Below are 113192 nucleotides of genomic sequence, written 5' to 3' on the forward strand. Positions count from 1 at the left end.
GGCACTTACATATTTAGTCTTAATGGCACACATACACAATCCATATCTCAATTGTTTCAATGCTTAAACATCATTATTTAACCTGTCTCCTTCATCTACACTAATTGAAGTTGGTTTAACAAGTGACATCAATAAGGGATCATAGTTTTACCTGGTCAGTCTGTCATTTAAAGAGCAGGCATATAGTATAAAGTCGACCACTTCAGTCTTGAATGTAACTTCTCACTATCTGTACTCTACTGAAACCAATGTTATTGTTCATGTGAGAGAGGGTGTAGTAGTGCATACTGACCACTAGTTGGATCATAGCGTGGTTTGTGGTGTTCATGCAGGAACCCAGAGGGTGGAATAATGTGTCCAGTCGTGGCCAAAAGTTTTGAGAATGACACAAATATTAATTTTCAAAGTCCTCAGTAACTCCCCTTTTTCTATTGATTCTTGAAACATAGCAAGAATGAAAGGAATCAATTTATCATCGAATGCTTTCTAAAACTTGCTTATTAAACCATCATTTCCAGGGGACCTATTGTCCTTAAGGCTTTTAATACAGTCTTTTATCTCAACTTCAGATAACTCATCACAAAAATCCCTGAAATCAATTTCTATCTTCTTAGCAATGTTTGCTACATTGTCTAAGAAAAGATCCACATTGGAAGTTGATTGGGCTAAATGTATACAGATTCTGATAAAACTGGGTAACATGCTGAGAGATTTCTTTTGGATTTTCACTGGTAGTATTATTAATCATTAATTTACATATGCAAGTTTTTTCGCCTACCCTTTTTTCTAAATTAAAGAAATATTTTGTATTTTTCTCTCCCTCTTCCATCCATTTTCGTCTTGATCTTACAAACGCTCCCCGGGCCTTTTCCTTGTAGAAACAGCCAAACTGCATTTGTCGTGATGATAGCTCCAGTAATTCCTGATTAGTTAGTTCAGTTTTTTTAGTACAATCCATTATTCCCTTTATGATGTCATATTCTTTCAATTCAATTCAATTCAAGGGCTTTATTGGCATGGGAAACATGTGTTAACATTGCCAAAGCAAGTGAGGTAGACAACATACAAAGTGAATATATATAAAGTGAAAAACAACAAAAATTAACAGTAAACATTACACATACAGAATTTTCAAAACAGTAAAGACATTACAAATGTCATATTATATATATATATACAATGTACAAATAGTTAAAGGACACAAGATAAAATGAATAAGCATAAATATGGGTTGTATTTACAATGGTGTTTGTTCTTCACTGGTTGCCCTTTTCTTGTGGCAACAGGTCACAAATATTGCTGCTGTGATGGCACACTGTGGAATTTCACCCAAAAGATATGGGAGTTTTTCAAAATTGGATTTGTTTTCGAATTCTTTGTGGATCTGTGTAATCTGGGGAAATATGTCTCTCTAATATGGTCATACATTGGGCAGGAGGTTAGGAAGTGCAGCTCAGTTTCCACCTCATTTTGTGGGCAGTGAGCACATAGCCTGTCTTCTCTTGAGAGCCATGTCTGCCTACGGCCTTTCTCAATAGCAAGGCTATGCTCACTGAGTCTGTACATAGTCAAAGCTTTCCTTAATTTTGGGTCAGTCACAGTGGTCAGGTATTCTGCCGCTGTGTACTCTCTGTGTAGGGCCAAATAGCATTCTAGTTTGCTCTGTCTTTTTGTTAATTCTTTCCAATGTGTTAAGTAATTATCTTTTTGTTTTCTCATGATTTGGTTGGGTCTAATTGTGCTGTTGTCCTGGGGCTCTGTAGGGTGTGTTTGTGAACAGAGCCCCAGGACCAGCTTGCTTATGGGACTCTTCTCCAGGTTCATCTCTCTGTAGGTGATGGCTTTGTTATGGAAGGTTTGTGAATCGCTTCCTTTTAGGTGGTTGTAGAATTTAACGGCTCTTTTCTGGATTTTGATAATTAGTGGGTATCGGCCTAATTCTGCTCTGCATGCATTATTTGGTGTTTTACGTTGTACACGGAGGATATTTTTGCAGAATTCTGCGTGCAGAGTCTCAATTTGGTGTTTGTCCCATTTTGTGAAGTCTTGGTTGGTGAGCGGACCCCAGACCTCACAACCATAAAAGGCAATGGGCTCTATGACTGATTCAAGTATTTTTAGCCAAATCCTAATTGGTATGTTGAAATTTATGTTTCTTTTGATGGCATAGAATGCCCTTCTTGCCTTGTCTCTCAGATCGTTCACAGCTTTGTGGAAGTTACCTGTGGCGCTGATGTTTAGGCCAAGGTATGTATCGTTTTTTGTGTGCTCTAGGGCAACAGTGTCTAGATGGAATTTGTATTTGTGGTCCTGGTGACTGGACCTTTTTTGGAACACCATTATTTTGGTCTTACTGAGATTTACTGTCAGGGCCCAGGTCTGACAGAATCTGTGCATAAGATCTAGGTGCTGCTGTAGGCCCTCCTTGGTTGGTGACAGAAGCACCAGATCATCAGCAAACAGCAGACATTTGACTTGGATTCTAGCAGGGGAGGCCGGGTGCTGCAGACTTTTCTAGTGCCCGCGCCAATTCGTTGATATATATGTTGAAGAGGGTGGGGCTTAAGCTGCATCCCTGTCTAACCCCACGACCCTGTGTGAAGAAATGTGTGTGTTTTTTGCCAATTTTAACCGCACACTTGTTGTTTGTGTACATGGATTTTATAATGTCGTATGTTTTACCCCCAACACCACTTTCCATCAGTTTGTATAGCAGACCCTCATGCCAGATTGAGTCGAAGGCTTTTTGAAATCAACAAAGCATGAGAATACTTTGCCTTTGTTTTGGTTTGTTTGGTTGTCAATTAGGGTGTGCAGGGTGAATACATGGTCTGTTGTACGGTAATTTGGTAAAAAGCCAATTTGACATTTGCTCAGTACATTGTTTTCATTGAGGAAATGTACGAGTCTGCTGTTAATAATAATGCAGAGGATTTTCCCAAGGTTACTGTTTACACATATTCCACGGTAGTTATTGGGGTCAAATTTGTCTCCACTTTTGTGGATTGGGGTGATCAGTCCTTGGTTCCAAATATTGGGGAAGATGCCAGAGCTAAGTATGATGTTAAAGAGTTTTAGTATAGCCAATTGGAATTTGTTGTCTGTATATTTGATCATTTCATTGAGGATACCATCGACACCACAGGCCTTTTTGGGTTGAAGGGTTTTTATTTTGTCCTGTAACTCATTCAATGTAATTGGAGAATCCAGTGGGTTCTGGTAGTCTTTAATAGTTGATTCTAAGATCTGTATTTGATCATGTATATGTTTTTGCTCTTTGTTCTTTGTTATAGAACCAAAAAGATTGGAGAAGTGGTTTACCCATACATCTCCATTTTGGATAGATAATTCTTCGTGTTGTTGTTTGTTTAGTGTTTTCCAATTTTCCCAGAAGTGGTTAGAGTCTATGGATTCTTCAATTGCATTGAGCTGATTTCTGACATGCTGTTCCTTCTTTTCCGTAGTGTATTTCTGTATTGTTTTAGTGATTCACCATAGTGAAGGCGTAGACTCAGGTTTTCCGGGTCTCTATGTTTTTGGTTGGACAGGTTTCTCAATTTCTTTCTTAGATTTTTGCATTCTTCATCAAACCATTTGTCATTATTGTTAATTTTCTTCGGTTTTCTATTTGATATTTTTAGATTTGATAGGGAAGCTGAGAGGTCAAATATACTGTTAAGATTTTCTACTGCCAGGTTTACACCTTCACTATTACAGTGGAACGTTTTACCCAGGAAATTGTCTAAAAGGGATTGAATTTGTTGTTGCCTAATTGTTTTTGGTAGGTTTCCAAACTGCATTCCTTCCATCTATAGCATTTCTTAATGTTACTCAGTTCCTTTGGCTTTGATGCCTCATAATTGAGTATTGCTCTGTTTAAGTAGACTGTGATTTTGCTGTGGTCTGATAGGGGTGTCAGTGGGCTTACTGTGAACGCTCTGAGAGATTCTGGGTTGAGGTCAGTGATAAAGTAGTCTACAGTACTACTGCCAAGAGATGAGCTATAGGTGTACCTACCATAGGAGTCCCCTCGAAGCCTACCGTTGACTATGTACATACCCAGCGTGCGACAGAGCTGCAGGAGTTGTGACCCGTTTTTGTTGGTTATGTTGTCATAGTTGTGCCTAGGGGGGCATATGTGGGAGGTGATGATGTCACCTCCAGGCAGATGTTTGTCCCCCTGTGTGCTGAGGGTGTCAGGTTCTTGTCCGGTTCTGGCATTTAGGTCGCCACAGACTAGTACATGTCCCTGGGCCTGGAAATGATTGATTTCGCCCTCCAGGATGGAGAAGCTGTCTTCATTAAAATATGGGGATTCTAGTGGGGGATATAGGTAGCACACAGGAGGACATTTTTCTCTGTTAGGATAATTTCCTTTTGAATTTCTAGCCAAATGTAGAATGTTCCTGTTTTGATTAATTTAATGAAGTGAGTTAGGTCTGCTCTATACCAAATTAGCATACCCCTGAGTCCCTTCCCTGTTTCACACCTGGTAGTTTGGTGGATGGGACTACCAGCTCTCTGTAACCTAGAGGGCAACCAGTGGGTCTGTCTCCTCTATACCAGGTTTCTTGCAGGATGACAATGTCTGTGTTACCGATTTCTTTGGTGAAGTCCGGGTTTCTGCTCTTCATGCCAAAGGCAGATGACCTCAGGCCTTGGATATTCCAGGATGATATAGTGAATGCTTTTTGTTCCATAGAGTGTCCAATGTTGTTGGTCGTGGTTTGGCCTCAGGCCAGAAAGTGTGAGCAGAGCCTGCTGAGCATCTGGTACATGCCATTGGCTTGGGCGAGTGTGAGAGTGGGGGTTGGGACTGTTTGCCCGCTCACTACCTGGGCGTATGTGTGGCTTCCATGTTGAGGCCCTCTTTGCGGGGGTGGGGTGCATGGGGTGGGCAGGAGTGGCATAGGTCTGATCTGAGGGGGCCTAAATGGTGTGTGGGCATGGTTGACGTGGGGGGGTGTTGATTGGTTGGGGTGGGGTCCCTCACTGTCCTGGAGATGAATCTCATGATCACTGGTCGTGGTGGCAGGTTGTTTTCCCCATCTCTCAGCCTACCCAGATCGTGCACTACATCCAGAGAACCTGCAACAACATTTCGCTCCTCCTCCGGGACAACTGCCCTGCAAATGTCCTTCAGTCTTGCTTTGATGTTCTCATCAGATTTTTCTGCTATTCCATAAATTCGAAGATTCCATCTCCGACCATACCTGCCATTCTCGTTTACCTTTGACTCCATTTCAGTGAGTTTCTTCTGCTTTGCAACCTGAATTTTCAATTAATTACACAATTATTCAAAATAGCTACATTGTATGGTTAGATATATTTTTTTGTGAAAAAACAAATTGCAACTACAGTCTAAAACTATAAACTTTGTGAGAAAACACAAAACATTTTCCTCGGCTTGAAATGTTACACCCTCTCATGCTGCTATCCTGCCCCGTTAAGTGGTAGGCCACACAAGCTCACAAAACGGGAGCTTGTGTCCTCGATTGCAACACTCACTACCGAGTTCCATGCTGCCTCTGGAAGCAACGTCACAAGAACTGTTTATCGGGTGCAATATGAAATGGGTTTGCATGGCCGAGTCACCGCACACAAGCCTAAGATCACCATTCACAATGCCAAGTGTCAGCTGCAGTTGTGTAAAGTTTGAAGCCATTGGACTCTGGAGCAGTGAAAATGCGTTCTCTGGAGTGATGAATCACGCTTCAAAATCTGGCAGTCTGACGGACAAATCTGGTTTTAGCCGATGTCAGGAGCACTCTACCTGCCCTAATGCATAGAGCCAACTGTGAAGTTTGGTGGAAGATAAATAATGGTCTGGGGCTGTTTCATGGTTCTGGCTAGGCCGCTTAGTTTCAATGAAGGGAAATCTTAACTCTACAGCATACTGTAACAGTTGTCGTATGAAGGAGAGGACCAGAGTGCAGCGTGGTAAGTGTTCATCTTGATTTTTAATACAAATAGTGAACACTGAAACAAAAACAATAAAATGACAAATGAACAGTCCTGAACGGTGAAATAAAACACAGAACAGAAAATAAACACCCACGAAACACAAGTGGGAAAAGGCTACCTAAGTATGATTCTCAATCAGAGACAACTAACAACACCTGCCTCGGACTGAGAACCATACCAGGCCAAACGCAAACACAACATAGAAAACGGAACAACATAGACAACCCACCCAACTCACGCCCTGACCATACTAAACAAAGACATAATAAAAGAACGTCATAATAAAAGAAGGTCAGAACGTGACAGTACCCCCCCCCACCCCAAAAGTGCGGACTCTGGCCGCAAAACCTAAACCTGTAGGGGAGGGTCTGGGTGGGTGTCTGTCCGCGGTGGCGGCTCTGGCGCGGCACGTGGACCCCACTCCACCATAGTCCTTCTCCGCCTCTTCACCAGCCTCCGTGGCCTCTTTAACGCGGCGACCCTCGCCGCCGACCTCGGACTGGGGACACAAGCCACAGGTCCCGAGCGGACGGGAAATTTCAGCAGCACCGGACGGACGGGAGATTCCGGCAGCACCGGACAGGCAGGAGACTCCGGCAGCTCCGGAGTGAAGGGCGATTCTGGCAGCTCCTGGCTGACTGACGGCTCTGGCAGCTCCTGGCAGCTCCTGGCTGACTGACGGCTGTGGCAGCTCCTGGCTGACTGACGGCTCTGGCAGCTCCTGGCTGACTGACGGCTCTGGCAGCTCCTGGCTGACTGACGGCTCTGGCAGCTCCTGGCTGACAGACGGGAGACTCTGGCAGCTCAGGACAGACGGGAAACTCTGGCAGCTCAGGACAGACGGGAGACTCTGGCAGCTCAGGACAGACGGGAGATGCTGGCAGCTCAGGACAGACGGGAGACGCTGACAGCTCAGGACAGACGGGAGATGCTGGCAGCTCAGGACAGACGGGAGACTCTGGCAGCTCAGGACAGACGGGAGATGCTGGCAGCTCAGGACAGACGGGAGACGCTGGCAGCTCAGGACAGACGGGACTCTCTGGCAGCGCTGGGCAGGAGGAAGACTCTGGCAGCGCTGAGCGTCCGGGAGCACCTGTAGGAAAAAATATCGAAAAGGAGCGGGACAACATTCCACAGGCGTCAATCAACAGCCTGATCAACTCTATGCTAAGGTGATGTGGGCTCCCGAGTGGCGCAGCGGTCTAAGGTACTGTGTCAGTCGTGCAAGAGGTGTCACTTGTTCAAATCCAAGCTGCATTATTATTGTTATTTGACCCTGCTGGTAATCTATGAACATTAGAACATCTTGGCCATGTTCTGTTATATTCTCCACCCGGCACAGCCAGAAGAGGACTGGCCACCCCCCATACCCTGGTACCTCTCTAGGTTTCTTCCTAGGTTCTGGCCTTTCTAGGGAGGTTTTCCTAGCCACTGTGCTTCTTACACCTGCATTGCTTGCTGTTTGGGGTTTTAGGTTGGTTTCTGTACAGCACTTTGTGACATCAGCTGATGTAAGAAGGGCTTTATCAATACATTTGATTGATTAATTGCATCACACCCGGCCGTGATTGGGAGTCCCATAGGGCGGGGCACAATTGGCCCAGCGTCATCCGGGGTAGGCCGTCATTGTAAATAAGAATTTGTTCTTAACTGACTTGCCTAGTTAAATAAAGGTTATATTAAAAAATATATATATATATATTCAATTAAATGTGTCCCGCTGCATGAGGCAAATGGTGGTCACACCAGATACTGACTGGTTTTCTGATCCACGCTCCTATCTTCATTTAAAAAGGTATCTGTTACCAACAGATGCACATCTGTATTCCCAGTCATGTGAAATCCATAGATTAGGGCCTAAAGAACATATTTTAATTGACTGATTTCCTTATATGAACTATAACTCAGTAAAATCGTTGAAATTGTAGCATGTTGAGTTTATATTTATGTTCAGTGTAGATACATACTATTTTTCCACATATTGCCAGATTATTGCTATCAACCCTGTTTGTATCTTTTGGAACAATGGTAGTGAAGTTTATTAAAATGATGTAGAATAGATGGGCCACCACAGATGTTACAGGCATCCACAGGTCTTGACCACCATGTTGCGATGCTTCTTTAGGATCACATTGTTGTTGTCGTCGTAGTCGTAGAAGAGTACAGAGATGGGACTGAGCTTGGTGGGTGCGCAGCACGCTTTGGGAACCTCATCCGGCTTCAAAAGGTGAACCTGCCATAAATAAAGGTCAATCAGACTTATTCATACATACACTTTGATATAATCAATGATAATATCCTGTTTATAAAAGAGGTATGGATTATTATTATGCAGATGGTTCAGTGCTCTCCTACCTCAGTGGGAGGTGGCTTTGCCCCCCCCTTGTCTGAATGTGGTCAATATGTTTTATCCCGTGTTGTCTGTGCTCCACAAGACTTTATAGCCCACTGAGCCAAAGCCTAGACTTTCAGAAGTTCAACAACAACTTCCATGAAACAAGCTAAAACATTTCAATGGGCCATTGACCTAGCTAGTGACTTTAAAAAATAGATTTGGTCTTTAAGTTTTAGATTATACACACACAACATAGGAAAGCCTCTGGTGACAAAATAGGGTCAATGGAATTAGAATGATGACCAGGAATTGTATAGGATTCTAATGGTAACCATGGAGTTCCAAACTCATTTCTATGGCAACACAGCTGTCAATTTTATAAACAACAATTTCAAATATATGCGTTGCCATGAGACATCTAACCGTTAGAACATATTGGCGTTCTATTGAACGTTTTCTGTTCGAAAACAAGAACAACTTCAATTTGCTGTTCAACAACAACAAACTTGACTGATTTTTGAGACCTGAGATTAAAACATCGACTGGAAAATGCCTGGGTGCTTTTCAAGATTGACAGAGAGAGTGCGAGGACGTCGGCAGCCTTCTGCGTCGACAGGTTGTTCAAATTCATTTATGGGTTGTTTTTGTTGTCTTTTTCCGTTTTGCAGGGTTCGCGATCGTCGGGAGGTGGACAGCGACAGCGACTTCGAAGAGGGTACGTGGAGTTTTAAACTTCTTATTTTACAACATTCAACATTGACAATGTAATTTGTGAAATGTTGTGTATTTCTGTCATCCAAACTTTCAAGGTAACGTTAACTTGAGTAATTGTTGCTAAGCGATGCACTTTTGCTAGTAGTACTAGCTAGCGCGCTACGTTTTACGTCCTAATAACTGTTTGTTTGTTTTCCTGTTCCTACTTTTAGAATCAACTGTACTGGATGAGGTCCAGTTGGATGTGCCACTGCTGCCAGTTATCCTTCATGTCCAGGATGCTGCTATCATCCTTGAGGATGTGCCGACTATCCTTGAGGTACACTTTTCAGAAAGCTTTTGGTTTTATGTTTGAAAAGTATCCCACATATTCATTCTGAAAATCTTTGTTGTCTGCTTTAGGAGCCCACTGGTAATTGGCAGCTGATACCGATTAGGTTCAGCCCCTGTACTGTGGTCCTGTTGTGATCAGGGTAAGAGAACCACACACAGTCACATCACCGTTACAATGTTTGCTGTTTCTAACCTGAATTTACTGTAATGTCACCCCCCTCTTGTGCAGAACAATGCCGGTCCAGTGGCTAAAGCCTGGAGAACTTTCCAGTTCATCAGCCCCATTATCACCTACATGCGTGGGGGATCCCAGGTATGTGTCTTTGTAACTATCTAGTCCTAATCTTCAGAGTCATGTGATCAAGATGGAAATATGTTACAGCGATGGCTGATGTTGTTTTGTTGATGTTACTTGTCGTTTCTCTCCACAGCAGGTGGTGGTGAGGATGCACCATGTGAGTAGGGTTCGAGGCCTGGAGACTCAACTGGTGTGGGCCATCTCCAAGGAGACAGCCAGGCTTAGTCCAGAGGGCATCCCCTACTGTGCCACCAAGGTGCAGTCTGTCACTTGGATCCAGGTAAGATGTAAATACTACTGAAATAGTATTAGATTGGGCTTTTCTTCACTTATTCCATTTGGCCTTAACATGTCGTCTCTCTCTGTCAGTATGTGGCTGGCAGGGTGACCCAGTATGCGTCTCACCTCCGCCACGAGACGTCTGTGGACGTGACGTTTGGCTGCTACCAGGTAAATAAACGTTTTCCTATGTATATAGAATACCAATTACTGGGCATTTTTCTATTAGATCTGCTCTGTTTTTTAATAACGTGTGTGTGGTAAACAGGTGTGTTGTGTGTGTTTTTGGAGCAGCAGACTGATGTCTCGGTGGTGTACGCCACTCTCCACATGGGGCTGGATGGGCTGCTCTCCTCCTCGTGGGGGTCGGAGGCTGCCTCCGTCTCTACGCCCACCAATCAGTAGTTCACTGAGCCAGAGCCTGAGGGCCACAACCTCTATGAGGTCAGATGTTAGACACACAGCTACACATTCTATAGACTAGTAGCATTAAGATCCATCCATTGACCCATTGTTTGTCATGTCACAGATGTTGAATGTTTGTTCTGTCGTTGTAGGGCTGGGAGGAGGACCTGCTGCCTGAGGAGAGGGAGGTTCCTCTGCTAAAGTGAGTTCCTCTAAATGTCTGTGTAGTCTGGGCTTGTCAGATGCTGAAGGATATTTATCACCATGCTGTATCCCCATTGACTCTAATGGTTGACATGCTCCATTCCCTCCCTCCCACAGCCTCTACCTTACCACCAAGAGAGTGGAGGACATCGCCCTGAGGCTCGTCTCCCTGCGCCAGGCCTTCACTGTGAGTGGACCCACTTAAATTTTTTCTCTTGTTTTGTCTGTCTCCTAGAGGAAGATGGGTGTCTCACCCTAACTCTTCCCTCTTCTCTAGACACTGCTTGGTTCCACCCTGAGCAGGAACCATCTGTTTGTGGCAGGAAAGGTCCTAATGGGCGCACTGGTTCAGGCCCACCACATGGTAGCTCACTAACTCATTATTCATTCAAGGGAAAGAGAGCGTCCTCAGTGGGAAATGTGTTCTGTTCATTAATATCAACGCTCTTTGCTTTGTGATAGGACGAGTCCGAATTCATCCGTGCCTATAATGACTTTGTGGACTACCTGAGTGACCCCTCCAAGAAGATTGACATTGAGAGGGAGCTGGCTGAGGCAAAGGTGAGTTCATTAACTCTTTCATGTCTCACTTTGAGTTCTACCACATGCATGTCTTTTATACATCACAGTATCTGATCTGTTTGAAATCATTCCTATTTTCTTGTCCTAGATCCATCATGTTAACCTGATAGATGTCCTCTTTGAACTGGTGCTGTTTGGGTTGATGACAGCTCAGAAGTCCCTGATGGTGGTAAGTAGCATCTCACTGGTACATGTTTCGATGTCTCTCTATTAGCAAATTCACTTCAATTTCTCTTCTCTCCTCTTCTGTTTCCTTTAGCACCCTGGTGGGTTCATGGAGCGTCTGTACGCTCTCCTGTACTCCTTCCTGCCCGCTGCTGCCAGCATTGAGCCAAAGGCTGAGAGATACCTGCTGCTGCTCAATGTAAGAGTCAATAGTTTACTTCCTTATTCCTAGTTGACCTGAATAACAGGGTTTCAATTACATTTTACAGGGAGTAACTCTCCTTGTCTCTTTCCTCTTGGTAAGCTAGTAACTCAGAGCCATTATCTATGTGTTGTGTGGTGTTCTCTTCAGGGCGGGCTGATGGCTCTGCTTGATGACATGTTTGGGCAGCAGCTGGCCTGGTACTTTAACCCAGAATCTTTGGTCACTGAGCTCTCCAGCCTCCTGGAGTACCACCTGGAGAACCTCATGGCCAGCATGTAGTCCTACTGCAGAGATCTGAAAGGCCACACTCTCTCTGTCTGTCCATCTCTCTCTGTCCATCCCTCTCTCTCTCTCTGTCCATCTCTCTCTCTCTGTCCATCTCTCTCTCTCTCTCTCTCTCCGTCCATCTCTCTCTCTCTGTCCATCTCTCTTTCTCTCTCTCAGGATTTGAGGACTTGAAGTGCTTTGTTGAACCTTGATTAGTTAACACACATTAAATTAATGTATTCTCTTGTTTTCTCTCCCCACAGGATTCTTGTGCCACTTTGCCACCTAACAGGGATCTAGACACTAACGCACTACATTACTTTGCACTGAATTTTACATTTTTAAATAAAATTACTGGTAGTTTAAAAGCATTTGTCTCTGTCTTTTCATTTACTAGATCATTTCATCACAATTTCCTCTTCCTGGAAATATGAGGCTAATTTTACATTACAATTATGCTTTATTCTTTAGATATGGAAATTAACAACAACATTTAATTGATTTACAGGTACTACAGGCCCACACTTTATGGCATTGTTTTGTGATGTGTGAGTCTGCCATTGTAGACTTAGGTAACTTGGGTATATTACTTTAAATTGGCCATATTTCTCATTAATGTCTGAGCCAATTACCTTCTTTCCCACTGAAAAGTTATCGTTCATGTGAGAGAGGGTGTAGTAGTGCATACTGACCACTAGTTGGATCATAGCGTGGTTGGTGGCGTTCATGTGAGAGAGGGTGTAGTAGTGTATACTGACCACTAGTTGGATCATAGCGTGGTTGGTGGCGTTCATGTGAGAGAGGGTGTAGTAGTGCATACTGACCACTAGTTGGATCATAGCGTGGTTGGTGGCGTTCATGTGAGAGAGGGTGTAGTAGTGCATACTGACCACTAGTTGGATCATAGCGTGTGGTTGGTGGCGTTCATGTGAGAGAGGGTGTAGTAGTGTATACTGACCACTAGTTGGATCATAGCGTGGTTGGTGGCGTTCATGCAGGAACCCAGAGGGTAAAAAATATCTAGTTAACAGAAGAAAGGAAGACAAAATAAGGACAGAAGAAAAAGGAAAAGAAAAGGACAACAAAGTGAAACCTCTAAAGAAACAAGAGACCATAATACAAGAAACAGCACTATAGAGAGATAGAACAACAACAACGCAGCCACTGCCAGCTAGCCTACTTCAGCAGTACTGTATCATTTGAATTATTTTAGTCAATAAGATTCCTGCTACGTAAGCTTAACTTTCTGAACATTCGAGACGTGTAGTCCACTTGTCATTCCAATCTCCTTTGCATTAGCGTAGCCTCTTCTGTAGCCTGTCAACTATGTGTCTGTCTATCCCTGTTCTCTCCTCTCTGCACAGACCATACAAACGCTCCACACCGCGTGGCCGCGGCCACTCTAATCTGGTGGTCCCAGCGCACGACCCACGTGGAGTTCCAGGTCTCCGGTAGCCTCTGGAACTGCCGATCTGCGGCCAACAAGGCAGAGTTCATCTCAGCCTATGCCTCCCTCCAGTCCCTCGACTTCTTGGCACTGACGGAAACATGGATCACCACAGATAACACTGCTACTCCTACTGCTCTCTCTTCGTCCGCCCACGTGTTCTCGCACACCCGAGAGCTTCTGGTCAGCGGGGTGGTGGCACCGGGATCCTCATCTCTCCCAAGTGGTCATTCTCTCTTTCTCCCCTTACCCATCTGTCTATCGCCTCCTTTGTATTCCATGCTGTCACAGTTACCAGCCCTTTCAAGCTTAACATCCTTATCATTTATCGCCCTCCAGGTTCCCTCGGAGAGTTCATCAATGAGCTTGATGCCGATAAGCTCCTTTCCTGAGGACGGCTCACCTCTCACAGTTCTGGGCGACTTTAACCTCCCCACGTCTACCTTTGACTCATTCCTCTCTGCCTCCTTCTTTCCACTCCTCTCCTCTTTTGACCTCACCCTCTCACCTTCCCCCTCTACTCACAAGGCAGGCAATACGCTCGACCTCATCTTTACTAGATGCTGTTCTTCCACTAACCTCACTGCAACTCCCTCCAAGTCTCCGACCACTACCTTGTATCCTTTTCCCTCTTGCTCTCATCCAACACTTCCCACACTGCCCCCTACTCGGATGGTATCGCGCCGTCCCAATCTTCGCTCTCTCTCCCCCGCTACTCTCTCCTCTTCCATCCTATCATCTCTTCCCTCTGCTCAAACCTTCTCCAACCTATCTCCTGATTCTGCCTCCTCAACCCTCCTCTCCTCCCTTTCTGCATCCCTTGATTCTCTATGTCCCCTATCCTTCAGGCCGGCTCGGTCCTCCCCTCCTGCTCCGTGGGCTCGACGACTCATTGCGAGCTCACAGAACAGGGCTCCGGGCAGCCGAGCGGAAATGGAGGAAAACTCGCCTCCCTGCGGACCTGGCATCCTTTCACTCCCTCCTCTCTACATTTTCCTCTTCTGTCTCTGCTGCTAAAGCCACTTTCTACCACTCTAAATTCCAAGCATCTGCCTCTAACCCTAGGAAGCTCTTTGCCACCTTCTCCTCCCTCCTGAATCCTCCTCCCCTCCCTCCTCCCTCTCTGCAGATGACTTCGTCAACCATTTTGAAAAGAAGGTCGACGACATCCGATCCTCGTTTGCTAAGTCAAACGACACCGCTGGTTCTGCTCACACTGCCCTACCCTGTGCTCTGACCTCTTTCTCCCTCTCTCTCCAGATGAAATCTCGCGTCTTGTGACGGCCGGCCGCCCAACAACCTGCCCGCTTGACCCTATTCCCTCCTCTCTTCTCCAGACCATTTCCGGAGACCTTCTCCCTTACCTCACCTCGCTCATCAACTCATCCCTGACCGCTGGCTACGTCCCTTCTGTCTTCAAGAGAGCGAGAGTTGCACCCCTTCTGAAAAAAACCTACACTCGATCCCTCCGATGTCAACAACTACAGACCAGTATCCCTTCTTTCTTTTCTCTCCAAAACTCTCGAATGTGCCGTCCTTGGCCAGCTCTCCCGCTATCTCTCTCAGAATGACCTTCTTGATCCAAATCAGTCAGGTTTCAAGACTAGTCATTCAACTGAGACTGCTCTTCTCTGTATCACGGAGGCCCTCCGCACTGCTAAAGCTAACTCTCTCTCCTCTGCTCTCATCCTTCTAGACCTATCGGCTGCCTTCGATACTGTGAACCATCAGATCCTCCTCTCCACCCTCTCCGAGTTGGGCATCTCCGGCGCGGCCCACGCTTGGATTGCGTCCTACCTGACAGGTCGCTCCTACCAGGTGGCGTGGCGAGAATCTGTCTCCTCACCACGCGCTCTCACCACTGGCGTCCCCCAGGGCTCTGTTCTAGGCCCTCTCCTATTCTCGCTATACACCAAGTCACTTGGCTCTGTCATAACCTCACATGGTCTCAATTTGTCCCCTCAATCACTCTTGCCACTTGCTTGCTATTTTCTTGCCTGCCGAAATTCTCCCTTCCTTCTATCTTGGGACTGCAAGGCCTGGCACACTTCAGAATACCCATCCCTCAATCCCCCATCCCATCGTGCTTTTCCCTCTAAAGGCTTTTTCTACATTTTTTAAAACACTTTTTCAGTTTTAGATTTTTTAAATGTAGGTACAGTAGTAATAATAAAATAATAATAATAAATAAAAAATGTGTACTCTTGGCAAAAAAGAAAGTTCAAATTCACAAGTCAACAGTAAACTGTTATAATAGAAAAAATATGTTTTTCAATGTATAATAATATAAGCAAAACTATGACTGAATGTGCATCCATGAAGAATCCCCTCCCCAATAGGTCCCTTCGCCCTCAATAGGACACCCCCAGCACCACCATCCCCATCAACCTCCCCCCACCCCTCAACCACAAAACACAATAATGATAATAATCATAGAAATTAAAATAAACATACATACACACGTGTACAGTACATATACATATTCACAGGAAACTCAACTTCTCTTATCTCTTTTCCTACATCAGATATGCAGGTGACATTTCCACGTGGATGACAGCACATAATCAACAAGACGGAGATGCTCTTCATCCGAGGGAATGACTGCCCGTTCACAGATGTTAGATAATACGAGATGATCACATGTCATTTACATTCCAGCCCTTGTCAGCACCAGAATTGGCTACTTCAACTTACACCCTGCTGGAATCTCTGCATTCTCAGATTCCCCTCTGTTATTAATCTCTATATTGTAATCAATAAAGTGTTTCAAAATGCTGTACTTTTATGAACATATGTGTTTAGATCATTTCTGAGAGAGAAGGGGTGTAATATCTCCAGATGAGCATGTGGTACCCTTCCTCACCCATGCCGACAAGATGTTACTTCTTGTGGGGTCTATGCCTTGAAAGTAAGTATGAGAGTATAAGTAATGTACCTACTAAAAGTATACTGACTAAAAGGCAAAACAGAATTGTCAAATTATATTATAGCTGTGTCGTTGTATACTTGCGAATAAGAATCTTAAGTTAAACATCGTTTTGTTGGTGAAAACTGGAAAACTGGTTGTGACCGCTGCCCACGAAGGCTCCATCAGTCCTGTATGAAAACTATCCCATCATTGGAGGATTAAGTCTGCGCTGCCTGTCAGGACTAGGTTAGGCTTGAGTTCCAGGCGACGGTATCACCTGGGAAACTTTCCAGAAAAAGTGGACTAAATGTTCAGTCGAGCTGTTGCAGCTTTCCAATATTTGTTGTCTCTTTATATTTGATTTGTCATTTTATATCTTATGCAAAGATTGAAATTTGTATTTCTTATTTAATGTTAACAAACTTAACTTTGTGATTAATATTTGTTATTTTCTTAAATGTTTCTAAAATAAAAGTTTGTTTCTTTATACTCCAATTTAGCTTTCTTTTGCACGCACTATTGGTCAACATGCGCTACCAAAATTATTCTGAAGTATGCCAGGCCTTGCAGTTCCAAGATCGAAGGAGGTGGGGGTAGAATTTCGGCAGGCAAGAAAATAGCCCCCCTTCTAATTTCCTTCAATTTGTGGCTAGAGTCAAGTACTTTCTGTCGCACACATCAGTCAAATACTTTTCTATAGAACAAACTTTAGGCAACCGAAATTAATATATGTGTGTTTATATTAGTGGGAGTAAAATGTCGGCAGGCAATAAACATTTCAGAACTGCTAGTCTAATAAAACATTGGTGAGATGACGAATTTTGGCAAAGAGATTTATTTATAAACAAATAGCCAAACCGAAAACTGCAGACATTACTAGTGCACCCCCGCGATCAAACCGACATAAAAAAAAATGAAACGCAGCCTAACGTGATCAGAAATCTCAAGTCGCAACAATGAAGAATTGAGTTGGCAAGACTTGGCAGGGTGGAGTTGTTCAGTACAACACCGGAAGAGTCATCTTTATTTCACACTTCCGGCCTGCTGATGAGCTCTTAAAGTGGCACTGCACCGAAAAGGCTCCGTGCAGGATTTCGCCAAAATGTAACCCATTGGACAAAAACTGGTTGAATCAACATGGTTTCCATGTCATTTCAACCCCAAAAATCTATGTGATGACATTGAATCAACGTATTTTTTTCACTCAACTTTGAACCTAAATCCAATTACATGGTGGCATTTGTTTTCATGTTGAATTCAAGGTTAGTTAACAACTAAACCAAATGTAAATCAAAACTTGAAGTTGAACTAATGTCTGTGCCCAGAGAAAAGTAATTTGTCTTAGTAAACATGTTTTGAAATACAGTAGGTTGTCAAATAAAGTCAATACAAAAGATATTCTGTTGGATCTGACAATTAATCTTGATGGTTGTACAGTCATCTCAAATAAAACTGAAGGACCTTGGTGTTACCCTGGACCCTGATCTCTCTTTTGACGAACATAGCAATAGTATTTCAAGGACAGCTTTTTTCCATCTACGTAACATTGCAAAAATCTTTAACTTTTTGTCCAAAAATGATGCAGAAAAATTTATCTATGCTTTTGTCACTTCTAGATTAGACCACTGCAATGCTCTACTTTCCGGCTACCCGGATAAAGCACTAAACTAGGGCTGATTTCAAGATTTTACTGCTAACCTACAAGGATTTACATGGGCATTCTCCTACCCATCTCTCCGATTTGGTCCTGCCGTACATACCTACACGTACGCTACGGTCACAAGACGCAGGCCTCCTTATTGTCCCTAGAATTTCTAAGCAAACAGCTGGAGGCAGGGCTTTCTCCTATAGAGCTCCATTTTTTCTGGAATGGTCTGCGTATCCATGTGAGAGATGCAGACTCGGTCTCGAACTTTAAGTCTTTATTGAAGATTCATCTCTTCAGCAGGTCCTATAATTGAGTGTAGTCTGGCCCAGGGGTGTGAAGGTGAATGGAAAGGCACTGGAATGACGAACCACAATGGCAGCGACAAACCACAATTGCAGCCTCTGCCTGGACGGTTCCCCTCTATCCACTGGGATTCTCTGCCTCAAACCTTATTATGGCAAGTCACTTGCTTACTGGTGCTCTTCCATGTTGTCCCTGAGAGAGGTGCGTCACTTGAGTGGGTTGAGTCACTGACGTGATCTTCCGGGTTGGCGCCCCCCTCAGGATTATGCCGTCAATATAATTTTATAGAGGAAATCTTGGTCTTTTTTGGTAAACAGCTGAGGTGTGGTGATGGAGGAATGAGACCATCCGTAGACCACGAGATCAAAATGATAGTTTTAACCATGTTTTGACCACTAGGCTACCTGCCACCCCATCAATTGTTAAGTGGTAGGCCTATTTGTGTCGTTGGTCATCGTTTACATCCACACAGCTCTTTCTCTTATAGACATGTAGCTGAACTACATGAGGTATCTGATTAGTTTGATTAATAGTATGTATCTTAATTTAGAGAAAGATTATGGTTTTGATAGAAGTTTGTTGGTTTCCTTGTTAGTTGGTAAATTATTATTTGAACAACCTTTTTGCCTACAAAAACAACCCTTTACAGTTGAAGTCGGACGTTTTAGGTTGGAGTCATTAAAACTTGTTTTCGACCACTCCACAAATTTCTTGTTAACGAACTATAGTTTTAGCAAGTCGGTTAGGACATCTACTTTGTGCATGACACAAGTCACAAATCGTTGAAGTGGGAGACTTTTATCTCCCTCACCAACTTTAAACATCTGCTATCTGAGCAGCTGTACATAGTCCATCGGTAAATAGCCCACCCAATTTACCTACCTCATCCCCATACTGTTTTTATTTATTTACTTTTCTGCTCTTTGCACACCAGTATCTCTACCTGCACATGACCATCTGATCATTTATCACTCCAGTGTTAATCTGCTAAATTGTAATTAATCGCCTACCTCTTCATGCCTTTTGCACACAATATATATAGATTATTTTCTTTTTTTTCTACTGTGTTATTGACTTCTTTATTGTTTACTCCATGTATAACTCTGTGTTGTTATCTGTTCACACTGCTATGCTTTATCTTGGCCAGGTCGCAGTTGTAAATGAGAACTTGTTCTCAACTAGCCTACCTGGTTAAATAAAGGTGAAATTAAAAATACAATTTTAAAAAATCCACAATTGTTTACAGACAGATTATTTCACTTATAATTCAATTTCAGTGGGTCAGAAGTTTAGATACACTAAATTGATTGTGCCTTTAAACAGCTTGGAAAATTCCAGAAAATTATGTTATGGCTTTAGAAGCTTCTGATAGGCTAATTGACATCATTTCAGTCAATTGGAGGTGTACCTGTAGATGTATTCCAATGCCTACCTTCAAACTCAGTGCCTCTTAGCTTGACATCATGGGAAAATCAAAAGAAATCAGCCAAGACCTCAAAATATTTTTTGTAGACCTCGACAAGTCTGGTTCATCCTTGGGAGTAATTTCCAAATGCCTGAAGGTACCACATTCATCTGTACAAACAATAGCATGCAAGTATAAACACCATGGGACCACACAGTCATGGGACCCTGACTCAGTTACACCAGCTCTGTCAGGAGGAATGGGCCAAAATTCACCCAACTTATTGTGGGAAGCATGTGGAAGGCTACCCAAAACGGTTGACCCAAGTTCAACTATTTAAAGGCAATGCTACCAAATACTAATTTAGTGTATGTAAACTTCTGACCCACTGGGAATGTGACGAAATAAATAAAAGCTGAAATAAATCATTCTCTTTACTATTATTCTGACATTTCACGTTCTTAAATTAAAGTGGTGATCCTAATTGACCTAAAACAGGGAATTTTTACTAGGATTAAATGTCAGGAATTATGAAAAACTGAGTTGAAATGTATTTGGCTAAGGTGTATGTAAACTTCCGACTTCAACTGTATATATAACAAATGTCTATATTTAGACACAAATAACAATGTTAATAATGATACTTATTATTATTTATTTAATAAATATTATATATATATTATTTATTTATTTATCTCAAAGCGTATACAATCTAAACAAACGAACAACAAATGTAGATTGATTGATGGAGATTGAATGTCTCAATTTGGATTCGAATGAAAGGTTGGGAGTTGAGGCTGAAAAGATTGAAAAGGCACTGTAGCTTCAGAAGGGGGTGCATCGACCGTAGAGCCAGAGAGAAACAAATAGTCTGACAAACAGACACGGAGCGCTTCGTCAGTGCACCACATCTGCTTCTCCACCGTCAGATCCTCCATAGGACCTGCTTCTCCGTAGGTACGTACTGGTCCTCCATTGGCGAACATTTTGCGCCCACCTGGGTGATGCCACCGCTAATGAAAAGCGACCACATCTTGGCAGTGGTTAAGAACAGTCCCCGAGCCTCCTCTGCCACCTCTACACACAGCATGCAGTACTTGTTGTAATAATTCCCGACAAATGAAACCATAATAATAATATTACTTAATTAATAAATAATAATAATACACCATTAATATTAATAATATAGATTTGTCTAACTGTCTAACTAATAACAATGTTCATTTACATCTCTATGGTCCCTCACCAAAGAACATCCGTAATTGCATGTGCAAAACCCGGATGTTATAACAAGAAATGTGCTTACTATTTCAGCAAATCAGCGTGTAGGACGCTTGACTGAGCCATCTAATGACCAGTGAGAGGGAAGTATTTTCTAATAAGGGGCGGGCTTTAATCCTAAACAGCAAGAAATAAGTCGCTGTCACTTCCTTTCGTGGCGGAGTTGGCAGATAACAAAAGTGGCACAAGGACGGTTAAAGTGAACATGGCCCCCAGCATGCAGTTGAACGATGCAGTGTCCGACGTAAAAAAGGGAATTCGGGCAATCCTTCTCGGACCCCCTGGTGCTGGGAAAGGAACACAGGTCAGTGAGTTATGCGAAGTGCAGGAATGGGAGACCGCATGGCCGACACTGCCACCTAACTGTATACACCTTGTCCTGAAGTTCATTCTGAATTGGCTTGCATAGATGGCTAGCTTTCCCAAGTTTCGTGTAATGAATTGGGTTTCTAGATCAGACGGATAAGGAAGTATAATGCAAGTTGTAGTTAGCTACCCTAGCTAACATGTTATGAGCCTTTGATAAATTGAATGTAACCATTTCCCTTCGAACTAACGTTATCTGGTGCTGATCAGTTTGATTTGTGAACTTGCAACACTTTGGCACACAGTCAATGTGGTACTCGTCTCTGGAGTCGCATGCCAATGTATTGTATGAAGGGCCCTTTGAACTATGACTTTCAAAGTCCCATTAGGTGACTGTATGCTAATCATACTCTCCAGCTGGCCAGAGCCAACTACTTTCATTTGATCTAACCAGGTTCAATGAACGTGTAGACTATTGACTTCCCTGTCAATAAGCTCAGTGTAATTGTTATTTAGTTTCTGGGAGTCTCTGGTCCGGGAGAACAATAGGTTGTTCAGGTTTTGTTTTAAATGTGTTTGGGCTGGAACAAAGCTGGCACACCTGCAGCTTCCCAGGACCGAAGTTGGGGACGTCTGTACTTCCTTGCTGTAGTGGCTGGATAGCTGCACAGTATTGCCTTATAAAACACTACAATTTTTGTTGGTTGCACAGGCTGGTTAAAGTACTGTAGGGCGTTCACACACAGTGCTTTCTGAAAGTATTCATACCACTATTTGGTTGTTACAGCCTGAGTTTTTAAAAGTGATTCATTTGAGTTTTTTGGGGGGGTCAGGTCAATTGCCTACGCATAAAACCTTATGACGGGGGACCCCCAACTGGGGGCTGGCCTGTGGATGGTTTTATTTGTCATTCTTTAAAAAAATGGATTAATTGAGAGGCTGTAATGTCTTGATTCTAAGTATTCATCCCCTTTGTTATGGCAAGCATAAATAAGTTCAGGGGTAAAAATGTGCTTAAGTTGCATAGACTGTGTGCAATAGTGTTTAACATGCTTTCAAAATGACTACCTCATCTCTGTACCCCCACATACAATTATCTGTAAGGTTGTGCAGTGAATTTCAAACAGATTCAACCACAAAGACCAGGGAGGTTTTCCAATGCATCGGAAAGAAGTGCACCTATTGGTAGCTGGGTAACAATATAAATAAATTAAAAACATTTTTTAAAGATGTTGAGTATACTAATTACACTTTGGATACACCCAGTCACTACAAAGATACAGGTGTCCTTCCTATCTCAGTTGCTGGGAAGGAAGTCGCTCAGGGATTTCACCATGAGGGCAATGGTGACTTTCCAACAGTTAGCGTTTAATGGCTATGATAGAAAACTGAGGATGGATCGACATTGTAGTTACTCCACAATACTAACCTAATTGACAGTGAAAATAAAAATATTCTGAAGCAAAGCTCTAAAGTAATACTGTAAAAAATGTGGCAAAGCAATTCACTTTTAGTCCTGAATAGACGGTGTTACGTTTGGGTCAAATACAATACATTAGAGTACCGCTATCTATACTTTCAAGCATAGTGGTGGCTGCATCATGTTACGATTATGGGTTATGCTTGTTATCATTAAGGCTTGGAGTTTTTCAGGATTAAAAAAAAAGTTAACGAAATGGAGCTAAGCACAGGGAAAACCAGGTTGTCTGCTTTCTAGCAGACACTGGGATATGAATTTTCATTTTCTAAAATGAGGCTAAATATACACTGGATTTGTTTACCAAGAAGACGGTGAATGTTGCTCAGTTACGGTTTTGTCTTAAATCTGCATGAAAATCTATGGCAAGACTTGACAATGGTTGTCTTGCAGTGATCAACAACCAACTTGAGAGCTTGAATGTTGATCAGCATAATGGGCAAATATTGTACAATCCAGGTGTGCAAAGCTCTTAGACTTAACCAGAAAGACTCACAGCTGTAATCGCTGCCAAAGGGGATTCTAACATGTGTTGACTCGGTGGTATGAGTACTTATGTCATTTAGATATTTCAGTTCCATAAATTTTCTAACATTTCTATAAACATTGTGTCATTATGCAGTATTTTGTGTAAATGGGTGAGATAAAAATATATATTAATCAATTTTGAAATCAGCCTGTAACACAACAAAATGTGGAGTAAGTCGAGGGGTATGAATACTTTCTGAAGGCACTGTACTTGTGGTCTGGCTTGGAAGCTCTTAAGTATTTAGTCCCTTGGGGGTTTGGTCTTTAGCTCTCAGTTGTGGCGCAACTTGAACATCACTGTGAAATTTAAAAACAAAATGGCAACACGATTGTCTCCTTGAAACAACTGTACTGCATGTGCTATGGCATTTAATTATTCTACCCACGTTTATGTTTTTCCAGAAGTGTCCCATGCCCTCCCCACATACATCTAGACATTAGTCTCATGTCATGGGTGGAGGCTGGAGGGATGTTGCTATCAACTAATAAGATTCAGCACGACTTGAATGCCTTGAACGACTCCCGCCTGTTGTATTAGTTTGACATGTTGGGGGATGGAAATGCATTTGCTGTACTTCTCTTCAGAGTTGTCAAGTTACACTTTTGAAACATGAGACATGGCTACATAAATGCTACCCTTGTTGCCTTTGCAACATTAGGCTTAATGCCAATAATCCCCCTCCCTCCCAGGCTCCTCGGTTGGCAGAGCAGTACTGTGTGTGTCATCTGGCCACGGGGGACATGCTGAGGGCCATGGTGGCCTCTGGCTCTGAGCTCGGCAAGAGGCTCAAGGAGACCATGGATGCCGGGAAACTGGTAAGATGTGTTCATATGTTAGTTCTGAACGTGTCTCTGTGCTCGTTTTTTATAGGAATGAATATGTTTTGTGTCACTGGTTCTGTAGCTTAGTGGTAATCTGAGACTGGTTTACTTGGACCTCTCTCCCAATTGTGTGTGCTCATGCCTTTTTTTGTCTCACTGCTCATCACTGTCAACTTACTCATAGGTCAGTGACGAGATGGTGGTAGAACTCATAGAAAAGAACCTGGACACGCCTCCCTGTAAGAAGGGGTTCCTATTGGATGGATTCCCCCGCACAGTGAAACAAGCAGAGATGGTGAGGATTGGTTGGTGCCTGACTATTTTTGCTGTCAATTCCCAGAGCAAAAGTGTCTCGTTGTTAATCAAGCATATGCAGTGATGTAGTGGTTAAACTGATTGCTGGTCACGGTGAAAAAAAGGAGTGCTTCCTACACTTTCAATGCATTTTTCTGCAAAAGGTGGGTCAACTGTTGTGCAAAATGATGTGTAAACTGCGTTTACCCTCGACTACATCACTGGGCATATGAACCTGTTTCCTCCCTGCTCCCATGTTTCATGAGTCTCTCTCTCCTAGCTGGATGACTTGCTGGAGAAGCGCACCGAGAAGCTGGACTCTGTGATTGAGTTCTCTGTCGATGACTCCCTACTGGTACGCAGGATCTGTGGCAGGTAGGACCAAATATTGTATAGCGGGAGGAGAGAGGGGGAGACGTGCTGCGGTGACCTGTGGTTTGATCCAGTTATTATAGACCATTTGTTGGAGAAATTGTCATGAAATGGAGCAATGCCTCCTTAATCCACAACAAACAGTGATCTGTATTGAAGACACTGCTTCATACAGAGGAAATAATGTGGCTATAGTCCATTCCAAATGTTTACATTCGCATGTCAAAAGGGGTTCTTTGTGTGGCCATTATGTGGTTTAAAATGTTGAAGTGGGCCAACTGCAGTGTGGTTGGGCTTGATGGAGGACGGGAGTGTTGTTGAAATGGTGTTAAACCATGTGGCCCACTAACTTTCTCCCCCCTCAGACTAATTCACCAGCCCAGTGGTCGCTCCTACCACGAGGAGTTCAATCCACCCAAAGAGCCCATGAAGGATGATGTAAGTACCTTGACGAACGTCCCCCTTTCTGAGTCTGGAAACCCTACTTGTATTGTAGAACCCAGAGGAAGCTGGTTGTATGATCCTCTAATCACATGTTTTCAAATGTTTTTTTTCTGGGTCAATTTGCACTTCAAAAAGTGTGTGTGCCTGCTCAGTGTTTGTGCAAATATTCACTTTTAACGAGTGTTCTTATAGAAGTGTGTGTGTCTGTCATATGAAGAATGTAGTGGCTCATTTGCAAACAGAGACTCTTTCACAAGTGTCGTGACACACAATCCCTTGGCTAGGAGTTGTTCCGTGCAGGTGGCTTTGAGCTCTTGTTACAGATGCACAGAAATGGCTTTCAACACGCAAATCAAAAGGATTGTAGTGTGATACCCAGAGATGTAGATCGGTGCTACTGGCTTGGAAATCTATTTGACACCGCTCAAGGCCTTCACAAGCCCTTCTGTGTTCATCATAGATCCGAAAGGACTGGATAGGAGTTAATTAATATGGTAGATGCACTTGACCATCTGGAGGGCTAGAGGGAGCCCTCACCATATTTCTTAAACCTATCAAATTCGTATAGATCTGTGAACACTGAAAGTGTAGGGAGGAAGAGAAAAATAAATAACTGGAGAGAAACCAATATGGTGCTTTTCAGTCATATGAACCCTAATGTCTTCTCTCTGTCCCCCATCAGGTGACAGGGCAGCCGCTGATGCGCCGCAGCGACGACAACGCGTCGACGCTGCGCTCGCGGCTGGAGGCCTACCACAGGCAGACGGTGCCCTTAGTCAAGTACTACAGCGCCCGCGGCCTGCACAAGGCCGTCAACGCCGCCCAGTCCCCCGACGTCGTCTTTGCCTCCATCCTCGCCGCCTTCTCCTCGGCCACAGCCGCCCCCTGTAAAGACCTGGTGCTCTTCGTCTAAGCTCCCTTCCACTTCAGTCGCTTCTTCACTCTCAGGACTCTGGTCCGTGCTCCTTTCGTCTAGCTTTCCAACTCTCCTCCTCGGGACTAGTCTGTGCTCCGTTCTCTACGGCTCTACTTTCTGGTGGGGTGTACATGTATTTGAATGCGTTCCTCTACTGGGACTTTCCCCGGAAACTACAGAGAATAGCTGATTTTATAATGGTGTGTATAAGATAAGTGTAACGTCCCTCTTGGGTCAGGTATACATGTTGGTGGAAGTGTAGCTTCATTGTGATGGTCCTTGTACTTGGATTAAATTGAGCAAGCTGGACGTGATTAAAAATGCATTACAGTTAATGTAATACATCTTAATGTGATGTGTCCTCATTAGTTTGAAAAATGAATGACTGGGATAGATGATGCGAATGTCAGTCTGCTCAGAAATGAATTATCTACTTGACTCTTGTACTTTGACACTTGGTGTGCATTGATGTTCTTTGGTTAGTGAAACTGAAAGCATGCCTTTTTTTTCTAGAGCATAGCCACAAACAAAAAGTACCTGTCATACCGATGTATATTTAGTTCTCGTTAACAACACTATTCTTATGTTCCTATTGATGCGCTTTCCATCCCGCTCTATAAATAGGCTACCTGTTGACTAATTTGTCCTTTCCTTTCTAGATTTTTGTCCCTTCTCCCTCTCTGTAGTCAACTGTGATCTCGGCATTTGGATGAAACATCTGCATGCAGATTGTGACTTATCGCCTTTGAATGTGAATGCATGATGTTCTCATGGTAGTCAGAAAACAATAGCAGTTGTATTGTGGAAAGCTATGTTGGTCAGTAGGCTTGCTGTGTGAATTTTCCTAGCTTGACTAGATAATGTTAAGTATCAAAACAATGACTATTGACTTCTGCTTTTAGTTTCTGTCAAGTTTGATACGGGCAAATGATTGTTAATGTGCTGCTAAGTCACGTTGTGGTGCCGTGTTAATTAAAACTCATGTAAAGCCTGACGGCTGACTCTTTATGGTAGTTAATTGCACTAGATGGACAGGATTGTTAAATTGAACACATACAATGGCCTTTCTATGTCCAGTGGAGCAACTTGTCTGTACATGTTCTGCTTTGAATGACCCAACTCAGTATTTTGTTAGAATTTGCAATTGTCTCATGTTTAAATTCACCCCTTTTTCTTTTTTTTCCCCCCCAGCTGTTTGAATCCTGGCAATGGAAGCAAGTGGAGGAAATGTTGTACTGTAGCACTTAATTTTGAGATATTTCTGGAGGATGAGTGAGCAAAATGCAGTGCAATCTACCAGTAATTAGTGAAGCCATCTTGGAAGTGACTGATTATGTTTCCCTTCTAATAAAAAGATGCTTTTCTACAATCATGCCATAATTTTGTAGCCTCCCTTTGTGCTGTATAACTAATATAATATTGCCTTACTTGCTACTAATATAACTCAACTGCAATTACCTCAATATCGTGGTTTATGTTGAATATTGTACATGGCTGGGTGGATGTCTTTATGGAACATAATACAGTTTGCATTAGCCTGCATAGTGATTTGGCTAACATTCATACTTGGCAAAGGTGTACTAGGGCTAGAAGTTTTTCCCCATCAGCTTACCTGGTCAGGAAAACCTCGAAGTATTATAGACACTGAAAGATGTCATTTGAGGAACTGCATCCAAGTACATTGCGCTAGCACTCAATCATATCTGGAAAGTTGGAGAAAATTCAGTAGGCTACATTTCCCATATCTAATCGACTGCGCTAAGAAATGTCTTGTGATTTGATTTCAAATTATTTCTGGGAACTCTACACAAATAATGGTCAGCAAGTTCCAGGCGATGTCATTACACAGAACCCCAAAAATTGACGTTTCCCTGGTTTATTTCCAAGCACTGTACATTTTGAGCGTTCGATGGTGACAACACCACAGACGGGTGGGGTTTCCTTGTTCTCGGTTTGTGGCGTCACGGACTGGGGCTTTCCTCCATGAGAAGGCAAAGGAGGCTGCGGAGATTATTCTGTTGCTCTCCTAAAACGGGACAGGGCGCGAGCTGCATTTCATAATCTATACATACTCCATTTGATATTTTAGAAACAGTGTGTCAGGCCCCGTATAGGAGGTTGAGACAACGAATATTTCAACACTCCCAAAGCAAGCGATCACAGCCCATCGCCATTGACGAATGAACATTCACAGCGGATCCCAGAAAACGGTCTCGTACCAACCCTTCAGGTAAGACTAGTCTGCTTTATTGGGCCTTGACACGAATTGCAACATGTTCAAGATATTCCGATTTTTGTGGCTTTGAATGTCATGTCGCTCTGTTGCTTACCTGGTAGGCTACATTATGGGAAGTAACACATTTGAACTCTAACGGAAGTGTTACTGTCCGTTACATGGTCAGTTTTTTTGAACAGCCAATTGTTGTGCATGTTCTGACTGCTCATTCTTGAGTAATAAAAAATTACACTGAGTCATGGCTGGTGATAGTGTACTATACATACTAAGGTTTGGGTTTGTTTATGTCCACTGAACAAAAATATAAACGCTACATGTAAAGTGTTGGCCCTATGTTTCATGATATTAAATTTAAGATACCAGAAATATTCCATGTGCACAAAAAGCGCATTTCTCTAAAATGTTGTGCCCAAATTTGTTTACAGCTGTGTTAGTGAGCATTTCTCCTTTGCCAAGATAATCCATCCACTGACCGGTGTGGCATTTCAAGAAGCTTATTAAAAAGCATGATCATTACACAGGTGCACCTTGTGCTGGGGACAATAACAGGCCACTCTAAAATGTGCAGTTTTCTCACACAACACAATGGCAGAGATGTCTCAGGTTTTGGGAGAGTGTGCAATTGACATGCTGACTGCAGGACTGTCCACCAGAGCTGTTGCCAGATAATTGAATGATAATTTCTCTAACATATGCCACCTCCAATGTTGTTTTAGAGAATTTGGCAATACGTCCAACCGTCCTCACAAACGCAGACCACGTGCGCAGACCAGCCCAGGACCTCCACATACGGCTTCTACACCTGCGGGATTGTCTGAGACCAGCCACCCAGTGTTTCTGTATGTAAAAACAGCCTAATGAATTTATTTCAATTGACTGATTTCCTTATATGATCACTAACTCACTAAAATCGTTGCATTTATATTTTTGTTCAGTCTACATGCATGTTTGTACAGTAGTGTCAGGTGAACTACTGCTTAGCTCCTCTGAACATTTTTTGACATCTCTATTTCAAAGTGCCAGTTGTGTCATATGCCCTCTCATTCTCAATTTTGTCCTCTCTCACCCCCTCAATCTTTCACTCATTCATTCCTGGTACCACCACTCCCCTGGTTGTCCCAAAAGCATTATTGAGGACAGGATATGAATACATTATATATACAGAAGTATGTTGACACTCCTTCAAATGAGTGGATTTGGCTATTTCAGCCACACCCATGTTAAAGCTCGCCACCATTGGACTTTGGAGCAGTGGAAATGCGTTCTCTGGATTGACGAATCACGCTTCAACATCTGGCAATCCGACGGACAAATCTGGATTTTTGGCGAATGCCAGGAGAACGCTACCTGCCCAACTGCATAGTGCCAACTGTACAGTTTTGTGGAGGAGGAATAATGGTCTGGGGCTGTTTTTCATGGTTCGGGCTAGGCCCCTTTGTTCCAGTAAAGGGAAATATTAATGCTACATCATACAATGACATTCTCGACGATTCTGTGCTTCCAACTTTGTGGCAACATTTTGGGGATGGCCCTTTCCTGTTTCAGCATGACAATGCCCCCGTGCACAAAGCAAGGTCCATACAGAAAGGGTTTGTCAAGATCGGTGTGGAAGAACTTGACAGCCCTGCACTTTTGACAGCCACATACCTTTGGCCATGTAGTGTATCATTCCGTTGAGCTAGAAAAGAGGTGACGACATGCAACCCTGAAAGCATGATATCCAGCTGCTTGCTCTAGTTACCATCTGTCCCACAACAACTAATAGAAAAGCAATACTCACTTCCCCACAACTACAGTTGAAGTCCGAAGTTTGCATACACCTTAGCCAAATACATTTCAACTCAGTTTTTAATAATTCCTGACATTTAATCCTAGTAAAAATTCCCTGTCTTAGGTCAATTAGTATCACCACTTTAATTTAAGAATGTGAAATGTCAGTATAATAGTAGAGAGTGATTTATTTCAGCTTTGATTTATTTCATCACATTCCCATTGGGTCAGAAGTTTACATACACTCAATTGGTATTTGGTAGCATTGCCTTTAAATTGTTTAACTTGGGTCAAACGTTTCGTGTAGCCTTCCACAAGCTTCCCACAATAAGTTGGGTGAATTTTGGCCCATTCCTCCTGACTGAGCTGGTGTAACTGAGTCAGGTTTGTAGGCCTCCTTGCGTGCACACGCTTTTTCAGTTCTGCCGACAAATGTTCTATAGGATTGAGGTCATGGCTTTGTGATGGCCACTCCAATACCTTTACTTTGTTGTCCTTAAGCCATTTTGCCTCAACTTTGGAAGTATGCTTGGGGTCATTGTCCATTTGGAAGACCTCAAGAATGAGATGTTGCTTCAATATATCCACATAATTGTCCTACCTCATGATGCCATCTATTTTGTGAAGTGCACCAGTCCCTCCTGCAGCAATCCACACCACAACATGATGCTGCCACCCCCGTGCTTCACGGTTGGGATGGTGTTCTTCGGCTTGCAAGCCTCCCCCTTTTCCTCCAAATTATGTTTGTTCATTATGGCCAAACAGTTCTATTTTTGTTTCATCAGACCAGAGGACCGTTCTCCAAAAAATACGATATTTGTCCCCATGTGCATTCGCTAACCGTAGTCTGGCTTTTTTATGGCAGTTTTGGAGCAGTGGCTTCTTCCTTGCTGAGCGGCCTTTCAGGTTATGTCGATATAGGCCTCGTTTTACTGTGGATATAGATACTTTTGTACCTGTTTCCTCCAGCATCTTCACAAGGTCTTTTGCTGCTGTTCTGGGATTTATTTGCACTTTTTGCATCAAAGTATGTTCATCTCTAGGAGACAGAAATCACCTCCTTCCTGAGCGGAATGACGGCTGCGTGGTTCCATGGTGTTTATACTTGCATACTATTGTTTGTACAGATGAACGTGGTACCTTCAGGTGTTTGGAAATTGCTCCCAAGGATGAACCAGACTTGTTGAGGTCTACAAACATTTCTTCTGAGGTCTTGGCTGATTTTTAAAATTTTAACCATGATGTCAAGCAAAGAGGCACTAAGTTTGAAGATAGGCCTTGAAATATATCCACAGGTACACCTCCAATTGACTCAAAGGATGACACTTAGTCTATCAGAAGCTTCTAAAGCCATGCCATCATTTTCTGGAATTTTCCAAGCTGTTTAAAGGCACAGTCATCTTAGTGTTTGTAAACTCCTGACCCACTGGAAATGTGACACAGTAATTATAAGTGAAATAATCTGTCTGCAAATAATTGTTGGAAAAAATTACTTGTGTCATGCACTAAGTAGATGTCCTCACCGACTTGCCAAAACTATAGTTTGTTAACAAGACATTTGTGGGGTGGTTGAAAAACGAGTTTGAATGACTCCAACCTAAGTGTACGTAAACTTCCGACTTCAACTGTATATTCCAATAAGCGACCTCTATTTATTAGAAATGCTGAGGTCATTACTAGTCTGAAGTCCAATATAGTGGAACTATTCTCACAATCATAGTTTGTTAAGGCTCACAAGCTCCAGGTTACAGTCCCCTGGAAGTCAGCCTATCAGTCGACCATAATAGGCCTATGTGACATCTCTGTCCCCACTCATATGCACTGTCCTAACTGACACGTCTCTCCGCCTTCTCCTTCATTCTCTTCCTCCCTCGAATTACCCGTCCCCTCCCTGACTTTCATGCCCACTGGTCAGTTGGTAGACCCTGATCTGTGTTTGTGGATTGGAGCTCAGCGAGCTATGGCTGTGGAGCTGGGGCCTGGGCTTGCGCTCTGCCACTGTGACTTCTCCAGGCTTCACATGAAACGTTCAGTTTGCCTCCTGAAGGCTCCTCTAACTATTATACCTTGTCAGCTCAGGTATTCAATCTAGCAACCTTTCGGTTACTGGCCCAACGCTCTAACCACGAGGCTACCTGCCGCCCCATACATGTAAGACTTAAGTGTGTGTGTATGCGCGCTTCTGTGTTTGTGTTTGACGACGTGTCTGTAATGTGTGTACGACTGGGTGTATAAGTATGTGGGTTGCGTGCCATGTGCGTTCGAGTGCTTGGGATGGGGGTATTCCAGGGTATTTAGTTTTGCTTCATTTTGTTTGAATGCTTGATTGACTGTCCACTGCAGACAAGCTCATCGCTGCCAGCTTCAGTTCTGCAGAGGAATCACAAAGTGGGGTTTCTCTAGGTGCTTCCACAGAATGGCCCACGACTGTCTCTGGCACACAACTCCTCTTCAAACTCCCACATCTACCATTACTGAAAGTGTGGGAGGGCTCCACCAGGCCACCCAATGGCCTCCAAACTCTATGAATCAATTGGTAACTAGATAATGGAGCTTTTAGCTGAACAGAAGGAAATGTTTCCTTTTTTAACCCAGTCAGCATGTAATATCATCACATCGTGACATGACTCAACTGGCCTGGTGTGTGGATGCGGCAGCGGCGTTGGCCTGCCCAGCCCTTCTAGCGAGCTACTGAGACATGACGATGCCCTTGTCACAGAGCGAGAGGAAAGTGAGGGAGAGCTACAAAGAACGAGAAGGAACAAGAGGGAGAGAGAGGAGAGGTTGAAATAGGGGTGTATAACTGTGTCGTAGCCGGAGGGGCAGTTCACTCTGTTACCTCCCTCTGTATTAGCTCCTGCCAGGAGATTAAGTCAGAAGGACACACTGAGTTGCATCTGTCTCTCTAGCCAGAGGGGCATCTCACTGCCTCACCCTGTCACCATTTTCTTTTATTACGCCCTTCTGCTCTAATGAACTTAGAACATTAAACCAGTAAATCTGAGTTCACAGAGGCCACTTGCTCTATCCAGAGACACAGGCCTCAGTCCTCAGTTACAGCTCAGGGCTTACAGAGGGTTTAGGAAGTATCACTACAAACCAGCTAATTAGCTTGCCAAACACTCTGCCAGTCTTTGTACACAAACAACACACCGGTGTGAATCGGATGGTTTGTGTGGTGGTGAGCTTCATTGACTTTTAGGCCTACTGGAGTACAGTACTACTGTATCAGTACGATACAATGCACCCTTTGATTGTGTTGCTGTATCACTGAATATCAACCATATCCCTGAATAATATGAATAAAACAATTTTGTGAGTCATTTCTTTATTTCTCTTTATTTTTATAAAGCATAATCAAAGTAGCCAAAGGGAAACACTTGAAATATAGCACAACAGTATAATAGGAACTTTCCCAGTCTTCCCTTTTACTTTGGTTGGATGTCCCTGGGAAAAAAGAAACCCATGCTTTTATTGTCTTAATTTTGCATAATGTATTTGCAGAGGCTTGTTAAGTATATCCCCAACACAGCTCCGCTGCAGCAGCATTTCAGCTCTAAGTGACTCAGCGGCTTTCAGCTCTAAGTGACTCAGCGGCTTTCAGCTCTAAGTGACTCAGCGGCTTTCAGCTCTAAGTGACTCAGCGGCTTTCAGCTCTAAGTGGCTCAGCAGCATTTCAGCTCTAAGTGACTCAGCGGCTTTCAGCTCTAAGTGACTCAGCAGCATTTCAGCTCTAAGTGACTCAGCAGCATTTCAGCTCTAAGTGACTCAGCAGCTTTCAGCTCTAAGTGGCTCAGCAGCATTTCAGCTCTAAGTGACTCAGCGGCTTTCAGCTCTAAGTGACTCAGCAGCATTTCAGCTCTAAGTGACTCAGCGGCTTTCAGCTCTAAGTGACTCAGTGGCTTTCAGCTCTAAGTGACTCAGTGGCTTTCAGCTCTAAGTGACTCAGCAGCATTCAGCTCTAAGTGGCTCAGCAGCATTTCAGCTCTAAGTGACTCAGCGGCTTTCAGCTCTAAGTGACTCAGCAGCATTTCAGCTCTAAGTGACTCAGCGGCTTTCAGCTCTAAGTGACTCAGCGGCTTTCAGCTCTAAGTGACTCAGCAGCATTTCAGCTCTAAGTGACTCAGCGGCTTTCAGCTCTAAGTGACTCAGTGGCTTTCAGCTCTAAGTGACTCAGCAGCATTTCAGCTCTAAGTGACTCAGCAGCATTTCAGCTCTAAGTGACTCAGCGGCTTTCAGCTCTAAGTGACTCAGCGGCTTTCAGCTCTAAGTGACTCAGCGGCTTTCAGCTCTAAGTGACTCAGCAGCATTTCAGCTCTAAGTGACTCAGCGGCTTGTGTAACAACTATCAGGTTTTTCGGTAGCACAGCTCCACTATCGTTCAAAAGTTTGGGGTCACTTAGAAATGTCCTTGTTTTTGAAAGAAAATATTTTTTTTTGTCCATTATAATAACATCAAATTGACCAGAAATACAGTGTAGACATAGTTAATGTTATAAATTATTATTGTAGCTGGAAACTGAAGATTCTTTTAATGGAATATCTATATAGGTGTATATAGGTCCATTATCAGCAACCGTCACTCCTGTGTTCCAATGGCACGTTGTGTTAGCTAATCCAAGTTTATCATTTTAAAAGGCTAATTGATCATTAGAAAACCCTTTTGCCATTATGTTGGCACAGCTGAAAACTGTTGTCCTGATTAAAGAAGCAATAAAACTGTCCTTCTTTAGACTAGTTTAGTATCTGGAGCATCAGCATTTGTGGGTTCGATTACACGCTCAAAATGTCCAGAGACAAAGAATTTCTTCTGAAACTCGTCAGTCTATTCGTGTTCTGAGAAAGGAAGGCTATTCCATGGAGAAATTGTCAAGAAACGGAAGATCTCGTACAACGCTGTGTACTACTCCCTTCACTGAACAGCTCAAACTGGCTCTAACCAGAATAGAAAGAGGAGTGGGAGGCCCTGGTGCACAATTGAGCAAGAGGACATGTACATTAGAGCGTCTAGTTTGAGAAACAGACACATCACAAGTCCTCAACTGGCAGCTTCATTAAATAGTACACGCAAAACATGAGTCTCAACGTGAACAGAGGCGACTCCGGGATGCTGTGTGTGTGTGTGTGTGTGTGTGTGTGAGCCAGTGAGCAGCAGACGGGTGGGAGGAAAAGTGAGGGACAAAGAGTGTGCTGATCACAGAATCCAGACCACTGAGTCTTCAGGCTGTTCATGCCCATCTGCCATGCCTCCTCACTCACACCCCTCTCTCTCTATATCACACAAAACTTTAGATACTGCACTGAACAAAACTATAAACTCAACATGCAACAATTTCAAAGATTTTACCGAGTTGCAGTTCATATGGAAATCAGTCAATTGAAATAAATTCATTAGGCCCTAATCTATATATTTCAAGTGACAGGGAATACAGATATGCATCTGTTGGTCACAGGTACCTTATATAAAGGTAGGGGAGTGGATCAGAAAACCAGTCAGTATCTGGGGTGTATCATTTGCCTCATGCAGCATGACACATCGCCTTCACATAGAGTTGATCAGGCTGTTGATTGTGGCCTGTGAAATGTTCGACTCTTCAATGGCTGTGCAAAGGTTACTGGATATTGGCGGGAACTGGAACACGCTGTTGTGCACGTCGATCCAGAGCATCCAAAACATGCTCAATGGGTAACATGTCTGCTGAGTATGCAGGCCATGGAAGATCTGGGACATTTTCAACTTCCAGGAATTGTGTACAGATATGGGATCATGCATTATAATGCTGAAACGTGAGGTGATGGCGGCGGATGAATGGCGCTGTGCTTTTAAATGGCCATTTATAAAATGCAATTATGTTCGTTGTCCGTAGCTTATGCCTGCCCATCCCATAACCCCACTGCCACCATGGGGCACTCTGTTGACAACGTTGACATCAACAAACCGCTCGCCCACATGACGCCATACACGCTGTGTGCCATCTGTTGAAAGCAGGAATTATCCGTGAAGAGCACACTTCTCCAGCGTGCCATTGGTCATCGAAGGTGAGTGTTTGCCCGCTGATGACCTTCCCTGAGACGGTTTCTGACAGTTTGTGCAGAAATTCTTCGGTTGTACTAAACCCACAGTTTCATCAGCTGTCCGGGTGGCTGGTCTCAGACGATCCCACAGGTGAAGAAACGGGATGTGGAGGTTTCTGGGCTGGCGTGGTTACATGTACCAATAGTATTTCAATCAATCATGGCTAGCTATATACAGTATCTATGTTAGCCCTTTCCCATATACCCTTCTGTCAACAAGGGCTGAAGTCTAATGTTTTATGAGTCAGTACACATACTGGTTGATCCTCTGTCTGTGTCTGTCTCAGCCTCCTGCACTCAGAGGCTACTACTTGAATCAGAATCATATTTGCCTTGTAGTCTAGAGAGAGGATCAACCAGTACACTATGGACCTGTAGTCCAGAGGCCAGGTATACTGTAGGAGGAAAAAATCAGGCCAGGACTCTGTTATGACTCAGTGTGTGTGCTTAGAAGGTGGGTGTGCTACCTTAGACAGTGGCACAGGTTCTGAATATCAACCCTCATAACTCTCATTCTCTCATCCTTTCCCCTTAACTTAGCATAACATTATCTGCATACAAACACACACTCACCTATAACACTGTATAAATACACACATACATTAAGCAGTACTGTAATTACCAATGTCTACATGATCTATAAATTACAAGAGTACATGTGGTGTGTGTGTGTGTGTGTGCGTGCGTGCGTGTGTGTTTGTGCACGTAAGTGCCAGAGTCACTGAGTGGGTCGCTGTTTGCTCGGCTCATAGTGAGCATCGGCATGGCAACCGCAGTAGCAGCCCAGTGTGAAGTGGAGAGCAGCTCGAGACTGTGTGTGTGTGTGAGAGAGAGAGGGTTTCATATTGACAGAGCGAGACAAAAGAGAAGAGCAGATGAGAGAAAGAACGAGAAGGAATGATAGAGGTTAAATAATATAGAAGGTAATTGGACTGATGAATATCTTTGCTTCCCCTTCAAGATACATTGTCATTATCATTAATAAGTTCACAAAAATAGTATTCCGCTTTCCAAAGGGCTGTATCTTATGAGTAAGTGTGAGTCAATGAGCAAGTTTTTATCAGAGATTATGCTAGCTGTGCGTGTGCATAGTGTACAGTGCATTCGGAAAGTATTCAGACCCCTTGACTTTTTCCACATTTTGTTACGTTACAGCCTTATTCTAAAATCGATTAAATCGTTTTTTCCCCCCTCATCAATCTACACACAATACCACATAAAAAAAGGCAATATCACATTTACATAAGTATTCAGACTCTTTACTCAGTACTTTGTTGAAGCACTTTTGGCAGCGATTACAGCCTTGAGTCTTCTTGGGAATGATGCTACAAGCTTGGCCCACCTGTATTTGGGAAGTGTCTCTCATTCTTCTCTGCAGATCCTCCCAAGCTCTGTCATGTTGGATGGGGACCGTCGCTGCACAGATATTTTCAGGTCTCTCCAGAGATGTTCGATTGGGTTCAAGTCCGGGCTCTGGCTGGGCCTCTCAAGGACCTTCACACTTCTCCTGAAGCCACTCCTGCATCGTCTTGGCTGTGTTCTTAGGGTCATTGTCTTGTTGGAAGGTGAACCTTCGCCCCAGTCTGAGGTCATGAGCACCTCTGGAGCAGGTTTTCATCAAGTATCTCACTGTACTTTGCGCCGGTCATCGTTCCCTCCATCCTGACTAGTCTCCAAGTCCCTGCCGCTGAATAACATCCCCACAGCATGATGCTGCCACCACCATGCTTCATCGTAGGGATGGTGCCTGGTTTCCTCCAGACGTGATGCTTGGCATTCAGGCTAAAGAGCTCAATATTGGTTTGATCAGACCAGTGAATCTTGTTTCTCATGGTCTGAGAGTCTTTAGGTGCCTTTTGGCTAACTCGAAGCAGGCTGTCATGTGCCTTTTAATGAGTAGTGGTGGAGTGCTGCAGAGATGTTTGTCCTTCTGGAAGGTTCTCCCTTCTCCACAGAGGATCTCTGGAGCTCTGTTAGAGTGACCATCTGGTTCTTGATCACCTCCCTGACCAAGGCCCTTCTCCCCCGATTGCTCAGTTTGGCTGCCAGGCATCCATCTCTAGGAATAATCTTGGTGGTTCCAAACTTCTTCCATTTAAGAATGATGGAGGCCATTGTGTTCTTGGGGACCTTCAATGCTATGGACAATTCCTTTGACCTCATGACTTGGTTTTTGGTCCACAGTGGGACCTTATATAGACAGGTGTGTGCCTTTCCAAATCATGTCCAATCAATTGAGTTTATCACAGGGTGACTCCAATCAAGTTGTAGAAACACCTCTTGGATGACCAATTGAAACAGGTTGCACCTGAGCTCAATCTCATAGCAAAGGGTCTGAATACTTATGTAAATTAGGTATTTCTGTTTTTATTTTAAATACATTTGCAAAAATGTCTAAAAACCTTTTTTTTCTTTGTCATTATGGGGTATTGTGTGTTGATTAATGAGGGGGGGGGGGTAATTTAATACATTTTAGAATAAGGCTATAACGTAACAAAATGTGTAAAAAGTCAAGGGGTCTGAATACTTACCGAATGCACTGTATTTAATTTCTTCTTCCTGGCTATCTGCACCAAGAGTTCATTGTGAAGTCGAAAAAGTGAGATAGAGAACGAGCAAGGAGGGAGAGGTGTGTCATACTGAGCATGCTCCCTGGGCTCTTTGCACTGCTAACTTCCTGTTATCTTCTTCCTCCTCACAGACGGTTGATTGAGAGTGTAAGAGAGACACAGAGAAGGGAAGAGGAGAAGAACAAGAGAGAATAAAGGACTAGAGAAGAAAATCTGACTGGAGCAACCACCAAGAAGGATTTAAGAACATTTGAATAACCTCCAAGACGTTGTTCTTTAAATTCTAGAACGTTCCTATCATGTTTTTTTTCCTCCTCGTTTGAATTGAGAAACATTTACTGAGAAGGGACATTGACGTTTCTTGTTGTAGTCATTCTCCTCTTTGTGGTTTACAGTAACAGTTTACTGTCAGTTTGGACCCCCGTGTTTGTTTCGATGAAAGCACACCTGTTACTTTTCTCACATTCTTGATTTGGAGCAACTGAGTGTGAGAGGTGTGAACGCCAGTGGGAGGAAGGGGACTTTGTTTCTTTCACTTTTGTCTTCTCGTTTATAGTTCCATTTGCGTGTTCCATTGTTTCTTGTCAGAGGAAGGGGAAAAGGGGTTTCCAACTGGGTATCAGTGACATTCCATTCTGGTTTCACCCAAGGACAAGTACCCTTGTGTGTGTGTGTGAGGAAAGCTTCATCACAGTAATATAAGACTATAATAAGAACGGAAAAGGAAAGAAGCTTCCGTGTGTCACTTTCTGGGAAAATGGGATCGGAAAGGGACTCGGAATCCCCCCACTCCTCGGTGAGCGGCATTCCCAACCCCAAATGCCGGGCACCAGGAAAACGCCAAGGACGCATCTCCTTCCACAGCCTTTTCCACAGCAAACGGGGTTCCCGGAGCGCCAATGCAGGGGCAACCACACATTTATCCCAGCTCCACAACCAAAACCATCAACAACAGCAACTCACCCCCCTTGTCCCCCCCGTAGTCCCTTCTACTCCCACACCTAACCCAGCCCCCACCACCACCACCACGGACGTCCCCCAGGACCCAGCCACCTCCCCCACCTCCCCCCCAGCAGAGCCCGTCTCTTCCAGTCGGCTCTCCCTGGGTCCGCCCCAGTCCTCCAGCTCCACCAGCGCCTCTCCTCCAGGGGACTTCCTGGAGTGCCCCCTGTGCCTGGTGCCCCAGCCCCCGAACAGCTCCCTGAGCTGCTGGGCTGCAGCCACCGCTCCTGCCTGTGCTGCCTGCGCCAGTACCTGCGCATCGAGATCACCGAGAGCCGCGTCCACCTCAGCTGCCCCGAGTGCTCGGAGCGCCTGGCGCCTCATCAGGTGGCGGACATTTTGGACGACGTAGGTCTGCTGGGGAAGTATGAGGAGTTCCTGCTGCGACGCTGCCTGGCCTCCGACCCAGACTGCCGCTGGTGTCCCGCGCCCGACTGCGGGTAAGAGTTAATTTCCGTTGTTGCCTGGCCTTAACCTTAATCGTAACCTGAGTGTGAACCTGAACCTTAACCCTAACTCTATAGAGCCATCACTGTCTAGCCATGGTAGAAGGGGCGGAAGTACCTTAAAGCGCTTTCTGACCACAAATGTGATTATAACCCCTGAACTTAACCGTTACCTTTACCAAACCCTTACCATTAACTCAAACTATAACTTTTATTTGTTTGTTTGCAGATTCATGCTTTCAAAGCAGTGTTCTGTCAGTTATCCAAAGTCTGAGGATGTTAGTCGTGAACTGGAATGACCTCCAGTGTTATAACAAGCTTTAGAGGTGACAAAAGTGAGAGGAAAGATTTATAGCCTAGAATTCTCTAAGTAGGTTAGAATGTTGCAGACTATTATGTGGTTACTAGGGGAAGGACAGTGCTCAGTGGCTGATCGTGTAATGTGATATGGGGAAATTTCTGATAAACTGGTAGGAGCCTATTTTGTGTGTGTGTGTGTGCGACACGCAAGTGTTTATGTGTGTGTGTGTGTGTATGTATGTCTGTGTTTGTGTGTAGGTGACACACGCATGCATGTGTATTTAGGAGGGAAAGCACAGATTATCTGTGCTGGTTATATTCAAAGGAAACATGCCAGTTTGGTAATGTGAATCCTGTCAGACAGAGGGGAAGGACCAAGACAGTGGGCTGGACTATAGATGACCTACATACTAAAAAGACCAGAATGACTCACTACACAACTATTCCCTCTCTATAGCCCTACCATGGAAAGGTCTAGTGTGGTTTGGGCTAACGGGAGTGGAGCTTTTCAAAGGGGCACTCTGTGTGTGTGTGTGTGCGTGTGTGTGTGTGCGTGTGCGTGTGTGTGTGCGTGTGTGTGTGCGTGTGTGCGTGCGTGCGTGCGTGCGTGCGTGTGTGTGTGTGTGTGTGTGTGCGTGCGTGCGTGTGTGCATGCGTGCGTGCGTGTCATCATTGACCTACTTGAAGAGTACAGATTCCATACACTTGACATTGTGTATGTCATAATGGTACTACATTATGTGAATATGTGGCCTTGGTCATAGTAAAGTGGCCTGGATTGTCCCTGGCTGTGGAGTCTCGGGGACCTCTGTCTAAATCGCTCTTTCTTTATTTGTCTTTCACTTTCTTTCTCTCTTTAAATAAAAAAAAAAATCTTAGTCACAAACCCCAGACTACTTAACTCACTTGAATGATCACACACACACACCAACACTCGCACACACCAGGGTTTGCCTCAATTTAGAATTTCGGGAATTGACTCCCATTCAGGCTGTAATACAACAAAATGTGGAATAAGTCAAGGGTATGAATACTTTCTGAAGGCACTGTAGAATAGATTAGGCATTTAATCATATTTCCTTTCGAAGTAGCCTGACTGCCATTAGGTACCGAGATGAGATCCTCAGACCCCTTGTGAGACCATATTCTGGTGCGGTTGGCCCTGGGTTCCTCCTAATGCAAGACAATGCTAGACCTCATGTGGCTGGAGTGTGTCAGCAGTTCCTGAAAGAGGAAGGCATTGATGCTATGGACTGGCCCGCCCGTTCCCCAGACCTGAATCCAATTGAGCACATCTGGGACATCATGTTTCGCTCCATCCGCCACAGAGTTGGCGGATGCTTTAGTCCAGGTCTGGGAGGAGATCCCTCAGGAGACCACCCGCCACCTCATCAGGAGCATGCCCTGGCATTGTAGGGAGGTCATACAGGCACGTGGAGGCCACACACACTACTGAGCCTCATTTTGACTTGTTTTAAGGACATTACATCAAAGTTGGATCAGCCTGTAGTGTGGTTTTCCACTTTAATTTTGAGTGTGACTCCAAATCCAGACCTCCATGGGTTGATACATTTGATTTCCATTGATAATTTGTGTGTGATTTTGTTGTCAGCACATTCAACTATGTAAAGAAAAAAGTATTTAATAAGAATATTTCATTCATTCAGATCTAGGATGTGTTATTTTAGTGTTCCCTTTATTGTTTTGAGCAGTGTATATATATATATTACACACACACACACACACACACACACACACACACACACACACAGACACACACCATCTCAATCTATTATTCTTGTGAAGATTTTAACTCTTGAGCTTCATTGTCCTTTAGTCTCATTGGTCAGTTCCCTCCCCATTCCGCAATCAGAACTCACTGATTGACTGGGGGAGACAACCAATCAGAGCAGCGATAGGCCTATGGTCGCTCTGCAGGCTGTCAGTTGCTATGGTGACTAGTGATGCGGCACAGAGGTATCCAGTGTTGCCAGGGGTAACGGAGAGGTTGGGATTTATTTAAAGTGATCATTACTACCCACCACTGCGACCTGTATGCTCTCGTTGCCTGGCCCTCACTACATATTCGTCGCCATACTCACTGGCTCCAGGTCATCTATAAGTCTTTGCTAGGTAAAGCCCTGCCTTATCTCAGCTCACTGGTCACCGTAGCAACACCCACCCGTAGCACACGCTCCAGCAGGTATATTTCACTGGTCATCCCCAAAGCCAACACCTCCTTTGGCCGCCTTTCCTTCCAGTTCTCTGCTGCCAATGACTGGAACAAATTGCAAAAATCACTGAAGCTGGAGACCTATATCTCACTCACTAACTTTAAGCATCAGCTGTCAGAGCAACTTACCGATCACTGCATCTGTACACAGCCCATCTGTAAATAGCCCATCCAACTACCTCATCAAATCAAATCAAATTTATTTATATAGCTCTTCGTACATCAACTGATATCTCAAAGTGCTGTACAAAAACCCAGCCTAAAACCCCAAACAGCAAGCAATGCAGGTGTAGAAGCACGGTTGCTAGGAAAAACTCCCTAGAAAGGCAAAAACCTAGGAAGAAACCTAGAGAGGAACCAGGCTATGTGGGGTGGCCAGTCCTCTTCTGGCTGTGCCGGGTGGAGATTATAACAGAACATGGCCAAGATGTTCAAATGTTCATAAATGACCAGCATGGTCCAATAATAATAAGGCAGAACAGTTGAAACTGTAGCAGCAGCACGGCCAGGTGGACTGGGGACAACAAGGAGTCATCATGTCAGGTAGTCCTGAGGCATGGTCCTAGGGCTCAGGTCCTCCGAGAGAGAGAGAGAGAGAGAGAGAGAAAGAGAGAATTAGAGAGAGCACACTTAAATTCACACAGGACACCGAATAGGACAGGAGAAGTACTCCACATAACAAACTGACCCTAGCCCCCCGACACATAAACTACTGCAGCATAAATACTGGAGGCTGAGACAGGAGGGGTCAGGAGACACTGTGGCCCCATCCGAGGACACCCCCGGACAGGGCCAAACAGTAAGGATATAACCTCACCCACTTTGCCAAAGCACAGCCCCCACACCACGAGAGGGATATCTTCAACCACCAACTTACCATCCTGAGACAAGGCCGAGTATAGCCCACAAAGATCTCCGCCACGGCACAACCCAAGGGGGGGCGCCAACCCAGACAGGAAGATCACATCAGTGACTCAACCCACTCACCCACCCTCCTAACGTGAAAGAGAATCCCAGTGGAAAGAGGGGAACCGGCCAGGCAGAGACAGCAAGGGCGTTTCGTTGCTCCAGAGCCTTTCCGTTCACCTTCCCACTCCTGGGCCAGACTACACTCAATCATATGACCCACTGAAGAGATGAGTCTTCAGTAAAGACTTAAAGGTTGAGACCGAGTTTGCGTCTCTTACATGGGTAGGCAGACCATTCCATAAAAATGGAGCTCTATAGGAGAAAGCCCTTCCTCCAGCTGTTTGCTTAGAAATTCTAGGGACAATAAGGAGGCCTGCGTCTTGTGACCGTAGTGTACATGTAGGTATGTACGGCAGGACCAAATCAGAGAGATGGGTAGGAGCAAGCATCCACACATTGTTATTGTTTTGCTCTTTTGCACACCAGTATCTCTACTTGCACATCATCATCTGCACATCTATCACTCCAATGTTAATGCTAAATTGTAATTATTTCGCCACTATGTTCTATTTATTGCCTTACCTCCCTAATCTTTCTTCATTTGCACATGTAACCGATGTGAAATGGCCAGCTAGTTAGCAGTGGTGCGCGCTAATAGCGTTTCAATTGGTGACGTCACTCGCTCTGAGGCCTTGAAGTAGTGGTTCCCCTTGCCCTGCAAGGGCCACGGCTTTTGTGGCGCAATGGGTAACGATGCTTTGTGGGTGACTGTTGTTGATGTGTGCAGAGGGTCCCTGGTTCGAGGTTGGGGCGAGGGGACGGACAAAAGTTATACTGTTACACACACACTGTATAAAGACTTTTCTACTGTGTTATTGACTATACGTTTGTTTATCCCATGTGTAACTCTGTGTTGTAGTTTTGTCGCACTGCTTTTCTTTATCTTGGCCAGGTCGCAGTTGTAAATGAGAACTTGTTCTCAACTGGCCTAGCTCGTTAAATAAAGGTGAAATAAATGAAAAATTACACACTCACAGGACTGAGTGTATGTGTGTACAGAGTCACAGACAGTGTATTACATTTGTACTGTAATGATAGCCTAGTTGAAAACAAAGCATTGTATCACCATTTAAAAGCATTGACAGCGTGCGCCATTCTTAGACGTGGCTGTCAGAGTGCATTTGCTCCAAACCTGCAGCTTGTCAGCATTGGACTCCTCAGATTCTCACCGCTCAAAGCCGTGATGTCAGTCATGGTCGTGCTCCAACGCAGAAGAACCGACCAATCAAATCACATTTTATTGGTCACATACACATATTTAGCAGATGTTATCGCGGGTGTAGCAAAATGCAGCGTTGACATGGAATGTTCCTACAGGGAAAAGGCTGCCGTGGCAACTTGTGTCTCTGCTCTGTTGCAACAAGCCACTGAGCTCAGGCTTGAAGACATGTTGCCAGTTTGAACCAACAAAGTAATTGGGAGAGAAACCAGCACAAACTGGATTTAAGGTGCTGCTAAGAACTGTGTTAAAGGGGAAAAACCATAGTGGTGTTAACGTTTCTCCTCGTTTGAGGTTTTTAAAGAGACAGAATAGGATTTCAACAGTTTTGGTATTTGACATCTGGTTGGCCTGTGTAGCGGAACACTGGAGGCCTTGAGGAGAGCGGTGTCTTAGGTCAGTTAGGATCACCAGTTTATTTTAAGAATGTGAAATGTCAGAATAATAGTAGAGAGAATGATTTATTTCAGCTTTTATTTCTTTCATCACATTCCCAGTGTGTCAGAAGTTTACATAAACTCAATTAGTATTTAGTACCATTGCCTTTAAATTGTTGAACTTGGTTCAAACGATTCGGGTAGCCTTCCACAAGCTTCCCACAATAAGTTGGTGAATTTTTGCCCATTCCTCCTGACATAGCTGGTGTAACTGAGTCAGGTTTGTAGGCCTCCTTGCTCACACACACATTTTTCAGTTCTGCCCACAAATTGTCTATAAGATTGAGGTCATGGCTTTGTGATGGCCACTCCAATGCCTTCACTTTATTGTCCTTAAGACATTTTGCCACAATTTACGCTTGTGGTCATTGTCCATTTGGAAGATCCATTTGCGACCAAGCTTCAACTTCCTGACTGATGTCTTGAGATGATGCTTCAATATATCCACATAATTGTACTACCTCATGACTCCATCTATTTTGTGAAGTGCACCAGTCCCTCCTGCAGCAAAGCACCCTGATGCTGCCACCCCCGTGCTTCACGGTTGGGATGGTGTTCTTCGGCTTGCAAGCCTCCCCCTTTTTCCTCCAAACATAACTATGGTCATTTTGGCCAAACAGTTCTATTTTTGTTTCATCAGACCAGAGGACCTTTCTCCAAAAAGTACGATATTTGTCCCCATGTGCAGTTGCAAACCATAGTCAGGCTTTTTTATGGCGGTTTTGGAGCAGTGGCTTCTTCCTTGCTGAGCGGCCTTTCAGGTTAAGTCGATATAGGACTCGTTTTACTGTGGATATAGATACTTTTGTACCTGTTTCCTCCAGCATCTTCACAAGGTCCTTTGCTGTTGTTCTGGGATTGATTTGCACTTTTCGCACCAAAGTACGTTCCTCTCTAGGAGACAGAACGCGTCTCCTTCCTGAGCGGTGTGACGGCTGCGTGGTCCCATGGTGTTTATACTCGCGTACTATTGTTTGTACAGATGAACGTGGTACCTTCAGGTGTTTGGAAATTGCTCCCGAGGATGAACCAGACGTGTGGAGGTTTACCATTTTTCTTCTGGGGTCTTGGCTGATTTCGTTTGATTTAACCATGATGTCAAGCAAAGAGGCACTGAGTTTGAAGGTAGGCCTTGAAATACATCCACAATTACACCTCCAACTGACTCAAATTATGTCATTTAGCCTATCAGAAGCTTCTAAAGCCATGACATAATTTTCTGGAATTTTCCAAGCTGTTTAAAGGCACAGTCAACTTAGTGTATGTGAACTTCTGACCCACTGGAAATGTGATACAGTGAATTATAAGTGAAATAATCTGTCTGTAAACAATTGTTGGAAAAATTGCTTGTCATGCACAAAGTAGATGTCCTAACCGACTTGCCAAAACTGTAGTTTGTTAACAAGAAATTTGTGGGGTGGTTGAAAAACGAGTTTGAATGACTCCAACCTAAGTGTACGTACACTTCCCACTTCAACTGTATGTTCCCATAAGCGACCTCTATTTATTAGAAATGCTGAGGTCATTACTCGTCTGAAGTCCCATATAGTGGAACTATTCTCACAATCATAGTTTGTTAAGTGGAATGGTTGAAAAATTTGTTTGACTTAATTACTTCTGACTTCAACTGTACATTCAAAGCAATAATTGTGTGAGGGGTCGTATGTCATTTTTAGCATTGTTTTCTGATGAGAAAGATATTCACTTTCTAATTAAATTCAGTTTTGCTCAGTCTCAGTCTTTGAGCACTGTCACTTACAAATAGTGTTATATGAGATGAAATACCATTTCATCTTTACATACAGTACTTGATGATCTTGTTACATCCGAGATAAGATAAGAACCCTGCCTCTCCTCTTATGGTGATGTGAAAGCCTATTTACTTTATTGGGAAATGTGTGTGTGTGTGGTGTCATGTAACTCTGCAATTATGATAATATGCTATGAAGATTAGCTCTTGGTCTTTCTCCCCTCGTGCCCTTCATTGAGGCTACTCCAGACAGCCTGAAATCATATTTTGCCTATTTCTCCTTCCTCTCTTTTTTCTAACTCTTTCTCTCCACTGCTCAGTTAATTGTGAACATTTGTCCGGCTGCAGTGTATTTCATTTGAACCTTAACCGCCTGATAGGTTTTCTGAAAATCAAATGTCTTCCTCTTTCTACCGCTGACAGGTTCGCCGTGATCGCTTCGGGCTGTGCCAGCTGCCCCCGGCTGGTGTGTTGTAGAGAGGGCTGCTTGGCTGAGTTCTGTTACCACTGCAAGCAGGCGTGGCACCCCAACCAGACCTGTGACTCGGCCCGCCAGCAGAGGGCACTCTCCTTGCACATGCACAGCAACCACTCACCCAGCTACACGCAGGAGCACGGGCACGGTACTTTGATTACTCTTCATGCTGATATTATTATGTCTGTATATTAGTCTCACTCTTCTCATAAAGCAATTTTCAGACCTCCTTTCATGTTCCAAATGTCTCGGTGGACAGAACAGTAAGTCGGTATGAATGAACCCTTATCACCCCGTCTCTTACTCTAGCTGTTGGCAGTCAAAAATAACTATATCGGCACACAATGTCTCCAAACCAATCCTCCTCTGTCTCTGGTAGAAGTACCTTTTAGGCACTGATCTAGAATCAGCTTACCCTCCCCATATCCAAACGGCAAGCCATAAAACTGACCTCAGATCAACGTTGTCTTGAATCCTACTCCCACTAATCAACCTACCCACTCGCTCTCTCTTGTCTCTAGCTGACGACATCAAGCCCTGCCCGCGATGTGGCGCCTACATAATCAAGATGAACGACGGCAGCTGTAACCACATGACCTGTGCCGTGTGCGGCTGTGAGTTCTGCTGGCTCTGCATGAAGGAGATCTCCGACCTGCACTACCTCAGGTAAACTCTCAAGACTACGGCAGTTCACGTCAACACAGATTTATGGAAGGGACTAGTTGATGACTTTCCATGTGCCAAAAATACGTATAGGTCTACCCACCCTTAGCGGAGTTGCCAACAACCGGATTCATCCGGTTTTCAGGGATACAGATAATTCAACCTGGTGTCCTTTTCCACTGAAAACCGGATGTGGGAACTCCGCTCAGCCTACACGATGACATCCACCCAATTTTAAAGCATGGTTGTCATTACTGGGGTTAGACTGATGCTTTAAAAAAATGCCTTCAGAATTGATTTTAAATAAGGAATACCTACACATTTTATGAAATGAATTAAGATATAAAAACAAATACTGACGCAAAACATAACTGAATGAAAGGCTATATTGTTTGGATAAGAAGACACCAAGTATATTCCTACATTAAAATGACAAAACATTTCCACAGATTCCGTCTAACACGTCTTAGATCGTATGAGCAATACTGTAAAAGTAGAATACAGGCAGTGATGCGCTTCTCAATCCTGTGTGACAATTAGCAGAGGGCTCTGAATTCATAATGACACAACCTTCCATCACCTCCACTCCTCTGTTGCTGTGGTGATTGTTTTTCCTGAACATGGGCCCAGAACTAATCAGTCTTCTGTCTACCTCCCTTGCTCTTCGCCATATTTCTCCCCCTTTCTTTTTATATCTGGTTCCCACCCATTACACATTTTTCTTTATTTTTCTCAATTCACAACCCCCCCCCCCTTCGCACTCTCTCTATTTTCTACACATTCCATTCTTTCCCCGTTTTCTTACGTTCTCTCTCTCCCCTTTCTCTCCCTCCATATCCCTTCATCAATCCCTCTCTATCTTCTTTCTCTCAGTCCATCAGGGTGTACGTTCTGGGGAAAGAAGCCGTGGACTCGTAAGAAGAAGATCCTGTGGCAGCTGGGCACTCTGATCGGAGCCCCGGTGGGCATCACCCTCATCGCTGGTATCGCTGTGCCTGCCATGGTTATTGGCATCCCCGTCTATGTGGGGCGCAAGGTAGGCAAAAACACTGGCAGATGGGCAATCCCTCACTGAAAATCCCCCTTCATTTGGCCCACACTCAGTCCTTTAGCAGAGGGTCTTATTTGGAGTGGCTCACTGAGACATTCAAAGGAAAATAATGACAATATTTTACTTTTCATGATATCTAACAGAAAAGCTATTCATTGTAGAAATGAAATGTGGCAGTGGTGGACTTAGAAAAAGAGTTAGTTTCAATATGATGTTCACCTTCGTGGTGGCACTTTCGTTTCCTGCGTGTATTTCAGCAATCGAGAAATACAATTCCTGAAAATAGATATGGTTCCAAACCATAAGCTCCTCTTTAGTTTCGGTATGACGCTACAACTGTTCTTTGGAAACGACATCATTTTGAAACAATTTAGTCTCGATAGAATTGTAGAATGACCTATTTTAAAGGCTATCTCTTTACCGCGTCCTGGTGGCAATACAGTATAACTGCGAGCTTGAACTTAAGCCCATTTGAATGCTGTAAAATAGCCCACCCACACACCCTGTATTGTTCCAGGCCCCTAAGCCTTCCCAGCTGTAGAAAATACCTTTCAGACTATTACCAGTTGTACTCAGCCAACTGCCTCACCCAATCACAACCAGAGACGTAAAGCCATAATAGGTCTAAGTAAAGTAGCTCTGATGGTGGTACTAATATACGAATATAAGTATGTGAACAAAGAAAGAAATCCCCTCACACAACCTATGACCTACTTCTCCCAAGTGCTTTATAATATTAATCAAACCGAAACTCCAATACAGACGTTTCAGCTGCAATAGCCTTCTATTGCTGTTTACCTTCACTACTATCTATCTTTTTAAATTTTGTGATAGATTCACGCCCATTATGCGGGGAAGAAGACCAATTGCCACAGGAGGAACCTGGCCATCACGGGAGGAGTGGCCCTGTCAATCATCACAGCTCCTGTGATGGCGGCCGTCAGTGTGGGTATTGGCGTGCCCATCATGTTGGCGTACGTCTATGGAGTCGTGCCCATCTCTCTGTGCCGCGGAGGAGGCTGTGGCGTCAGCCGAGGAAAGGGGCGTGGCATGCGGATAGACTTTGACGAGGACGACGGCCCAATCACAGGTGAGCAAGACTTAAAGAGCTATCCTTTTTGCCTCTTAGGGGGCCTCTTAGGGACAGGCCTGAATACTGCCCCTTCTGGAGGAATTCGGCACCCATATAAACCATGATAAATTTTTGTCAAAAGTTGCTAATATATGCATATAAAAATTGTTATCGAATAGGAAACACTCTAAAGCTTATAAAACCGTTTAAATTTTGTCTCTAGCTAAAGCAGAAGTCTCAGGGCATGCATTCTCCCAAAGTCTCTCTTTGTAATGGGAAAAGTTGCCATCACTTTGACGTCATCGTATACGCACTTCCCAAACAGCTATAACCATGGAAACACTTTCTATGTCTTCAGCGTGAAGCCTGCTTTCGATGAGGCGTGTAACTGTGAGAATCGCGCGCTCACGAGACGTTCAGCGTGACCAAACGTCCCGGTGACGGAAAAAAAAAGTTTCACCAATGGGAGCTGGGAAATTTCTCTCTCTTTCCCTCAGGACAGACTGAACAACGTGTGCTTATCTGTTCGCCCTCACGATTGCTGTAGACCAGGGGTGTCAAAGTCAAATGGACGGAGGGCCAAATAAAAAAATCAGCTACAAGACGAGGGCCGGACTGTTCGAATGTTCATTGAAAAATTTTTAAATGACGCATATAGTCTAGTGAACCTAATTGAACCTACTGAAAACCTAACAAATATATTACAATATGATCAGATAAATAAAGCAATATTTTCTTATGGCTCTGTCAGTAATCTTTAATTTTCAACAGACACAAAAGACAAATTTCCTTTATATAAATATCCCCATAACATGAACATTAAATGAAAGAAACCGGTATTCAAGGCACCATCAGTAGACTATATTTTCTATTTTAGCAAAAGTGGGCTAAATTTACTTCAAAGAAAAAACAATAATAGCAATTTTCTATCATCCACTCAACTGAAATATTTTTAAAATATAATTGGATTGAAATACAAAAAATAAAGTGCAAAAATCTATTAATCAAAAACAACACTTTGTTTAAGGAGAAGTAACATGCAGTGAAAACAAATATTAAATTTTAACTTTTAAACTTGAACTGAGTAAAACTCTAAATATGTGATTGCACAGTAATGTTCACTTGTTTGAGGTTGAGGGTGATACTTGGTGGTGTCCCATCTTTTCCACAAGTTCATCAATGTTCGCTGAAAGAAATCCTCAGAATTGAGTGGAGGTGTTCAGCAGTAAGTCGACTTCTGTGTGATGTTTTGTTCAGGTTCATCAAAGAAAACAGTTGTTCACACAGGTATGTGCTGCCAAACATAGACAACGTCAGCCTGGATGCGCAGCTGGGGCATTGTGCCGGGAGGAAACGGGCGAACTCCGCAGCACCCACTGCCGCATATTTTGCCCTCAGTGCATCATTGCATTGGAGGTCAATCAACTCCATTTGGAGGTTTGGTGGTGAGCTTTCCACGTCAACAGCAAATGGGTTACCGAGCAGTTCCAACCTGCTTTTTGTGCTTCAAAGTCAGCAAATCGGCGCCGAAAGTCAGCGGCAAGCATACCTATTTTATCAGCCAACTGTGTGCTCGGGAACGCACTGGTAGAGAGCTTCTCTTTCATGGTCTGGCAGCTGGGAAAGGGCTCAAATTTTCTTTCCGCATCTGCGTCTCCCACAGAGTCAGTTTGGTTTTAAATGCCTTCACTGTACTGTACATATCAGAGATGACACGATCCCGACCCTGCAGCTGCAAGTTTATTGCATTCAGATGACTCACTCACACAGAAAAGCCATTTCACACAGAAACATTTCGTCTCGGAGTTGTGTTGTGTCTTTCCCTTTGCTGTCCAAGAACAGACAAATCTCCTCACGAAGCTCGAAACATCTTTGAAGCACCTTTCCCTGGCTTAGCCATCGCACCTCTGTGTGATAAGGCAAATCACCATGCTCCGTTTCTAACTCCGTCAGAAATGCCTTGAACTGGCGGTGATTCAAACCTTTGGCTCTGATAAAGTTAACTGTGCGCGTTATGATGCTCATTACATGCTCCATTTTCAAGGCTTTACCGCACAACGCTTCCTGGTGTATGATTGATAAGCTGTCAGCTCACCTGTTTTTCCTCTTGCATCTTTTCCCGATCTTCGCCACCAGTCCGCTCCTGTGTCCACACACGCAGGTGCTCCGTCGGTTGTCAAACCCACGAGTTTTTCCCACAGCTCCATCTCATTTACACATCTTGACACCTCTTCATACAAATCATGCCCCGTAGTTGTGCCATGCATAGGACGTAAAGTCAAAAACTCCTCTGTCACGCTTTTAGGTTGGAGTCCACTCCGCGGATGAAAATTGACAACTGGGCAATGTCAGAAATGTCGGTGCTCTCATCCACAGCCAAGGAATATGCAATAAAATCTTTTCCCTTTTTCACAAGCTGCTCTTTTAGATTGATGGACAACTGGTCTACTCTCTCGGCAATGGTGTTTCTGCTCAGACTCACATTTAAAAAGAGTTGCCTTTTTTCTGGGCAAACTTCGTCAAAACTTTAATCATGCAGTTTTTGATGAAATCCCCTCCGTAAATGGCCGGGCTGATTTAGCGATCTCTTCTGCCAAAATAAAACTGGCCTTGACAGCAGCCTGGCCTTGTGATTTGGCTTTTTTGAACAGAGCCTGTCGAGATGTTTTAATTCCTCTGCCTTTTGTAGCCTTTGTTCCATGTCCATATTCTTGTTTTTGTCCGCGTGTTTCGTTTCATAATGTCGTCTCAGATTATACTCTTTCAGTACCGCCACACTTTCTCCAAAGACACACAGGTTTTCCAGCTAAACATATACTCCGACTCCCACCTTGTTTGAAACCCCGGTTCTCAGTATCCACCTTCCGTTTTGCCATTTTTGATGGGTATCTGAAAGTTAATTTTACTGTGATGCTGACGACTGCTGTGCCAATAAATATTGAAATGAAGCAGCCTACTGCTCGGTGCGTCACCTTTGCATTGTGGGAAATGTAGTATTGGTGCGTGTAAAAGATTGGGCTGCCGGCTTGCTGCGGGCGGTTCTAATAATAAATCAAGATCATCCCAGGGGCCGTAAAAACCTTCTTGATGTGGCCCGCGGGCCTTGACTTGACATATGTGCTGTAGACCTTTATAACATGCTAAGGCTTAATTATAAACATAGTTTGACAAGTTTACTCGAAATATAATGTATACTTTCGACGTTTTGGTGCGCATCCACTTGAAATTTGCATACATTTCGACCGAAAAGTGTCTAGTTTGAGAACGGAAAGACACAGACTTTTAACCCTTCCACGTCTTCTGAAGCAAGAACAGCCATGGTAAGGGAATATTTACGTCTTCATTTTGGGTTTCTGTCGACTCCATGATAGAGGAGTCAGCATGCTAAATGAGAGCGCCGACTCTCTATTATAGCCTAGTGAACGCCAAATGTAACTTTAAAAATAATTGTAACATAGCAATTGCATTTAGAAGAAGTTTATCTTGCCATACATATGTAAAACATGCATATTTAGTCAAAGTTTATGATGTGTATTCCTTGTTAGCTGACGTTATCTGCCGGAGCTATTTATTTCTCCTGACATTGCAGTAGCATTTTTTGAACGATGCATAATTGTAAACAGAGATTTATGGATATATATTGCATATTATTGAAAAAAAAATGAATGTACTGTGTAACATGTTATATTACTGTCATCTGATGAAGATTTCAAAAGGTTAGTGAAATGATTTTTCTTTTAATCCTGCGTTTGTTGATTGCATATTTTTTCCTACTTGGCTAAGCTAATGAGGTATGTATGCAGTGGTGGTTGGACATAAATATGTGCTATGTTTTCGCCGTAAAACATTTTAGAAATCTGACTTGCTGGGTAGATAAATAACTTCTTTATCTTTCATTTAAATATTTTTAGGATTATTTCTTGCGTTCCCTGCGCCACATTACAGCTCAGGGGGGGTGGGGCTTGATCCCAAAGGGGATCATGTGGCCCTGAAAGGTTAATAGAGCTAATACTGTAAAATGCAACAACGACACGAACCTACATGTATGTCTCTCTTTTATGTTACAAACATAATTGAACTGCAAGTTAATTTAGACAGGAAATATATATCATCATCAGTCATGAAATAAAAAATCTTAAATAATTGTCCCCCAGTGGCTGATGCGTGGCGGGCCCTCAAGTCTCCCAACCTGGTTGAGAGCAGCCTGGAGAGGGCAGCCAGCGGCCTTAGCACCACCTCCCCCAGTGAGGGCCTCTCTGTGGCCCCCGGGGTCCTGGGAGACAACCCCCACTTCAACACTCTGGCCGGGGGCGCCCTTGGAGCCAGGACTGGCAAATACAACAGGTATGGAGGGGAGCCCAGCAGGGAAGAGAACCTGTTCTGTACTTCTTATGGAGGGGAATATTGTGCATTGTAAGCAGAGACACAGTATAAATAGGGGCCAAGTAAGCCTTAAACGAACTAAGTATAACCGCTGCTGTGAATGTTTTTGCTGAGTAAATGTAATCTGGCGTATGTTGAACGCTGTAATAACTGTTGTTGGTATAACCATGTAATAATAACCATGTTTTGTGTTGTTCCAGGTTGGAGCTCCAGGGAGGGGAGCTGGGGAAGGACAGTGCCCAGAGAGAGACAGGTAGTCTGGGAGCGGGTAGTGACTGTGCCAGCACCCGGGGCATGGCCGGCTCCATTATCTCTTCCTACACACTCCCTGACAGGTGAGTGTCACAATATCCCTCTCTCTTACACACACACGATTTTGAAAAAATCTACTCCTCCTCCTTGATTTGACATCTAGTCTCATTCTGTTTCTGTCGGACTCATGTTGTTGTTGTCTCTGATGCAACAGCTCAATTTCCTCGAATCTCTCTTGCGTCTGACTTGTCTTTAGTCTGTGTGGTATGCAGGCAGCACTTAGTGGTTCAAAAATATTTCTTTTAGCCATTGATTTAGTTCCCGACAGATGTTTTCAAATCAATTTTGAGTTAAACTTATAATGTTAGGCAAGGTGACACTGGATACAGCAGATGATATGCTGACTAGTAAATCTAAACGTCTTTGTTCTCCTAGGGACTGTATTAACCTGGAAATCCAGGTGGACATCGAGACCAAACCCAGCCACCTCTGCCTGACCAGTGAGGAAGACCTAAACACGCCCCCTGCTGCTATGGCAGCATGCCCCGGCTCAGGCGGGGAGGAGCCTCAGGACTGCAGCTCCAGAAGGGGCGGGGGTCTGTTTGGCTCAGCACTAGGCCTGTCGCCAGGGGCATCGCTCAGGGAGGGGCTTCGCGATGTCACTCTGGCCCAGCCCGAGAGCATCCGTAGCGACCTGGAGATGTCCGACACCCAATCGGACGACATCGACGAGCTGACGTCAGACGACTGTGACTCGCCTCATCCCATGAGCTGCCGGCCCCCTCAACCCCAGGCCACCTGCAGACCCCTTCACACCTCCGACAGACTGCACTGTCCCCCGGATAATGTCATCCTCTATGTTTAAGAGTCCAACTGATGGAGAGCTCTCAGAGATTCCACAACCCCCACCCAAAATGTTTTTTTTTTTTAGCTTTCGGGTAATTCTTTTGCTGCTTTTTTGTTAACAAAACGTCTTACCTGCAAACAACACCCGTCTACATGTGTCTGTCTGTCCCTCTCTCAACATCTCGATCTCCTTGCAGAGAATTGGCAGGGTTCTACCTCTGAGATTTCTCTGTTTACTTCTTGGTGCAAAAATGCCTTGGCTACTTGAGAAAAGAAAAAAAGCTAAACAAGAGGTACACATTTTCCACAAGAAATACTGCAAAAAAAAAAAGAGGAAACAAGGTAAAAGGTCACCAGGCACACTAACGAGTGAAGGATTGTGGGGGATGGGGTTTGTACTATGGAAGAGGATGTTTGAGTGTGGCATTTGTACTGGACTTTGTTGGCTTGATTTCCTCCTTTTTTTGTTAGAACTGAATGATATTGAATGATTTAGAAGTACTTTTATTTGCTGTGTGCATGAGTCTCCGTGAACAAGAGTTTTCTATGGCTGTGTAGGCCTTCAAGTGTAGTATGAGTTTACAGTAGTTTGTTCAGAGACATGACTTTAGAGGCGATCTGCACTTGAATCTCACCTGCACAGAGAAGAACAATGTAGGGGTTACACAAGAGTCAATGTCGTGGAAGATAGACAAGTACTTAATGACTGACTGCCTGCCTTACAGACAGTGATGACGCTCACTGACGAACACACTGGCTTTCTGACATGCTGGCTGCCTGACCCACTCTAGTTATGCGGTGCGTTCTACACGAAGACTATAAAGACAAAGACCTAATATACATTTTCAGTAGAAAACCATAGTAGAAGGAATGGATGGACTTCTTGTGATTGTATTTGTTTGTCCCACTATCGAGTGAATGTATGAATGAGCACTTGTGCACTTTATCTAAATATTCATTTTTTGTTGTTGTTGCTATTTGTTGTCATCAGTTACTGTCTTGAGTTTTCTTCCATACATACTTGTAAAATCATAGCCAAATGTTGATTAGAAACCTTTTTATTTCTTCTAGAATAATAACCCATTTTTATTTATTCTAGAATAATTTACGAGAGCTTGTTTTTGCTGTTCACCGACCACGTGTTTCAGTTGTTGAAGATATCCCCATTTACTATAGACATCATGAAATCTCTATATGGGAACATTGTTTCATTTCAAATCAGCTTAATGCGGTCGGATCATACTATTGAGCAGTGCTTGGTATGGTCGGTTGATGTTATTCAGTTGTCGCTTATTTCTGCCTATGAGAAACCACATGAATGTACCACGGATTGAAACAGAAACGTCCTAAATATGACAGGAGGATTTACCCTTAAGGGACACATATACAGTACATGTGGGTAAAAAAGTTATAAATATATATGAGTAGCAATATGAAAGTGTTGTATATAAATGTGTAGTATCTCATGGCACTGTTTTGGAAGCCCCTTTATGGGGCCAAACACACAGGACTGTGAGAGAGGTTGTGGACTTTGATTTGGAAAATAAACACATTTTTCTGTTGCAACAATATCGTGTTATTATTATATGTTCTATTGTGTGTGAAATATTGGATTTAGGGTATTGGAAAACACACACACACATAAACACATAGAGTGAGAGAAAATAGCTTTGCATAACATACATAGATGGTCATAGTCTGTGTTTTGGAGTAGTGAACTCCACTGAACAAAAATATAAATGCAACATGTGAAGCGTTGGTCCCATGTTTCATGAGCTGAAATAAAATATCCCAGAAACGTTTACATCCCTGTTAGTGAGCATTTCTCTTGTGCAAAAATAGTCCATCTACCTGACAGGTGTGGAGCTGAAATAAAATATCCCAGAAACGTTTACATCCCTGTTAGTGAGCATTTCTCTTGTGCAAAAATAGTCCATCTACCTGACAGGTGTGGCATATCAAGAAGATGATTAAGTAGCATGATCATTACACAGGTGCACCTTGTGCTGGGGACAATAAAAGGCCACTCTAAAATGTGCAGTTTTGTCACACAACACAATGCCACAGAGGTCTCAAGTTTTGAGGGAGCGTGCAATTGGCATGTTGACTGCAGGAATGTCTACCAAAGTAATTGGCAGAGAATTGAATATTAATTTATCTACCATAAGCGCATTCAACGTCGCTTTAGAGAATTTGGCAGTACGTCCAACCGGCCTCACAACCGCAGAACACGTGTAACCACGCCAGCCCAGGACCTCCACATCCGGCTTCTTCACCTGGGGGATGGTCTGATACCAGCCACCTGGACAGCTATGGGTATGCACAACTGAAGAATTTGTCGGGAAGCTCATCTGAGTGCGCATCGTCCTCACCAGGGTCTTGACCTGACTGCAGTTGGCGTCATAACCGACTTCAGTGGGCAAATGCTCACCTTCGATGGCTACTGGCACGCTGGAGAAGTGTGCTCTTCACGGATGAATCACGGTTTCAACTGTATCGTGTATAGCGTTGTGTGGGCAAGCGGTTTGCTGATGTCAATGTTGAGGACAGTGTGCCCCATGGTGACGGTGGGGTTATGGTATGGGCAGGCATAATCTAAGGACCATGAACACAATTGCATTTTATCAATGGCAATTTGAATGCACAGAGATACCATGACGAGATCCTGAGGCCCATTGTCGTGCCATCACCTCATGTTTGGGATGCTCTGGATTGACGTGTACGACAGTGTGTTTATTTTCCCACCAATATCCAGCAACTTCACACACACATTGAAGATGAGTGGGACAACATTCCACAGGCCACAATTAACTCTATGCGAAGGAGATGTCACGCTGCATAAGACAAATGGTGGTCACACCAACTATACTGACTGGTTTTCTGATCCACACCCCTACTTTCTTTTAAGGTATCTGTGAACAACAGATGCATATTTCTATTCCCAGTCATGTGGGAATACAGAATAATAATAATGAATTTATTTCAATTGACTGTAACTCAGTAAAATCTTAGAAATCGTTGCATGTTGCGTTTATATTTTTGTTCAGTGTACATATACAGTGCTTTCAGAAAGCATTCATACCCCTTAACATATTCCACATTTTGTTGTGTTACAGACTGAATTCATGAATGGATACAAAAAAAAAGTTCTCACCCATCTACACACAATACCCAATAATGACAAAGTGAAAACATGTTTTTAGAAATGTGTACACATTTATTGAGAATGGAATACAGAAATATCTCATTTACGTATGTATTCACACCCTTTGCTATGACACTCCAAATTGAGCTCAGGTGCATCCTGTTTCCATTGATCGTTCTTGAGACAGTGTCTACAATTTCATTAGTGTCCACCTGTGGTCAATTCAATTGACTGGCCATGATTTGGAATGGCACACACCTGTCTATATAAGGTCCGACAGTTGACAGTGCATGTCAGAGCAAAAACCAAGTCATGAAGTCAAAGGAATTGTCCTTAGAGCGCTGAGACAGGATTGTGCCGAGGCACAGATCTGAGGAAGGATACCAAAAAATGTCTGCAGCATTGAAGGTCCCCAAGAACACAGTGGCCTCCATCATTCTTATATGGAAAATGTTTGGAACCACCAAGACTCTTCCTAGAGCTGGCCGCCCGGCCAAACTGAGCAATCGGGGGTGAAGGACCTTGGTCAGGGAGGTGACCAAGAACCCGATGGTCACTCTGACAGCACTCTAGAGTTCCTCTGTGGAGATATGAGAACCTTCCAGAAGGACAACCATCTCTGCAGCACTCCACCAATCAGGCCTTTATGGTAGAGTGGCCAGACTGAAGCCAATCAGTAAAAGGCACATGGCAGCCATGCTTGGAGTTTGCCAAAAGACACCCAAAGACTCTCAGACCATGAGAAACAAGATTCTCTCGTCTGATGAAACCAAGATTGAACTCTTTGGCCTGAATGCCAAGCGCCACGTCTGGAGGAAACCTTGCACCATCCCTACAGACTTGGTTTCCTCTATCATAATCGCTCCTCTTTCACCACAGCTGCCAAACTAACCCTGATTCAGATGACCATCCTACCCATGCTAGATTACGTAGAGATGTAATTTATAGATCGGCAGGTAAGGGTGCTCTCGAGCGGCTAGTTGTTCTTTACCATTTGGCCATCAGATTTGCCACCAATGCTCTTTATAGGACACATCACTGCATTCTATACTCCTCCTTGTGCTGCTGCCATGTTGTGTTGCTGCCATGTTGTTGTGTTGCTGCCACGCTATGTTGTTGTCTTAGGTCTCTTTATGTAGTGTTGTGTTGTCTCTTGTCGTGATGTGTGTTTTGTCTTATATTTGTTTTAAATTTTTAAATCCCCCGTCCCCGCAGGCCTTTTGCTTTCTGGTGGGCCGTCATTGTAAATAAGAATTTGTTCTCAACTTACTTAACTAATTAAATAAAAAACGGTGTTGGCAGCATCATGCTGTGGGGATGTTTTTCAGCGGCAGGGACTGGGAGAGTAGTCAGGATCGAGGCAAAGATGAATGGAGCATACAGCCAAAACAATGCAGGAGTGGCTTCGGAACATGCCTCTGAATGTCCTTGAGTGGCCCAGCGAGAGCCCGGACTTGAACCCGATCAAACATCTCTGGAGAGACCTGAAAATAGGTGTGCAGCGGCGCTCCCCATCCAACCTGACAGACCTTGAGAGGATCTGCAGAGAAGAATGGGAGAAATTCCCCAAATACAGGTGTGCCAAGCTTGTAGCGTCAAACCCAAGAAGATTCGATGCTTTAATCACTCCCAAAGGTGCTTCAACAAAGTCCTGAGTAAAGGGTCTGAATACTTATGTAAATGTGATATTAGATATTAGCAACAATTTCTAAAAAGCTGTTTTTGCTTTGTCATTATGGAGTATTGTGTGTAAATTGACGTGGTGAAAAAAACAATTGAATAGACTTTAGAATAAGGCTGTAACGTAACAAAATGTGGAAAAGGTCAAGGGGTCTGAATACTTTCCAAATGCACTGTATCTGGGGAAGGGTATAAAACAGGTTCTAGAGTGTTTTTAGTTTCCAAGAGGACATTAGTTTCCATCATTGGGAAATGAAAAAAATATGGAACTACCCAGACTCTGCTTAGAGCTGGCCGTCCGACCAAACTGAGCAACCGGTCAAGAAGGACTTTGGTCAGGGAGAAGACCAAGAACCCAATGACCTCTGACAGAACTACAGGGTTCCTTGGTTGAAATGGGATAACCTGTCAGAAGGACAAGTCTCTACCGTACTTCACCAATCTGGACTTTATGGGATAGTTGCCAGACGTAAGCAACTCCTGAGAAAAAGGCACATGACAGTATGCCTGGAGTTTTCAAAAAGGCATGTGAAAGACACTGAGATCAAAAAGGCAAAATATTCTGTGGTCTGATTGAGACAAAAATGTAACTCTTTGGCATCGTTCATCACCCGTCTAACACCATCCCCACGGTGAAACATGAGGGTGGCAGCATCATGCTATGGGAATGCTTTTCAGTGGCAGGGACAGGGACGACTGGTAAGGCTGGAGGGAACAATGAATGGAGCCAAATAAAGGCAAATCCTTGATGAGAACCTGCTTCGGAGTGCAAACGACCTAAGACGAGGGCGAAGATTTACATTCCAACAGGACAATGACCCAGAGCATACAGTCAAAGCAATGCTGGAATGGCTTCAGAACAACAATGTGATAGTCCTTGAGTGGCCCAGCCAAAGCACAGACTTGAATCCATTGAAAATCTGTGGAAAGACTTGAAGATTGCTGTTCACTGCCACTCCCCATCAAATGTAACAAATCTTGAGAAAATCTACAAGGATGAATGGGGGAAAAAATCCACAAATCCAGATGTGCAAAGCTGATACAACATACCCAAGACAACTCAAAGCTGTAATCGCCACCAAAGGTGCTTCTACAAAAGTATTGACTTGGGTGTGACTACTTATGTAAATTTCTATTTAATTTTCAATAAATGTGCAAACATTTCTAAAAACATGTTTTCACTCATTATGGGTATTGTGTGTAGATGGGTGAGAAATCAATTTAATCCACTTCAAATTCAGGTTGTAACACTGTGTGGAATAAGTGGAATAAGTCAAAGGGTATGAATATTTTCTGAAGGCGCAGTAGTTTAACTAGTAGTTTAACTACGTTTTGCAGTAGCTTCGTGGTAGTAAACTAAATTAAAATGTTCAGTAGTTAATTACTTTTTTTTTGCCCTGTAGTGGTGTAACTAACAACTGGAACTACAGTTTTGTTTAATAAGCTAAATTACACATTTTAACATCTGACTCCAGCATGATCTGTTCTTACAATTTTGTAGTCTATAACATATTTGATATAATTTATCACGAAGTCGTCTGGTGGCTTGATAAACGAAACATTTGATTTGCTTCCTCAATATCGCCCAGTTTGACCCCTAGGTTCTTTACAGTAGTGTCGTAAATATAGGCTGGGTTTCCAAGCGACCATCTGATTTCAGGCTTAGGCTCACTCTACCGTAAAGTAACGGGGACCGACACAGAAGGTTAAAGTGACTTCAACAAAACGCGGTAAATAATGACAGTTATACCATATTTATATACCTTTTGACAATACAGTAGTTTAACTATTCAACAATAACTTATTTTTGCACTTCAACAATGCGGAGAAACAGTTTAGTGAGTCACAACACACAGCGCGAGTGGCCTGTTAGTCAGTAGCTGACTTTAGTCAGTTTATCCGTTTATCAACAATTAGCTAGACAATGAAGTCGAGTGCAATAAGTGCATCCCATGGCTGCTAAATATTGCTAGCTACCAATAGCTAGAACTAACGTTAATAATACTAGCTAACGTTAGATAATAGGCTTGTATGAATGTCTAATTGCAACGTTGCGATGACTAACATTAGTTAGCTAACTAGCTAAGGTTGGCAAGCTGTAACGTTAACTAGCTACAGTAGCTAACTATCATGTTTGAAACAACTGTCCTAGGCTAGACATTTTATAGTAGCTAATTTGCCCATTAATGTATTACTCTAATGCTAGCGCCTATGGCTGTGTATGTGGCCCCTTCTCGAGAGTTAGAAACGTTAGCTAGGTAATTTGACTGAACATGTAACGTTAGCTATTGGACCTGAATTCATTTTGATGCCTCCAGTTGTATGAACAATAATTTACAGCTAGAGGGCTCTCTGAAAATGTCAGAGATTTAATCCACCTCTAACACTAACAGTTGCAAAAGGTTGAGGTTTCCAGGGTTAGAGTAGAACAGAAGTTGTCATATGCAGAGGCAGTGAAGAAAGTAGAGGAAGATGGGTTAAGGGGGAGGAGTGGTGAGAGTAGTAGAGATATACCAGTACAGAGGGAGAGGCCAAAAAGTGAAATAAGTTTCAGTAATATTGGATATTTAGCATTTATAGCAATGGTTATCAACTGTACTGCAGGGATGGAATGGAAGTCTCGGAAAATTGAGGTTCTGGTGGCAGCTGCAGAGGTATTTGGGTGTGCCAGACTTGACAGCAGAAGAGTTACAGGACGTGTTAAGTGGTGATGGCATGATGTAGGAGTAATTAGTGGAGTAGGGGGGTGTTAATTTTATTTTATATAACTTTGAAATTAATGAGTGTAGTGTTAGATGGTCGGGTATTTAGTACATTTTTATTTTTCAAGTAAAGTATAAGGGAGTTATACTGTAGTCTAGTAGGTGGCGGTAATACAACAAATTGGATGCCAACCGCTGTTAAACCTCATAGAAGAAGCAACTGAAACCTTTTACTCAACAGTTTTCCAACTAAAACCAGTTTTTATTGGACAAATTCTGTTGCAGACAATGTAGTGAAAAATGGGGCAATTCAAGAGGGTGCTACGAAATGAATGTCACAACGTCGTTTTCTTTGTCCTATGTCATTATAAATAACATAGAATTAATCATTATATTGTTCTCTACAATATTATAACCCTAATATTTTTGTACTTGACAGTCTTGAGGAAATATGAACATTATTTTGCTGTGACCGTTTTGCGATTCCTTCTCATTTAAATTCTCAAAGTATTGCCATACGGGACTGATGCTGTCGCTTGCCTTTCTCTGCCATTTTTCCAACTGTTAACGACGATGACATAGTATTGGAGAGTCGACTCTAAAATAATTGATTCCTCGACTCCTTGCATTGTCAATATTCCTAGCGGAATTGACTCCTAAGATTCTGTATTTTTGGAGGAGACTGATTAGTTGCCGTACTTCCGAGAACACAAACACTTGCATAGGGCTGACCCCATTTAGTCGACTGGTCGATTGTTTGGTCGATAGGCTGTTGGTCGACCGAGATTTCTTTAGTCGAGCAGTAGCAAAAACAAGTAAAAAATATTGACCGTTTAGACTTCGCAGCTCATGTTTGTCTCTTCCATATTTGGTGTTGTGAGGTGATACCATTTGGAGGTGTTTCCGCTGGTTGGACCAATCAAAATCAACTTGATACCTTAGTAATTTTCATCTCCAGATCCTTGTCTTTTATTGCCTATAACTGGGAATAATCTACATTGAGGGGCTATTTCTATGGCAATTTAAATGGAAAGAGTCAGAAATACACAATGATAACAATAACAGATTGTCTTCGCAGAGGGTGGATATTGAAATTCAGTCTGTTAGCCTTGTAAATAAATATATCTAGTCCTTATTTAGTTTTGTATTCAGCTAATTTAATTTAGAAAAAGCCCATGTTTCATTCACAAACCTGCAGCCACTAGTTAGCTTGTCAGCTTGAGCAGCGTCACAGTGTTATATTGACAGAGTTGTGTTGAGCATTATAAACTGGGTGGACAGCTGTGGCATATCAGACTGTATACCACGGGTATGATGAAACATTTATTTTTACTGCTGGAATTACATTGGTAACCAGTTTATAATAGCAATAAGGCACCTCGGGGGTTGGTGGTATGTGGCCAATATACCACGGCTAAGGGCTGTATCCAGGCACTCCGTGTTGCGTCGTGGGTAAGAACAGCCCTTAGCAGTGGTATATTGGCCATATACCACACCACATCGGGCCTTATTGGTGAAGTGACCACTGTGATGGCGTTACAGTCACTTTAAACATGCTAAATTCTCAGAGTAAATAGTCCTAACTTTTGAACCATATATGGTAGAGACAAGGGGTTTGGACTGCTGTTTTTCTGATTGAATGGACATATTTGTATAAACCTTGAATAAATTAATAATTTTATTGATGAACACCCTACATAATCTGTTTGCTTCTGCTTGGTTCCTAATGTTAGTGAATGCACCCTTTGTTATTATGGCTGCAATGACTCTTGCATTGCCAAAACCACGATGCCACAGAAAGACCCCTTTCTAATCAGAAACCTTTAGCATCACTCTTGCTCTTCTCTCTTCCCCCCTCCTGCAGCATCATGCCGTTCATCGACCTCCAGGGGAAGTTGGGCATCAACCTAGACAAATGGATGTTGATCCAGGGTGGAGAGCAGCCATATAAACGGGCACCCCGCTGCCACGCCTTTGAGAAGGAGTGGATCGAGTGTGCGGATGGCATTGGTCAGACCCGTGCCAAGAAGGAATGCAAGCTCGAGTTTGAGGACTTCTATGAGTGCATGCACAGAGAGAAGACGGTGAGTGTAGGATATCTGAGCTGAAGAGTGTGTGTGAACTGTGAAGATTGATTTTGTGTGTGATGTTCATGTCCTTTCCCAATAAACACTTGTGATTTCATCAACCAAGACCTGTTGAGGAGTTGTCCGTTGATATCCATGTCTGATCAAAAATAACTGCTTGTCCTCCTACATGGGTGTTCATCCGAGGGATGTGACAAATGGAAAATGCATGTTTAAATGTACATTAAAACGATAAGAAAAAAGATTAAAATGTCACGTGAATTCATAATGCAGCTGCGCTGTTGGCAGCAACTGTCTTAAGTCGACTGGTTGATTGTTTAGTCGATAGGCTGTTGGTCGCCCGATAATTCTTTAGTCGAGCAGTAGCAAAAGCAATAATACAAATATCATGGTGTACAAGACACCTGTCTGAGTGGACTAATCCATTGTGGATGCCGTGGGGATGGCACAGTCCATCACTCTTAGGCATGTGCTACTGAAGTTGTATATGGTTAAGGACAATGGTGCAACACTAATAAAAATTATATTATTTTATAACAAATGTGTTTCATAGCGGTCACTGTCCGCGGTTCTGAAACATCAATGCACTGTTGAATTCGCACCTTTTCCTAGACCATGTTGCTATGTGCGTAATAGCAAAGTTAACCAGCATATTGGTGTTGAGGACAATGCGGCGGACGTAGCAGCAAAGTTAGGAGACAAGAAAACAGCCCTTGTCTGTTCTTGAGTGGCCCAGCCAGAGCCCGGACTTGAACCCAATCGAACATCTCTGGAGAGACCTGAAAATAGTTGTGCAGCGACGCTCCCCATCCAATCTGACAGAGTTTGAGATGATCTGCAGAGACGAATGGGAGAAACTCCCCAAATACAGGTGTGCCAAGCTTGTTGCGTCATACCCAAGAAGACTCGAGGCTGTAATCGCTGCCAAAGGTTCTACAGCAATGTACTCAGTAAAGGGTCTGAATACTTATGTAAATGTGATATTTCAGCAAACTTTTTTTTTACATTTACAAAAATGCCTTTAAACCTATTTTTGCTTTGTCATTGTGGGGTTGTGTGTAGATTAATGAGGGGGAAAAACTGTAATCAATTTTAGACTAAGGCTTTAACATAAAGTGTGGAAAAATTCAAGAGGTCTGAATGCTCTGTATATATGGAAAAATACAAATTTTTAATTTTTTCGACCAATCAAACAGATTTTGTTTTTAGTTGGGGACAGCCCTACACTCGCATCTGTCATGGCGAGCTAGCAAGGGACGGAGAGAGAGGGGAGGGCACAGTATAGGCAGGTCGGCAGACAGTCAGAACTGTGCACTAGGCCAATCTATTGGCATCTAGCAATGGAATGCTGTATCTCGCAATTCTTGGCATGCAATGTCTCGCAACTTCAGTAAAGCATGGCAATTCATCAATGAATGGGCTAGGATGTTGAGATGAGCGAGATGCAACATATAAAGTATCTGCTCGTGCACTGGTTTGCTTCACGCGGTTTACAGCGTGGTAGACCGGGCACCAAAACAGTGGAGAAGTTGATGAGCATCGCGCTTCAACGTTCTTATTTTTGCGGAAATTTACCATTTATGCTGTTCTGCATTGACTTTAACAAAAAAAAAAAAGTTTTTCGGTCAAGGACTTTTCTTAACGTTAAGGATCCCAATTTCGTTGAAACATTTTACCTTTTTGAAATGTTCACACCCCCAGTCCATCCTTTCCAGCTCTACCTGTTGTTGGAGAAGGAGGAATCTTTGGTGTTGATTACCAAATTAAGAGCGTCAAGACTATAGGAAATGCTTTTGTTTTGAGAGTTTTTGTTGTTAAAAATACATTGAGTTGATGAATGAAGAGAATTGTGGTTTTGATCAGCAATTAGCTGAAAAAACACACCAATACCTCCTTAAGAAGTTCTGAGCATGCACCCCCCCAAAATGTTTGACAGCCTCTCTCACAACTAAGTGTCTGAAGTGGCTTGCTCTCTCTGTCTGTCTGTCTGTCTGTCTGTAGCACAAGAGGCTGTATGAGATCCGTAAGCAGCGGGACAAGATGGTGAAGGAGGGCACCTACCAGACCCCAGCTCACCACACCGGCGCTCAGGCTGATGACAGGCCTTGACCCAATTTGACCTTGTTGACCACAAGGTCCCCCCCCCAACTTGTGTATAATAATTGTTGTTCAGATATCTCTTTATTGTTTGTGTCCAACCCTTTGCAAGTTTGCAAATAAATGTTATTGACCATGAACCTTGTGTGACTTTCTCTTTCTCCTTTTTTAGGTACAGTGTAGGGAGAGATGACTGGAAGAAAGGGACAGAAATGTGAAGGTGATTTATGATATGTGCACTCAGGTTTAAGTTTGTTCACTATATTTGATATTTGTGATCTTGGTTTTGAATGTGTTAATACTACAGATTTTATTCCATTTGTAATACCATACTAATAACTACACAATACAAGACAATTTGTTTTGAGCGTGAATGTATTTGTTAGAAAAATGAAATGATTTCAAATTAGCTTACTTGTTTTAGGACAAAAATAGCTACAGTTGAAGTACTACAGACGATATAACCAGCATGATTAATATCCTTGAAAAAACTAAACATCTGAGAATTGCAGTAATGACAATCAGAAATATCCTTATAAACCAGCCTTGCTTGGAAGTGCGGGGTTGATGATATCTGAACCCCACTCAACTCTAAACCCTGTCACCTAATTTTGTTAAATATCAGAGTTGACGGATTAGTTGATCAGCTTCTCCTAATGAAATTCAAATATGAATGAATGTACTCTGAAATCCCAATTAAATTAGCACGCGTTTCACCAGCCCTAATAAGATTACGAGATCCTCCATGTCACCACAAGGTGGCGTCAAGAGCCAAGTAAGTACTACACAATCTCCCATCTACCTAATCGTGTCAAATCATATTTGAAGTAAATAGGCTTCGGTTACAATGTTTGATGTTCATCGCGTTTAGTGGCAACACAAATAAAGTGTTTATTACTTGCTAATATAGAGTGGAGAATTAAGTATTATGGAGTGAGTTTAGCCTCTGCCTTAATCACAAGGGTTATTTACAAAAATGAAGAGATACCAATACTGTCACAATATAGCCGATAAACCGTTTTGATGAAGTGTGTGGAGGGAGGGGGGCGGCGCTGGTAGGACCTGGATTTTTCAGAAGTTCCAAAAGATTGCCTCATGGCCTGACTCCCGCAAAGGGTTGCACGTTACTTTTCTGATTCATTACATAGTCTGGTGGTGACATTGCATCTAGGCCGTGGGACAAGGTGAAAAGGCAACAAACAGTAATGTGGTCTAGGCTAGTCGTCACAAGGTTTTAATCAACTGTTTGGTTAAGGGGATTTTGGCCAGTCTGGGCACTGCATTTTCTTTTACAAAACTATAGGCCTATTGTACTGCTTTATTGCCTTGCAGTTGACCTGATTCATTTTCAATTACAGAAATGCGGGTCTTCCCTTATTTTGATTAACAAATGGGATTTTAAAGGAGATTGTTTTATTATGTCAGCTAAATTAAGCAGCCTGTTACATATTACAGCCAAACGTTATGCGACCTTTTATCTTCTGAAGCAAGTCTCCGGTCTAAGTTACAAAATTGCACTGCTTTTCATTTGGCCAGTCCCACAGAATTGGCTTTTGCAATTGTTTGATTAAAGCATCAGCAGCGAGCCTAGTTCATCCGTCTCTGACTGCTCTGCGGAGGGAGGGAGGGTCCGTGTATATCGTGGCCAATGGTTATACAGGGAGGACCATTCTTGCAAGCTATTCTCCCGGCCGGACAAGCTGGACTGGGAGGGTCGTAAAAAACTCTGACAATGTATAGTTATTTAGTTGCATAAATACATATTGGAGGAGGGGTCAGGAGAAACAGTTGTGGTAGATCTAAGGATTAAGGATTAATATGATCACATGCAAAGACAAAGAAAGACCTGTTGCAAAAGCAGTAGCTAAACACAGCTATTTCGTGGCTGCTATGCATCCACAAATATGCCGAAAGTAAACGCCTCTTCCCCCCCCCAAAAAAATAGCGTGCGTCGTGCCAGTTGGCCGTGAACGAATAGTGTAGTTGAAGTTAGAACACACCGAAATTCCATTTTCGCGACACTTACCATCTCCTCTCCAATAGCTATGGGTTAAATGTTAAACCCTTGATATAGCCTACCCGTTGATGAGGTCAGTAGAGCGAGAGTGCGGGGTAGAGAGCGAGGTGGGGGTTGTAGAGACAGGAAAGAACGGGAGAAAAGGAGGGAGAGGGAAGGAGGGGAATAGACAGCCATTACCGAATCACAGTCGTGGTATTCATCGCTTCCGTGTCCCGGGTCAGTACAAACGGCTGAGTAGCAGCCCTCATCAGACCGTCTGTACCTAAACGTGCTTCCGAAAGAGGAAAGACGCTTGTCGTGAGGAGGGCGACTCGAAGAGCCACAGCATCCCTGTCTATGTAACCCCGTAAAATATTCCGACTCGAGGACCGCTATTCCCCGGTAAGGTTTCGGTGTCGTGGAACACACCATGTGTAGTCTGAATCATATTGCCAGACGTCTGAGATTGTGAAATACATATGATATAATGCATGTATTGTGGTTGATTTTCAGCTGCATTTGTATTACCGATGTGGTAAAACTATTCCCTTATTCAATATCTGTTCTTAATGGCATAGTAAAAAGTTGATATTTATGCAATTCATAAAATGATTGGTGTAATTCATTAGGATATAAATACTAATGTACAGAGAGTTAATATTATTTTGGTCTATCGTTTTATTATAGCCTATCAAAATCGATGTTTTTATCCATGCTTGGTCCTGGTTTAGATGATTTTGTGCTTGAAAAGGAGAAATGAGAAGGGGTTTGTAGGTCGAAAAGCCTAACGCTGTTATTCTACTAATGAGAGTGACACAACGCATTTTGTTAACACCGGCATCACAAATGGATAAATGTTATTAGCCCGTTATGCAGGCAGTGTGGACAAAGGGCCCCAGTATGCTCCTTGCCTTCGTTCCCCACGACATTTCGAAATAGGATCGATCTATGATCACTCATGCACACCGTTTCCGCTACATATTAAAGCCCTTGCCTAGCTTTCCTCATAACGCATATCAACTCTTCAACAGAACACACATTCTTATGGCTATGGTCTATTGTGATTTCTATAAATCCATAGCCTTGTGCGAGAGCTGTTTATTCAAGCTATTGTGTAATTTATGTTCGATTTCTGAATAGAAGGTGTCCCTGAATAGGATAATTGTATTGATCGGCCATTAATTATCGGTAATAATACCATGGGGACCGCGCACTCGTCAAAGACGTCCCTAGAGCGGCATCAATGAATGTTCTACAGTCTGTTTTTACACAAGTCGTTTTATTTTCAGCCTTCCTCACGCTGAAGGCTTTCTGGAAAATATAACAAAAATCTGTGCTAGAGGTACAGGAGTCACCCGTCGATTCACACACCAGATGGCCATATGTATTTCCCTGTTGTGAACATCCTTGTGATGATCATAACTCATTAGCCAATATTCGGTCAGTTTGTCAATCTAGCCCCACACTAGTCGAGGTAAACAGTCAAGTCGTCATTTATATCCCATTTTAAACCATTGGCACATTTTCTCCTATTCCAGTGTGATACTTCATACTCATTGCCAAAGAGTATGGCTACTACTCTCACGCCCTTTTCAGCTGCGGTGCACATGGACACACCCCCTTTTCACATGAAATATTCAGGAATCGGAAACCACCAATGTGAAACCATATGGAATAAAATGTGCTGAGGCTGCACCATCAACTACTCTGTGTTGGCTTTTCAGTAAAAACAAAAAGCAATGTCAGACAGTACTGTGTCAACTAGACATCTGTCTCAATTAACAATCTATCACTATCTCTGTCTGTCTGCCTGGCTGCCCGTCTGTCTGCCTGGCTGCCCGTCTGTCTGCCTGGCTGCCCATCTGTCTGTATCTACTTGCCTGCCTGTCCGTTCGTCTTCCTGCCCGGCTGTCTGTCTACAAGATCAGATCTGGCCATTTATCTCTGAATTTCCTCATTTGATCCCACTTGATATGCACTGTGTGTCTTGTCATGACGGGCAGGGACACCAGAGAGACATCATCATTATAGTCCCGCAACATCATTATACCGGTAGCTACACACCATAACAGGCGGTGTGTGCGGTACGATAAAACAACCAATAGATAAAACAGATTCCTCCGAGGATACATTGAGTACATCCCTGAGAGCAACGCATGCTTCCATCGCTGACCCCAGCATCCTCTTGATACAAGGGATATGACAGTTTGCACTTCTGGAAATATTGATCACAGCTTGGAGTGAGATGATCGGAACATGACGTATGATTTCATTATCATAGATTTTTCTCACACACAAAAGCATGCACATATGCACAGTGCAGGTTGACGTTAATTGACGTGAGTCTTGTCCTGGAGGCAGAACTGAGCGATTTCCCCTAGATAGGCCAGCTGCAAAGTCAAAAGTGGCTATATTGTAAACATTTATGAAAACAAAAATGAGCTTTTTGGTCTTAATTTAATGTTGGGGCTATGCATTAGGGTTAGCAGTGTGTTTAGGGTTAAAGTCTGATTGTATTACTTTTCTGGCTGTGCTAGCTAGTGACCACTCTGGAGAGCTGCCTCCAGAACAAGAAAAACACTAACCTGCATATGCAGTACACACACACACGCTCTCTCTCCTATCTCCCTGCCATGTTCATTCCCTCAGACAGTCAACTCCAGCAGCACCTCATTAGCTGTGACTTTTGACAGTGGCTCTCAGTATCGGAGCGTGTCTGGATCGCCAGTGAGGGGGGAGTTGAGAGTCTAGTCATTGTGTCAGAATTACTCATAGCTGGGGGCCTATATCTATGAGGATCGCTCAACTGTCTCCAAGAATATTCATGCACGTACACAGCACCGTGTGGATTATATGCCTTTATGCCTATAGGTAACCCCGCTGCCTGTTCAACTATCAATGAGGATTCAACAGCTGTTCATCGTTTAGTCGGTCCAAAGGCTATGAAGGAATGCTGTTTTGGAATCACTCAGTCCCGGCTCTGGATGGGAACACCTTGTGTCCATGGCCATGCAAATCCGGAGGCCAAGTTATAAATTAACCCAGTCAACTGTTCTGCGTCCATACACGGTCCAACTCCAACAACTGTTGTCAGGGGGAGAGAGAGGGAAGAGGACAGAGACAGAGGGAGAGGGAGAGGGAAGAGAGAAGAGAACTGAGACATTGAAAGAGAAGAAGACTGAAAGAGAGAGAGAGGGAAGAGGACAGAGAGAGGGAAGAGAGAAGAGAACTGAGACAGTGAAAGAGAAGAAGACTGAAAGAGAGAGAGAGGGAAGAGGACTGCGAGAGAGAACAGAGGGGGGCTGTATTGGAAAGGAAATTATTGTAATATGACTTTATTTAGGGTTTTTTCTGTTTTTTCTTTCAAAAGCTGTCTTTTCCTTTCACGCGATGCCACACAAAGCCATAATGACACAGCGTGGCTTTGAACCCCCATTCTGTCTCTATTTATAAACCACTGGCTCCGGTCGCCTCAGAACCAACACTCTGTCAGGCAGCAGCAGGGAACTGAGTAATCCAACTGCACGCTGAGGACGCTAGGAAGGGTTAACCCCTTCCTGGTACCTCAAGAGACATGCTGGAGGAAGTAGGGCAGGCGTTCTGCCCAGGGATAGACAGGTACAGGGAAATTCACCACAGTTATCACAGATGGAAATAGTATCTAGCTTGTTTGACTTACTACTCACATCTCAATGAAATATTTCCACTACCTAACCACAGCTGTAGTAGTAAGGAGTTTGTATTTTTATTATTATTATTTTTTTTCATTTCACTTTTATTTAACCAGGTAGGCTAGTTGAGAACAAGTTCTCATTTGCAACTGCGACCTGGCCAAGATAAAGCATAGCAGTGTGAACTAATTTCAGTTAATTGCAAATGGCTGCTTATGGATGGAATCCCAAAACTCCTTTTTAAAATACCTTTCCTTATTTAGATAGATGGAAAACCGTGGTGGTTTTGTGGTCATCTAGGACCCCCATGAGATGTAAAACCTGCAATGGAATAGTCTGAAAAATAGCTGAACAAAACCAGAATCAAATTGTGTCAGTCATTTAGCATAGAATGGGCTGGGCTGTTCCAGGGTCCGTCTTTAGACAGTAAAACCCATTCAAAGTCCCCAGACACCACTGCGCTGAGGTCAGTTTTATTGATCCCCAATACGATGGATAGAGCCGTAGTCCATGTTCCCGTGGGTCCCATACACATCCAGCTGATCACAGAAGAACTCAGTGCTCCTCTCTCTGCATGACTTGGGTAGAGAGTCCAGTATCGACCAGGACCCAGACTGTATTAATAGATCCCGGAGTGAGTGTATTCGATCAACCTGTCCCTTGGTCTTTCCACATCATTACCTCAGTGACTCAGTAGCAATGTCTGTTGAACCATCATCATCATGACCCCAAGACCCACCTGTCAATCATCTGTTATGAATGTAGAGTAACGGAAGTCACGCTGCTCTAAAGTTTCCTGTCCTTGTCCTTCGTTGACTATTGATTGAAGTTGGAGGTGTTTTCACGACAGAGCTCCAGTGACATTGTGATGTCTAGCCATCATCTTCGCCTTCATGTCAATCATCTCCATCTTGAAAGTTGAGTAATGGTCTTCTGTCATATGAATTAGATCTCGTCAAACTCGTTGAGCGTCATTGAGACCTGGCAGTTCTGTTAACCTAATTCTTCCTCCGTCCTCCTCCCTATCGTCATCACCATCGATGTTATAACCACGGTGACTTACACGGAGCCGTGCATTATTCGTGAGCTGTGGCAGATTACACAGTGGATGATGAATTATACAGCATGGCCTATCTCTCATACTTCCTTTCTTTCCCTCCTCTTTCCTCTCTTCTTTCTTCCCCCCTTTTGTCCTGACCTTATTTATACCCCCTCCCCTACACTCTTCCCCATTTCTTCTCCTCCTCTTTTACTCCAGCCCCTCTCTTTTTCCAGCCCTCCGGCGTGATGGAGTCCTCGGACGAGGAGACACTGAGTGAGCGCTCCTGCATTAGCGAGAGGAGCGAGCGGTCTTTGCGTAGCGAGCGCTCGGGGGGCTCCCTGTCCCCCTGCCCGTCCGGGCCCCAGGGCCCCCCTGGGGACACCCTACCTTGGAACCGACCGTCCAGACACGAGAGAGGAGAGAGGAGGAAGAGGAAGACCCACGACTCGGTGCTGGACCCGGCGGAGAGGGCGGTGGTGCGTGTTGCTGGTAAGACGTTCTGGTAAATGTATACCACTGCAACACTCAACTGGCAATGGCAGGGTATACATGCAGAGATGGGAACTGATGATGGCCCCCCTTCAGTGGGGGAAGACTGGAGACAAACGCGTGGCAATGGTTTTCATTATAACCTCAACATTTTATTACACATGGGAATGTTGTCAGGTTTAATCTTGATCTAATTCAAGAACTAGCTATCTTTGTAATTGTTGTGTTGTACTGGAGGGAGTTTGGAGGATGTGGCTAGGATGTATATCTCTCCATCCCACTTTACCCTCATGGATGTGGGCTGGGAGTGCATTGTACTAGCCTTGGGTTGAAAAAACATATATCATAGCAGTTCTCCAATTAGCAGCAACTAGGTATATATATTTGTGTTAATACTGTGTACTTTCACTAAAGGTGTGTGATACCGCTCCAAAGATATCTGTCAGGTTTATGGCTTGAGGATTTAAAAAAAAAACTTTTCATCAGTGAACCTGTCATTGTTCCAGCTTGGGTTTTATGAGAGAGTAGAGTGTTTGTGATGAGCGACTGAGACACAGTGAACAAAGAATGGTTATGTATGCTGCGGTCGTTTCCTCAGGCATGCAAGCTGCTCTTCGCCTGCTATTTCTGCTAACTTTCTTGCTCTTTACAAACACAATCAGTGTCCCACTGGGCACAGACGTCAATTCAACGTCTATTCCACATTGGTTCAACGTAATTTCACAACGTTTTCACCAAGTGTGTGCCCAGTGGGGTTGTCGTCCACTAAAATAGATGCATACAAAAGAGATGGATTGATCTGGTGTGTAACAGAAGCTAGTCGACTCCTGATAACTGTTGTGAATCATGCACTTAAGCAGTGAACATGCAGATGTCCAGACTGAGGAATCAACATTTTTTAAATTTAACTTAGGACTGGTGAACTGCAATCCACTTAAACAAAACATTTGAACACTTAAACAGGTTGCACTTACCGTGCATTCTGAAAGTATTCAGACCCCTTGATTTTTCCCACGTTTTTTGTTTAGTTACAGCCTTATTCTAAAACTGATTAAATAATTGTTTTTCCTCGTCAATTTACACACAATACCCCATAATGACAAAGCAAAAACAGATTTTTTTGATTTTTTAGCAAATTTATTACAAGTAAAAAGCAGAGATACCTTATTTACGTAAGTATACAACTTTATTGGGAGTCCACCTGTGGTAAATTCAATTGATTTGGCATGATTTGGAAAGGCCTGTCTGTATAAGGTCCCACAGTTGACAGTGCATTTCAGAGCAGAAATCAAGCCGTGAGGTCGAAGGAAGCTCCTGGACAGGATTGTGTCGAGGAACAGATCTGCGAAGGGTACCAAAACATTTCTGCAGCAGTGAAGGTCCCCAAGAGCACGGTAGCCTCCATCAAACAGAAGATGTTTGGAACCATCAAGACTCTTCCTAGAGCTGGCCGCCCGACCAAACTGAGAAATTGGGGGAGAAGGGCCTTGGTCAGGGAGGTGACCAAGAACCCAATGGTCACCCTGCCAGAGCTCCAGAGTTCCTCTGTGGAGATGGGAGAACCTTCCAGAAGGACAACATCTCTGCAGCACTCCACCATTCAGGCCTTTATGGTAGAGTAGCCAGACGGAAGCCACTCCTTAGTAAAAGGCACGACAGCCCACTTGGAGTTTGCTAAATGGCACCTAAAAACTCTCAGACCATGAGAAACAAAATTCTCTGTTCTGATCAAACCAAGATTGAACTCTTTGGCCTGATTGCCAAGTGCCACGTCTGGAGAAAACCTGGCACCATCCCTCCGTTGAAGCATGGTGGTGGCAGCATCACACTGTGAGGATGTTTTTCAGAGGCAGGAACTGGGAGACTTGTCAGGATCGAGGGAAAGATGAACGGAGCAAAGTACAGAGAGATCCTTGATGAAAACCTGCTCCAGAGCGCTCAGGACCTCAGACAGGGGCGAAGGTTCACCTTCCAACAGGACAACAACCCTAAGCACACAACCAAGACAACACAGGAGTGGCTTTAGGATAAGTCTCTGAATGTCCTTAAGTGGCCTAGCTAGAAACTGGACTTGAACCCGATCGAACATCTCTGGAGAGACCTGAAAAAAGCTGTGCAGTGATGCTCCCCATCCAACCTGACAGAGCTTGAGAAGATTTGCAGAGAAACTCCCCAAATACAGGTATGTGAAGCTTCTAGCGTCATCTCCAAGAAGACTCGATGCTGTAATCGCAACAACAAAGTACTGAGTCTGAATAATTATGTAATTATTTCTTTTTAGTCAATTTGAAAACATTTCTAAAAACCTGTTTTCGCTTCATCATTATGGGGTATTGATGAGGAAAAAAACAAGGCTGTAATTTTAACAAAATCTGTAAAAAGTCAAGGGGTCTGAATACTGTCCGAATGCACTGTAAGTACCTTTATCAGGATTCAGCTGTATATATTAACCAGTGTGAAGGAGAGAGGAGGCAGTCAACAAATTCCTGGTCAGAGGTCAAGAAAAAGGAGGGAGGAAGGAGGAGGAGTGTGAGGGAAAAAAATGTCAGTCCATTCGTCACAGTTTACATGTGACGCGATGTCAACTGTCATGCTAAAGCTACAAACAGGTCTTTATTTTATGGCCTGTTGGCTTGAATCAGTTGTGACATGCGTTTCCGGTGAGACATCGTGTTTCCTTTTTTTGAACCCTTGTTTCTCATTTGAACCCTTGTTTCTCATTTGAACCCATGTTTCTCATTTGAACCCATGTTTCTCATTTGAACCCATGTTTCTCATTTGAACCCATGTTTTTGAGGTTTCGGACGTACTGGTCAGTTGACAGTTGTGGCCGTCTCCTGGTTCTAAGAGCTGGAATTCACAGCTGTCCTGATGTGTTGTGGTGCCAGCCTGCCAGGGTGTGTGTGTGTGTGTGTGTGTGTGTGCAAAAGTCTTTCAAGATTGTGTGTAAGTGAGTGGGTGGGTAGAGGCAAGGCTGTGTGTGTGTCAGATTGTTGTGGTTTGATGATGAGAGAGAGTTCTTGGCTCGCTGCTGGCAGCAGGACCTTTGACTGACGTCTTGGCTCAAACGTTAAGGCAAAGTTGTTGTGTGGTGGGGTGCAGAATACAGATCTAGCATCTTTATTCAAGGAGACCAGGCACTCTTATATTTCCTATTGGTTTTCATTGTTGATGCAACTGAGGATGAGGATGAGGTGAGAATAAATATAAGCAAAACTACATGCTATGGTGACTGTTTCATAATTCTATTATTCTGTATTATTTGGGTTCAATTGAATGAATTTGACCACAATAATTTGACCAAAATCTGTTTGGTCACAGATTGGCATGTGGAAATTGGAAGCATCAGAAGCAGCTGAGGTTGAGCATCTGCAGGTCACATGGAACATAGGCTACATTTATCACATGAAAGGAACGTTCTTTTAAAAACGGTTCAAGAACAAGATCTCCTGCTATTGTGGATAATTTGTCGAGTTCGGAATTATTTCCAGGCAGCTGTCTTGCCTTGAGGGATTTGGATATTTGCTGACTGGTATAGCCTATGTGTAAATGTCGGCTGGAGGCAGAGTGTATCTGGGTTTGTGGATGCAGTGGGGGGAAATGTATTTACACACAGTATGTACTGAGGCCCCACATATAAGGTGCCTGCATGGAATTGAGGCGTCTAGGCAACTGCCTGCCTGAGCTCTTGCTCAACAAAAATGTCACCAGGCAGCGCAAAGGACATCTCTTAGCCTGGCTCGGCCCTATTCCCCTGTTGCCATGGGGACCTGCACGCACACAGTCTCCCGGTTTCCATGGCTATGAAGGGAGCAGGAAAGACACTGGAAAAGTGAGGGCAAAAGTGAAACAGAGAGAGAGAGAGCGTTTGAATTTGAATTTAAGTTTGTGAGAAGAAAGACCATTTTTTTGTGGAGGACACAGAGAAAAGTAGAGGGAGGGATAGAATGAACCCAATGAGGAATCCACAATTAAAAGAGAGATTGGACAGAGAGGAGGAAGGAGAGCATACAGAGAAAATGGGCAAGCTTCAAAGAGGGGCAGGATGGGAAGAAGAGTAATGATGACATATAAAAAGAGACGTGGGCGAGAGAGTACGTGTTGAGGGGACACAGAGAAAATGGGCAAGCTTCAAAGAGGGGGAGGATGGGAAGAAGAGTAATGATGACATATAAAAAGAGACGTGGGCGAGAGAGTACGTGTTGAGGGGACACAGAGAAAATGGGCAAGCTTCAAAGAGGGGGAGGATGGGAAGAAGAGTAATGATGACATATAAAAAGAGACGTGGGCGAGAGAGTACGTGTTGAGGGGACACAGAGAAAATGGGCAAGCTTCAAAGAGGGGGAGGATGGGAAGAAGAGTAATGATGACATATAAAAAGAGACGTGGGCGAGAGAGTACGTGTTGAGGGGACACAGAGAAAGAGGGAAAGGGGAAGTGAGCAATTTGGACCGGGAAAAGGGGAGTTGGAAGGCCACGCTACAAGTCAATTATGTCTGTTACTTAAAACACACGTCAACAGAGGCCCCATACACACGACCTCAGAACACGCTGAGAGCCCAAGCCATATAACTAGGAGTAAAGTGACTAGGCAACAGGATAGATAATAAACAGTGGCAGCAGCGTATCTGATGAGTCCAAATAAGTTAGTGCATACAGAATGCAAATAGTCCGGATAGCCATTGGATTACTTCCTGGTATAGAGGTCCTGGATGGCAGAGAGCTTGGACCCGTGCACACTATTCGCTGTAATGCCTTGTGGTCGGATGCCAAGCAGTTGCCATACCCACCGGTGATGCAGCCAGTCAAGATGCTCTCAATGGTGCAGCTGTAGAACTTTTTGAGGATCTGAGGGCCCATTCCAAATAATTTCAGTCTCCTGAGGGGGAAGAGGCTTTGTCGTGCCCAGGGTCCTTAGCTTAGAGATGAGCTTGGAGGGCACTATGGTGTTGAACGCTGACCTGTAGCCAATGAACAGCATTCTCACATAGGTGTTCCTCTTGTACAGGTGGGAAAAGGCAGTGTGGAGTGCAATAGAGATTGCGTCATCTGTGGATCTGTTGGGGCAGTATGCGAATTGGAGTGGGTCTGGGATGTTGATGTGTGTGTGTGTGTGTGTGTGTGTGTGTGTGTGTGTGTGTGTGTGTGTGTGTTGTGTGTGTGTTGTGTGTGTGTGTGTGTGAAGGCCACATTCACTGTCTGCACCTAGACCAACAAAGATGACTCAAGCACATTTCATCAGTGCTACTTTTATCACATAGGATCACAAAAAAAGTTGTAGTTTGCACTTATGACCACTAGATGGGGATATAATTATTGTGTCACCCTGTAAAGATCCTGGCAGACTTGCCTTGAGGTCGATTTGATTTGTGGGATATCCTGTGTCTTGACTATAGAGCTGGGATGATAAACCGAAAATGATGGGATACGATCACTTATCGCAGGCATTTTGCTGTTATCGTTCATTACGATAAGTAGCCTATACGAGAGAAATGTGACGTTTGAAATGAAACAAGTTTGCTTGTTAATGAGTAATTACAACCATCAAACCAGTAGTAGTAGTTTAATTAAAGGATAATACAAAAAACTGTAGTTTACATTCATGTTGTAAACTTATCGCTCGATTCATCTTTGTGGCATCAAAATTCAAGCAATTTTTTTCTATATCGCCCAGCTCCTCTTGACCGTCTTAACGGTTTGCTCTTGTTATCTGATGATGGTGAAGAGAGCGCTGTTTATGGAGGGAATCTTATTACACCATTTGGGGTGAATCCAAGTTCACATGTAATGATAAAGCTTCTAGAAGACCTTTAAGGGTTTATGTTACATGTCTCTGTCTGCCTGTGTGCTCGATCAACCAATGCCAGAGGAAGATTATATAACTGATAACAGTGGTCAAGCCGTCAGTGAATCTTCCGATATACCGTAAAACGGATGTCACATCACCCTTGTTCAGTTCATTCCCATCACTATTACCTCTTCCTCTCTTCTCTATGTCTACTGTATCATACGTTTTGTGTTGGTGGTCCTGTATGTGTGTGTGTGCTGCTGCGGGAGCTAATGGACGGACAACAACAATGTCTGCTGTCCTGCTTTGCTTTAATATCCAGTCAGAGTGCGTGCGTGCGTGCGTGCGTGCGACTTAGAAGAAATGAAATATCTCCATGGAGATACACTGAATAATTTACCTTTTCTCTCCATTTCTCACTCCCTCTTTGCCTCACTTCCTACATTTTGGGGACAAAATAAGACTGTCATCTTTTCTTATCCCCATCTATTTCGTAATGTTCTTGTATTCCATAATATTCGGACTGAACCAATCAGTTGCGGATGGATTATACAGTTTGTCTTCTTCTACTAGTCATGTCTGTATTAATCACAATACTGAGGAAATGCTGATGATGCATAACAGCCGATGACTTTGGATGAGGTCTGGTTTACGTCAGGCCGGGAAGCACTGTGACAGTACAGTATTGGTCAAGGTAAGGCTGGGCTTGGAGAATCCTCTATGGCAGGTATCCCTCTACTGACATGCGTTTGTCTGGACTTCTGAGATCCCCTTACACCCCAGACGTCTCCTGCCCCGCCCATAGGCCTACTACATACAGCCTCCCATCTTATGGACGTCAGACACAACACACGTCAGTCTCACCTGTCTAGATCCTCTTGCTCTTGTCGACGGTGTAGGTTACTGTGAACATGCCATTCATTGATTATACTAGGCTATGGATGTTATGGATCTTTATCACCCTGAGATGATATGAGACTATGGATCCAGCCTGTTGATATCTACTAGGGCTGTCTTTGTTGACTTGAAAGTCGTCTGTTCTTTTGACCAATCAATTGGTTGACATTTTTAGACATGTATTTTTTCAACTATATGCATTGAGCTTGTCTGATTCTTTAAGCTTACTGTTTGATGTAATAAGACACACATGACACAAGAGGGAACCAGAGATCTAGGTAACCAGAATATATATTTTTTTACCTGACCCAACCATTCTCCTCCCGCTCCTGCTAGTTTTATCAGATTCTGCCGTTACTCTCTGGTAATAGGCTAGAGGAGGATTTGGCAACATTTCTCATGTGGAATGCCCATTTATTTGACCATTATTACCAATCTGCGTGCCAGTTATGGTTTTCATATGCACATTGTGGAACAGTTTCATTTTATTTATTATAAAATGTTCATATCTCAAAATTATTGACATGTGGTGGTACAAACCTAAAAACGTACTTTTATTGCCATTGCCAACGATGTAAAAAAAAGCCTACATTAAACCAACAAATAAAAACATTGCAGCCTGCAGGTCCACTCTAAATAAACTCCCTATAAGTTCTTTGAAAAACCCTTTTAAAGGGTTCTTAAAAGAACCCCTTTTAATGGATCCTTGAAGAACCTTATACAGGATATATATACACACTTTTTCCCCTTTTTCTCCCAAATTTTGTGATATCCAATTAGTAGTTTCAGTCTTGTCCCATCGCTGCAACTCCCCTATGGACTCGGGAGAGGCGAAGGTCGAGAGCCATGCATCCCTGCCAAGCCGCACTGCTTCTTGACACACTACTCGCGTAACCCGGAAGCCAGCCGCACCAATGTGTCGGAGGAAACACAGTCCAGCTGGCGACAGAAGTCAGCTTGCAGGCACCTGGCTCGCCACAAGGAATCGCTAGAGCGCGATGGGACAAGGGAATCCCTCCCCTAACCCGGACGACGCTGGGCCAATTGTGCGCCGCCTCATGGGTCTCCCGGTCACGGCCGGCTGTGACACTGCCTGGGTTCGAACCCGGCTTTGTAGTGATGTCGCCTTAGACCGCTACACCACTCGGGAGGCCCAAATAATCTTTTGAAGAACCTTTTGGGGTTAATTTTTGAACCACCCCCTTCTCATATTATAATTAGTAGTAATAATACGCATAACAATAACACAATATTTTAGTTGTCAGTGTTTATTGTGATTTTAGTGGCAAATGTTCGCCGTATCAATTTTTTTCTGTTAATGTTCTCCGTATCCATATCCAGAATGATTTTGCAGTGCATGGTGATCGAACATGTTTCCTGTTATATTCATCAGAGTTGTAGGGAGGGTGAAGTCTGTGAATCCCAAAAAGAGTAATTATACAGATGATTAACAAAACATGCATACGACAGTATTCATACCTTGGTTTTTGTGGTAGATGTGAATGAAAAAACTGTTTTGATAATGGTTTGCATACACATACCTTGTCCATAATGTAGAGGCCTGTGGGATATTAATTGAAGAGGTAAGGGAGGAAGCTGGTACATGTGGTCTGTATAACATACCAATACCAATTGACATACCTTTGTGTGCCTCCTCGTCTGTATACCTACAGACACAAAAGTGAGCAGTTCAGTCATCTGCACCCAATACAGCTAGCAGTCAACATATTCTTATAGCCCACATATTCTTACCTCTTTGTTGATTGATATCCATTAAATTGTGTCAATTTTCTGTTTTAGAAAGATTTGCACAAATATGAAAAGATAGATGGTATTATCATAAAACAATATAAATGTAGATCATATATGGGACAAACCTTACCTTAAATTGAGGAGATCTTTACATTTTTCAGTTAAGTGCCTGCACCTGCTGTCCTTTCAAATACAAATTCAAATGTTTCAGTTGGGCAGTTAGGTTCCTGCAAGAACCCCCACCAAATAAGGAGGTTCCTTGATGAACCCCACCTCCTATGGGGTTCTTGGAACAACCTTTTGGGGGCAATTGTCAGTGCCAACAACCTCAAGGTTTTGTGAAGAACTTTGAGGATCTGAGAAGAACCCTTGTTGAACCCCTAATTTTTAGAGTGCAGCTGTAGGCTGTTTGCTCAAGGAATAAGTAGCTGTGCTTGACTTGGGCAGGAGCTCACTGGCGGTGAGTACCGGTACCTCATGTTCTACTGCTTGAGCTCCGGTTCCTCTTATAGAATATCAGCTCAAAAGTATTGTATTGAGTTCCGACATCTAAATATAACACCAGTACCAGCACCCAAAATGAGTACCAGAACCTATTTCAGTCCAAGTCAAGCACTGATAAAAAGTCATATGGTAGGCCTATTTTATGATGTTTCCACTTGATCAGAGTATCGAAAGGGAGAGAGCTGGAAAGATTTTTAAGATACATTGATGAACAAACTACTTTCATTCTCAATGGATGTAAAAACACGACTTCGTTTGAATTGAAGAAAACATTACTTTGAGAAGCTCCACCACAGTGGTGGTGCGTCAAGCCAATCAGAAATACTATCAGGTCCCCTAATGGGCACATTTTATATGCCTACATTTGCGCGCAGGCCAGGTAGCCTAAAGGCCTACTTCTAAGTGTAATCAGGTGCGAGTCCTTACTCAACATTGACAGGAGCGCTCCAAACAAAATACAATGACTAAATTGAATTGACAAAACTCGTAAATGGAATGAAATAAACCATAGGTTGCACAGGTTGTGCGCTCTGCGAACAATGTGTCTACTCCAACAATGAGAACCGTAAAAGACTGGAATAATAATATATTGATTGCATGAACAGAAATGACCGTAACTAAACAAAAAAATTAGATTCGAAATTATAGAAATAAATGGTAAATGTACTACTGGTGATATATGTAATGGGGAATTGATATACAACAACAAACTAACAGAAGTAATTCACACAATAATTATTATTGAATTATTATTTTATGAAACAATGAATGTGCACAAATTGGCAGGAGAGAGTGCATTTCTGGAGAGAGAAGTGCATTGTGCATCTGGGTGCTGCATGGTCAATACGACATCTCCATTGGTCATGCAGCATTTCAGGTGATATGGCCTCTGCAGAAGTCAGGGCATTGATACTTCTAGGGCTTCGCGGAGCAGTGCAAAGCTGTTGTGATAGAAGCCGTCAAGGAAGTGAGTTTATGTTCATACAGGATGTACTGCCCCCACCTACCGTCAACCAATCATGTCAATACGGAGCTAGACAGAGACATTTGGGAGGCGCACGGTGATGCGGTACAGAGCTCAATTTGGACTTTGCATGCCTCTGGAGGCTCCGCAATTGCGTCACACTCTCCATTTTTTGGATCAAGCATCAATTGGCTTTTAGTCTTGGCCTCTGCAATGGATTAGTTCACTGAGATGGGTGCAAATATATGTATAAACACCACCTGTCAAAAGTTTTAGAACACCTACTCATTCCAGGGTTTTCTTTAAAAAAAACTTTTCTACATTGTAGAATAATAGTGAAGACATCAAACCTATGAAATAACAGATATGGAATCATGTAGTAACCAAAAAAGTGTTAATTAAACAAATTAAAATATATTTTATTTTTGAGATTCTTCAAAGTAGCCACCCTTTGCCTTGATGACAGCTTTGCACACTCTTGGCATTCTCTCAACCAGCTTCATGAGGTAGTCACCTGGAATGCATTTCAATTAACAGGTGTGCCTTCTTAATTTGTGTAAATATCTTTCCTTCTTAGTGCGTTTGAGTCAATCAGTTGTGTTGTGACAAGGTAGGGGGGTATACAGAAGATTTGGTAAAAGACCAAGTCCATATTATGGCAAGAACAGCTCGAATAAGCAAAGAGAAATGACAGTCTATCATTACTTTAATACATGAAGGTCAGTCAATACAGAACATTTCAAGAACTTTTAAAGTTTCTTCAAGTGCAGTCGCAAATCCCATCAAGCGCTATGATGAAACTGGCTCTCATGAGGACCGCCACAGGAAAGGAAAACCCAAAGTTACCTCTGCTGCAGAGGATAAGTCATTAGAGTTACCAGCCTCAGAAATGGCAGCCCAAATAAATGCTTCAGTGTTCAAGTAACAGATACATCTCAACTAGGGATGCACCAATATGACATTTTGGGCCGATACAGATATCCGATATTTTCCTTGCCCCAATTTTGTTTTTGCGGCCTTTTAAGCATTCTAGTACAGTTAAATAGTTGAAACACACACACACATACTGACCAAAAAGTTATTTTGTTGGAATTTACGTATGTCCCCATTTCCAGTAAAGCATAATCAAAACCTATTTCTTTCACTTACTTGCTGTGCTGTTTCATTGTTCATTCTCAACCAGGATTTCATCATACATGTTAAGCGGTTTCAGCTCTATCTGTCCATGACCTCTCTTCCTCTGTGCACACTGTCACTGTGTCCATTTCCATCTTGTCCAGATGTGTCTGTAACCATGTTTCTTGTCTGCATTGAAGTAGCAGTCCTTGTACCTACAGTTGAAGTCGGAAGTTTACATACACCTTAGCCAAATACATTTAAACTCAGTTCTTCACAATTCCTGACATTTAATCCTAGTAGAAATGCCCTGTCTTAGGTCAGTTAGGATCATGACTGGTCGAGGTGCTCGACCAGTCGGCGAAAGCCAACATCATCCACAACAGAGAACAGTTGATTGTCAAGGGCAATGAATTCCATTATCTTGGTGTTAATGGATTTCGCCTTTGAGTTGTCTCACTGAAATGTTGTTACTCTTTGAAATGACTGCTCGACTTGAACTTGTTTAGTTGTTGGAAGTGTGCGCTTAGTATTTTTCTGCTTTTGTTCTGTGTAGCGCTGTATTTTTTGTGGTGTCAGTACATCATCTACCTATGTTATATAGGTATGCACGTCATCTACCTACGTTATATAGGTATGTACACTAGCTTTGACATCGGTTTTGCACATCGGCGTCAAACTAGACATCGGGCCGATGCTGATGGTGACATTTTTAGCTAATATCAGCCGATTCAGATATGCTCACCGATATATTGTACATCCCTAATCTCAACTGTTCAGAGGAGAATGTGTAAATCAGGCCTTCATGATCGAATTGCTGCAAAGAAACCACTACTAAAGGACAACAATAATAAGAAGAGACTTGCTTGGGCCAAGAAACACAAGCGATGGACATTAGACCGGTGGAAATACAGTGGGGCAAAAAAGTATTTAGTCAGCCACCAATTGTGCAAGTTCTCCCACTTAAAAAGATGAGAGAGGCCTGTAATTTTCATCATAGGTACACTTCAACTATGACAGACAAAATGAGAAAGAAAAAAATCCAGAAAATCACATGGTAGGATTTATTTATAAAAAAACCCTGTTTATTAAGTTTTACACACACACAAGACAACACAAAGCAATATGAATAATATACTCAACTAGAAAAAAAAGAAAAAAAGCTTTAAAGATACCATACTTTAGACAAGTTAAACACACCAGGACATGGTAGGATTTTCAATGAATTTATTTGCATATTATGGTGGAAAATAAGTATTTGGTCAATAACAAAAGTTTATCTCAATACTTTGTTATATACCCTTTGTTGGCAATGACAGAGGTCAAACGTTTTCTGTAAGTCTTCACAAGGTTTTCACACAATGTTGCTGGTATTTTGGCCCATTCCTCCATGCAGATCTCCTCTAGAGCAGTGATGTTTTGGGGCTGTTCAACTCCCTCCAAAGATTTTCTATGGGGTTGAGATCTGGAGACTGGCTAGGCCACTCCAGGACCTTGAAATGCTTCTTACGAAGCCACTCCTTCGTTGCCTGGGCGGTGTGTTTGGGATCATTGTCATGCTGAAAGACCCAGCCACGTTTCATCTTCAATGCCCTTGCTGATGGAAGGAGGTTTTCACTCAAAATCTCACGATACATGGCCCCATTCATTCTTTCCTTTACACGGATCAGTCGTCCTAGTCCCTTTGCAGAAAAACTGCCCCAAAGCATGATGTTTCTACCCCCATGCTTCACAGTAGGTATGGTGTTCTTTGGATGCAACTCAGCATTCTTTGTCGTCCAAACACGACGAGTTGAGTTTTTACCAAAAAGTTATATTTTGGTTTCATCTGACCATATGACATTCTCCCAATCTTCTTCTGGATCATCCAAATGCTTTCTAGCAAACTTCAGATGGGCCTGGACATGTACTGGCTTAAGCAGGATTTGAGTCCCTGGCGGTGTAGTTTGTTACTGATGGTAGGCTTTGTTACTTTGGTCCCAGCTCTCTGCAGGTCATTCACTAGGTCCCCCTGTGTGGTTCTGGGATTTATGCTCACCGGTCTTGTGATCATTTTGACCCCACGGGGTGAGATCTTGCGTGGAGCCCCAGATCGAGGGAGATTATCAGTGGTCTTGTATGTCTTCCATTTCCTAATAATTGCTCCCACAGTTGATTTCTTCAAACCAAGCTGCTTACCTATTGCAGATTCAGTCTTCCCAGCCTGGTGCAGGTCTGCATGTATATTTCCCACTGTAAAGCATGGAGGAGGAGGTATTATGGTGTGATGGTGCTTTGCTGGTGACACTGTCTGTGATTTATTTGGAAGTCAAGGCACACTTAACCAGCATGGCTACCACAGCATTCTGCAGCGATACGCCATCCCATCTGGTTTGGGCTTACTGGGACTATCATTGGTTTTTCAACAGGACAATGACCCAACACACCTCCAGGCTGTGTAAGGGATATTTTACCAAAAAGGAGAGTGATGGAGTGCTGCATCAGATGACCTGGCCTCCACAATCACTGGACCTAAACCAAATTGAGATGGATTGGGATGAGTCGGACCACAGAGTGAAGGAAAAGCAGCCAACAAGTGCTCGGTTAAAAAAAAAAATGGAACCTTTATTTAACTATACTACCCCTATCTTGTCACTACACAACTGATTGGCTCAAACACATTAATTTCACTATTTAACCTTTAACAAGGCACACCTGTTAATTGAAATGCAATCCAGGTGACTACCTCATGAAGCTGGTTGAGAGATTGCCAAGAGTATGCAAAGCTGTCATCAAGGAAGAAGGTGGGCGCTTTGAAGATTCTCAATTATAAAACACGTTTTGATTTGTTTAACACTTTTTTGATTACTACATAGTTTGGATGTCTTCACTATTATTCTACAATGTAGAAAATGGTAAAAGTAAAGAAAAACCCTGCAATGAGTAGGTGTGTCCAAAACTTCTGACTTGTGCTGTATATTTGTTACTGCACAGACAACAGCACAAAGGGCAAGAAGGTAGAGACAACAATAGATCACGCAAAGCAGCCACAACTGTCAGTAAGAGTGTCAATGATTGAGTCTTTGAATGAAGAGAGTGAGATAAAACTGTCCAATTTGAGTGTTTGTTGCAGCTCTTTTCCAGAAACCATGTCTAGATTTAACTTTAACCTGCAGCTTTGATATGTGCTGAGAGAAGGACAGTGTACTGTCTAGCCATACTCCCAAGTACTTGTATGAGGTGACTACCTCAAGCTTTAAACCCTCAGAGGTAGTAATCACACTTGTGGGGAGAGGGGCATTCTTCTTACCAAACTACATGACCTTTGTTTTGGAGGTGTTCAGAACAAGGTTAAGGGTAGAGAAAGCTTGTTGGACACTAAGAAAGCTTTGTTGTAGAGCATTTAACACACAATTTGGGAAGGGGCCAACTGAGTATAAGACTGTATCATCTGCATATAAATGGATGAGAGAGCTTCCTACTGCCTGAGCTATGTTGTTGATGTAAATTAAGAAGAGCGTACTCCCTTGGTGACTGGCAGTGACTGAGACAGCAGATTTTCTGACTTTATACACTGCACTTTTTGAGAGAGGTAGTTAGCAAACCAGGCCAAAGACTATGCCAATACTCCTTAGCTGGCCCACAAGAATGGAATGGTCTACCGTATCAAAAGCTTTGGCCAAGTCAATAAAAATAGCAGGACAACATTGCTTAGAATCAAGGGCAATGGTGATATCATTGAGGACCTTTAAGGTTGCAGTGACACATCCATAACCTGAGCGGAAACCAGATTGCATATCAGAGAGAATACTATTGACATCAATACTTTTGATAAACAGGGCAAAATAGAAATAGGCCTGTAACAGTGAGGATCAACTTGATCTCCCCTTTAAATAAAGGATGAACCGTGGTTGCCTTCCAAGCAATGGGAACCTCCCCAGAAAGGAGAGACAGGCTTGGTGATGATAGGGGCAGCAACCTTAAAGAAGAAAGGGTCTAACCGTTTTTTGGGGTCAAGTTTCAGGAGCTCCTTTAGGACCTTGGACTCCGTGACTGCCTGCAGGGAGAAACTTTGTAGCGGGGCAGGGGAAAAAGAGGGAGAAGCATCGGGATAGTCACATTACAAGGGGTGGGAGATGAGGAAATGTTGGATGGGCAAGGAGGCAAGGCTGAGTCAAATAGGAATCCTGTGTTAATGAAGTGTTGATTAAAGAGCTCAGCCTTGTGCTTCTTGTCAGTAACAACCACATCATCAGCATTATGGGACATGGGCAGCTGTGAGGAGGGTTTATTCTCCAGCTCTTTAACCATTTTCCAGAACTTCTTGGGGTTAGACTCCTTAAAGTAACTAACTTTAGCCTTCTGGATAGTCTGAGTGCACTTATTTCTCATTTGCCAGTCAGCCTAAGTATGTGTGTGCCGAGCCTTTCGCCAAATGCAATTCTTGAGGTGGAGTAACCAGGGGCTGAACCTGTTTTTAATTCTAATTTTCTTTATGGGGGCGTGTTTGTTAACAATACCCCTGAAAATATCAAAAAAGAAGGCCCAAGCGACTTCGACAGAGGGGATCAAACAGTTTCTATACCATTTTACAGAGGCCAGTTCATGAAGGAAGGCTTGATCATTAAAGTTTTTTAGCAAGCGCCTATGACAAATCAGGACATGTCATTTCACTGAGCAGCCATTACGAACACAGGCTGTAAAACAGTGATCACTAAGGTCATTACAGAAAACAACAGACTGATTGATACCTATCAGGATTATTCGTGAAGATAACATCGAGGAGAGTAGCCTTTTCTGGGTGTTTGGAGTCATACCTTGTGGGATTGGTGATAATCTGAGAAAGATTTAGGGAGTCCCATTGCTTTAGGACTTGGTTAGGTGGTTTAAGCATGTCCCAGTTTAGGTCACCTAGCAAGACAAATTCAGACTTAGTGTAAGGGACCAGGAGAGAGCTTAGGGCAGGTAGGGTACAGGCCAGGGTGCTGATGGAGGACGATAGCACCCAGCAACAGTCAACAAAGAGCTATTTGAAAGTTTCATGCTTAAAACCAGCAAATCAATTTGTTTTGAGACAGACTTGGTGGAGACAACCGACCACTGAAGGTGATCCTTGGTAAAAGATTGCGACTCCCCCACCTTTGGAAGATCTGTCTTGCCGAAAAAGGTTATAACCAGAAAGGTTAACATCAGTATTCAAAACACTCTTCCTTTAACCACGTCTCAGTAATGACCAACACATCTGGTTTGGAGCTGTGAACCCACACTATTGATGTTTTTGTGTCTGTAAAAATGTATTTATTGATTGGCTTCACCTGTGTGGCACTCTGACACATAATGTGCTGTGGTAGCTGTTCAGACCCCTTATTGTAGGCACATATTTTTCTGGATAGGAGTGTGCAAAATTACCATCTTGATTTTAGGCTCCATGAAATTACAGCACATTCTTTTAAACTGTTATGTGTGTGGATTGTTGTTGGAACAGTGGTACTTTTCTGTTCTCAACTGGCATTACATTCAATTGTCGTTTAGATGGCAGGCTCAGCATTGGTTCAGTCCAAAACAAAAGCAGGTTTCTTCAAAGCAGATTACTGGAAACGCCATCTTTTTGAGTAAATGGAGGTGGTGCCTTGACACCAGTCGGGATACCACAGAGGGGCGCTCCAACCCTACTTTACGCACTTGTGCCACAGCAGCCATATATTGACCTACAGCGACACATTTCTTCTGCTGGAGGTTTCTGGCGTAGCTGGTAGAGAGGGATGGATGACAGCCACTGCAGGAAGAATAGAGAAACCTGAGCGCGAGATGAGAGAGAGAGGGAGAGAGAGGCAGTCGGAGAGTCGCAGCCCACAAGCCGTGTCTTTAATAGAAGCGGCCATTGAGCTGGTAATAAGCATGTAGAGGAGCGAAAGCGGTTTAATCGAACCAAGAAGACACCGATTAAAGGGGATATAAGAACCGGTGTCCGGATACTATTTCAGTGGAACCTTGTTACTGATTTCGGAAGGAGCTATCCCACTACGATCCACCTTGCCTTTACGCAGACACGCTTCAGTGGCGCTCACATAAAACACATTCGCCGGGTAGGAAGGTCTGGAGGGGGTGATTTTTATAGAACACGGCGAGCGATGCGCCTGGAATTGTGGCTTGACGAACACAGACAGTAATGGGTCGATATATTCAATTAAATATCGGTAGGCTATAACGTTGATAGACAATTCTTTTTTTTATTTGATAGAAGGTTGGAGCTTTCGGTTGCTTATTCGGTCCACATATTTTATTCAAACTACGAATGACTCGACTTGTCAAGTGAGCGGCTTCACTTTTTCCTTCAACCAATTAGCCTCGCGAATCGCCACTTTCACAAGCAAACAAGGGAGAGGAGCACATCCACTGTGGCTTTCAACGCAAAACGGATTTGACCCGGAGGACCCGGATCCACCGTCCTGGATTACTGCGGTAGCGGGCCATTCGGCTGCTGGCCACCGGTAACAGAGGCACCATGGCCGGCTTCATCCCGGGTTTACAGCCGACCAGCCATTCCCAGGAGAAGGAATTCGCCCAGGCGTACGAAGATGTTCTGGAGAGATACAAAGGTAAGGAACGAGAAGAAAGGAGTGGGCCCTGTCCTGAGTTGACCTTTGGCGAGACAATGTCATAATCTCGATTGTTTCATTGTTTACATGTTGGATAAATAGGCTACACTCGCTATGCTACTTTTTCTCCCATCTGTGTTTCATTGAGTGAAACCAACTGCGTGTGTTTCAAGTCTGATCTTGATAATACATTGTGGCATCCAGACGCCAAAGGAAGCAGTTTTATTAAGTCCCATGCCACCTAACGTCAAGGAATTTACCCAAATGACATGCACTGTTGTGCGTGGAGTTTGTTCCCAAGACACGAACATATTGCATAATAGTTAGTAACACAATTTCTCCCTTTTGGTTGCACATTTTAAAACATGGTTCTTAGTTTTAATAACTGAAACGCTACATAGCCTGAAACCAACCCAGTTGTTGGACCTATTCCACCATGTTACCACCAGCATTGAGACGTGCTGTTTTATAATCCGATGACAGGGGCGCTTTAAAAATGAATGCCTCTACTGAAATTGACCGTGTTGGAAGCGGGGAGGGAAGGGTGAGAGAGGAGGGGGGGGTGACAATTGACCTGGGTCACAACTTTAATTTAAAACAAATATTTAACAAGGCAAGTTGAGAACAAATTCGTATTTACAATGACGGCCTACCCAGGCGAAACCCTAAACCGGACGAGGCTGGGCCAATCCATGGCTGTATCACAATCGGCCATGGTCAGGCGGTGCACAATTGGTTTGGCCAGGGTAGGTCGTCATTGTAAATAACAATTTGTTTGCCTAAAAAAATAAAATTGTGTGCCGCCCTATGGGACTCCTAATCATGTCCGGTTGTGATACAGACTGGAATCAAACCAGGGCCTGTAGTGACTGCTATGCCACTCGGGAGCCCATCTGTGATGCTTGGGTCTTGATGAAAAGCGAGTCCTTTTAAATGATTGGTTATTGTAATGAAATGCTACTCTCTTTGGGGTAGTGTGTGAGTGTGTGTGTGTGGTAGGGAGTGCTTTCATCCTTCTAAGACACTTCAGGTAGTCAAAACAACACTTGGGGAATAACAGTAGAGGCATAAACAGCGGGAAAGATATTTATTTTAAATGTAGAGGTATTGTGGGGAGGGTAGAACCTAAATGATTCTTGTAATGGAGTGAAAGGTGTATAGACATGGGTAATGACAATGAACCACAAAACCACATAGCTGAACATGTGCAGGCAACGGCATGCTTTTCCACACACACAACCATTTTGAGTGGCCTTTCAACATGTTGCACATTCATTGCCACTGATGGCAAGCTTGTATGGTGGCAGTACTTAGTAACAGCTGGTTTTATGTCAAGAATACATCTAATACGTCAGTGTATATCAGCCAGTCGGGTTTGTTCATTGCCTCAGTAAATAAGTACTTGGCAACGTTGTTATAATCAGTGGGGCTGGGCAACATCATGTTCGTGTTGATAATCGTAACGGTGAATTAGAGATTAGATACCGTTTCAACTCTTATAACTGACATGTTCTTTTTTTTGACCCAGTCAACATCTCACAGCCAATGAGCTGAACTGTGGCTACTATGTTAAACTGGTTTTAGCCTACATTGTAACCAAACTTAGAATGGTTGTCACACTGATGCGTAGTTAACCTTCCTTGTTACTTCCAATAAATGAAACTACCAGTGTTGGGGAAGCTACTCTGAAAAAATAGTTTACCAAGCTACCAATTACTTCACACTGGAAGAAAAAGCTATTCTAAAGCTACCCTAGAGAACAATATAGTTTACTTAACTTCTCTAAGTAACTGTAGTTAACTACTTCCTGAAAAAGGATCATATGTAAATCTGAAATGTCATCGACTACAAATTGCAAGACTGATCACTTAAGGGTCATATGTTATCAGAATGTGTAATTTAGCCTATTAAACACATTGTTTCAAGTGAAAATTAGGCAGATCTAAATGATTACTTACTTAACCCATGTTTATTTTTCCATGTTTATTTTTATCAAAGAAAAAGTAGTGTGTAATTCCAGCTGTTAGATACATGGCAAAGTAAGGAACTACTGAAAACACTACCTTGATTTGAATTTAGTTCCACTACCACCAACCAAGCTACTGCAACATGAAAGCTGAACAAAAATATACACACATGTAAAGTGTTGGTCCCATGTTTCAGGAGCTGAAATAAAAGATCCCAGAAATGTTCCATATGCACATAAAGCTTATTTCTCTCAAATGTTGTGCTCAAATGTGTTCACATCCCTGTTAGTGAGCATTTCTCCTTTGCCAAGATAATCCACCCCTCTGCCAGGTGTGGCATATCAAGAAGCTGATTAAACAGTGTGATCATTACACAGGTGCACCTTGTACTGGGGGCTATAGAAGGCCACTCTAAAATGTGTTGTTTTGTTACACAACACAATGCCACAGATGTCTCAAGTTTTGAGGGAGCGTGCAATTGGCATGCTGACTGCAGGGATGTCCACCAGAGCTGTTGCCAGAGAATTGAATGTTAATTTCTCTAGCAGTAAGTCCGACCGGCCTCACAACCGCAGACCACATTGATGGCATTGTGTGGGTGAACGGTTTGCTGATGTCAATGTTATGAACAGAGTGCTCCATGGTGGGGTTATGGTATGGGCCGGCATAAGCTATAGACAACGAACACAACTGCATTTTATCGATGGCAATTAGAATGCACAAAGATACGTGATGAGATCCTGAGGCCCAATGTCGTCCCATTCATCCGTCGCAAGGATCTGTACACAATTCCTGGATGCTGAAAATGTCCCAGGCCTGCATACTTTTCAGTTGAGCATGTTTGGTATGCTCTGGATCGACGTGTACAACAGTGTGTTCCAGTTCCTGTCAGTATCCAGCAATTTCGCACAGCCATTGAAGAAAAGTGGGACAGCATTCCACAGGCCACAATCAACAGCCTGATCAACTCTATGCTAAGGAGATGTTGCACTGCATGAGGCAAATGGGGGTTACACCAGATACTGACTTGTTTTCTGATCCACTGTTTTTTTTTAAAGGTATCTGTGACCAACAGATTCATATCTGTATTCCCAGTCTTTCATTTATTTCCATTAACTGATTTCCTTCATATGAACTAACTCAGTCAAATCTTTGAAAATGTTGCATGTTATATTTTTTGTTCAGTATAGTTAAATTACTAGTTGAACTACATGTACAGTTTAAGTTGTAAGTTTACATACACTTAGGTTGGAGTCATTAAACCTTGTTTTTCAACCACTCCTCAAATTTCTTGGTAACAAACTATAGTTTTGGCAAGTTGGTTTGGACATCTACTTTGTGCATGACACAAGTCCTTTTTTCCAACAATTGTTTACAGACAGATTATTTCACTTCGTGTATCACCCAGTGGGTCAGAAGTTTACATGACACTAAGTTGACTGTACCTTTAAACAGCTTGGAAAATTTAATAAAATTATGTTATGTTTTTAGAATCTTCTGATAGGCTAATTGACATCATTTGAGTCAATTGGAGGTGTACCTGTGGATGTATTTCAATGCCTACCTGCAAACTCTGTGCCTCTTTTCTTGACATCATGGGAAAATCAAAAAATAAATCAGCCTAGACCTCCAAGTCTGGTTCATCCTTGGGAGAAATTTCCAAACACCTGAAGGTACCATGTTCATCTGTACAAACAATAGTACGCAAGTATAAACACCATGGGACCACACAACCGTCATACCGCTCAGGAAGGGGACGCATTCTGTCTCCTAGAGATTAACGTACTTTGGTGTGAGAAGTGCAAATCAATCCCAGAACAATAGCAAAGGACCTTGTGAAGATGCCGGAGGAAACCCGTACAAAAGTATCTATATCCACAGTAAAACGAGTCCTAAATCGACATAACTTGAAAGGCCGCTCAGCAAGGAAGAAGCCACTGCTCTTAAACCACCATTAAAAATGCCAGACTACCGTTTGCAACTGCACATGGGGACAACGCTTGTACTTTTTTGAGAAATGTCCTCTGGTCTGATGAAACAGAAGTAGAACTGTTTGGCCATAATGTCCATTGTTATGTTTGGAGGAAAATGGGGGAGGCTTGCCAGCTAAAGAACACCATCCCAACCGTGAAGCACGGTGGTGGCAGCATCATGTTGTGGGGGTGCTTTACAAAATAGATGGCATCATGAGGGGGAAAAATTGTGGCTATATTGAAGCAACATCTCAAGACATCAGTCAGGAAGTTAAAGCTTGGTCGCAAATGGGTCTTCCAGATGGACAATGACCCCAAACATACTTCCAAAGTTGTGGCAAAATGGCTTAAGAACAACAAAGTCAAGGTATTGGAGTGGCCATCACAAAGCCCTGACCTCAATCCCATAGAAAATTTGTGGGCAGAACTGAATAAGTTTGTGCGAGCAAGGAGGCATACAAACCTGACTCAGTTACACCAGCTATGTCAGGAGGAATGGGCCAAAATTCATCCAAATTATTGTGGGAAGCTTGTGGAAGGCTGCCCAAAATGTTTGAGCCAAGTTAAACAACTTAAAGGCAATGTTGCTCAATTAGTATTTGGTATGTAAACTTCTGACCCACTGGGAATGTGTTGAAAGAAATAAATGCTGAAAGAAATAATTCTCTCCACTATTATTCTGACGTTTCACATTATTAAAATAAAGTGGTGATCCTAAATGACCTAAGACAGGAAATGTTTGCTAGGATTAAATGTCAGGAATTGTGAAAAACTGAGTTTTTAAATGTATTTGGCTAAGGTGTATGTAAACTTCCGACTTCAACTGTAGTTAACTACTCCCCAACACGGGCAACTACTATCAGTGTTTCCCCTAGAAATAGTCATTGTCGTGGTGGGCAAGTCCCTCAGTCTACCCAGAACCATCGACGCTTGACTCTGTGTTCTGTCAACACTAAGATACAATATCACCGTCCAAAGGTAGTTTCCACAATAGAATCACACATACAGATCACACAGAGGTCATATTGGTTTGTGGCTAAGAATCCCCTCTGGTGGTCTGACTGAAGTAGTGCTTTATGCAATAAACCTGACCCGACGGTCCCTTTCCTACCTTGTGTGTGTGTGTGTGTGTGTGTGTGTGTGTGTGTGTGTGTGTGTCACTTGTGGCAGTTCCATGAAGAAAATAGGGAGAAATGCGAACTGTCAGGTGCTGACAGCATTGCTTGACTGTTATTGGGGGCTATATGATACTGGTTAAATGATTCAGGAGAGAGGCTGTGTGTTGTCTCAAAGGAAGGCATCTCTGTCTGTCCGTGTGTGTTCCACTGTCTGTTGTTCAGGGAGTTGACGGGTTCTCAATAACAATTGACAGGATATCCAGTAAGAGTGACTGGCTTGAGCCCAATGAAAAGCTAAAACACAGGGACGTGACTCATAAAATTGACACACACACACGTCACACTGTACCAGGACGGACACCAGGTTCAGGGGTGTAAGACTGACAGATCGAAAAAATTTGAGGAAAAACGAGCCTCGGCTGAGAGGCTTACAAGGAAACCAGAGAAAGTCGTTTTTAGTTGAAGTTCAAGACCTGACTGTTGGCCTCTTGCTCCACCACTTCTCCCCCACATTGCATAGCCTAAATAGAACATTCCAGACTGCCTGTTTTATGTGCAGTTCAACAAGACAGATCCACGACCTCCCTGACCTGAGGGCTTTCCATCCATCCGCGCCTGTTTTTGCCCATGTAATGTGACCGCCAACTCGTGCCAGCTCTGTCCTGCGACTTTGTCTGTTGTTTCCACAGCTACTAGCTAGGCTCTGTATGCTTGTTTACCCCCGAAGCAGGGCAGGAAGAGCGCGATGGATGGTAAGAACTCCCTCACTGTGGCCTTTTCACTCCTCAGTCCTCGTATTATTATGCTCTGCGGTCACGCACATACACTGACACACACACACTGGCACTGTCAGACACCGACACGCTGTCGTCTCACACACACACATACAGTACATTCACAGTTTTAGACACTCACACTTCGCAGAATGCGACCCTTAGACTCCGAGGCGAAGCACACAGGTTTTTACTTGCACATTTCCAGGCCCCACACTCGCTGTGCATATTATTCTAATAGAGACAACGAGCGGAAACTTACAGAAGAATATCAGGAAACGTTCGTATTTCCCCTCCGGAGTTGTGCTGACGCTGGTGTCCCCGATTTCTTATGGCAGACAGGAAGAGCCAGGTCGTTCGAGGCCTGTTCTTCCTGTCTCTCCAATTCGCCACATGCAGACTTGTACAGTACCCTGTCTTTCCACTGCTTCATTAAACTCTCTACACGGTGCTTTGAGTATTGTCGCGGCCTGTGGAAACTGGTGCCACGAAGAGAGTCAGTTCAGCTGGCTGGACTTGAATTAGGGTTGAATTGGGGAAATAGTCTGGGAAAAGAGGTTGATCTGTAACTGACTGGAGTTACACTACATGACCAAAAATATGTGGACATCTGCTCATCAAACATCTCATTCCAAAATCATGGCCATTAATATGGAGTTGCTCCCCCCCTTTGCTGCTATAACAGCCTCTACTCTTCTGGGAAGGCTTTCCATTAGATGTTGGGATATTGCTGCAGGGACTTGCTTTGATTCAGCTACAAGAGCATTAGTAAGGTTGGACACTGATGTTGGGCGATTAGGCCTGGCTCACACTCGGTGTTACAATTCATCCCAAAGATGTTCGATGTGGTTGAGGTCAGGGTTCTATGCAGGCCAGTCAAGTTCTTCCACACCGATCTCGTCAAACCATTTCTGTATGGACCTCGCTTTGTGCACAGGGGCATTGTCATGCTGAAACAGGAAAGAGCCTTCCCCAAACTGCTGCCACAAAGTTGGAAAAACATGAAAAACAGCCCCATACCATTATTCCTCCTCCACCTAACTTTACAGTCGGCACTATGCATTGGGGCAGGCAGCGTTCTCCTGACATCCACCAAACCCAGATTCGTCCGTCGGACTGCCAGGTGGTGAAGCGTGATTCATCTCTCCAGCAAATGCATTTCCACTGCTCCAGAGTAGAATGGCGGTGAGCTTTACACACTCCAGCCGACACTTGGCATTTCGCATGCTGATCTTAGGTTTGTGTGCGGCTGCATGGCCATGGAAACCCATTTCATGAAGCTCCTGACGAACAGTTCTTGTGCTGACGTTTCTTCCAGAGGCAGTTTGGAACTCTCTGTAGTGAGTGTTGCAACCGAGGACAGACTATTTTTACGCGCTTCAGCACTCGGCGGTCCCATTCTACCACTTTGCGGCTAAGCCATTGTTGCTCCTAGACGTTGCCACTTCACAATAACAGCACTTACAGTTGACCGTGGCGGCTGTAGCAAGGCTGACTTGTTGCAAAGGTGTCATCCTATCCCGGTGTCACGTTGAATGTCACTGAGCTCTTCAGTAAGGCCATTCTACTGCCAATGTTTGTCTTTGGAGATTGCAGGGCTGTGTGCTCGATTTTTATTTATTCATTTGAAAATATATATATATTTTTTAATACACCTGTCAGCAATGGGTGTGGCTGAAATAGCCGAATCCACTAATTTGAAGGGTTGTCCACATACTTTTGTTTATGTACTGTAAGTGTGAAGTTCTGAATTGTTCCTAAATGGGTTTTGGTTATTGAAACTATAACCTCTGGTTTGGGACTGACTGAATGTGTGCTGGAGAGAACGAGAGGGGGAACTGAGGCAGACGAATGAACAATTTGGACGGAGAGGTTGGATCGTTACAGCTGGATTTTTCCACCTGGCCTCGTTTCCCTCCCCGAATCCCTGGTTGCCGTTTTTATTTTTTTTATTTTTTTGTTGCTTCGGCTCACACGGTAGAATGCGGCATGCGTGAACACAACCCCTCATTCCTCCCTCTATCGTTCTATCTCTCTGGCTCTTTAAGTGCATTTTCTTAGTCGTCCTCGCATATCAGTTATACCCACCCCCCCCTCTCTCCACCTCTCTCCTTCTCTGTCCTCTCTCTCCTCTGAGTGTGGGTGGAACAAACTCCCTGTTCTCAGAAGTCCCTCTAGGCTTTCCCTCCCCGGGGCTCATTGCATAACTGATAGCTGATTTTTGGAAACATAATCAATGCTCTGTGTGTGTGTGTGTGTTTTAGGGAAGAGGGTATTCAACAATCTACATCTAGGCTCATGCTTCTGCACGTGTGTACTTTATATAGGGTGTTTCTGCTCTCTGCAGAGCCCTTGGAGCGGTGCCTTGAGTAAAATCGATAACGAGGCTGTAGCAGGCCAGAGAAGCAGAAAGAGGGGCTCTACTGTGACATCTGTATTGCTCCTGTCCCCCCACACACACACACACTGCAGCAGCACTCCTCTATATGCCAGCTGTGTCTGTGTAGGGGGATGTGTATGTTATCAAATGGAGGGGGTCAAGATGATGAAGGGAGATGCGCTTAACCCCCACCCCATCACAGCAAAGAGAGGTGGAGAGCGAGAGGGGGAAGGATGGAACGAGGTAGAGGGGAGGCGAGAAACTGTTAATGAATGAATCGTGGAGTCCTGTGGTAAAAGCACTATGTGGTGAATGTGGCCTGGAGAGCATTGATTTCAGATGGATTCAGAAGAGAGCCTCTCTGCCTGTCTGTCCCTAGCAACACACACAGAAACAGAACTGGTGTTCACCTCCCCAACCCTAGATCTCTCTCTCCTCTCTCTCATATATATTACATTACTGTAACAGTGTGCAGTATAAACTGTAGGTGAATAATGATAATACACTTTGCAGGTCTTAATACTGAGATTCCTTTATGTTCGCTCTCCTGTTTACTTTTCACTGCAGAGGTGCAGGTACTGCAAAGCAGCTAAGAGAAAGCTGATCTCACTACGGGCTCCCAGTTTCTCCCTATATTCCTCCTTTTCATTACCTTTCTCCCTCGGACTTGGATAGGAGCCAGATGAGGTGCTGCAGAGCAGCTATGACGATGCTACAGCCCTCTCACCAAACCCCTCCGTCTCTACATTTCTTACATTTCTTTCATTATCCATCTTCCTCTACTCCTCCTATTTCTGATCCTGAGAGCCACCCCCCATCACAAGGTCCTCCTGACATGCTATCCATCCGTCTCCGTCCTGGAATTGACTGCTAACTAGCCTATATTGTTCTCCGAGGAGAAAGTCTCGTGTGATGGAATATACCCCTAAGTGCATCCAGACTGTGCATGTTGAGTAGGTCTTGATCCCATTGATTTGAAATGATGGCACAAACTGAGATCTGGCACCAGGCTATGGATTAGGTGAGGATTGCATGAGAGCCAGTATGATGCCAATGGGTCAGTCTGTGAATCTCAGTCCAGTATTGCTGTTTACCATTCTATGTGACTGTGTGTTGAGTTGTGAGAACCTGCTGGCCCGTGGCCTGTGGCTGGAGGTCTCGGTCCCGGGAAGAATCTCACTCTTAATCCTCCAGCTCGTGACTCTCAGCTGATCCAGTCATTATAGGACAGTAGATCACAGATATCACGGCTACCATGCCGTCACAGGTCACACTGTTGTTAGGTCATACACACCGTCAGAAAGAACACATTCAATTTGACCCCTGAACAAACTGGAGATCGTATGTCATTATTAGGCTAACCCCTGTCCTAAGTGTGTGTGTTCTTCACTGATCGCTCTTGCCTGTTACTCTTTTTGCAGTGTGTTTGCAGTCTTGTGTGTGTGGATCTGTTTCTACTCCGTGTGTGTCTGAAGGCTTTAGGTGTGGGGCAGATTTGCCATTCAAATCAGTCCCAATGTTTTAATATGTGGTGATCCCAACAGAGACAGCCCTAATCTCACTCATCCACTTTACTACACAGTAGTATGTCCCTATGAGAAGTCTGCAGTGGAACGGCCCATTCCTTCTCAGCATTACTCGGCTTGAAGTGGCACCTTCCATTTACCTCACTGGCCTAATCCGAGGGGGATGCTTTTGGTGGTTATGTGATTGTGACGTAATGCCCTCAACATGGAAAGGGGGATACCTAGTCAGTTGTACAACTGAAATGTCTTCCGCATCTAACCCAACACCTCTGGATCAGAGAGGTGTGGGGGGCTGCCTTAATTGACATCCACGTCATCGGCGCCCGGGGAACAGTGGGTTAACTGCCTTGGTCAGGGACAGAATGACAGATTCTTACCTTGTCAGCTCGGGAGAAGGATGTATCACTTAGGTATTGTTTGAGGTACTTGAGGAACCTTTTCAGTACCTTGTGTTGCAGCCTATACCATGGACATTATGAACATTTTGCCTCTTGTAAACCTTGGACAATAGCCCATCCTACATTATATTACAGTGCTTTTGTGCACCTGCCATTTGTGCACCTGCCATCGTGTATGAGCTTCCAGCTTTTTGTGCGAGGTGTAAATGTCCCCTCCCCCTCCCCCCTGTTTCAAAAGCTGTGTTAATTAAAAGTTCCTATGTTATCTATCTTCAATAGACAGGCTTCCATCGGCCCATCTTTATTCGACAAAAGCATAGCGATATGTAATGGAAACGACAGATATAGGAGATGTTCTTAAGCTTGACCATTTTTATCGGTTCGACGGGTGGATTTTGTCAAACGTTCTTTATCGAGACAAGTTTTTTTTTTTTTTTTTTTGTCGAATAATTTTGAAGGTAATCGGGGCACATGGTGTCACCGCGTAACTATAAAGCTCCTCTACACAATTTATTCTAAATGCCTAATGCTTGCAAAATATATATTTTTTTCTACTATAAAAATGCATATTTCTTTTGCAGGGTAAGGATTGTCTGACTTTCAAGAATGCCTGCCTTGCTTTCCTGGTTGGCTGGAAAGTTTCACCATCCAATGATTGCAGATCTACAGGAGTTTAACCATGGCACGGACATAGCGATGTATTGACACATGACAATTATTAGAAAATGTCAAATATTTGACAATTATTGCATTCTGTCCATGCTGGCTTTTGCGGGCTACATGTGACATGAAACCGATAGGTGGGAGAACATACAGGTTATCGCCAATTTATTCATGCGTAATTTGCCTAAATGGGTAATGGAAACACTCACACCACCAAATATTTATTAGACACTGTAGATTTTCACGAATGGCTTGTTTGTGTGTGACATTACGTCCTGCTGTTTTGCTCGACACAAGATAGTTAAATGAAAAAGCGCCGTAAGCAGGAAATTGTCACATCTTTTTTCTATGCGAACTGTCTAAACGTCGACAGAGTCACTGCACAAGTTAATGGAAACAGAGCTAGTGATGATTGACGAGAGAACCTTTTCATTACCCATTAGAAACTGAATGACTTCAGCTTCATTTGCTTTACATGGTCATAGAGAAAAACATGTACAGTGCAGTATCACCACAAAACCCATCGCACATACAGTAGTAGGCTATCGGTGAGCAAGTTTGAAGAATACTGTAGTCACCACTCACTCCTTGATAAAGCGTTCATCACAACATTCCTATGAGAGAACTGCCCTCCCTCCCTCTCTCCATGGGTGAGCTAGGGCCACAGACAGTGTCCCCTCTTCTTCATCCTTGTTGTGCCTGATTACCATTTAGTGGCCCTCTCTTTCCTATGTCGTCATCCCCTCTTTCTCACCCTCCCCCTCCTTGCCCTGTCTCTCCTCTGGCATTCTGTCGGTCTCCTCGCTCTTTCTCTCCCTTCTCTTTCTGCCCCCCCCCCCCCCTCTCTCTCTTGCTTTCTCTCGCGTTCTGTCTCTCTCAATATCTTTACTAGGTCAATAGTCACCGGTAGTGGTAATCTGATGTCGGATCCAGCTTTGTTAACAAGCTTTGCTCCTAATCGAGAGACTCAAATGATCAACCTGCAGGCAATGATTTCTACGCCAGAGTGTGTGTGTCTGTGCGTTTGTGTCTTCATTTGGTTGTTGCCTATATTTCACACATGTACAAGTGAATACGCATGTGAACAGGGTAATTATATATATTTGCATATCCCAACTCTCCATGGGACACCCTGTGAGAGTGTGGTCACAGCCAGGGTCTGCCATTATCAGCGGCGACCCTGGAGCAATTAACCTGGGGTGGCAGGTAGCCTAGTGCGTTGGACTAGTAACCGGAAGGTTGCAAGATCGAATCCCCGAGCTGACAAGGTAAAAATCTGTTGTTCTGCCCCTGAACAAGGTAGTTAACCCACTGTTTGTCGGCCGTCATTGAAAATAAGAATTTGTTCTAACTGACTTGCCTAGTTAAATAAAAACATGTAGATGCAGTGAAATGTGGTGTTTTACAGGGTCAACCATAGTAGTAAGGGTTAAGTGCCTTGCTCAAGGGCACATCGACAAATGTTTAACCTTGTCGGCTCAAGGATTGAAACTAAGCAACCTTTCGGTTACTGGCCCAACACACACTAAATGCGAGGCTACCTTCCGCCATGTGCATGTCTCCCCTCGTAAATGCCATATCCTGTCGATTTTTAATTGTCACTGCCAGTACAATACCGTGACTCATTTTCCATTGGAACAAAATCTTTTCTCTACGAGGGCCTATCATTTGTTATGAATCAATGGTAAATTGATAGACTGGAACGACCTTATAAACGGCTAATTAATTTATGGAATGCCTATTTTTATGTTGTTTTTATGTTGTCGGATATTAGATTTATGGACCACAAGTTTATCTCTAAATCCTGACCTTTCTTTGTTCGTCTAGGTCTTTATAAAATAGTATTTTCCATTTGGTCTCTAAATTAGTGTCAGATGACGACATAGAAATGGGAGACGTAGTGATGCGAGGTCCTCAAGGAGACGTAGTGATGCGAGGTCCTCAAGGAGACTTAGTTTGTTTGCCTTAAAGATCTCCCACTGATCTTCTCTGTCATTCTGTTGCGGTCCACGTGCACCATGCATTCTAAACAAGGTTGTCTGCTCGCCTCAGGGCCGACGTTTGTTGATAGAACTTGAATCTCGGATAGTCTAGGCCCAAAACCCAAGTGTGCTCAAGGCTTGCAAATAAACAGTTAAATCATCATTATGACCACGATGGAATGTTATCGTTACGATTATATACCCGAAAATGAAATGCAGCAAAGTATGAAACATTAAGGCATTGTTACTACAATATGCTCAGTTTAGACTCCTAATAATTCCTCCAGTTCTGTAGAAGATGATACAAATTGAACTCTTTTCCTTTGGCAATACTACTGTCATCATTCCACTGGGAAGTCCAAGAGGGTGAACTCCAGACAATCCCCTCGGTGTTCAACGAGACAAGTGTTGACTGAGGAGGAGGGAAAGGAGCTGAATTGGAAGCTCATTTCCAGATTACAGAGGAGGAGGGGAAGATTTAGTGAGACTCCCTAGTTAAAGGAAATGGATGTGCGAGAAGGAAGAGGGAAGAAGGAGTGAATGAATGGAGTATAACTTAGTAGTTAGTAGAGTAGTTTGCAGATTTGGGAAATTGTAATTTGGCTCGTTACAGGGAAGGAATTGGAAAAGCTTAAAGCGAATAGGCAATTTTAAAATGAATGGATTTAGTTGCAATTTGTCTCATGAATAGCCCAACCCCGATAGTTTGGATTTGACCAAATCCTTACCTCAAATCCACAGGTTAGCATTATGAGCACATTTGCAGGACACTTTGCCACTAAATAACTTAAACTGTGATCATTCTGTTTTTGAAAGGGATTAATCTAAAAATCAGCACAGAAAGCCCTCCTTTTATGTTAGGCCACCTTTCCCTGCCAATGCTAATGCTAGCTAGAGTTAAAGAAAACGTATATACCCAACAAAGGGTATATAACAAAGTATTGAGAAACTTTTGTTATTGACCAAATACTTATTTTCCACCATAATTTGCAAATAAATTCATTAGACTTTTATCTCCCTCACCAACTTCAAACATCTGCTATCTGAGCAGCTATCCGATCGCTGCAGCTGTACATAGTCTATCGGTAAATAGCCCACCCAATTTTACCTACCTCATCCCCATACTGTTTATATTTATTTACTTTTCTGCTCTTTTGCACACCAATATCTCTACCTGTACATGACCATCTGATCATTTATCACTCTAGTGTTAATCTGCAAAATTGTAATTATTCGCCTACCTCCTCATGCCTTTTGCACACATTGTATATAGACTCCCCTTTTTTTCTACTGTGTTATTGACTTGTTAATTGTTTACTCCATGTGTAACTCTGTGTTGTCTGTTCACACTGCTATGCTTTATCTTGGCCAGGTCGCAGTTGCAAATGGGAACTTGTTCTCAACTAGCCTACCTGGTTAAATAAAGGTTAAATAAAAAAAATCCTAACGTGATTTTCTGGATCCCCCTTCATTTTGTCTGTCATAGTTGAAGTGTACCTATGAAAATTACAGGCCTCATATTTTTAAGTGGGGGAACTTGCACAATTGGTGGCTGATATATATTAATATTACTCTGGAGAGGCGAAGGTCGAGAGAGGGGGGGGCGCACAAGCTGTGCTAATATTGTAGTGTTTTGCTTGTGTGAATGTTGCTGACTGTGAGTGCTAGGGCTGGGAGGAAACCAGTATCGCGATACTCATTATTGTGGCAAGGAAAGAAAACATGAAGATTTGACATCTTTAGGAAAACAACCCTAATGTTGGAAACGAACATCATTATGTTGTCATCCAGATTTACATTTATTTTCCAAGCCAAAGCACCCAATATATTTAACAAAGCAGGTTTTTAAAGAACCACCAGTATTTGGTCTGCTTCGTGTTTTCATTTTTGCCATAGAAAAAAAATATTGCGACTATTGGTATCGACTTGCCTAGTTAAATAAAGGTTACATTGTCCTGGCCCTAAAACTGCGTGCCCATGCAAAATTGTTATTGGTGACAGAGAGACCTGACACGCCTCGGCCTGGCGGACCTGGTCCATCTGTTGGGTGGGTCTCTGCCCCTTCTCTAATCACCCAGCTTTGCCCACAGAGCCAGGAGTGCAGCGTAGCGCCACACTGGGTTCCCACTAGGATGTCTCGCTTGCACGCACGCGCTCCCCCGCCTCCCGGCTAAAATGAGTGAGAAAATGAATGAGATGCTATTGGATCGACCGAGGAAGGTGGAGGAGCAGAGTGAATCAGAGCCGCACACACGCAGGCTCCCGTTGAATGAGAGTTTTTTTGAATGACTGAGACGGACCTGTATCGCTTGGCTATTAGTTAACAATGATGTCAGCTCAAGCGACATTAGCATATAGTTACGTTGGCTAAAAGCAATGCTAGCTAATATCCCGTTTGGCTGCTTTTGTGCTCTATTTTTTTCCACTTTAACATGTATGCCAAACAATAACCATGGGTTTCAAAGTTGAACAAACTATGTAACTCCTATGCACAAGCACTACTATTAACAATTTCTACTGAACATTTTTCAAAAATGAATTTCGTGGAAGAACTTTGATAACAGAATTACAGTAAAATCTCCCTCAGGTTTTTATGCGCTCAGGTTTTCCAAAAACTCTGTTGCATATCTGCTCTGAATTAAGATTCAAAGATGTCTGCAGAAAGAATGGGCTGTCAGCTATGACATGGCACCTTAACTTTTTGATAAAAATCTATTTTGGTGATTAACTACAGTAAGTGAAGTAGATTTACACCCGGTAACAGAATTACACCATGGGTCCAGATTAGAGTACAGTACAATACAGCACAGTAGAGTATAGTTCAGTACAATGTACTCTATTATACTCTACTTTTTGTTACTGTACTCTGTGCTATGCTCATTGTATTGTGATATCCAAACTTGTCAAAACAAAGGTCTATGATGGGGTCAGATTTGGTCCTGTCCATCTGTGGATGTTAACATCAAGGCAAGGGTGGACTGACCAAATTTCAACTACTTTTCAACGCCCGTGGACTCCCGGTGTTGGTCGGCGCTCAGTGGGTGAGGATGCTGGTTAAAGTAAATGGAGAGGGGGCTCATAGGTAGGTGTCAGTAAGAGCTGGGAGAGGTCACATTAACTGGAGAATGAGCGATGGAGGGTTGTCCAGACTGAGTGTTTAACACTCATTGTTTGCCCACCGGATGACAGAGAAATAAAACCGTTATGAACTGAACATGACAGTATGACAGTCGAACGGAGGACAGTAGCAGGTGACCCAACTGTGGGTTGTAACTGTTATGATTTCCCATTGTAGCCAATTCAGTTGTAGTAATTCGTTACAGATTTTTTTGGGGGGCTAATTTGTTAATGAAATTTAAGAGTTTTAATTATTCCTAAATAAAATGTATCAGTAAAATCACTAACTAATTGATAGGTCTACCTTTACTTGTTACTTCTGTAAACTTTAATTGTCCTCCAGGAGAGAGAGAGATTTGAAAATGTCTGAAACATGTGGGTTTTTGGTAAAGGAATTTACAAGGCAATATTTCTTAAACTTGCAGAAGGTTAACCATTTCTCCCAAACTAAATATGTATTTATTATTAGTTTTTGATGTATTTCTGATACTTTTTCATTCTGGTAGATGTTTTCAGAGACCATCTGTTTATCCAGAAATCAAAGCCTTTACTTATGCCAAATTTAGTTAAACGGAAAATGGTTGTAAAATGTAGCTATGCCTTCATTTTCCCAAAATAGACTTTAATTTGATATGCTCCTATGCACTTCACATGTTGGTGCTCATGAGTCCTTTTTACATGGATCCTTTTACATGGAACTGCCCTTCTGCAACCAGGGGATGAGAAGTGGAAAAGGGGGATGGGCACTTCACTCCTTCTCTTCCAAGTTAGCTGGTCGTCCCGTCTGCCACCCCTCTTTTTGTAATCCCCATCTCTCCCCATTCCTCCCTCCCTAATCTGTCGTTCCCTCACTCTGCCTCTCCCTCCTTAATCCAAGTGTTTTAATCAGCACTCTTAACACAACGCCATGCCAAGAGGAGGGATAGAGGGATGGATGGAGAAACCCGGCACTTATAGGTGTGTGGGGCTGTCGGGGATGAGGGGAAGATGGGAGGAAGGCTAAAATGAGGAGTGAGGGAGAGGAGTGCAGAGGTGGGCTGTAGGGATGGAATGATGAAAGGAGCGAGAGAGGGTAAAGAATGTGGCATGGGGCGGAGAAAAGAGTGAGGTGGGATGAAGAGAGAGAGGGAGGGGGGAGGTGTAGTAAAGCCCTCTGTTGTTGATGCTCCCCTCAGGAGGCATGAGGAGGATCAATGAGCTCTGCAGTAACTTATTTTGTCATTACAGGGACAGAGTACTGTATAGAGGATGTCTTTTTGACAATCTGTTAGTCAGTATCTTTGCATAAGTGCGATTGAGTAACTTTTAGAACCTTGTCCTCGTTCCTTCTATATGTGAACGGTATGGGGGATTTCCAGTAGTGTCTTAGAGTGCCTCTATAAAGTGTGTTTTTGTATCAGGCCTGCGTGAGTATAGCAACTAGTGTGCCAGCAGTGTAGTGTGACACAGCAGAACAGAGTGAGAGATGCAGGGCTGGGAAAACATTCCTGAAATAAAGAGGAGAGGAAGTGGAAGCCATGTTCTACCGCTCTTAAAGACACAGGAGCGGAACTGAAAAACAGTCTAACAGGCAGGCAGACTCACGAGAGAGACACACACACACACACACACACACATCACTTAACATGATGAAACACAGCTTCACAGCTCAGTCACATTGCCCTCATGTACTGTAGGTCCTTCCAACCCCCATGTCTACAGCGCTGATGACTGTAACCTCTGTCTGCCAGACCTTCCTGCATGGAGGGAACTATCACAGACCTGCACCAACGGCTGTTTTCGCTTCTGTTTATGGCCCAGTTTTCTCCTCCGCTCCATGGCATGTGAATTACTAAATGAATGCTTGTACGGTACTCTCTCTATTGTAAATTGGGGAAGAATTGACTACTTTCCGAAAGTTTTGAGAAAGTTTGCAGTAAGACGGTGTGATGATATAGTCGGTCTGATTTTAAAGTGATGTGGCGATGAAGAGGAATATTTGGAAGAGGAGGAGAAAGCGGAAGCCGGAGGGATGAAGTTGAGAAACGGTAAGGTTAGAGCCGCCGTATGTTGTCTGATAATGTGGAGAGCGAGATAATCGATATCGATGCCCCCTGAGGAAGAAAGCTCCTCAACTTAATGTTTACATTTCCAGACGGCTAGCGTAACAGATGTGGCCCACAGGCTTCAAAGAGAAAAACATTCAAACGGACCGTGCGTCTGTGTGCTCAAATATGTGCATTTTTGTTTTTGCATGGTGAAGCACTCATCTATGCAATTGGGCTTGTGGTGGCATGGATATTTTTCACACCTTTTTGTTGTTGCTGCAACACCCACATTGGTTGTTTCATAAACATCCCCATCTAATTTGGAATCTTATTTACTTCCTGAAAAAGTTGATGAGAGACGTTCCTCTGGGAAATGTCATCAGAGAAACCGGCTTGGCTGGGCGTCGAACAGCTAGCTGCGAGGCTAACCTCTGGCTAACGCGGACCGCTGGGCCTTCAGGCTCCTCTGGAAGTGGAGCTATTTTTAAATAGTTATGAATATTGAATTAGTTTGGCTGTAACAGACTGTCCTTATTTCAGTGGCTGTCTGTATGTGGGTGTCTTTTAAGAACTAGGCCAGTTTATGGGGGTACATTTCCCTGTCAGTGATTGCTTCTGACTGTGTTGGTGTGCATTTTTGTTTTGTCTTTGGGATAGTCTACCTTTTTATGTGTAGTCCTACATCGAACTGCCAAAATAAAGGAAACACTCAAGCAAATGTGAGATACAAAGTGTATTGAAATAGGTGGCTCCACACAGTTGCCCATTATTTAGTCTACCATGGCTAGAAGAAGAGATCTCAGGGACTTTGAAAGAGGGGTCTCAAAGAAGCATAGGGGATTTAAAGAGGGGGGGGGGGGGGGGGGGGTCTCAACCAAATTGAACACTTATGGGAGATTCTGGAGCAGCACCTGGGGCGGTGTTTTTCTTGAGTTCCAGACACTGGTAGAATCTATGCCAAGGCACGTTGAAGCTGTTCTGACCAACGCCCTATTAAAACACTGATGGTTTATACATTATTTTGGAACTTACCTGTATATGTTAAACCTGTGTGTGTGTGCGTGTGCGCGTTGGCCATGATAGGCACCATCTGCTTGTACCTGCGGCAGACTGACAGACCGTGATCATGCAGAACATGTTGTGGCGTGTGTCTCTGTGTTAGACCACCCCTAACAGTTGAGGCAGAAACTCCATACACTCTGGTACACCCTAGTTGTTCTTTCCTGAAGATCAATGTAAACATGCTTCCACACACACCATGCTTCTGGAGCGTATACAGGCGGGTTAGAAGAGCCAGACGGAGAGAGAGAGGACAGACATGTAGCTGTGAACCATAGTTCTAGCCGTGCCTGGGATTGCCTGCCACGTTTTTTAGATCTCGCATGATCTCCACATGCAAAGTGTTCTCCACACCGCTTGAATGCAATTTAGCATATATATATCCAGTAACTAACCAGGATATAGAACACTGTCTGACATTAATACCAGTGCAGAGGACAAGATGAAACCGAGATAGTAGAGATTGTAGGATAATCCGATTAAAAAAATTAAAAAATAAATGCCTTTGTCACCATGGATTAAATCTACTATTACATTACTCAAAATATTCAAGTAGAATTTGAAGGCAACTCTTTACCAAATTGCATTTCAACTCAGATTTGATATGTTCATCAATACTGGGGTCTTTAATGTTTCTTCTATTCCCTCCACCCTTTTGTGTGTGTGTGTGTGTGTGTCTCTCTCTCGGTCTCTGTGTCTGGGTCTCTCTTTCTAAGCATGCACAAGAAGACAGAACTACGGCCTTTCAGATTCTCTTCCTCTTTCTCTATGGTCATTACTTACCCTCTTTAGTCCTACTCTCTCTCTCTGCACACTCATTACTTTTTCAATTTGACCTTCAATGTCTATATGTCCATCTATCCCCTCAATATCTCTCCCTTAATCTGACTGCTCTGTGTTCTGTCCTAGTGTCATACTGCTAATACCTTGTGCCCTACATCATGGGATTGATTGTTATCTAGCACTTGGCCATTTTCCCCTGCAATGTCTCTGTTATATACAATACAAATAAGTGTATATTAGGTGTGCACCAAGGCACTGTTCTCTCCCCACTAGTTTTCTAGCAGCCTCCATGTTCCATTGCTCTCTCCTCCAAACTCTGGCTTTACTTTACAAACACTGCTTACTTTACAGGCTCATTTTACCATTGAGCTAAATATCTTGTGCATAATTATACTACAAACGAAATTGCACAAATAAACACTTCCAAATCCGAAGCGATGCTCAAAATGTTACTCACCCCTCTTAATAGCCCTCTTATAGCTCTGTATAAAAACAATAAGACATTGGTGCAGCTGGCTGCCTTTGTTAAGGGAGGACTCATGACTCGACCTTCGCCTCTCCCGAGCCCGTTGGGGAGTTACAGCAAAGAGACAAGATCGTAATCATGGAAAGGGGGGCGGATTACACACCAAAAAACAAACTAATAATAAGACTAACATGCTGACCAACCACTGCACCCACACTGCTCGCGCGCGTTTAGCGAGCATCTGCGTGGCCAGGCGCTAAAATAGAAATGGGTTCTATTTGTGACGCTCAACGCGCTGCAAATCCGACCTTTCCCATCTCCTCATTGGTTTTTAAGAGCGTTTTCCCAAGTGGGTGATTTGAAAGATGAATTTAGGTCCACACTCCGGTAGGTTGTTGTAAAGTTGGTTGTCAACCGCCATATCGAGTCCACAGAAGTAAAAGAAGCCTGAAGGAAGGAGGAGAGATGACGAGAAACAAATACGGTTTACTGTATTATCTGTGGATTCATTGTCGGGGTAGAGCACCTTGTAAATTTCAGATAAAATAACAACCCAATGTTTATATCCAAGGACAAATTAGCCAGCAGAAGCAAGATAGCTAGCTAAATTGCTGTCAATGTTTAATGGTTTTTGACCTGTCCACCAATTTAATATAATTGGAACAGAGTTTTTGATATTTCAACCTGCGCGTCCTGATCGCTTCTCGTGTGGGTGGACAAAATCAACGTGCACGGGCACGTCCGGTTTGGTCCGCATGTTGCACAACTAAATAAAAACGCTTCATTTGAATAGGTCTT

General features: G+C 43.4%; 5 protein-coding genes and 1 long non-coding RNA gene across 7 annotated transcripts in view; all 6 read left to right on the top strand.

Moving 5' to 3' along the window:
* The first annotated feature begins 8472 nt into the window (after window positions 1-8472).
* On the top strand, window positions 8473-9460 carry LOC135572339 (uncharacterized). Its single transcript, XR_010464221.1, has 3 exons — window positions 8473-9014; window positions 9226-9332; window positions 9416-9460. It is a non-coding gene; the product is annotated as an uncharacterized LOC135572339 (long non-coding RNA).
* Window positions 9461-9641: 181 nt separating this feature from the next.
* On the top strand, window positions 9642-12248 carry LOC135572375 (uncharacterized). The gene is made up of 12 exons (XM_065020067.1): window positions 9642-9659; window positions 9778-9924; window positions 10014-10094; window positions 10329-10367; window positions 10481-10530; window positions 10650-10719; window positions 10810-10896; window positions 10995-11093; window positions 11203-11283; window positions 11374-11478; window positions 12015-12108; window positions 12223-12248. Exons 1-12 carry the CDS (start codon window positions 9642-9644, stop codon window positions 12246-12248), a joined length of 897 nt encoding a protein of 298 aa, XP_064876139.1.
* Window positions 12249-20884: 8636 nt separating this feature from the next.
* Window positions 20885-27276, top strand: LOC115131669 (adenylate kinase 2, mitochondrial-like). Of its 2 annotated transcripts, none has more exons than XM_029663559.2 (7): window positions 20885-21047; window positions 23745-23870; window positions 24061-24171; window positions 24451-24545; window positions 24908-24980; window positions 25669-25941; window positions 27094-27276. In XM_029663559.2, exons 1-6 carry the CDS (start codon window positions 20949-20951, stop codon window positions 25897-25899), a joined length of 735 nt encoding a protein of 244 aa, XP_029519419.1. In that variant the 5' UTR covers window positions 20885-20948; the 3' UTR covers window positions 25900-25941; window positions 27094-27276. The 2 variants fall into 2 exon arrangements, with proteins under 2 accessions (XP_029519419.1, XP_029519418.1); XM_029663558.2 differs by having other exon boundaries at window positions 20886-21047; window positions 25669-25873.
* Window positions 27277-27867: 591 nt separating this feature from the next.
* LOC115131668 (E3 ubiquitin-protein ligase RNF19B-like) lies at window positions 27868-57220 on the top strand. The gene is given in 11 exon segments (XM_065020505.1): window positions 27868-28132; window positions 28855-28977; window positions 38685-39740; window positions 39743-39995; window positions 47333-47532; window positions 47906-48050; window positions 48921-49083; window positions 49933-50188; window positions 54325-54514; window positions 54754-54888; window positions 55241-57220. Coding segments are annotated over 9 exon segments (2202 nt in total). The 5' UTR covers window positions 27868-28132; window positions 28855-28977; window positions 38685-39310; the 3' UTR covers window positions 55671-57220.
* A 4877-nt stretch (window positions 57221-62097) lies between these two features.
* Window positions 62098-67502, top strand: LOC115131673 (NADH dehydrogenase [ubiquinone] iron-sulfur protein 5-like). The gene is made up of 3 exons (XM_029663578.2): window positions 62098-62206; window positions 65043-65262; window positions 67267-67502. Exons 2-3 carry the CDS (start codon window positions 65047-65049, stop codon window positions 67372-67374), a joined length of 324 nt encoding a protein of 107 aa, XP_029519438.1. The 5' UTR covers window positions 62098-62206; window positions 65043-65046; the 3' UTR covers window positions 67375-67502.
* A 23923-nt stretch (window positions 67503-91425) lies between these two features.
* The window catches only part of macf1a (microtubule actin crosslinking factor 1a), a 246088-nt gene continuing 224321 nt past the window's right edge, over window positions 91426-113192 (top strand). The window contains 1 exon segment of the mRNA XM_065020508.1: window positions 91426-92162. Coding sequence (XP_064876580.1) covers window positions 92069-92162 — 94 coding nt within the window. The 5' untranslated portion in view covers window positions 91426-92068.

Source organism: Oncorhynchus nerka, linkage group LG7 (assembly GCF_034236695.1).
Source record: "Oncorhynchus nerka isolate Pitt River linkage group LG7, Oner_Uvic_2.0, whole genome shotgun sequence".
In the NCBI taxonomy this organism is placed as follows: domain Eukaryota; kingdom Metazoa; phylum Chordata; class Actinopteri; order Salmoniformes; family Salmonidae; genus Oncorhynchus; species Oncorhynchus nerka.

Excerpts from the sequence above, each read along its gene's own strand:
- LOC135572375 (XM_065020067.1), top strand. Across the intron at positions 10,095-10,328 it reads TGACGTTTGGCTGCTACCAG|TTCACTGAGCCAGAGCCTGA; the intron begins GTAAATAAACGT and ends ACCAATCAGTAG. Across the intron at positions 12,109-12,222 it reads ATTTTTAAATAAAATTACTG|ATATGGAAATTAACAACAAC; the intron begins GTAGTTTAAAAG and ends TTTATTCTTTAG.
- LOC115131669 (XM_029663559.2), top strand. The coding sequence starts at position 20,949 with ATGGCCCCCAGCATGCAGTTGAACGATGCAGTGTCCGACGTAAAAAAG. Across the intron at positions 24,172-24,450 it reads CAGTGAAACAAGCAGAGATG|CTGGATGACTTGCTGGAGAA; the intron begins GTGAGGATTGGT and ends TCTCTCTCCTAG. Across the intron at positions 24,546-24,907 it reads GTACGCAGGATCTGTGGCAG|ACTAATTCACCAGCCCAGTG; the intron begins GTAGGACCAAAT and ends CTCCCCCCTCAG.
- LOC115131673 (XM_029663578.2), top strand. The coding sequence starts at position 65,047 with ATGCCGTTCATCGACCTCCAGGGGAAGTTGGGCATCAACCTAGACAAA. Across the intron at positions 65,263-67,266 it reads GCATGCACAGAGAGAAGACG|CACAAGAGGCTGTATGAGAT; the intron begins GTGAGTGTAGGA and ends GTCTGTCTGTAG.